Below are 115,363 nucleotides of genomic sequence, written 5' to 3' on the forward strand. Positions count from 1 at the left end.
TGATATTTTTAAATGCAATATTTTATTTTTTTTGATAACACATGTTTTGTGGGACTGTAATCGATGTATTTGATTCTTATTTTTGATTTTGTTAGTAAAAATATATTTTTTTTCCATCAGCTGCTTAAACATTAAGCGAATAGTTAAACAACCTTTTACACCAAAAAAAAATGTTGCTGTTAAGAACATTTTATTATTATTATTATTATTATTATTATTATTATTGCTATTTATTTCAAAAAAATTTTAATTTGTAAAATTTATCGGTGGAAAGGTCAATACTAAATGGTCAAATAACCATAATTACAATCAATTAAAAATGTACTTTTTTAGTAATGTCTATGGTCATCAGTTTATAAACAGGTGATAATCATTAATAAACCTAATTAAATTATGATGTACTCAATAATTCAGTATACCGTGTGCGTTCAACTTTGAATTTGGAAGATATAAAACAGAGAAATAGATTTTCAATTACTTCGATATTATGAGTTGTAAAAAGTGTTATCTAAGCATCAGAAAAGGAAAACTTATTCTAATTTTGATCTGATAAATGCAAAATATATAAATTCCTTTAAGTATCGTATTTGTTGAAATTCATACCTAAATGTAGACGTATTGAAACCTAAATTTAAAAAGGGCTCTATTTGTTATTATTTCAATATAACGGCTGAAACATAGTTTAGAGTCTAAACTGATACCTAAATCGACAAATTATTTGACTGAATTTATAGAAACATATTTAAATTATAATCATAAACAACAGTAGATTTTCTAGTATTGAATTTTAAAACTTAACATTTGTTAATGTTAAAACATGATCCATTTAAACTACACCAATTATTACATTTTTTTCAACCTACATGAAAATAAATACAATCATGCATTGAATTTATTTTTTAATTAATAATTTGGCATTATCAGTAAACAACAGAATTTTAGTTTTTTATAACCGATTGAATAATGTTAATAAATAATAAAAAAGAATGTTGGTGAAAGATCACTAGGGAGCCGGTGTTTATGCATTTATTATATTTTTTAATAATATCTAAATTAATTCGAAGTAAGATAGAAATTTGATTCATCACTCAAAGAATTCAAATTTAACAATTTAATTTTGCATATTTTTGCATATTTGATCGATTTTTACTTGTTTGATCATATTTCTATATTCAACATGCATTTAATGCATATTTGAGGTTTTTCGTATTATATTGTTGGATCTATACGACTAATATTAATGGATCAAAATGTCCCGCGGCTATAGGCCTAGGTATATGTAATATTCGCGCCAACCGAGGGAATAGTCGGTTTTCGCTCGTATTAGTCGTATTGGTATTTGGTTTCTAATATGCCCATTCCCCATGTATATTATTTTCAGATTAACAAAAAATTCAACATTCGTTTGCAAAAATATTTTTTAATTTTTAATTTTAATAATAATAAATTTTATTTTATTTTTTAAATTAATAATAATTTATTATTTTTAATTATTAATAAATAAAAATGTTATTGATGCATATTTTTAATAAATGCTAAGCATATTTTTATACTTTATAATACATAATTGCATGCATATTTTTAAATATTTTAAAGCATAAACATCCGCTCCCTAAGTGACCACACTAAGGAACACCTAAAGTTACATGGATGGAGTCCGAAAGATAATGTTTAAATTTCGCGATCTGAGTTCTATTAATTAAAAAATATGTAAGCCAAGATAATAATGAATCAACAAATTCAAAATTTATAAAGTAAACGAACCATATATGATATTAGATTTCGTTTTATTCAATAAATTTCAAAATAATTTTGATAGTATTTAAATCTTTTAAATAGTGTGGTAGTTTGTTATAGAATAACGTAATAATAAATTATGACAAGGTACACAAGACTTTTAGGTACAGCAAAACAGATACCTATACTACATTTTCAATTTACACAATTAGTTGCAATATGTATTTAAAATTTTAATATTTATTCATTTGTTATTAACCTATCGTTATTTTAATTGTATTTCCCTTACATAAAAAACCTGTACATTTTTATTTTTCATTAAACTTTTGTAAGCGTTCGTTGTCTACTGTATTTTTATAATTTATACACACCTAAATCATGAAAATGATTCTTGCTAAATGTAGATTATTTATAACTATTTTAGCATTCTATTATATTTCCAATAGTGTATTTGCAGTAAACAATTATAGGAACATGTATAAAGATGTTGCAAGAGAATATTTAAGTAATTATTAATTTAATACAATTTACTAATATTTATATTTAATAATTTTAAGATCATTTTTTTTCTCATATCACAACATTTTTGGTTAATATTAATTTATTATTTTATTTTTTAGGACCTATGTATGGTAATTACTATTAGATTTTTTAATAATATAATAAAATTATATATTTTTTTTCTACAAAAACATTGAATGGCTTTAAATTAAAGTTTCTACTAAGATTGATATGCCAATTTTTCATGGAGTATAGACGTAATATGTACAAAACATGTTCACAGTAATATTTAGGGAATAATGAATATTTCTTAAGGTATACACTGCAATGCTTATAATTCTATTTTGAACCTGATTAATTTTCTGATCATTTGATGTAGTGTGTATAAGGCGACATATTGTATATGTAACAAGGCGTTGTACAGAGTAGGAGGATATTAGAAGCAGGGTTTTCTTTACACATACACAATTTTTCTGTATGCCACCATATAAAACCAAGAACACGTAATGATTTATTAACTTAAATACTCGATTTGAAGACAGGAGTAAAGGGAACATACATATAGAAATATATAAGATATTTTACCAATTTCACGCGGTCCAGTGATAGTCTATAAAGACTATAATATTCGTAAATATAATTTTACATTTACTTATGCTATGGAACAGCTATCCTAATTAATAAATTTTATTAGAACTTCTCGGAGTATAAATTAATACTCAAGTTTGAAATGGGTAAAATCCTTTTGGGTCTTTTTTAAAAATAAGTATACGGCAGGGTAAAATAATAAAATTAACTATAATCCAAAAAATATTGAAAACTTTATAGGAATGATTAATACTTAATGGAATACTAAAAAAAAAATGTAACAAAGATCAGACAATGAGCTAAAGATCCCAATAAACTAGGAATTTGTTTGCCGATGACTAACTAATCTAAAAGTTGACCTTGATCCATTGATTCAAGTAATTCTAATATATGAATATATCCTATGATATTTTTATTTTGAGTGAAAATAATTTTTTTTTTCTGCTAAAGCGTTTAGGGAAAATTATTTTGCACAGTGTGGAAAATGAAAATATAAATTACCAAATCATGTTTATAATTATGTTTATTCAACTAATTATTCAATTCTTTAATTATTTAAATAACTAGTTCAATTTAGAAAATCTAGCGATTAAAATTTATCTTCATTTTTTTTTTTTTTTTGATAAACATAAATTTAATTCAAAATTTAATTTTTATATCTAGAGTAAAATTATTTTTAGATAGTGTTATTTATTAAAGATAGCTTTAGAATAAAAATATTGATAACCACGAAATAATAGAAATAATACCCACTGCTTTGAATAATTGAATTTAAATAAATCACTAATTGATATATACGAACAAGTTATTATTATTTTTATCACAATTTAACTTTTTACGATTAAACATTCATGGAATTTAATAATTATATTAATATATTTATTTTTTTAATATTCAACTATTATTTACCAGATCTATTAACTGATATTGGATTTACTGGTTTGTATAATTCACCATAAACATTATGGCTCTAAAAAAAAAAAATTATAAATGTTAATAAATGTCATCGTATATTATATTGAGCTTTATTTAGGTAACGGAGACGATGATTTGAAATGGAATACAAAAAACCCGAGTCTGTATAATAAACTATATTATATTATTTAATAAATTATATAAAAGAAGAATTGAGTTTAAATATTGTCATTCTATCTATACTTACAACTAACATTTGCAGCAGAATTCGAAGCTAGGAAAATCGTATCATCGTCGTAAATGACAAGAATAGTGTTTTTGGTTAATAGAATTTCCTAGGTGTAGACGTTTGTAGTGGGCCAACAACTGGTTGCCGAAAACATAGGTCGTGTCAAAATATTACTAAGTGTCGTTTATTGTTTTAATTTAAAATATTTCTAAGTCCAAACAATTAAATTCTGATGTAGACTGACATGAAGGTGCTTGCGCTAACTCTGGTAAATCACGTCTATCGGAGTCCTCTCCTTGGCCCCCTTATATAGTCAGTGTCCTCCGACCTACTACTCATATCTTTTCTGGCCTATTCCTAAGTGCGTAATTTGTTCTCACACTATTACGCATTTCAGGATGCATGTGTGCGATGATAAATTCCAATATGACGTCCGGTGGCGATCTGCCCACGTACAGGAGGTCAACCGCATCACTGAGTCGGTGCTAGGTAAATTGAGTCCGAAATACCGTTTTTGTGGTAAACTAAGTCCCGGATTTGAAAAGGTATAAGGTAAACTAAGTCCCTGGTTATAATAAATTTAGATTCCAAAACAGAACATTTTCTTTCTCACTTTTACATGCTTATTAGTACTATCTGTTATGTTAACACAACTGGCGTGGTTCAAAATGTGCTTTTTTTGGTTTTTAATATCTAATATAATTCACAAGGTTGTACATAAAAATCACAGTTAATTAAATATATAATATACAAATTCAAGTCAATTTTTTTTTTATTTATTACTATTTATTGTTATTATGTACATCGTAAAAATTTATTTAATATGTTCTTAACAAATTCAAATCTTGAAATATTTTTATTTTCATATTTTAACATTTCTTGTCTCAAAAAAAAATTTTTCTATTGTTATTTTTTTCATTTTAATTACCTCTTTACTACGTATTTTTGTATATGTATCTATTTGAATTTAATATTTAAGTAAGCAAATCGATCATCATTAATTGGTGACTAGTCACTATACAGTACTCATTGAATGTAGAACCTTTTTATTTTTAAGTAGGTACATCGTCGTTATTTATAAATTATTCTTTCGAAAAATATTATTACTCGGGACTCAATTTAACTAGCACGTTAAAGTTTTCCGGACTCAATTTACCTAGCCCCAATATCCACCCAATTATTTGGGACTCAGTTGATCACTCCCGACTGAGTCCAAGTTCCCGGAATTCATAATGTGATTAAAAATATGTTTACAATATATAATTGTAGGCCTATGGTTTGGTTAGGTTAATGCACCGCTGGATTTGTTCATCTCCCAGTCCTGAGGGTTAAAGTCAAAAGTTGTTTTATTAATATTGTTTTTAGACCTGACACAATACCGTTTCGGTATGATGGGCGATGGTTACCCTCCTCGCATTAATTGGTAGTATGTTTAAATAAACACGTCATAGTATTCTAATTGGGTGTTATATTATTCTAATATATCGGTGATCGTTATCCTAATGTTTATGCCTATGTCGCAGTATCCTTTATTATAAATTATATTATTGGTATGGGACATCAGAACACTTAGCACGTTGTATATAAAGGCTACAAATCATTTCCATGAGAAACACCAATTTTTATTGGGTGGAAGATGGAGTTACTGTTTTTAATACATTCGGAGAATGGTCTATATTCTATTTTCTAAGAAAGATTTCATGATAAGGTAATAACCAATTGGTAGGAAATTTAATGTTTAAGCTCGAAGAGTAGACTATTGTGATAGTAAAATGAGTTAAAAAATTTAGAATTGAAATTATATATTAGTATTAATTAATATATTATAATGAGTATACCTAAAAAATTTAATTTAAAATTTGAAGCCCACGGTTTTTAAGTAGTCCAATCTGGAGACTGTTTTTGTTTTTTGTATATACAAGTTCCATGCTTTTATATTAGAGTTGATTTTAGAGCTATTAAATACCATGTTATGTTAAGTACCATATTAAGTTTATACTATATAATATACTGTATAGTAATCTTAAATGATTATCAACCGTCACCGTAGTTTGTTCCATAAAAGACGATATAATAATTATAAATTTATAATACTATTAATACTAAACTTCAACTGAAGTCAATTACTGTTGTTTTTGAAATATAAAAATACAATATATTTAAGAAATTTGTATTTATTTTTGTACTTTTATCCCACTATTGAGTTATAAAAGCGCAAACAGTGATCGCAATTAGTAGGTAACCTTTTAGGTGGTTGACCGCAACTAATACGCAATTTTTGATTTTGACCGCAACTAGTAAACACCGATCGTGACACTCGGTCGAACGCTTGAGAGATATCGAGGAAGAACCCCATGGATAGAACTGTTTATTCCCAATAGAGGTTGATATGTGGTCAGTTATTCTGTGTACTTAGTAGACGGTATTATGTTTGGTGCGGAAATCGTATTGCGAGGTTCCCGGGGTTATTCTCGGGGATTATAGTGTAATACGTCTTAATAATAATTTCTATAATAAATTATTATATATATAGGTAATAGACTGATTGGTCGATAAGATGTAATTAATTGCTTGGGTTTGTTTGGTTTGGAAATCATGAAGATAATGGAGTGTTTCCTTATAGAAGGGAAATGAGATAGTCTCAACATGGCATTGAAAATATAGGTTAACTGGAGTATTGATTTTTTTGTAAAATGTTTAACCATTTTTTTGGTGATTAAATCATGACTTGGAGACTTTGTTGGGTGTAACTTGTTAATGTTTGTGGGTATTTAAAATGGAGCGATTGGTTTAGATGATAGCGATGTTAGTATTAGAGCATACAAAAATAAATAAAGTGTAGATTATTTCTAATTTTTTAAACATTTTATTAAATAACCGATAATGTTTTTGCAGGAATAACTAATGGGCTGAAGTATATGGGCATTTCAAGGGAATATTTAAGTAATGATTAATTTAATAGAATTTAATATTATTTATGTTTAATAATTTTAAGGTCCTTTATTTTTTTTATATTATAAAGTTTTTAGTTAATATTAATGAGTTCCTTATTTTTTAGGACCTATGCATGGTAATTACTATCAGATGTTTTAATAATATAAAACAATTATAATTTTATTTTACATAAAATTTAACGGATTGAAATCAAAGTGTCTCCTAAGGTTCATATGCTTTTTTTCAAAGAGTATAGGCCTACAAACTACACATGTCGACAGTAAAGGGGAAGAAGAACTTCTTAAGGTTATACACTGCAATTTTTAGACATTTTTTTGAACCCAAAATTTTCTGATTATTGGGTATAGTGTAAGCCGTAAGGTGACAAATTCTAAGATATAACGTAATTGGTCATTGTAGAGAGCAAGAAAAAAATTTACTTTGCACGGATAGGGAATCCCTGTATGCCACCTTGCCACCATACAAATGATTAAATAATCTATTTGAAGACAGAAGTAGAGGGAAGATACACATAGAAACCCTAGAAATGTTATCTAATGTTGTCCAGTGTTAATCTGTAAAGACTATAAGTCGTAAGACAATGCCTTATCAGTCTAAATAAATGACATAATTTTTAATTTATATAAATTAAATATATTTAATATTTAACTATTATTTACCAGATCTATTAAATGATATTGGATTCACTGGTTTGTATAATTCACTATAAACATAATGGCTAAAAAAAAAAAATTATAAATAATTAATAACTGTCATCACATAATATTATATCGAGCATATATTTTTAGGTAAAGCAGACCATGATGTGGAATTTGAAGTCATTTTACCAGAACCAAGTCTGTATAATAAACTACATAAGCTTTAAATACAAAAATATACTTTTATATAAATATGAATTATTCCATAAATATATCATATAAATTAAGAGTAGAATTATAATTATTTTTATTCTATCTATACTTACAAGTTACTAACTAGAGGGAAATAGCCATCACAGAAAACGATGTTTTCTATGCAGTAATATTTTCGTTAATTTGGCACCTCAATATGATAATAAAAGAAGAAGAATGTTGTAATGATTTTAACCCAAATGAGGACCAACATGACTGGAGTAAATATTTTTCAAAAACAAAACGAAACATTTTCGTCAACGTAATCGCCTTTACGGGTTTCTGGGTGTGTCAAATTGTTGGTGAAGTAAAGATTGAAATACACCCTGGAGAATGTTAGCTAATATTAGGAGTTTATTAAAGGTATTACTTGACCTACATGCTCGTTTTTCGACTTTGGCATAATAATGCATTAATGAATATAGGTGTGAAGTAATAAGTGCCGCGAGAATTAGTAGAAAATAAAAATGAAATTATTTAATGCATAAATAATGTAACAGAAATAAAATGATGACGATAAAAATAGTCATCAAAGTTTAGTTTAAATTAAACTCATTTCATCATAGTGTTCACTCGGGAATACAATTTTTTACGTTATAATAATTATTATTGCGTTAAATGTAAAACAGTCAACCCGTGTAATATAGAACCTGATTAACATGGAAACCTATATTTTATGGAAAATCTATTCAGGCTTATGACTCAAATAAATTTATAATTATAATATTCCCTGTTTTAAGATGGAACCTGCCTAAAGTGAAATTTTAAATAAAATGTTGTTATGCATCTAAATATCGTGGAAATATCTATTTTAAAATTATAAATAATCGAATATAATCTACATCAATTCCTATTTAAATAACTAAATTTATATACCAATTATATAAATTAATTTGTTGTCATCCGTTTATTTTATCATTCAATGTTATAGTGTGTATGCTATAGTAAAACAAAAAATAAAAAGTAAACTAAATTTACGAACGTAAACATGTGAAAAAAATCAAGTATATAATGTAGATAATAGTATCGACTATAGAGTCGGGGACACAAAAAATGAGCGCTGATCTCGCGTTCATATCCACCATAGTAATAATTGGTTCTCATCAACCAAATAATGAATTTAACCATTGAGTTTAATTTGTCGTGTCCCCGACTTTAAACCAAAAAAATAAATTAAAGAACAACCGTGAATAAATATAATCTTAACCATATAAATAAAGTAGAACTCAAATTTTTTTTAGATACTGATAATGCAGAGTTAGATAAATTGAGAGAAACTTATGATGGTATGTAATAACATTTTGAATTGTGATATTTTAATGATTTTAACATTATTTTAAATTATAATAAAATGTAGGTATAATGTAAATATGTACTTAATAATAGATAGATGCAAATATAACATAATATACTAAACATTAGTAAGTTGTTGTAAATTAACTACATTGTATAAAATACTTTTTAAAAATTTTAAACAAATAACCCCAATGTTCATTATAATTATTAATAACTAGTTACATTTTCTTAACACTTACGGTTCAAAAGATACATAGAACATTTGTAAAAAAAACATATAATCAGTGGCGAATATAAAATTTTTGAATGTAGGTCCCAAAATTTTTCTCATTATTATAATATTCATTTTATATATACAATACAATATAATTTGATTTTAGTCCTTATATACTACATATTACATAATATAACTTTCATCCCACATCATTGTATCCGCTACTACATATAATCAATTCTTATAATATAACTTGTATAATTGTATTACTATCCAGCTCCTGACCTTACCTTTATAATTGTAATCGACTAAACAATTTAACTGTGTCATCGTCACATTATTATTTATACCAAACAATAAACTAATCATAAAAATATTAATAATTCATAATAATTATGACAGCTAAACGAGGAATTCTGTATTTTAAATAGAATTTACTTCAGAATACTTCAAATGTGTTAAATTACGTTTTTATTAAACAATCTAATTACAATTTATGTAATATTATAGATAATTAATTATCATATTTTTTTTTACTTTATCTAGAAAAAGATTTTGAAGGTAGTTTATTATTATTTGTATAATAAATATAATAATATTTTATAGTCTTAAAACTTATAAATTATTATTTCCTATTTAATTCTGTGTTTACCAAGGTACATATTTTAATCATTAGCATATAAATGTGAATTAAGTCACATTAAATCAAAAACGATTTTAAATCCACCGAAATTATTGATTTTTTATCTTATGTTACACAGTGACTCCCCAAACAGACATTTCTAAATATAAATGTCTAAAATATTATATTCGCAAATAATGGTGACTTCAAAGAATTTTATCATATTTAACTATGACATATAAATAAATAAATATATTTTCCAGACTTGGCAAACGAATACAAGCAATTTATAATCGATGGTAAGAATATTATTTGCAACCCCCTTAATGGTTTCTTTAGTTTATAATTTATATTGTAGATACAGTTGACTTTTCATTTTTAGTGTTTATTGCGTTTGGAGCTTTTTTATCAGTCTTCTAAGTCATGATTAGTAATTACCTTTCTTTTGCGATACATAACAAAAAATCCTATCAACGTCTTGCCACACATTCGTCGTCCTTGTGCGTCGGGTAACGACTATAGCTTTCTAACTGCTTATAAAATACTACCTAACCATTTAGTTGAGCAATAATTGAATTCTATGGTATTTAGTGGTAGTTATCTCTAAATGAATAAAAAAAAACTAACTAAATGATTATTTTTAATGGCTCCATTTGTACATCTTACTTATATTTTATAAACTGTGTCTAAATTTTGTAAACATTTAGTTTATATAACAGTTTCCATTACAAATTAAACCATTGTCAAATCTCGATACAACAATGGATTTATTTAATTATTTTAAAATCAATATAATATTATGAATTATAATGAACAGATGTAAACAATGTACATAATATATCAAGCATGAAAGTATACAGTATAATAATATACTGCAATGTATTAAATTTTACCTATACTAGATACTTACTTCACTCGTTATTCTGTAATACAACATTTTATCTACATTTTATAATTCAAATTATTTTTTTCATTTAAATGGAACTTCATGCAACATAATTAATACTTTAAAGAGTACTATAAATTGCTTTCAAATTTAAAAGAATTAAAAAAGTATCCAACGATAAATTACACATTTATAATCTCTATATCAAATATTGTATGTATAATTGTTATTATTTTTTTTTTTTTGTCAGCGATAACAAAAAATGAATATTCAAGTAATTTTAGATGGTTATATGCATATGAAGTATATAATATGTCGGTGCCATTGGAGGTAGGTTTTTAAAAATCAAAACTTGGAAACTTAGATAATTAATTAATTAATACTTAAATTAAATAATACAATATAATAACGTAATCTTAATTTTAATGTTATTTTATTTTTTCTTATAAATGAGTAGTAGTAGACTGTTTTACACACTTAAATAATTCGCTTTTGTGAGCAATGGCAATTAACTGTTATTTTCAACATATATTTAATTTTTGTATCTTAAATTTGAATTCATTAATGTTTAATAATGTTTTTTTTTTGCAGTAATTAAAAAATCAAGCAATTATGAGTGGAAGACTATTCTTATTAAAAATTTATATTTAGGTCTATTTTTGTAATAAAAAATTAAAATTAGTAAATTTGAACGATTGTTAGGCACCTAATTAATATTTAAAGTAAATAATTAAAAGTATAAACTTAATCTTGATTTTAATGTCGTTTTATTGTTTCTTTTTTTCTTTCTATAATAGTATAATCACTATAATCTAACTATCTAATATATTCTATTTAAATATAATAAAATTCAATTCTTATACATTTTTCAATGTTTTATATTCATATAAACTTATTGAAAATTGCCACCTCTAATTCAGCTAGCGATCATATTTGGTTATTTGGTACAGCAGAGCGTGATTTTCAGACGTCCAGTTAACGTCGTTTAAAGGTTTTCTGTGTTGTGATATCATCGTATTATTATAAATTATAGTTCATAGTTTTATACTTTATATTAAATTTATATTATTTCATATACTATGCCTAATACATCCTGACGGACCAATAAAAGACAGATTCAATGACAAAACATTCATGTATTCTTATACACGATAAATAATTGTACATGCTATTATTGTATGACATTATTTTGAGTTTATTATTACAGTAATACAGTACGATTATTTACTTAAATAATTCTTCAGTGCTTATAATTATTTTAAGTTAGATTTATATCTATATAAGTACACAAACACATACACACACACACACATATATAGGGTTCTGAATTTAAAATATTTAAATTGGAATATTTCAAAGCTGATAATTTCACTCTTCTTGAAAAATCTTAATGAAATATTGAAAACGTAATCTTTTATAAACGTGTTCGGTTATAGATAATTAGAAATAATATATAGATTACACAAAAAAATAATGATAAATATTGATAGCAAATACTTTATCAATAAATTATCAACCATAATTTACGAATTACTATAACATATTAATAGTTTAAACTTTAAATTAAGTTTGTTAACTGTATAACTGCTTAAAATATGGTATATTCCCAAATTTATATTAATTGTATTATATAATCAGTTATCAACTAGGGCTCGGAACTGAATGCTATAAAAAAGTATTTAATAAGCATGTACTTATGCAATTATGCACTTTAAAAAGTACAATATATATATACACACACAACGTTTTTATTTGAACAAATATTTTATTAAACTATATATAATATAGTAAAAATCAAAACAATAATTATTAATTATTTTAATAACATTTTTATATTTTTTTGAAATATTATATTTTATACGATGAAAATTGTATTCTAAAAAAAAAAATAATAAGGTTCATAAAAATCCAAGGCCCCCTAATAACGGAGGCCATTAAGCAGTTGCCTATCCTACCTAATTTTAAATATGGACTTGTATCATTGATAGTACTTACCTAATTAAAAACAAAAATAAACAAATTATACACAAAATGTAAAAGTATACAAAATTTAGATTCCAGTTGACCAAGTTATTTAAAATACAATATTGACTGTGTTTAAATATTTAGAAGGTTGTGAATATCTAAATATAACATTTCCAATCTAAAAATATCCGCAAAAATAAATATATTTTTCTAAAATATTATATAATATTAACATTTATTGATTTATTTATATGAAAAATAAAATATATTTAAACGATTCTAATTTAATATCTAAAATGTTATATAATATAATTATACATAGGTATACGCATATATATCATACAGAGTATGTTATTTGATTACATACCCTTATTTTCAGATTCAGAAGGTCAGAATAATTTTATAGATACCTATTATTAAATTTTGTATATCAAAAACTTACATAATATGTTCGGGTGTCATTTTAAAATTATTGTATTCAAATGATATCAGAAATTCAGAACATGTATAATCAGTGCTACATAAAACATAAACCATCAAAATCAATATATTCTCCGTTAAAGGAATAAAAAATGTTTGGGTTTCTATTCCTTTAACTTTCTGATTTTGTCGAAATCGAAAAAACAACTTTATAATTTTATTTTTAAAATTACCTGGTATCTACTGAGAAATTTTGGATTTTGACTCTTTCAAGTTTGCTAAGAGAAACCACCCTATATAGCAATATTGGAATCGGACATTAGTCATTATAGTCATTACAAAATTTGAATGTGAATTATAAATTTTATTTTATTTCTTGATTATTCTAATTAAGACAAACAGCCAATCACTGATGTATTTCAATAAATAAATAGTTTTTTTGTAATTATATTTTTGTTTTTATCTTATAAAAATTTAAATGCATATTTTGGTAAATAAAATGCATATTTTACAATTTTTTATTGCATACAAATCCTAGCCCTGGTCATTACATTTAAGATTTTATATTTTTGTTGGACCCTGAGTGCGGACTGCAAAAGAGTTGGGAGCAATCGTTCCCAATAATTAGCAATTGCAAATATTAATTAACATAAATATGGCAATAACCTAACTAATAGTATTTCCTGCTTTTAAAAATTGCGCGATATAATTGTATAACTTTTATCATCAATAATATATTTATTATCAATAAAAATTATATAATTAATTAATTGAATATGTAGTTAATATGGTAATTTTGGCTCATTCAGTTGGTGCTACTGTGAAATTACTTTACCGAATAATCATTTTATATTCTTATCATTTTTCGGACAAATGCTTATCACTAAGTCCGTGGTCTCAATAGACCTTATATTAATAGACGGTACATGGTAGTAAAAGGTCTAAATAGGTAAATAGTATAAGGTCTATGGTGGTCCCATCCCATAGAGATAACACGTAAACATTATCAGATTGTTATATATTGTGGCATATCCTAACGTGTATCGAGTATTGTATTCGACATTCGTGTATGGATTTCATTTGTGGCGTTGCGAGCGTTTAATATTTTTTTTTTCGCTTAATAAATACTGAATAATAATTAACTCCACTCTCTGAATATAGAATGCTAACATATGTTCAAAATGCTCACGATAAAAAACGCGATCGATTTAGAGTTGTGCGCCGACAAACCGTTCATTAATCTTTTAGTTGTTATGCCGTAGTGACGAAAATGATTTTAATACGAAAAGCGGTCTTTATTGTAAACACTTTTTTGTTGTGCGTTTTGTCAATTTTCAACATTTATTGTAAGCTCCTGATCATCTAGTCATTTAAATAATATTAATATCAATAGTAACAATAGTATAATGGTATAATAATGATATCTATATGTTTTTATACCTTTTTTCCAGTCACAAATGGAGACATGACTATTGTCGATGTCAAAGAATTTGAATATGGAGGTGACATATTTTTTGAGATTACACATCCACCAGAACTACAGTACACATATCGAATAAGACCAGCCAAAAGTTTTGGCATCCCTTTTGTAAATAATTACTTATTATTATTAACTAAAATTAGTGTAATAAGATAATATGGAATTTTTTGTTTGTTAAGGACAAAGAAAAGTTTCCAGCTAAAAAAACAAAATTGGTACTTGTCGACCCTCAACATGGATGTGAAATGCCTAAAAATGCAAAGCAACTTCAAGGAAATGTTGCATTTGTGAAAAGAGGGTAATTTTATCTATTTTATTGTAGAGTAATGATACTGAATGAAAGATTTTAAAAAAATTGTATAAACAGTGTTTGTAGCTTCTTAAAGAAAACTGTGATATCAGAATTATCTGGAGCAAAAGCTATTGTTATCACAGACAACAACATTTACGATGATACAGCTTATATACACATGATTGATGACGAAAGTGATATGTCTGCCAATATTCCAGCTGGTTTTCTTGTTGGAAAGTCTGGGTAAGTTGTTTCTTTAAAAAAATTTAAAAAATATACCTATAATTTACATTTTAAACTGAATTATTATTGCAATTTGTTGAAGTATTTATATAAAATTATAATAATATTCATTAATTACACTGTTTTCTAGGCATTTAATACACACCAAAATGTCAGAACTCATGATGACCGAACTGCCTATCGTGTTTCCATTAAACATGACCTATGTACCATTACATGAAATCAAGCAACCACCATGGATAACAATTTGAATCTTATAAATTCAATTCAAATATAGACTGAAAATCCCTCCATGTTATTATATAATAATAATGTTTAATTAACTGAACAGAAATGTCATGTGTTAAAAATATTATTGCAGAAAACTGTAGACCTAATTTTTAAATAGTTTTAACCATCATTAACTATAAGTATGATTTTTATATAGATGTATAACATTATAAGGTTATTTTATTACAGGGTAATATTAAACAGGGAGTTGTTTACAACATAAATATGTAATTTTTAAATATTTTATTTGAGTGAACCATTCATTTTTTGTATTTAATATTTATTTGTACATTTGAGTCAATGATAGTTAATCAGGTGGTCAACAAAAATTTTATCAATGATAATAAATTATGTTAACAATGTTATGATAAATAAATATAAATAATATACCACATCATAAAATTAATAACTAGAATTAAATATTAAATAGTGTGTTTCAATAAATATATTACATTATTATATACTTATTTTAAAATTTTAATCGCAGTAAATAATAACACACAATTATCTACCCTGGTTTTAATTCGTTTTATCGACCAATGGGCAACTAAGGATAGAAATTAATTTTTTAAATGTATGCAACAAACATTAATTTTTTTATACAATTGTTATGTTACAATATTTCTTAAGAAATGAGCGAAATGGCTGGTGGACTCTGACCAATCATAAATTCTATTTGTATCGCGCAACTAGCCTACTTTTTGGAACAATGAGTTTAAGCATTTTCAAATACTTGTGTCATTATTCAATTATTATTATGTTATTTCAATAGCAACTAAAAATTACGTTTTATTTTAAAACATATGTGAAGGACGTATTGTTGACATGTTTCTGGATGCGTTAAATATTATTGTTGACCGGAATGTTCCTCTTTCAGGAACTTCTAGTTTCCCAACCGACCAGAATTGCAATTTTGCCGATCCAAATATTAAATAAAAAAACATTATGAAGGTAAAGAAGGATACAATTATCCATAAAACAGTGTTCCATTCTTCCTTGGTGTTCTGTAAAATATAAAAGTACCTAGTTAGATAATATTATACTAGACCTAGAATAATAATACCAGTACTACAATGAATTATCTAATTGTTCACCCATTATCAAGTTTACAATAAAAGTATTTAATATTTTAATATACATCATACTATTACTACCATGTACATAAATTATTTTATATTTATAAAATTGATTCTGATAATAATATATACCTGTCCTATATAGTATATATATATAAAAATAATATATAATGATATAATACAAACTATATGAAGTATCAAACTGTAGCTATAACTCAAAACATTAAAATTTTAGGTTACACCAAGAGTGCGATATAACAAATTACTCATTATTTCAAAAACTATTAATATTTTAAAAGATATTTATGTTTTTATCTTTATATTTTAAGTTTTTTACTTTCTTAAAGAACAATATGCATTTTTAATTTCATATGAAGCAGAATATTTTCGGATTATTTCTATACATACAAATCAAAAATCTGATGAGTAGCTTTTAACTATAAGTTTTAAAAATTTAGATTAATGGAGTGATACGGGGATATACTACAGAATGTTGGTCAATTACTCCGCTTACCTAAACTTAAAATATAATTAACCATATAAAATACAAAACATTGAAATGTCATTAAATATGTTCTTATCATCTGAAAAGTTGTCATTTTTTACTTTGCCTTCTCATAAAAACCGTCCATATATATATATATATATATATATGAGTTGGGCATAAATTGAATACAATTTTATTTAGATGATTATTTAAATAATATTTTATTCGAATAATTCAAAAACTATATTATTTGACTAATTTTCAAAAATATTGGAATAATTTTTAGTAATTTTATCTTGGTTAACATATTAATGTTGGTACTTTGGTAATTAAAACATTTAGGTACGTATTAAAAACAATAATTAGCATTGTATTTTAAGTTCACGATTGTAAATCTTCTTTTATTTAAAATGAATAGAAAAATATTATAAATGAAATAAGTATAGAATCATTTAAAAAAAAAAATAAAGAATTCTAATATATTTGTATTTTGTATTAGAATTATGTTTGAAAATTATTTAAACACATTTTTATTCGAATTATAAAAAAATCGTTCGAATAATATTGTTTTCGAATTTTTCAAATTATTCTAAATAATATTGTACCCAACTCTGATATATATATATAACCTAACCTTGGGATCTACGTCCGATTATGTAATACATTTTAACTCATAGGTGATTTTTATTGGCTCATTAAATACCTACCAACTAATCAGTGATAATAACGACTAATCTATCGAATTAAACATCCGGATCATCAAGGCAGAAAGGACATCTTTTTCGTTAACCAAGTTCCTCAAATCCAAATTGTTTTCTAAAAGCACTAAAGTACATCTCTACACGGGGATAATTAGACCAACCTAGGCCCTAAATTTCAAATACCTAAAAGCGGTAGTTGAGTGGAAACCCATAAGGAAGAGACCAAGTGGACAGCCAAAAAAGGAATGAATATTTAGAAGAAAACTGGACTTAGAGAAATTATTAAGGATACCAAATTAGGAGGAAAAATTAAAAATCTTGAAGAGTAGAAGGAGCCAAAGGAGATATCAGTGGCGGCAAAACATCTTGAAGAGTTGTAATGCCAAAGAGAAAAAGATAAATAAATTAGCAATTAAAAGAAAAACACTGCTTTTTACGTGTTTTTGAAATTCCATAATAATTTTTAAATAAAAACATGCATACAACGACATAAGATACCTATACCGGCTATACCCTGTATACGTATATATTACCTATTATGATTCAATATTATTTTATTGGCGAATAGCGATCCAGTGACCAGACTTTAATCGCAACAGCCAACAATATAATATAATAAAAAGTATTTGCTTTCTAACTTGTTTAATAATGATGCTGTTGATGTAAGTTGATGGACAGGCAGTTACGAATGCGATAAACGTTGACACACCAGACAGCAAACCTGCATAATTTGGAGCTAAATCTAGGAGTGTCGGAAAGAAACCTCCGCTGTAAGCAAAATCGCCTAAAGCCAAATTTATTGATATTGCGGCAACGACATGCCATTTGGTGACGTGTTCTTCAAAAATTATGCTCAATAGTGATGTAATAACCATTAAACACCCTGTAATTGATTGAATAATACAAAATAATATAAATATAATATAATTGTACAATATTAAATTATAATTTACATAATTTATTACAATATTGTGTACCTATCCACTATAGATAAAATATACCTATCTAAATTGATCGCAACCATTTATATGTTTTCTACTTAAATACTTACAAAATAAATAAATGTATACAAATAATAAATATACCTATTATCTTATAGGTACCAATTGTACCAATTATCAATCATCCAATAAAAATTCTAAACAATTTTTCCAATTTTATAAATTTGAACTCTTAAAAGATTTTAAAATTGTGAATAATATTAAGAATTCAAAATGCCCGTGTTCCAATGCTCCGTATGACATCAAACTCAGCAAATAAATTTAAAAAGTGATTTTCAAATAATCTTTACGATAAATTCAAATCTGTTTTTAACGCATGTACGTGAATGTGCTGGAAAGCGTCTTTATTTATTTTACACTATAGTGAACAGTTACACACACTAATAATTAACATAACAAAATAGATAAATATCACATATGATGTTCATCTCTATTCTTTTACATACTTAACTTATGTAAAAATGCTCTGCTTCCTATTATAAAAAGCAAAAAACTAAGACATAGGAAAAATGAAGAAATTCAAGAAATATTTAAACAGGGTGTGTGTATCAAAAAAACTGCAATTTTAGCATTACACTGATTTATTGTATCATGAACACTAATAAAAAATTAACTAAACAATTCAGTTCATAATATTATTCTTATCAATGGATTGATCACTTCAATAATAATAATACTACGAAGGTGCTAAGGAAATTGCAAATTTCACTGAACACGTTGGGTAGTATCGACTAACGAATTGCTTTTGAAACATTTTAAATATTAAAAAATTTAATGTTATATCATAAGCGGACATCGGGAAGGACTTATGAGGACTTAGCGGCTAATCCCCTCTGAGTATTTCAATAGACCCCTCCCCTTCCCTAAAAAAAAAATCGAAAGTAATATATTATATTTGTTTATAGAAAGGGAGATCACTTTACATATTATAGCCCCCCTAAAAATTCAACCAAATGTCTACTTATGGTTGTATGTTATTACCGGCGCTTGGCCGCTTGGGGGAAGTAAAGCTAGGCATTTTTCCAATGCCTCGAGTCTTTAATTACACCTATAACCTATAGGTTATAGGTGACTATATGGTTATTGGTTAAATAAGTTTTACCTAGGGGTTCGTAAAAGGCCTTGTTTAAGCTGAACACTCGAAAGATTAGTAATATTACTAGAACTTGAGTAAAACTATAAACATATATAACATATAATAATATAATAAAATCTAATACAAAACGACATAAGGATGGATCAACAAGTTAGGCTAGATAGAAGACTTTGGACACATGAATAAAATGTATGTACTTAACTAATATTTAAAGCAAATTTAAATAAACCAGTAATATTGTTTAGAAATTTCAAGTAGATACGTTACCAAAACAGCAGTATAGTTTGCGGCACACGGTATTAGACAGTCCAGAATAGTTTCTAACTATTGGATATGTTGTAGCGTTAAAATTTCGCGATAAAAACATCAAGATAAATGGTATACAATACAAATATCCACTCTGAAAATTAAAATTAGACCAACTTTAGAATGAAAATTAGAATTCCACCAGTTGTATAATAGGTACTATTAATACTACAGTTTACTTCGTTGGTTTGGATATTCAACATGGTTTGCATAAACATCGGCATGTTATTCATCATGGTGAAAATGTTCCACAAAAATGCCGAGTAACACGCCATATATGCGATAAACGGCAATGATGTGAATATGGACAACCACGGTATTACTAGCGGCTAAAATGCAGCGGTCACGAGTTGAAAATAGCATTTACAAAATATTACAACAGTTAGAAGGAGATAATCACCCTCATTTAATTAGGCAATCTTAAAGAAAATTAAATATAAAATAACATTTTTCAAATACACGCGTCACGCACACAGTATACCTACCTACAACCTACAAGTTACAAATTAGTAGTTACAACCATTGATTATAAATACTAAATACTATAGAACTAATATTTACAATAAATGCTACAACCAGCACTCAATGCTCCGATAGCGAGAAGTACAGAATTTAGTGGAAAAGAGCAGATTCATCTATTATCGTTTTGTTTTGCCTAAAATGGCCAGAATCCTCGACAATTTATTATTACTGAAACGATTGAATGCGCTGTGTCCTATATAAAGTAACAAAAATATTATTTTTTTTTTTTTGATTTGGCTAAATTTTTGTAGGTATGTTGCAAAAGTAAGAATTTACTACATTTTTATCATATTTATAGTATTAAGGTATGCTATCATGTTATCATATTATTATGGATTGTTGTGTTTTATTTTACTTGGGATCCCTTTTTAAATCATTTATAAATATAGTAATAATATGAAATATAGTTACCTCTTCGGATATACCGACGTTTTGTAATAGATATTCATATTCTTCTGGAGATATTTTTGGGTGATTGTCGGGTACGTCGTACAAATATAGGTGCCAATATAATATAAACAAAATAGATATGGTCGCTGAAATTAATCGCAATTGTATACAATATAAATAACAGACCTGAGACATAATATGAATGATTGTTAGGCAATGTATTATTTATATAGGTAATTTCATCAACATTTTACTTCAAATGCTTATAAAAAAAATGATGATTATGTATTTTTAATTTTTTTACATATAAATCTTTAAAAACAATTTATGTGGAATTTTGTAATAAGTTTTCATGCTTTTTGACAGAGCAAAAATATGTTATCGACATTCATAGAAATAAAACTAAAAAAAACTGGAAATGTCTATAAGCAACTCATAAGGAGTCGAAATATTTTGAGAATTATATAATGTATACATATGGTGAAAATTTCAAGTATCAACTATCTACTTATCGAGTACACATACAGATAGGTAGTGCAAGAAAAAACACACATCATTGTAAATTATAGGACGTCAATTTTTAACAATTTTCGACGATTAGAACCCGATTTACTATATATTATACTGTAACTAATAAAAAGTAGATACAATAGCTACTTATTAGATATAGTAATATGGAAAACAAAAAGCATGATAGGTTGTAACGGATGCAATATCCAAGGTCTAACTACAACCATTTATCTTTATAAATTGATCGATATTCGATACTCTAATAACTTTAATTATTATAGCCTACAGGTAAATCAAACTGTAAGTAAATGCCAAAAAAGGATCTGAGTAATTAATTTAGTTTCAAGAAACTAAATATCACACACTCCTGAAAATTGAATCATAATGATATTGGCATACTGCATATTTGCATGCAATTTGGCCTCTGGTCACCATTTCCCCATCAGCCATCTGTATACATAGATACACACTGGTTAGACCCGCCTCGGTGACGGATATACATTTACCTGGTACGTAAAAGATTAGTGACCATCCACCAAATCCATAAATATTAGAACTGCACAATGCACCACTCATCGGATAAATTATAATAGTCCCGAACGAGTAACCGCTGAAGCCGAAACTGAGCAGAGTTGATGCTTCGTCGTCGGACATCCAGGCGCTGAACAACTGGAAAAACGGACCAGCCATCAACCCCTATAAAATCGTGTCGTATATAATAAACTAAATAATATTATTATATATTTATATTATAATTATACACAACTTTTGTATGCGGAATGAACGTGCTAAGTTAACATACACTATTATTTTATATTTTAACATATACCTACCAAGTAGGAGATATTTTGTAACCGAGGCTGTAGCCAGAAAAAAATTTGGGGGAGGGGGAGGGGATTAGAGAATAAATATGTTATATTATACAAGTTTTAAATGTAATAGGCATTTAAACCTATTCAATCTTATTTCAAGAAAATATATATATATATGTATTAGGTACTTGTAGTATTAGTTATATTTTTAATTAATCAATTATTTATAAAATTTTCTAGTGCAGCGTAATGCGTTATTATCCCAACGCTTTTAAGTTTTAATAATACCAACTATTATTATACAAACTTATGTGGTAGTAATAGTAATATATTTATGTATACGTATTATTATGCAGGCACCTACTATCTGTATATTATTATATTTATAATATATTATATGCATATGCCTAAGTCAATTTTGTTATTGCACTGAATAAACGATATTTTATTTTATTTTTATTTATTATATTTTGTACATTTATTTTATTAAATAGATATTATAAAAAGTGTATGCATTATTTAGATTTATAATTTCTACTCGTACTGGACAATTCGAATAACAATTTAATTTTAAAAATTAATATTTAATAGTATTTGTATGGACATATCACCATATATGTATATCTTTACTATATAGGTTATATTTCTGTACTTAGTACGTTATGTTTATTGTTATATATATAGGTAATTACTATTTATATTGTGCGACGGATTTTTTTTAAGTTCCTCTGTTTAATTTAAGGTACCTGAAATATGGATATATATCTACCTTGAATAGATCCTTACAATATGTTTACGAATTAGTCGAAAAGTATCTATTCACAATGCATTGTGTAGCTTGTCTGTAAAATACTTAAATACCCGTCAACATCATATAAAAGATAAAAAGATGGAGATAGACACAATAGAGTACTGTATAGACACTATAGAGCTTATAAAATACATTATTAATTACTTAAATATTACTATTATTACAGGTACCTATCTACCTATATAATAATTAATTAGTAAAACGGATTAATATTTGCTCTAAGATTGTCAAATGCTTTATTTTTATTGAAATAAAAAAAATAAATACCTTAGTCCATAGCGGCTCTCAATCTTCTTAATATTAGGTACCTATTATAATATATCAGTAACCACTAACCAGTACTAGCAGTATATATCTAGCATCAAATTTTTCAAACCACTCATAATAAAATAGGTCTAAAAATGCCTTTAAAACACAGTTGCACGAATAAAGGAAAAACTTTAATTAGGATGACTACTAAAGAACTATCAATTGATAAAACACGATAATTTATTATGATAAACATTTAAATTATTATTAAATAAAAAATAAGTAGTAAGTTAAATATTCGATTATTTTTTTTATGTATTAAATTTTATTATTTTAATGATACTTAAGTACTTTTAACTTATTATGTTTTAAATGAACGAAGACTTCAATACTATGCTCGTATTAGTATCTTTTAGTATCAAATCAAAATCACAAATTATTCACCATAATTTTTTTGTGGCTATATATACCTAGCCATTCATTCAGATATTCATCGATGAATCATATAATGCAGTTTTACAAAGTGGAACAACTTTTTTTAAATTTTAGTGATCACCAGTTATAGATCACCACTTCGATCAGCTTTCAATATTAATAACAATTCTAATAATTTTCCTCAAAGTCATGCCCTACATTTTATAACCTATTTGAAAACCATTAATGGCCTAACTCTCACCCCTTTACCACGAGTATGTTTTTTATATTTTGTGCTGACATTTTCAATGGTATATAATGTACCATTAGGAATAAAATTATTATAAATTTATAGACATTAACCATAATGACACTTTTTACCGCAAAAATCCCTTGAACAAGACGGCATGCAAAAAACAATTCCGTATGCACCTGCGCAGCTAACGGGCACAACAAATGAACGATGATATTTCCATACCCTGCGACCATGAACGGAAGTTTGGCACCGTAACTGTTTGAAATTATGCCACCCACCATTGTCGTCAATACATATCCGTACAGGAACGAGCCCAAAATACGCCCACGGGTCGCAGAGTCCCATTCGAACTCGCAATTCTGTATACATTGTCAGGTGCACGTTATAATATTATAATAATAGTTTAAAATAGTTTTAACTTATAAGTTATAAATATAGTGTTAAAGACTTATTGTTAGGATTTTTAATAAAAATTGAAAAATACATAAATCACATTCGCGTTAACACTAAACAGTAAACAATATAAAACCTATATCATTAATGCACTATTATCGGTGCAAAAGCATGTATGACACTCTTTTGAGCACATGTACATGATAACTCTATAATAATAATAAATGTAGGTATTTAAGGCTAAAAATGCAAAATAAAATTCAATATAACTGCTTCATCATCGTACTAGTAATCATATAGAACACACACATTTATAATTTAGTCAGTGGAATATACACGACTATAAGAGAAAAAATAAACATATTATCTACTTTATTTATTTATTAAACGCCAATAGGCAATTCAAAGAGATACAATAACAAATTAAAAACAGAAAAATTATAACAATAATAGTGATCACGCAGACAAAACAAAGGTAAAATACAGTATTCATAATGTAGTGTAAACTAACTAAATATTTGGTACAATTATAAATATTACATGCTAGTGTACAATACAACTAAAAACTAATTAAGTGAATAACTAATATTAGTATATATATTTAAAAAATCAATTACGGACCTAAGAGTTATTGAGTAATGCTTCGTCTACTCAATAACTAAGGATGGTTATGGGAGTAGTTGGAACAGTGAGAGGGGACAAGGTAACGAGAGTAATTCCTAGTATAATGCACGGAAACACGGAATGAAATAGATGAGAGGTCAGGGACATCAACTGTGCCATTAAGAAGAGAGGTGATAAATGAAAGATCATCATCTAGTTGGCGAGAAGCAAGAGTAGGGATATTTAAGGAAGATCTAATGGACAAATAGTCATAGGGCGGATGATCGATTTTGAGCAGAAAAGCAACGTAGGATAGAAATTGGTTTTGAACTCGCTCAATGCGTAACTGGTCATTAGCTAAATAAGGTGCCATACAACTATTCTATATTTCAGTATAGAACGAATAAGAGAGAAATAGAGAGAACGGAGACAAGAGAAAGATGTGAAAAGGCTAGTGTTACGCTTTATAAAACCCAGAACTTTTAAGGCTCTACCAACTGTAATATTAATATGCTGTTTGAGAGAAAGAGAAGGAACCAGGTAGATCTCAAGGTCTTTGAAAGAAGAAACACGTTCGAGAAGGAAGCCACTAAAGGTATAAAGGTAATAGTATTTAGCATTCTATGGAATGTCATACTATGGCACTTGAAGATTGAGTGTAAAGCTAATACGTCGAGTCCAGAGACAAAAAGAGTCAAGATCAGACTGAAGCTGACAGCAATCGGAGATGGAAGTAACTTTAGAATACATTGTCATTTAGAAAATTATTAGTATAAAAATTTATAAAATTATAACTTTAGAGTTTCAATACGTCTTGGAAAATCGGAACTGTCACTTTTTTTTGAAAATAGATTTCGGAAAGCCTCATGTCCCGGTTTTGAGAAAAAATTAAAAATTATTTAATTTCGACATTTTTTTCAAAAAATAATTTTAATCGAAAATTAAAATGTCATTGTTAACAAATATGCGATAAAGTAATGATGCCAAATCTATAGTCTAATTATTATAAAATAATAATATTAGGAAAATTCGAGAGGAACAAACAAGCGCGAGTGAACTTCCCTTTACTGACCAGTTAACATGTTTTATTTTTATATAATAAACAGTATATATTATTTTATATAATAATCAACACATGCGTTATAGACCGGTACATATACTTTAGTTATCTTAAATCGTGGTAGCAGCCAACCGATAGGTACATTAGTAGATAATACTCTATTGTAACTTATTCCACATTTTCATTATTTTAATATTAATCATTATGGCATCTAAAAGAAAATGTTATTTTAATGATAAGTTTACTAAAACTTGCGAGTTTTATAAAAAGAGATCTAAATGAATTTGAAACATATTTCACTTTTTGTAAAAGCTTTTTTCAAGTCGTTCAAGCTGAAATAAACTAAATTTTTTTTAACTCAGGATACAAAAGAAGATTAAAAATTAAATTAATAAACAGTAAAGAAATTTACCTGTTTTAAAATATTAAAAAAAATAAATAGTATAAAATAGTACTCTGCCCAGGTCGCAGGGGCAAGGAGCCCTATTATACTACTACCCAGTGCCTCAAAAAGGTTAGACGGCCCTGCCAGATACAGTGGAAAAAAATCCTATCCATGTGGTTTGCACTAAAATCATTTAAACAATCTGAAGAAAAATCTCCAAAAATAATATCTAATACATTTAATAGCCCAATGAGTGAAACATATCTTGTAAGTAATTTTTACATGTACAACTCATTATTTTTAACAGAAACATTCTATTGATTGAATAATCCAAAATGAGTTTATACTCATTAGTTCAATTATTTGAACTAAGAAAAATAAATAAATTTGTTGGTCCTAGGAATTTTGAGAAAAGAAAAAAAATATCTAAAATTCTGAACAAATTTTATGAAAAAATGAGTTTTACATTACAGCAACTAATAACTATACATACTTAAACAAACGGTCGATGTCAATAAATCACTTTTATAGTTTTTATTAGATTATTTGGACCAATAGTATGGCGTGATGTAGAAGAAACATTAACTTATTTATCTGATAAAAATGTACAGCATAGGCGTGTTTATGGGGGTGGTAAGGTAGGCATCAATTGTCTCCCAGTGACTTATTAGATGGTTTTATTATATTAGAACTTAATATTAAAATATTAAACTAAAATGTTTTTTATTTATAAATACAATAAATACATTCATCGAGATAAAAAAAAATAAAATATAATTTTACTATTTGCCTCCCCAGTCATGGAGGTTTGGACACGCTTATGAGTACAGTTTGACGATTCTTTATTGTTTGATCAGCTAATGTACTTAAATAAAAAATAAAAAGTTTCGAAAAAGTATAAGACCGGAAAAATAAAATTCATATTGAAAAATGTAAAATAGCAATTTGTTTTTAGTGTGTCAATACAATACATCATCATGAACACTCAGAACTTATAAAGCTAACGCAATATATTTTCTACTAAATATGAATGGTATAATATAAAGAAAAGGAGACAGAAGAACCTAGGCGGCCAGACCTAATACAAGCAAATACATATAATAAATACTAATTATTACATGTTTCAATATTTGATACCTAATTAAAAAATAAGTATTTATTTTATAGTTTATAATTTATTAAACAATAAATAAATTTTTTTGCATTCATAAGGCCTTATGGGTGTATAAAACACGTTGTTGGTTTTTTTTTAATAAATAGTTATCTAATATGATTCAATAATATTTTTTTCCGCTCTACCCGGATTTGCTTGATGCAATTATAGCAACCCTAACTTGGCTAACCTAACCTAACTGGTAACCTATAGGCTATAATAATAATTTAAATAGTTATAAGGTATAACTGTAAAAGATAATTACAATAGGTACACGGGATTCCCATAAACCATAATAAAAACGTAGCCGGTGATCGATATAGGAATTAAATAAACGTACGCACGATAGAGAATTGATGATAAAACATTTTTTTACCTAGTTATTACTTATTGTAAAAATCGTATACCCAGTTCAATTTATTTTCTTATTAACGTTGGTCATTTATGATATATAGGTAGGTAGTGGTGGTTGGCCAAGTGATTTCACTTTTTGGTTAAAGTCACCATAAATCATTAGAAATATTCAATCCATAACAGACTTAATCGATCAAAACTTGCGAATAAATAGCTTTGAATTTTCAATTTTAAACACCCTTATTATTAGGTACATCCCTAGTAAGTTAATGGTGAAACTGTTTTTATTGTTACAATAAGAATAGTCGTCAAATGATAAGTGTGAGAAGACTGGAAGGGTATTCGAGACGACGGATTTAAAGTTAAAATTCAACAAAAATACACATTATCATATATTTATATTATTATGTATGATAAATATTACGAAGCGTATACCCGTTTGCTATCTACCCACGGCAGTGTGGGCACAATTGCTTCGTTTAGTTCACACGTTAAATTCCCAACAGGTTTAGACATGCATAGCAACGCTATTCCAAGATTATCTCTGAGCATGGCCATCTGAACCGCAGCCAAAAAAACACAAAATGCTATGGACAAACGACAAGAACCCCATAACTTTGGTCTTGGAGCCTGAACTAAAATAAGAAACATAGTTTGCAATATATTTTTAATTAGCTACTACATAATTTTAAATATGTTATAGACAAAGAAAAATTTTAATCAATTATTCTATCAAGCTGTATGTATAACTAGTAGCTAATAGGTAAGTCGATGGAGAGTTACCACTATCAACTAAAAAATGTCTGCAACCAGCGAAAAAATTCTGAATAGGTATGTTTATTTCAATTATACGCGTGTTTTATTCTGCTGTTCAATAAATATTTTTAAATTACCAAGGCCTAAGGGAGGAGTATAATTATGACATACATTTTTTAATTGAACCCGAAATTTCATTATAGGCCATAGCCCAGTTGTTCCTCGTTCTCACTATATATACGCCGCCAATGGTTTGAGTTATACATTGAGATTAAATATGTATAGGTATTATTGTTAAAATTTAAATGATTTATAATAAAATAGTAAATATCTGGACTAATTAGCCGCATTGGCGTAGGTAAGTACTTACGATCTACATGATTTGACATTTTTCAAGGCAATTTATACACAAATTTTTTTTCTATTAAACAATTTCTGTTAAGGTATTCCGTAACCACGGAAATATTTTACTTCTGTAGATTTCTGGTATATATATTATATATAATATAAAAATTATAGTAATTACTATTTTACTAATCATACATAAACTTAGCAATTATTTCATCATTATTTAAAAAATACTTACTAAGATTTATATAATTTAAAAATTGTCGACAGTTTTTATTTCAGCTTGCCTGGTAAATCTAATGCAAATAAACAAGAGTTAAGTATTAAACTTTGGTCAAATTTTAACACAAATTGTTATAATTTATCATTCTAATTCAAATTCTACAATTAATCAATACTCTTTCCAATAATACAGAATAAATGATCAAACAGAAAAATAAATCTACTTATTAAAATAAGTACATTATATTTTTTAACGTAAAAGCAATTAAAACATTTTTTGGTTGAAACTTAAGATGTAAACTAAAATATTTCTTCAAATTAAAGAAAACTATATACTAGAGATGACTAAGTAGTGAATATTTAACTATTCTATATTTCTATGTAGAAAAGAAACAAGTCAAAATAAAAATTAGTAACTACATAATGTATATTTAAAAATGATTATGAAGATTCAGTAGGGTCAGTAGGGAATCATTAATCCGAACGAGATTGGAAATATATACGGGATCCACCCCGTGGTGGGTGGATGGGTAATAAAAAACTAATAATTGAGTATTACCTATGAGGTTAAGTTATAAATATGACATTATTAAGTAGATGGGTAGGTTGGTGAAGTATATTAGACCAGGGGTCGCCAACCTTTTCAAAAAGTGAGCTACATTTAAAATTATCAGTCCCTGGTGATCGACATCCAGTAAAATTTAGGTCATTCTTTAGGACAGTGGTTCTTAACCTTTTTTGAATGACGGAACACTTAACATTAAGTAAGGTTTTCGCGAAACATAGCCGTAAAATACAACAGTAATTAAATAAATTTTTTATTATTTTTCTTACTGATTTTAAAATTTTGGCGAAACACTTATACCAAGTCCACAGAACACCGGTTAAAAACCAATGCTTTAGGAAGATATTTGTTTGATGAGCAAAAAAAGGCTTCAAAGAATAATTACTTAAGAACATTCCACATTATCCGAATTTTTATTTCGTGATCGAGCGATAATGGTAAAATTAAAATTTTTTATAACCATCGACCTATATTTCTAAAAAGATCGAATAGTTGGCATCCCCTGTATTAGACTAAATAACATCTGAACAATTTCAGGTTTTCCATGCCACTGTACTATATTAAATAACCTTGAATGGTAGACAAGAACTTCAAATGCCAATTCTAATACATGATGATTAGAATATTCACTAGCTATATTCCAGCATTACACAAACAAAAGTAGATTTTTAATTATTTTATTTAGTAAATAATAAAATAAAACCATGTTAGAGCATAAATATTATAAAATTATATCACAAATATACTTCAATATATCATAGGTATTAATTTGTGATTTACTCTCACTACTCTCAGCAATATATTTTAGATTTATTCATTATTCAGTATACCTACATCTATGGATTTAACATTCAACTCAAAAATTATAAAATGATTTTAACTTAATTTGTTTTAATATAGGTAACCAATAATATATTTATTTTACTAGAATATTTTGTTAATCTACTATTAATCATTAATTTTAATTATCAATAATGAGGCAAAATATTGTAAAACATGAAAAAATATTTACTTTGTTGTACTACTAACCACCTTAAACAACATTTATCAGGTAATTTGTAAGTATTTTATTATTGTAATTAGTTTAAATTTTTTCACCTTACATAAAATGCAATTACTTTTGTGTTTCTAGAAAAACAACGGTTTAACTGATAATGAACAAATTCACTTTTTGAATTGTTCCAATGATCTAATATTATAAGTATTAAAAAAATTGTTGTTTTCAAAATCAAAAATATGAATTACATGGTCTTAAAATTGTATATAAATATATTATAGAATGAAATGATAGACTGGTGTAACCTTTATAATTACTTAACCATTTTGATAATATTATATACCAGTTCCAAAATTAAATTTAAAATAATTATATTGAATAGATACATAAATGTGGATTGTAGTGTTATTAAATATTTTAAATTTAAAATAGCAATCATCACTAATTTCAAATGTACGATAATAAATAAATATCCCTATAGTAAACTGCACATAATAAAATGATAAGTTCATGGGTTATATTTTAAAGTTAACAATAAAAAAATACCTTGGCTTATCACAAAGTTTATTACATTCATAAATTGTGTATACTACATCAACCTACCTAAAAAAAAAGTTGATTAACAAAAAACTTAGCTCAATTTTAAAATTTTTTAGAAATTTAACATTTTTTTTTTTAATTAACATGATTTTGAATGTCTAATACATCAGATTTACATTGTACTTAATAGTTCTAATTTAACCCACAAAATACATATTATACAAATTTGCCTACATAGTGTTAGACTTGGGTGTTATGTTTATATTTTAGATTAATATCATAGTACGGAATAAACTATTTAAATTTAAGGTAACAATAATGAATAATATTAATTAATCAACTTAGCAATCAAAACACATATTATTATATTTTAATTACATTACATACCAGTATGGTAATGTTCAATTGGATATAATTCTCGTCAGAACTAAGAAGTTTATCCGTTTAAGAATTTACATTTCTATAATATCAAATTATTATCTACAATTCAAACATATTAGATACTATTTTAGAAAGTACTAAAATTTTGTTTTAATAATATAAAACAGTAAAAATCATATTAAATAACTCATTTAACTAAAATAAAATAGATTAGAAGTGTCAAAACAGTAACATAAAAATTAAGATATAAATTTTAAACTTTATTGGAAATAATATAATCATCTAGATTGAAAGTAAATGTAACACAGTAACAATCAGTCTGACGAGAGTTATCCAAAATATCATTATATTAATATTCCCAAAACCATATTACTGAAAATCATAATTACATATAAACATTAAAAATGTAACTAACACAATACATCAAATAAAATATAAATAATTCTAAGCTAATTTAAATAATAATCACTCATTATACGATTTATATTTCATTTAATTTAGCCATGAAACATTACACACAGATTTCTTAATAATAAAACGACTACAAAGAGTTAAGACGTACAAAAATATTACTTATCACATCACTAATATATAATTAAAATATTATATAAAATAATATTAAGTAAACAATATATTTGTACTTAAAATATTAATTATTTATTAGGCTCGCTAAAGAATAAAAAAATCAAAACATGATATAATTGAAAATATTAATATTTTGGCATTGTTTTTAAAACAAAATAACACAATTCCAGAGTACAAAAATGAACAGTAAATGATTTGCTTGGATTAATAGAAAATATTGGAATATTTCCCCCCCTAAAAAATGTATATACCTATATGTATAAAATATATAAACTAAAGAAATGTTCAATCAAACCAACTGAAGCTTTAAGATTAAAATTTTTTCATATCTGATTTTAAAAAATAAATTCAAACAGAATGTCCAAGGCAATTGGAAAAAGCAAGATAAATCAAAACCATAAAAAAAAGAATTAAATAAATACCAATTATTAATAATTTTAATTCTTTTAAATAAATCAACAATTTTTGTTAATAGTCCACCAATAAAATTAATTATTCATCTACAAAAAGTAAAATAACTATCATAAGCATAATAATTATTTAATCTTGAACCAATATTCAACCATTATTTTTAAAGTAGGTTAAAAAATAAAATAATATAATAATAAACAATCAAATTAATGTTATAATATGAATACTAAAATAAAAGATAATATAGATTGGAAAACACGACAAGTTGACTAAGTGGCAATATATTTAAATATGAATTGTGTTAGTCATTTTGTTTATTTTCATTTTATAAACATTATACTATAACTTTTCATTGTTACATTATAACTGATAATGAATCCAAGTTATATAAATAACAATAGTGATCAAAACATAAGTGCAATTTTTATCTTATGTGTAATTCAGTAATTTGAAATTATGATAAAATTGAGTGAAAAATTATGAGTATAATGAAGATTTACAAAAAAAAAAATCATTATAGTCATTTTATTGAAAATTTAAGTTTTGTTTAATATGAAAATATATTATACTTTGTGATGATAGATTAATATTTACTTTATTTTATATATATATATATTTATAATATATAGTTGCATGTTAAAAATATCTATTTCTCGCTTATGAAGGACTTGCTACTACTACAGGAGCATTAGTCAAAGACCTGGTTGCTAATGGTACAAATTCAGCTGCATCTGGATTTAAAGTACTCTGTAACACACATTAAAAAATTTCTATATTAAATCAATGGAATGAAATCACAAAAAAAAAAAATATATTGTTTTTAAGAAGAGGTCAGCATAATATTTGTTTTATTTTCTATTTCATAAACAGTAAATAAACTTTAGCCAACTGGTCATATTTTTAATTTATGCCTATATTTTAAATTAAATGAATATAAACAATATATATATATATATATATGTATGCAATGCCAAACCAATAAAATAAACAGCATATTCAATACAAAAAAGTAGTAAATATTTGTATTGAGACTAGCATTTAAAATTATGTAATTTTCAATTAGTTACAACTATCTTAAAATTGTTTATTATTAATTATAGATTTATTTCAAAGAAATATTATCTTGATAATAATTATGATAGATACTATTTTATAAGAGTTCAATTATAAGAATAACAAAATAATTATAAAAATCAGAGAATAAGATAAACTAATTAAACAGATGACCATGTCAGAATACTAAAACTTGAAAGACTATAGGAATCAATTAAATTAGATTAAAATTACATTTATTCATTTAAGTAGTATTCAATTTTATTTAATACAATTCGTAGGCTAAAATTAATATTTTTTCTTAATACTTTTTTTTGTTTACAGATAATTAAACAATGAAATATATTTAATGTTATTAATAAATTTATCTCCCCATACAGGTTAAAATCTCTCATCATTTATATAATCAATATATCATGAAAATATGTATGAAAATAAATGTCACATGTCACCATTACATTTTAAACATACACAATAATTTACTGATTATTGCCAATATTTATTTTGCATGAAGTTAAAAATATACCATAAAACTTACTGTAGATTGCCTTGGCTGGTCACCATTATTGCAAGATGTATTTAAGCTCAAATGATCAAGTCTATGGGTTATCATTGAGGTAGAACTACTTGAACCATTTCTATAAATAATAATATAAATTAAATTTGCATAATATAAGTATAAATAAGTAATATAAAAAATTTAATTTACGTTTGAGCATCGCCATTTGCTGTGCCATTTGGTTTGCTATTATGTTGTTCATCATCTAACATAGCTTCAAGACATTCTTTCATCAATTCTTTTTCTTCTAATTCTTTCATAACCTAAATCATAAATATTTATTAAATGATATCAATTCATAACTTTTTTGATATACATAAAAACTAAAAACATTTTATAATAACTACAGTATAACTATGTAACAATGATATATTATAATATCAACTAGGATAATTTTATCAAAAATTTATTTTGTAGCTGAATTAGGTACTTGTTAGTAATCAACCTACCAAAAACCATATAAATCACTCAGACACCAAGCAAACTAGCAGTATGGTCATGCGATATTTTGTCAATAATCCCAGTTAACCTTACATCAGTCTCTAATTTAAAATTTTAAAAATTATTCATAATCGGTACTTCTTTGTATCTAAATGTCTCGTGTGTGTCATCTATTGTTGGAAAAAAAAAATATTTCATTGAAATTATATTTTATTATATGCTGTGTCTAAAGAATGGGGCTTGGATAAATAATATTACACCAGAAGTCTAGTGGCGTTATGGAAAACCAGGTAGTACAATAAAAATATGAAAATGCAAATATGCAAATATATGGTTAACAGCTTGATGTGTCATGCATAGTTTTTCTTATTTTAATATTGAGATGTCTATCCTAAAAATTATAATAATATAAAATTACAGAAATACAGAACAAGTCAATGAATCAATATATATACTTGGGCCACCAAGAGACGCTATTGAACGGCGACCAAAATTCGTCCAATCTCTTTCATCACCACCAAAACGTAGCAAATATATAGTAGTGAGAGAAAAGTAGGTACGGAACTGCGGAGCTCTTTCATTTGGACGTGCCAAGGAGTAGCGCTCTCTCAGTGTCCCTAAGTATAGCAATGTTTTATAAAGTAATCTACACAATTTTAATTTTTTAAATAATTAAAACAATTTTTGATGTGAATCCTTGCATCAACATTCTTATTACTAAAAAATAATATAATTAGTAACTTTAACTGTAACTTAGTGTTTAACTGAAAAATCAGTTCAAAACCACCAATATAAACTTAAAACATTTTAGCATAAGTTATAATAAATAGGCAAATAACAATTCAAGTTTTTCTAATAAACTATAAATGTACAATATTCAAATTAAGCACCAGTTCTGATGTTCTTTGAGCCTAGTGACACTGGAGTATCAGGCACCTAGTGGCTCTATTATTTTTTAAGATCCTCAGTACTCTAAATACTGTGAATATAATATTATAACTAAAGTGTGAAGTGACCTATCTTACAAATTTTATTAGCTTATAAAAAAATATAGTTAAAAATGAATTTTAATGAGTTTTTCCACAATTTTTCAATTAACATTCTAGGTACTGGTTAGGTTAGATATTCAAACGTAATTATTTAATATACCACTATTAATTATTATTTACTGTTTTTTAATGATATGTAAAAAATATTAAATAACATCAAATGTTCACCAAGTGGCAGGGTAAATATTTTTTATATAGCAGTGGTATAGGAATAACAAATAAATACCCTTAGTTATTTTTAGATAAGCATAAAATTTATACAACACTTTTGTTGAACCTACCGAACATACAAACTACAAATTAATTAATTTGTTAACAAGTAGTAATCTTAGTAAACTAATTATTTATAACTACACTCTGTTCCAAAAATAAAATAATCATTTTTCAAGCATCATGAATGAATGCCACTCTACCATGCTGACCGATAAGCTGCGGGAGATGCCCCGCATAAGATGAAAATTGTTAGATAAATTTTGAGTATATATACCTGTAAATCAAACTCTTCTTGATTTTCCATCCACATATATTCAGAAAAATCTCCATCTCTGGTCGGTGGATCAATAGAATCTGAATTTGATTCTGTATCATATGGATTACTCAAATTATCATCATCATTTAATGTATTGTCATTATTTTGTTCTTTAGATTCTTCCTTGGGGACCTTCATTATTATTGTACTTATTCAATTATTTCCTAAAACAATAAATACAAAGATATGTTAATAATTATATTTTAGCTAAAATTCTAAAAAAAAATCCATAAATTTTGAGTTAATACTGCTAATAGCCTTTGGTAAATATGAAAGGGATAATTATTTATCCCAGTCAATTTTAAAAATGCTATAAATTAAATTGTCAAGTACAAGGTAACCTGGTATTCTATTAATTTGAGATTTATACTTTAATCATAAATAAAGGTACTACCTACTAGAATGTTTAAAAATAATTGATTTTGATCTTCATATTGTTTTTCAAAAAATCACAGTAAAATGGGGAAATATTTAGTATCATAAATTCATTTTATTAGCAATCAAATATAAGTCGGTAACAACTAATAAGGTACCCTATCTACTAGAAAATAAAAAAATATTACTTAAATAACACCTAATTGTCAATAAAACTTTCCAATTTCCTTTCAAGTGATTGTAAGTAGTTGTATTTGAAAAAAAAAACCAGTTTGATAATGCCAAACATGTTTTACCTTTAATGATTTCAACTGTAACCAAGATGGATAGTGTTTAATGCAGTGCAATATCTACCAGAAAAAATGAGGTTTACATCAAAACAAATAGGCTACAGATATTGGTCGAAAATATTATAAGAAATTAATTAAAAGATATAGCAATAAGAAAAAATAATAATATGTAATATTAATTCAAAGGCAGAGTACTAAATTGGTTTTAATGTACATACTACAAAGTAGCTAGACACAATGTAGGAAAATTATATTTTAGGAAGTATTGAGGGTGGCTTCTGATAAAAAACATCTATTGTCGATAGTTTTATCTACGAGAAATTGAAATTCAAGTGAAAAAAATAAAACGAATTTAATAAAATTCGTTGCCTTTCACAATGCCCCAGTTTTTATACATATGTATATGTGTAATTGCTCACACGTACACGCGCACACACAAATTATACGAAATACACGATTGTATACATAAAGACTAACACATACACACACACACACACACGCACGCAACATTATAGGAACACACCACGGCTGTGTACGCGTGTCGATGTTCTTGGTGGAGATGGAGAAAAAGAGAGAGAAAGAGAGAGGCAACGGCATGATAGATATATAAAAAAAATATCACATTCGAGACATCGACAATATAAAAATAAAACTATCGTAATAACATTGAACATAAATTTATCTAAAAATCATACTCACGAGAAGACGAAAAAACAACAACCGCGGACTCAACACGCCAATGAAAATGTAATTCAACGACGGCTGTTGAAAACGTTAATGGGCCGACAGGAAAAAAATATACGACGGCAGCAAAAATGGACGGCAGACTGATACTGATGACGTTCGCTTTACGTTTATTGAACGGAGAGACAGAGTACAGACTACAGAAGAATCGCGCACGAGGAATATTGCTCACAAAATGGAAGGTGAACGGGAAAAACGTCGTCGACGAATGAAAAGTGCCGAAGCTGAGTAACTCTGCGCAGCGCCCCCGAGCGGCAATATTATTGTATTAAAGAATGAGTACACACGTCTGACCGCCGGAGGCCGCAACGAAAAGTTTTACTACAAGCAGTACAAGCCGTATCGCGCCCATCAGAGTGGTACCTCTGAGTTCGCTGTACCAGTGTCGCCGGAAAACAAGCCCAAAATTGTGTATAGTCGTCGATAATAACATGACGCGCCCAATACTCAATTAGTGGCGGGATTGGCGGCAAGCCGGCGACTCGTGACTAGTAAAGTGAGAAAACGTGGTCACGTTGATCGCAGCAAGCTAAAACTTAAGCTATAAGTGACGATATAAAACTATATTATATACTCAATAGCATTATACATTGAAATATTTAGCATGCATAATGCGTGACATATTCTGTATACCCTAGGTATGATCGGATAGTATACTACATAATATTTAAGTAAACAATTAACACATGGTTAAATAATATTAACATTTCGTATATTATGCTTACGTTTTCAAACTGCAAAACTAGTGTAAAACGTAAAACAGAAAATGCAGTTGTGGTAACTACTATAATAAGAAAGTAGTAATGCACTTATGAATAACGATGCAGTTAAAGCTTCATCTTCACAGACAAGCAATTTTTGATTAAAATTATTTGTGAAAATTAATACACAGGTCATAAAGCCTACGGATTATAATTGTAAATGTATAATCTATAAAATAACAAATATTCCATAACCGATAACTACACATCCGACATTTTCCGCTAACAAGACCACGTTTCGATAAAATATTATAAAGTAACAATCTATAGCATATAAATGGTGGCTAACAAACCTAACCTAATACTACTCGATTATTTAATTGAATGAGTTGATATAAAATGTAGATAGTTAATCAAAAACAGTATTTGAAAAGGTAATAATTATTAAAATAAGGAATACAATTTTTTAAAAATTAGTAGCTATACAGAAAAAATATGTTAATTTTCATAACTGGATATTTGTTTATATAGATAAGTACTTGAAAATACACCTACTACGTACACACACCATATTAAACAGCCATAGATTTTAGTAGTTAATTTAAAGCACATATCAAGATAAGATATAGAATGTTTAAATTTATGTAAATATACTGGTATAACATCTGTACAAATATACATTTAATCAAGAACTCTAAATTTCATTAACCTCATTTAAATTCTTACAATTATAATTGGTAAAATATAAAGTTGGATGAAGTTGTATTTATAATATTACACATAATATGTATTAACTTAACATATCTTAAAGTATAGTCAAGATACTAAATTATTAGAAATTCAAATCCACAAAATTGTCAAATTGGTTGATTTAAACAAATATAATTTGAAGTAACCTATTTGTAGCACTTATTAACTTATATTATGGTTAATATCAAACAATAAGAAGTAAAGATATTTACTCTGTGTAGAAAACATACCTAATATCATTTTATACCTATTTACTGCAGATTTTTTAGTGCAATACAAATAAATAATAATTTAATATCAATTTAGTGGCATTTTAGAGGTACAATCCCCTCCACCAGAGAACTTTAATTCTCAATCTCATTTCTTTACTTATTAAATACAATTTAAGTACGCTACTTTATAAATCAAAAAAAGTGTTAATCTAATCTTATATTAAAATATATTTTAATTGTGGATATTTCTTAAAAATGAAGTTTTTGAACTATTATTTAGACCCAAATATGGTTTAGTATGTAAGTGGAGAAATGAATCAGACGACTTTCAATATACATATATTTGTCAGTAGATGATATATAACAATAAATATTAAATTCTATACAATTTAAAACATTATATTAACTAAAAATTTGTTCAGTAGTTTTTCACATAGAAAAACCCAAATATTATGTTTATAAAACACTATAAATAGTATGATATAAACTATAAATTGCATTTATTTAGTTTTAATAAAAACATTTTATATTAATATGTATAAAATTAAGTTCCCTTTGCTTTAATGAAGAATCATAAACCTATTTGCAAATAGACATTTTTATAAAAATATTTAATTTTTAAAAAATAAAATCTTAGTCATAGTTAAAAAATATAAACATATACTCTGTTCAGCGAGAGAATACACCGCAGACCAACCAAAATTAGTAGTTGAGTAACACGGAGGGTTGTGCAGAATCAGCGCATTTACTTGCTGGACAGAATAAAGTGTAAAATTTATAAAATTAAGTTTCCCACAGGAATTAGGGTAAAAAAAAATTTTATTACATAACCATTTATTTTTTTTATGTTAACTTCAAAAATAGATTAACAAAATAACAAATTTATTTTTAATTAAATAACTGTCAGTTATAACAGCTTAACATTTTTCATTGGTTAACTTAATATTGTAAGCACTTACTTCAAAACAAAATGATTTGATTTATACCCAGGTATAATGTACATTTTGAATTATTTTCTATGAAGTAAATGTTATGTACCTCTTTTAAACCTGGAAAACACCAATCATATTATAAAAATATTAAATTTATTATGACATAAAATTAATAAACAAATGCATTTCAATATTTGAACTAACCAAAATACAGTTACATTGCAAATTAAAAACAAAACATTGTCATCTTTTTGATTATGTCAGTTTAATTTCAAAACTGTGAAAAGACAATAAAAATAACTATTAAAATACAAGACATTTTATAATTATAAAATATTTCACAAATTACCTCTGTAAATGCATGTATCAAAAAACTCTTGATTAGTCGAAAACTGTTTACTTGAGTATTTGCCTAGACATTATATAAATGGTATCAAGAATAAAATAACATGAAATAATAATTATAACATAATCATCATTGAATGAATATTGAAAAATATTCAATCAAAGATTGAATTTTTGTATTTATAAATATACAGCCACTAATATTATGGGGCCCAGACGTCTAAAAGATTAATTTACAAAATAATCACATTTATTTTTTACTATATTAATATTCTTTATTTTACAAAATGTTAACTAATATGGTATAGTAAATAGTAATGTTACATGCATTTTAAAATACAATTATAATCATAGAAATTTAAGAAACAAAAAATTTATATTGATTAATTATACTTATTTAATATTTGAATCATTATTAGATACTAATAACAAAAAACAATACTAAGTATAAATTTAATTTTCTTGTAAAACTGTTAAAAACCAGAACTGCCATATTTTACATATAATTAATACTAAAATAGTAAATAAAAATTGTAGATTAATAAATTAATCTAGCCCAACATAACTATAATGACAGTATATTTGTTTAAATATCAAAATTAATCAAAAAACGACATTTAATAAGCAAAACATTTGACAAATAATATAATTAAAATATAACTTTAAACATATTTTTATTTTATCATTGATCAATTTCAAATATTATACACTTTAATTTTTATTATTTATTATTTATATTTAATAATAAATTATAAATTGCAAACCTACCTAAGAAACTTACTATCTTGGAACCGGGGGACCTAAGTCCTACGCTGTTGATAGGAGTCTCAATATGTTGGTCTGCATTAAATGCCTAATTTAATATCTTGTACCCACAATCTATAACTAATCATCTATTGATAGTGAAACCTCTATATAACATAACGATGGTTGCCAAAAACGTGTATTATGGAAAGGAATTCACTATTCTGAGTAGTAAGATCACATAGGTATAACAGGTTTAAATAAAAATCTGTTAAAATATTCAATTGGGAGACGTTGATAAATAGAGATTTCACTTAAATATAATTAAAATAAAACACATGAGGAAATAATGACGTTAATAATAATATTTTACAGAATTTTAGAACATAACAATGTACACTACTTACGATCTGTTCCAATATAGTAGAAATTATGCCTACCATATTTAAGCATTAATAAAAATGTTCCTTCTAATAAAAAAATGTTTTGTGAATTATCATTAAATTTATTGAGTCAACAACAATTGTATTCTGGTCCCTGTATAAAGACTGGGTATTTTTTATTTTATTAATATAATAATATAGTTACACAAAAATTATTCACCATTAAATAAAACGTATTACATTTCAATTAACCAGTGTTTTAAATTTTAAAAATGATATTGGAAAAACAATAATTAATTAAATAAAAAAATATATATATATGTATATATAGAGCAGGTATATAAAATGTTTTAAACTTATTTTACCTAAATTTTAAATCATAATGAATATGATAAACAAAATATTGTACTAACATAATTTAATAGCGATAATAAATGGCATTAAGTGTCAACATGTGAAGAGCAGATAGTTTTTGTCGGAAAAAAAACATCATTCGAATAGTTCAATACCCAAAAGTTGAAGGAGAAAAATTTGATGGTTATTGATTCCTACCAGCCTTCGCTTCAGCAACCTGCCTAACAAGATACAAAAAAAATCATTATGTATAAAAAACAAAAAAAAAAATCCTCAGTATTATTTTTACTCAAGCTAAGAATAATTTTTAAGCATTAAAAGTTCTAGTTTAAAATGTTAATGTTAAATATGCAATACTCACTTTTAATACCTTCCTCTCGAATTTTGATGGAAATTACCACTACCTCCTAAAATCAATTAATATGTTATTAAAATAAAATTATGTTAATATTCATAATTAAATGTATATTTTATTATTGAAAAAAAATGTCATTTATAATCATTTTAACAAAAAATATTACCACGACCTGTATGATATGGTACTGCTCTATTGTTACCAAAATTTCCTCGCATTGGTCCTCCTCCATATCCACTTTGACTACCTCCCCAATTACCTCCTTTAATATAAATAATATATTTAAAAAAAAATTAAATTAATATTTATATTTATTTATTTAGTTATAGCTGATGTAAATACCTCCATTACCCCAACCTCCTTGAGAAGCTTGACTACCCCAAACATTATTCCAGCCTTGAGGACCTCCTTGAGCCCAACCACCACCACTGCTTCCACCGCCATATCCCCCAAAATGGTTACCTAGAAATAAAATTACTCAACATAAGTATAATTTTAATAATTTAAATTTTGTTTTTATCAACATTTAAATTGTAAGCTCCACAATAAGATAAAATATGCATTTAAAATTAACAAATATATATATCTATTTATATAAATATCTATTATATTGAGTATTTAGATTATACGCCAGTTTCTTATAAGCAACTTTATAACATTTATAATTTAGATGCGTTTATATATATTATATTGTATACATTAAAATAAAATGCACTTGCCACCCCAATTATTATTTGGTCCTCCCCAATTTTGTCCTCTTCCACTACTAGCACCACGACCACCTCTACGACCTCTAGAAGCCGATGCTACATCTTTGCTAACAGCTTTTTTAACTTCTAATTTAGATCCGGAAACTTCATGACTTTTGATTACTAAAAGAAATATATAATAAGTAAATCTTGTTCATGAAAAATAAATAAGATAATACATACAAACAGCTTTATCAACTGAATCTGAATCATCAAATTCAATGAATCCAAATCCTTTACGTTGACCAGTCTCTTTGTCTGTAATAATTTGAATATTAAGTATATTTCCATACTGTCCAAAATACTCTTTTAAATCTTCTTCAGCTTGTTCTTTAATTCCAGAAACAAACATTTTTTTCACAGTCCATGCTATATCAGGTTTATCTATGTCCTATAATCATACCATAATGAAAAAATAACATAAAATATTTAACAGAATTTTTTTTATATTTGATTAAATATTCACATCACGAGGTACAGCACGTTTTGTTTCTACTTCACGACCATCAATTTTATGCGGTCTATTGGCCATAGCATCATCTACCATTGAAGATTTTGAATATGTAATAAAACCGAAACCTCGTGACCTAAAATATAACAACAAGATTTTAAATATGTAAGGAATATATTGTTTCTTATATTCTTAAAATTATCTATTATTAGTTTTGTAAATTCAAACATTTGTGCAGAAAGATGAATTAATAAATGCAATTTAATTTTCCATATTTAAAAGATTTAGTATATTTTTTATTTAAAAAGTATTTTTTAAATTTAATGTTAACTCATTTTTAATAGCGTTGATGTATCTAATTTATATATCAAAAGCAAAATTTGTTTGAAAACTATACAAATATTTTCTAACTTATAGTATAATCAATACATATTTTTTTAAATTAATAATAATAATAGCCAACCCATATCTGTTAGTATAATAAAAATAATCATACAATACATAGTATTATAAAAAAATATAGTTAAAATAAACAAAACTACCATTCATATATTCATCAAAAATAGATTTTTTGATTCAATTTTTTTACAATATAATTTTAAGAAAAATAACTGCAAATGTTTAAATAATTGTGGACTATTTAATAATAATTAACATAAACTATAAAATGATTCAAATTAAACATATAATCTTACTAATTTTTACACTTTCATCAAATATTAAAAATTAGTTAAAATATTTCATAAATGTACCAGTTCCTTTCAATTTCTAACCAAGTTAACCTATAAAATAATTCTAAAAAAGTATTTTTGTTTGTAATTTTTATATTATGCTAAGTTTTTTAGTATGGTTTTGTAAAAACATTTCCAACTACTTATATTTAGTACCAATATATTTGAATAAATAAATTGATATTTTATCAAAACAGAAAGTTAATTAGTTAAATAGTTCAAAATATTAAAATATTAAGTATAACCTTTTTGTGACAGGATCTTTCATAACAACTACATCCACAATATCACCCCACTTTTCAAAAAATTCTTTTAATGAATCATTTGTAGTAGTGTAGTTAAGTCCACCAATAAACAATTTCCTGAACTGTTCCGGTTCTTCTACATCAACAGTATTTTCTCCCTATTCAAAATGATATTATAATTGTTTAAACACAAGTGAGCAATAAAAAAACATTATATTTATATATATTTGTATAAATCAAGTAAAACTCTTACCGATACACTCATTGTATGTTTTATGGAGATAAATGTACACAATAATAAATTATATATTTTGTGAGTCTCTCGAAAAGCCGCTGGAATGAAACCACGATAAACAGATTTGACGGATTCGTTGAAGGTAGTACTAAATGCTTATGGTTTTGAGTAACTAGCTAACTGTGGTGGGTACTAGGTGCCTAACTGTGAAAGTACAAACAAATAAACAAATTACCGACTATAATAAACAAATAGAGTTCTGCTCCTGCACCATCGGCATTCGGCAACAAATTACAATTCACAGGCCACAGCGACAGCGCGAGAACCTAACATTTAAGACAGGCCCGCAACTAGCGCCGCGATTCGAAATTGATAGTTGATATTGCAATATATAGCATTAAAATATCTATGATGTATAGGTATTATACTGTATATAATACTAATTACCGAAGTCTGTAATACAGGTTGCCCGACAACGACGGGCGTTGGAAGTTTGTATTTGGAAATCTGGTCTCTGATTAGTCGGTTTCATTTTGATAAGAGGAACCGCTAAATTCAGTTAGCCAGTGTAGTAAACAAACCATGGAAATGCACATGAAAAAAAAAACATCAGGCTGGCAGACTGCAAGTAGAGTAAGCGTCAAGCCCATAGATAATAGTCAAGCTGACAATGCGGCGTATGTATCTTATGGTAACACTGAACACGAAAAAACAAACTCGAGGTTGCCAATATGGAAAGATAAAAATCCCACTAATCTGTTCCAAACAGACAGTGCACCCTTAGAGTATTAAAACTACAGTGCACCAACCTTATAACATAGAACAGCGCTTCTCAACCACTATGTTACACGGAAAGCTCACAGGTGAGCAGGTAATACGCGAAGAAAATCCCTTTTATAGAAAAAATTGAAATGAATCATTATTAACATTAAATATTATTTGGTTTATTTGATGGTGTGGAGGTCGTTTGTAATCGTAATAATAAATAATAATAATAATAATTGTACATTTTTACATATTTAATTTAATTTAATTTCTTTTTATGCATTAAATACTTAATTGCCATCATTTTGTAATTCCTATTAAAATAAAATTCTATATAACTAGAATATAGTAAACTATATACTAGTTGTAGTATATAACTTAATAATTTATTTAACACACAAATATGAATATTTAAAAACTAAAGCTACAATGTAAAAACTATTATTTTTTTTTTAAGAATCAGTCCCCACCAACATTTATTTTGCACTTCTTCTAATGTAGCAAGCCAGCAACAATTGGTTCTTCAAATTCTTTGAAAAGCATAACTGTCTCATGGCGTGATACAAATAAAATTACGATAATATAGTAGTACCGCACGTAAAAATTACGTGGTATTTACCAGATTACCAGACTGCAAGTTATAATAATTGATCAAAATCGTTGCCCGTCGTATACACATTACGTATTGACGTCATTACATGAATATCTTGTTCCTAAAATTCTCAATACCATATTATTATATTATATTGAACCTTTACAATTTACAGTTGATAGGACAAAGCAAACTTAAAAATATTTCCTGACATTTGGGGGGGGGGGCTGCAGCCTCCTCAGCCATCCCCATAAATATGCTACTATTATGAAGAATATTGATATATTGTATAGAATTTTCAAAACAGATACAAAAAGAAAAATGTTTAACAAATTTTTTTAATTAAAAAATGTTTACAATTTTTTACGATTTTAACAAAACTTCAAATGCTTTCAATGCAAAAAAAAAAATTGTGTTTATGTATTTTTAATTTTTTTTACAGATATAACTCTATAAGAATAACTTTGGTGGAATACTGGGATCTTGTATTCAATTTTCAAGAATTTTAACATAATGAATAATTTGTTGTTGAAATTTTGTAAAGAAAAAAACTAAAAAAAATTTTTGATCACTTTAATAATACCTCAAAAATAATCAAAATATTTTATTAATTGTATCGTAAATAGAAAACAAAAATATAAAAATGTCGGTAAAAATTTTTTGTATCTACATATTTACAGCTATTCGTTTGTGAGTCACATCAAAAAAAAAAAAAAAAAAGAGTGGGCAAGTGGGTCAGTGGGTGTCGCTCTGCTATATAGTAGAGAATAGAGATAGAGTAGGTCACTATAATAGATAAGTTAAATTTGAATGCAATAACCGATATTATATTATTCTGGACGGAGATGATTTGTCAGTTTAGGATAATTAGTAGGATAAATATTATATTATTAAGTACCTAAATTAAAATTTTATTTATTATCGTTATTTTACGCGATTTCGTAAAAATTATATTTTCTATACGCTCATTTTTTACTATTTTTTACCTTAGGTATAAATCACAAAATTTTTATATATTTTGACATATTCCGTAAACATTTGAACTTAAAATACTTATAAACAAAAACTGTGACCAACGATTTTTTTTTATTACAATAAGTACAACTTATAATACACCTTGTATTAAATTTTAAAGATTTTTGGAGTGCCAAATTTTTTTTATAGGCATTTCAAAAAAAGACTGAAAAATCGTAAATTTCAATTGTCTATAAATAGCCTTAAAAAATTCTAAAAATTTTGAAAATTTAATCATAAATAGATAATATAAGCATTTGGTGAATATTTCAAGTATTTATAATGATTCATTTTTGAGTAATAGCAAAATAAAAAAATCAATTTTGTCGAAAACTGGCTAGGTATGCATAAAAATTACCGTTTTTCTTAAACTAATGAATTTTCCTTTTCAAAGAGGTACTGAAGTCAAAAATCAAAGCACTATTACTACTTCAAAGCATGATGACAGACATAAAAAAAAAACATACATCATTGTAAAATCCAATACATTCATCACTCCGTTCAGAATCTAAAAATAGATAATTTCAAATGTGTCTATATCAAAAATATACACAAAAATAGCTCAAAAGCTGAAATAATTTTAAATTATCTATGCAAAGAAAATTATATTGTGATGTAACTATCGAATTAAAAACTAAGTATTATATATTAACGTGTAATGTCTAATTATTATACATACTTTATTTTCATCCAATTATATATTAAATTGTATGTAATAATAATTATTAATAAAATTGTAAAATCTCATAATATTATATTGAATTATTTTTCGAATATTTATAACAATAAGTGATTAATTTTCAACTGTCAATTAAATGTGTAGTTATGAACTACTTCCTAGCACCTGGGTCAGCGCTTCTCAACCTGTTGTACGCATACCAATAGTGTCTAGTGGTAAACGGAAAGCTCATAGGTGGTACGAGAAGAAAACCCCTTTTATAAAAATAACGCTTGCCAAGTCAGAGATCGGCAAGAAAACTTTCTTGATTTTCAATTTTTAGGAATTTATTAATTGTATGCAATATGTATGTATAATGTATTGTATTTTCATTTTCATTTAGTGAGATAGATCTCCAAAACCGGAGAGCGGATTTTGTTATTTGGGGTCTTGTTAGATTCAAATTTGCTAGGAGAAGTGCAGTCAAGATTTTCAGAACTTTATCTTTTATAGTTAATTCACTACAGAGCTTCAAAAAAATTAAAACACATTTTATTGGGCGTTTTTTTATGTTTTTTAGCTTTATAGCTTTGTAATAAATTAACGAATAAAGATAAAGTTCTGAAAATCTTCACAGGACTTCTCTTAGCCAATGTAAATCTAACAAGACCCCAAATAACAAAATCCGTTCTCCAGTTTCGGTAATCTACTACGCTAAATGAAAATCTAGCAAAAAATTTTTTTTGAAAATTTTTAGTCTCACATTTTGTGTCTAATTGATAATCCCTTTTTAGTGAGCTATTGACCAACTTTTTAGCTACAATAGTTTTGTAAAAAAGTTAAAAAAAAAATAGAAATTTTGGGACTGTTCACGCCGACGTTTTTGTGGATTCAAATTGTTATACCGCTTGGGTGTGATATCGGATTTCTCTCATTAATATTTTATGTTAAAGTTAGCTTAATTATCCACCAACGCATAATAACTGAGTTACATTTTTATCATTTTCCTATTTAACACAAATTCTTGAAATTTTATAAATTCATCCTTTTTTTCATTTTAATCATCATACTTACTTGATTAAAAATCAAGAAAGTAAAAATTGGAATGAATCATTATTAACATTCAATATTATTTAGTTTATTTGGTGGTGTGGAGGTCGTTTGTAATCGTAATAATAAATAATAATAATAATTGTACATTTGTACATATTTCAGAGGTGATTGGAGGGGCAAGCGCCCCCTTTGCAACCCCCCCCACCACCGTAACTATGCCACTGAACGAATAAAAAAAAGATTAAATTAAATTATATTATTTTAAATAAAATACCTATACAAATATATCTACTTATATTGCTAAATATATATAAACTAGTTGTCAATGAAGCTGGCAGTTTATTTTCTGAACTCAGATGAGATTTAATTACTAATTAATCAATATATATATATTTATTTATTATAAATAAATGTATCGTAGTTCAATTATGAGTTAGCTATCAAGCCTTATAAATAATAAATACAATTAAATATTCTTGGCAGTTTGGTACATACTTATCGATAATAATACATAATACATTTCCATCGCGTGTTGAACAGAAATAGATACTCCTAATGTATTCGTCATCAAGTCATCTCATTTTAACATGCTAGCTTGGGCTACAATAATTACAATACGTGATGAGCATTCCACTTATTGTATTCCAACTTCTAACCTAACCTGTGTTCATTGCGACAATTTATCGATTATATACAATATACGTACCTATACATTACATTAAATTATTAAGATACAACCTACCTACATATGTATATACTAGGTATATAAATTATAAATGTATAAAATTCTAAAGTATGTCTTAAAACAATAACATCGCCATTGTCGCACATGCAGTCCACGGGGGTGCCAGAGGGTGCTTAGGCGCTTAGCACCCTCAGCTTATTTTGAGCTAAAAATATTGTTAAAAGTGTAATTTTACGTTTATAAAAATAAGTTTAATAAGTTTGTATTATTGTATTGGTAATGCTCTAATACCATGGACGATAGACGTACTTTATATATATAATTTACATATTATATAATATGTACAATATTGGGTATTTGGGTTTGCGATGTTAGTATGTTAACTATTTATAATTATAACGCATTTGGATTTTGGAAACAAGACCTTAACATCATAAGCTATCGGATTGTCAATATTTAATTTATAGGTAATTTGATTTTACTATATAATTTTTATGAATTAAATGTTAAGTACCTAAAAAAATCCCACAACAATTTGATCAATAAAAAAGGTCTTTTAATAGTGATGTACTGATGTCTGATGTTTTAGGAGCTTAATATAAAAGTTTAATAGCATAGATGTCGTAAGTGGTACGCGAATATAAAAAGGTTGAGAACTGCTGCCCTAGGTAGTATAAACATTATACATAATAAAATGATGCACGTATATGCTTATTAACTATAATTTATAATTATCATATCAGATTATGTTTAAATAAATGAAACAACTTTCAAGTCAAATTATAAAATAAACCAAAAAGGTATTGTATTCTATAGAATGTATTGAATATAACATAAAAGGTAAATAATAGATACCTAGGTACCTTTGTTATCTTATTGGTACAGATAAGCTCTAATAGCTCTATAATATAAAATAGTACGTATACTTATATATAATCAGGTATATTTAAATATTAATAACAGGTATAAATTAAAACATATAAATAAAAGACAAATATAGCATACCAATCACTTTTACATAGACACATCCACACATTAATCAAACTGAAATTAAACTTATAAACTCTCCTACCTAAACGGAAAAATTCCTCCCGAAAGTAGAAACGGTCAAAACATAATAGAATTAATATAAAATGTATATACTAAAAAAATTGTACGAACAATTTGTTTTTGTATATTTATTTAATTGATTAAATAAATATCATTTTAATTACAATAATAATTAATATGAATTTATAATTACAATTAATGTCAAATAAAATATATAAATTTACATAATTTATAATTTTTTTCGTCTACTAAGTTCTATAGTCTATAATATTAGTACAACTCAACTCACTACAACTGTGAAGTATGAAGTGAGCAAATGGACAATAAAAATTACTTTTTGTAGTCAAAACATAAACCTTCCTGGTTATTTTTATAACAATTGGAAATCCCACACTGGAATTTGTGAAATTCACAGATGACGGTTAATCGTGTTGTTTCAGTTGTTTGTGTAACAATAATGAGAATGGAAACATTGGAAACAACTGTACAATAAGAAATTGTTTATAGGTAATAATTATTATTTTTTTGATTATAATTCATAATTTTTGGCAGTCATCATATTATCAGTTATGGATTTATGCCTTTTTAAGGACTGTGGCCAATGACCGTTGGGCTTAAGATAAGTTTTAAAGTTTAATGGCCAGTATTAAATTAAATAAAAATTATAATTATTCTACTTGTAACTTATACTTTATAGCAGACTTACAATTATAATTATGTCCTATTAATGCGATAGTGTTCACTGAATTTACTACGACAATGCTTTGAAGTTTGCACTGACTAAGATAAATCAAATTCAGATTACTAGTATTATAGATGTGTAAATAATGAATGCTATGATAATTTAATCAAAATAATTTTTTTGAAATTTGTAACAAGTCATTTTCTTTCACAGTAAATTTAAGGAATATATTAATATAAATAATTATTGGTGGACATTATTAAATGTATGAGCGTGTAAACATACCTACCTTAGCACCCTCAAATCTAACAACACATTGAATAAAGAAATGGAAGATAAAAAACAAAATCAGTTGGAAAGTGATGAAGTAAATGAATTTAAATACAAGTATGCAGAAGAAAAACAAAAAAATGAAGAATTAAACAAATATTTATTGCGTTTGCAAAATAATATGATCATATCAGCTGTTGGACATAAAGATCAACCCTCAAATAAAGTAAATTCAGTAAACACTTTTTTTTTTACGTTTTTCCATGTAATATATTTTGTGTTAGAAAGGAGATCAACAAAGACGAATTTGGAGTGGAAAACTAGATAATACATTTTCTTCTAATAGTATTCTTGAAACTATTGAAGAAAATGATAGTTTACATCAACCAAGTGAATCATTAGCTTACTTTGGAAATCTAAATAAAGGTTTGTTATTTGTTTTGAATATTATAATATATTTATTTAATAATGTCTAAGATTTATATTATTATTTTTTTAGAATTTAAAACACCTTTAGAATCATTTGAATGGAATTTAATAAGAGAAGAAGATCCCACTGCAGTTACTGAAGTCATAAACAACGAAAATACTGAACATAATTTATCTCCGTAAGTCTTTATAATATTGATATATTATTTGAGTTACCCAGATTTGCCTGGATTAAATTTTATTATGATATAAAGATATTAAGAAAAACAATTTTTTTATTTAGCAATTTAATTATATATATTAAATATTTCCATAAGACTATAAATGATTCATGATGTAATTATTAAATATATAAACTTAAAACCTAAATTTGGATTATTTACCATTTCATGGTTAGATTTATTACACAATTCAGTAGCTACAGTAATCTAGTAGTTTATTGTGACCATTTTAACATTTTATCTAAGTAAATAATTTAATAATTATGCTTACAAATTATAATTAATGTTAATATTAAATTTCAAACTTTAAAATATTTGTCTGATTACCAATGTCAACAAATATTCTTATTGAAGCCGTAAAATATTGAAATAATTTTAAATTAGTTAATATAAGATGTTGAGAAAGTGCCTAGTGGGTATATCCCCCTGTTGTTTAGTAGGTGATAGGTGTCCAATGGTTTACTGTGATGGACGTATTAAATTTAAATTCAATGATATATTATTGTATTGACGAAAAAATTCAGAGCATAAATCTATAATACCACCATTATATAATCAATGATACCAGTGTTTATTTTATTATTTGTAATACTACTAGATAATTAATTAATTTTTGTTGAAAACATTGCATTTTAAAATTTTAATGTGTATATAAAGTATAAATATGTACGTAAAAGTTCTATGTTGCCAAGAACAATGTTTTTTAATTAAAATAAAATAATAAATGCCTGAATATTGTCACAAATAATTTAAGTATAGAATTTTTTTTTAAATCTGAGCTTAAAGTATTTTAAAAAAATTATGTTTTTTTTATTTTTAGATTTTTTTGTTTTCTGTATGAATTACTTATGGAGAAGTTTGTTTTCAATTTTTAAAGCTTAATTATAAAAATAGGGTATTTAATACATTTTCAACTGCTACCAATTTGCAAATTTTTGTGGTTTTGACAAATGTTAAAATTTGAATTTAAATGATTATAAAAATAAACTGCCCATGTATTTTAAATATTTTTATATATCAAAAGAACAATTTTTATAGGATCCTGTATTAAGAGGACACTATACCCATTATGTTATTATGTGTTGTCATATGTGTATGTATTCTGTCTTACAAATATACTAAATGCTAATTTTTGTTCAATAAAATTGATTTTGTATTAGAGTGAAAATGTAAAATGATTTATGAAAAAATTTGTGTTCATTCATCGGATTTCTAAAATATTATAATTTATAAGTGAAATATGAGAATTTTAAGTACCTATAAATATTTTACATACTCATAACTTAATTAAAAATTGATTCTGTTGAACGGAAATTTTCCACTTATTTAAATGTATAACTTGTTATACAGAGACAACGCATGCGAGTATGGTGTCTTTTTAAATTTTCAAACATTTTTATCCAGAAAATATTTTTTTTATAAGCATTTATAATAAAAATTCAAATTTCTATAAATAGCTCTAAGAGAGTCAAATTACTTTGAAAATTGTGTTATGCTTATAAAATTATGACATAAACATTTTTAATTTGATTATGTATTAACATTTTGAAATTGTTCTAAAAAAAATATTATTTGCTACAAAATATGTATATCATTTTTGAAATTTACAACTATGTAATTTCTAATATTTATTCTTATCTATATTTTTATTATGTCAAAAATGTCTTTGATTATAGGGATATAAATTCTATAACCACCTTGTATTAACAATAATTAAATATTTGATTCATAATATCATAGCAAATAACTAACAATTTATCACATACATCAATAAATGTACAATTTTACAAAAATTCATAAATACTGGTTTAAAACAATTGGATATAGATATATGATTCAATCTGGATGATGCTTATTATTAACCTAATAGCGCTATAATATAAACATAGATGATAGATGTTGCATTTAATTTATGTAGTGGTGTAGTACTAAAAAAAATTAATGGTCACACATTTACAGTATTGCATGCCTAAATCATTGATAAAAAATAATGTAGAGGACTCTGTCTCCAAACACCCTAATATAGTAATATCCACAGTATTCCACTTATTTTTATATGTATACAATATTACCTAATAAATAATGATTGATATTAAAACTCGTAATCCATTAATAATGTTAAAAACATATAATGCTAAAAAAAGAACTGAAAAACGGTATAATTAAACATTTATATATATATAAATGAAACATTTTATTTTAAATCTTCAGTTATTGTACTGGTATTTTCTTGACTTGTTGTTATCCAAAACTCTATGGGAGGCTAATCAACTTTTTACATGGTCTTTAGGAAAAAGGTAGTATTAATACATTATGCTCATGGCATGATGACATGTGTACCTGTATATACGTTATGAATACATGTATAAATTGAAAATTATATAAAGTGAACACCCTTCACTATACTACTGTTTATATCTACTTATAAAAATTAACTAATATTCAGTAAACTTTGATGCTATTGTGGGCTTGTAGCATAGTGATATAGTGTTTTAAAAAAATAGATGTGTATAAAAATCAAAGTTAAAAATTATAAATTTATTAACTCTATGATTAAGTAACCCGTCTATTTTTTTATAAAAATGGGTAAAAATTTTACAACACAAATATTTTTTTTTCATTAATTTTTAGTACAATTTTTTGACCTGTATTGTGGTTATAATATTATAAAATTGGTTTTAATTATTCTCTTACTCTTTATTTTGTTATCCTACTTTAATTTTTCATCACTATTGTATTTTTTTTAAATTATTTTCCTATAGTATAATATTAGTTATCCATATTCCCTACATTTTACTTCAGTGCTGTAATATAATAATAGATTTCCTTATCAAAATTTATTTACCTTACCTCAAATTATACAATTTCTAATATAAAATATTCTGTTATTCAGACCTTCCAGCATATCATTCAGTGTTTGTGAAACCCCTAAAAAAGTTTTAAGAGAACGTGTAAATAATTACAAACACTTGTTTGAAACCAGTATGAAAGAAAACAATGAGCTAAGAGAATTCACTACTCTTGAGAAACAAATGTTTTATGATAATGTGAGTATCCAACAAATGTTTATAAATATATCCTATACCTATATTCATATAGATGTTTATTATCCTGTTAAAGAATGAACAATTAAAAGAATTAAGTAATTTGAAAAAGCAAGTTGACAATCTTCAAATTGAAAAAAATGAATTTGAAAAAATGATTGAAAAACTTAAATATTCAGTTCAAGTAGTTGAAAAGAAAAAATATGATATTGAAATTATTAATGAAGAACAAAGAATTAATTTTGAGAAACGAGAAAATGAACTTCTAGCAATAATTCAGGTTAATTTTTTAGCAAGTTGACATAAAGTATTTATTTTTATACTAGTGTTTGTATTTATTTTATGTAGGATACAAAAAAAGAGGTAAAATCTAAGGAAGATCAAATTGAAAAATTCATATTAAGCGATAACTTTAAGGCAGAAAAGCAAGAAGAAATTAAAAAACTTGAAGTGAAAATTAAAGAAATGTATCAATTGAATAATACATATATTAATGAAATAGACACTTTGAAATTACAATTGTTAAATAAAGACAAACAACTAAATGTAGAATTGTCTAAACAATGTTCAATTTTTAATGAGTTATCTCTTCTTCAAAGTTATGCATCTGAAGCTAAGTCAGTTCCTTGTAGTATTCAGTTCTTAACTGATGAAGGTTATTTTAGTCTTAAAAAATGTAAAATATTGGAACTGGTTCAACTATTAGAACATATTCATGATATAGTAGAACAATTACAACAAAAAAACCAAATTTTACTAGATGAAAATAATAATTTGAAATTAATAACTAATGATTTTAATATTAAAATGAATAACACAAATAAAGAAAATTATGAAATGAAACTAAATTCAATTGAAGAAAAAATTAAGTTTACTATCAAAGAACTCAGTGACAGTTCTGAGATAAATATTGATAATTCTGATGCAAATAGCTTAATTGATTTGACTGTAAAATATTTTAAAGAAAACTCAAACAAGATTGATATACTGTCTAACAAGAACTTAATTTTAGAAGAAAAATTGTCCTTATCAAACATAAAACTCTGTGAAATAATATCATTTGTATTTAATAATCTTGAAAATATTCTTCAGCACATTTCTACTTTGAATGTTAAATCAAGTACAGAAATGGAGAAATTCAAAAAAGAACTCTCTAAAACTATAGAAGAAAATATATTTTTAAAATCTAGTATTCAAGCATTCGATATATTAACATTTGAATGTGTTGATATGATAGAAACAGTACAGATAAATCAATCAAATCTTATAAACATTCAAGAAGAACTTACTGCCTGTAATGGTATTAATAACGAATTACAACTACAAATTGAAGAACTAAATGCATTGAATACAAATCTCAATACATTAATTGAAAACCAAATTAAAATTGAAAAACAAATAAAATACGAATTGGATGATACTAAATATAAACTTTCTCTTAAAAATAAAGAGTTAGAAATTGTAGTTTCACAAGTTAATGTTTTACAATCAACAATTGAAGAAATTAAAACAAATACAAACTATAATCCTACTATTATCAAAAGACTAAATAATGCACTTAATACTATTAAATTTGAACTGGAAGAAAAATCTAAATTTGTGAATAAATTCAAAAATAACAAATCAGAAACAACAATTTGTAATAATTTAGAAAGAATTCATAAACCAAATGAGGTTATTACAAAACTTAAATCTGAATTAAAATATAAGTTAATCAATGAAAAAGCTTTGAATAATGAATTGCCAATTGTTACGGTAGAATTGGATGACACTATTGTTAAAGTTGATGAAGTAAAATCAGTAATTGAAATTTTAAATATAAAGGATGAATCCAATGTTTCTATTATGGAACAGCTCAAATATGAACTTAAATGTATTAAATCTACACTTATTGGAAAAAATGAGTTAATTAGAAAATTAGAAAACATTAATTTAGAACTTTTAACAAAATGTAAAAATTCTGATGAATTAAATAAAATCATCACTGAACTTAAAATAAATCTGGAGAATAAAATTAATGTTGAAAATGAAATACGAGCTGAACTTAATGCTAAAACTATTAAATTAGAGTATGCTATGCTTCAAGATAATGAACTTCAGACTGTGATAGAAAGTATGGAGAATGAAATAAAATCAAATGTTGTTTTAATAGACAAATTGAAATCTGAATTATCTACAAAATCAGATTTATTAACCAAATTAGAAAATGTACATTTTGAATTAATTTCTAAACATCATTATAAAATAAAAAATAATTTAGAAGATAAAGTTCAATTACATGTATTGAATTACCATAATTTGTATACAGAATTTATTAATTTGTCTTGTGATATTGAATCATTATTAAAATATCAAACCATTACAGTATCTAATCTGAGAGAAGAAATTCACCTTAAATCTACAGAAATTGAACACTTGCAAAAAAAAGTACTTGAATCGAATTTGCAGCAAGAATATGACAAGCTAAAAGAAGAATATATGTTAAGGTCTTATGAATGTGATGAAGCCCGACATAAAATATTGCATTTGGAATCAACATTATCAAGAAATAAAAAACATGAAAAAGTTCTTAGAAATGATTCATTTCATATTAAGGTTAGTGATAATAGTTTAGTGGATTTAAATGAAGAAATTGTTTTGATGAAATCAGAATTAGCCAAAAAAACTAGTTGTGAAAAAATATTACTGGAAGAAATAGCAAATCTTAAATGTAACTTGGATGCACTTCGAGAAAAACTTTTTAATGTCACTAAAGAAATGGAACTTAAAGAAAAAAGATGTGAAGATTTAACTTTGATTATTAATGTTTTAACAATTGAAATAAAGGATGCAAATTTAGTTAAACAAAATCTAAAGACTTGTTGGAATGAAGCTGAACATGAATTACTTAAGTCTGGAGACCTTTGTGAAAACCTTAAATTAGAATTATATAGTGTGCAAAGAGAATTAGAAAATGCTTGCATTAAAACTGAATGTATAGAAAAGGAATTACAAAATCTTGAATTTAAATTTAATGATAAAATTAATAAAAAATACTTCAATAGTTGTGATGTTAGAAATCAATTAATTGATCCACTTGTTGATTATGTACATGATATTAAACTGAAACTAACTGAACTCAATTCTGCAATGATATCAGGAAACCAAAGCGAAAAACAATTTAGAACAAAAGTTATGTCTGTTGATGATGATGTTTTATCACACAATGAGTCATGGAAAATAAGCTATAACTCCCAACTTGGATCTCCTAATTGTAAAATTGGTTTAGAAATTGATAATTTAAATAAGATTTTAAAAGAAAAAAATATTTTGATAAATACTCTACAAACAGCTAAAAAAGAAATAAAAAAAAGAAATTATGAACTTCAATGCCAAATGAAAAAACAATCTGATGAAAACAATAAATATGTTAATGATATACAATTTGTGAAAAATGATCTAAAAGAAAAAATATTGTTGGTGAGCAATTTAAATATTGAGTTGAACAGAATCAAACTAGAATATACTAAACTTGAAGAACACAATCAAGCAAATAAAAAAGAAATTGATAATAGCTATGACATTGATTTAGAGTTAAGAAATGGTAAAAGGAATATTATAAATGAAATAAATCTTCTCGAACCCGGAAAAATTACAGGAGTTCTAACTGATCATAATTTGTCTAATTTGTTGGATATGTTTGTCAGCCTTATAATGATCAAAGAACATCAAATAGTAACTGACTTAGTTAGTGACCAGAATAAAATTAAACAATTATATGAAGATAAAATCAAACAGATGCAAGAAGACATAAAAAAAGGAAAAGAATGGCAAGAGCAGGTTGAAAGTGATAATGAAAAACTCAGCCTTGAACTTGAAAATCTCAAGTATCAAAAAAATAACTTCTCTGGTAGAGAATTAAAGATAAAAGAACTGACAGAAAAAGTTTTAGAAGCAGAGAATCTATCCTTTAATTATTTAAGTGAGTTAGAAGAAATAAAGACTCGAATGAGTCAAACAAGTGAACAAAATTATCAGTCATTGTTACACGAATTTGAAGAGTTTAAGACTAGTTCAGAGCAATCTTTACAAGATTTGAAAAATAAACTTGAAAATAAAACCAAACAATATAACAAATCATTAATATTGTGTGAAGTTCAAAAAAGTAGTTGTTCGAGTTTAGAAGATCAAATAGAAAAGATTCAATCAGAATGTGCTTGTTTAAAATCTGTTATTGAAAAAAAAGATGAAGATATTAAACACTTAATGAAGACAAATGAATATGAAATAATGATCGAAAAATATAGTTTAGAAAAAGAAGAAATGAGAAATCTTTATGAAAAAAAAATTAATGATCTACAGCTTGATTTAAGTAATATTAAACATAAAATGTATTGTACAGAAAAGTTGCTAAAAGAAATTAATAAAAACAATGAAAAAGATCAAATTAAATTTAAAATGAATAATCACGGTTTAGTTGAAGTAAATGATATAACTGAAAAATTGAGGACAATACTTAAGTGTAATGGTACATTGCCAACAATCTATGAAAATATTTGTTCATTAATGACCAAATGTGAATATTTAGAGGAAGAAATTAAAGAATTGAAACATGCTAATGTCAACTTAGACAATGAATGTGATTCTATGTTAGAGGAGGTAAACAATAAAGATAATAAGATATCTGAACTTTTGACTCAAGTAGATTTGTTGAAGAAAAACATTGAATTGTTAACAGAAGAAAGAGATATTTTGAAAAATAACAAGTGTAAAAAATGTAAAAATGTCAACAATGATGTTAAAAAGTTAAATGATGAAATATGTAGTTATGAGCAAAACATTTATGAACTAAGAAAAGACAAAGGTCAGCTAATTGTTCAACACAATAAGGAACTAAAGCGACTCAAAAACGAACTACAAGAAGTTCAAGCTAAGAACTTGGAATTATTTAACGAGTACAGTACATTATCCGGTAAGTGTAACTTTAAGACAGTGGACAGCAGTTCTCAAACTGTGATCTAGGGGTCTGTAAAAGTAGTGTAGGTGCTCCGTGGGGTTATCATATTAATCCAATTCAAATATTATTATTATTAATTGGACCGCACAAATGTATTATCTGAAAACTTTTAAAGACTAACACTAAACTTTTTATAAATCCACAGATTTTGTGTGGTAGTCAATAATGAAATTGGATACAACAGGGTTTATGGTAATTTTACATGTATGATTATTTAGCTTCCATCTACAATCTATGAGGTTCTTTGGTCTTTACTTACTAGTCATCACTCATTAGCCATCCCCGATGTAGTTATTATTCTCTGGATATGTACTAATTTACAATAAATTTTAAATGGGTCGTTAGCTAAATACATCTAACATTACATAGGGATTATCCTCATCAAGTACAAATAAAGAAAAATGTATCATTAAATATTAAAATTTATAAATTACTACAAAAATTATGTTTTTTCCTATTAAAGTATTCAGTGGTGTTATAAAGAAAAAAAAAAAAGTAAATCATTAACAATTAACATAATTGTTTTATAAATTATTGTCAAAAAGATAATCCTGATTGTTTGGCTCTCAAATTTTTTTTAGAATCATAAGGGCTCCCTAAATAAAAAAATTTGAGAACTGCTACTTAATGATATAAAAAAATGTACATTAATATATAAAATTTATTTTATTGACAGAAACTGCTAAAAATTTGGAAAAAACATTGAAAGAAGACATTCAACAATTAAATAGATGTATTGTGGATAAGAATGCAAAAATATCTACATTAGAATTGTTTTCCAAAACATATTCCAATGATCTCAAAAAGAAGAATCATGAATTGGAAATTATTTTTAAAAGAGCAAAAGATGAAGTAACATTATTCAATATATTACTTGTTGTCAGGCGCAGACTAGTAAAAAAGGGCACGGGATGCTATATAATTTAAAGGGAAATAACAAAACTTTTGCCTTCAAAATTCACATTCATTTTAATTATAGTGATAAAACATATTTATACTGATAGGGGCAAATATATTTTGTCAAGCGATGCTGTAGCATCCCAGCATCCTGCCAGTCTGCGCCTGCTTGTTGTATGGAACACATCATAAATTAATTTGGTCTTTGTATTCCAATTATCCAATTTAAATCAAACTGTTAAATGTTTTGAGATATTTTTTTTTTTTTGTATAACAATATTAAGTCATGAGAAATTCACTTTACATATATTTAATATTAGTTTATTTATTGTACAGAACCATATGTTGCGCAGAGAATTATGTCGATTGAAAGAAATTAAAAATGTAAGTACAGCTGATCATTGTACTCAGACTGTTGAAGAACAAAGCAGCATAGTAAGTACTAAATTAAAAAATTTCCAACAATCTTTTTTTCATAATTATTATTGTTAAAATCCTAATATTGTTTTAACACTTTCCAATTAATTTTTTTAGATACCTGACCATAAATGTATGATTGACAAAATTGCTAAATTTGAGAGTGATAGTAAAATGATGAGAATGATGCTACATCATCGTAAATCTAAAATAGAAGAACTCGAAAAGCAACTCAATGAAAGACATTGTAGAATTTAATTATTATAAATCGCTAGCTTCAGCTCTTTAGTTAAATATTTAAATTTGTATTTTTATAAGATATGAAAAGTATTCAATATTCATTTGGTATAAAAATTGAATTTTGACCTATAAATTTTTATTATAAATCTATATTTTTAAGTCAATTTAGCTTTTAGTGATTTTTTTTAGCTATTTGTACAGTTTATATTGTATTTAAAAAAAAAATTATATTTATATTATTATATTTTCATTTTTATCTAATAAAGAGTATTCAAAATTGAATTAATTAGTTTCAATTTGTTTTTACCTAGAGACTAATTAAATTAATTGCAAACATTTTTAAAATGTTCCATTCTTAATAATTATAAGTAACACGAAATAATTTGAAAATATACCATAAATAAATTATAGATTAATTTATAGAATAATCTTTCTTAATTGATAGATTAATAGGAATAATAAAGTAAAAACTAAGTTTATTAAAAAAGAATATATTTTTCTCAAAACACAAATTAAATTGTACCCATTATAAAAATGATAACTTAATTTTATATTTCAACTTTCGAAACACCGGCAGTCTGGAAAATATTTCAGAATATCTGAACTGTAAACCTGAAATTAATATTTGAGGATTAAGGTAAGTTTCTTAACATTTTTCTGTGATCTACAATTTTTTTTTTTAAATATTATCTTGGTATAGTTATTATTACAGTATAATAAAATGAGATTTTACCTCGATCAATGTGTGATTGCCAATACAGCTCTGACAAAATCTTCTCAAATTCCTGTAAACACTTATACTATTTTTCATATTATCAAAGTTTATTCTTGTGAATAAATTGATTTTCATGGTTCACATATGAAATATACTTGCAGTAGATCTAAAAAATATATTATAACTTAAATTTAATGGTGAAAAGCAATAACATAAAAATTGTTAGTTTTGAGAATATTAAGATGCAAAAGGATCAAATGTAATATATAATTTTATTGCATAAATAAGAACTTGAAAATAAAAAAAAAAACCTTGGGTATAAGGTTATTGTAAATCATTTGTTTAATTAATGAAAATGTAATCTGTACTAAACTCGTTACTCAGAGTAACCTCAGGTGACAACCAATTATTGTTAGACCACACCTCTCGAATAAATAAGTTGCTGAATTTAGTTTCCATCAATCAGTTTTAACTGAAAAATTTCTTAATCATCTTAGCTAATTGCAAGGTGGTAACAGAGATGATGCTCCTAAAAGTGTGGCGTTCAACATGCCACAAGTTTTCCTTCACAAGTTAACTCATATAAATATTATACTTATATACAGTATACCTATATTGTATTGTTAAAAAGTAAAATTAAAAAATTAAACTAGTTTAAATTTATAAAATCCTCGTTATTATTTTATTTATGTTAATCTTAGGACATATCAATCATTGATTTTATTAATTAAATTTAGTTGCAACATTTATTTATTCAGTATTTTTAAATCAAATGTACTAAAATGAATAAAAAACTTAATCCTTACTTTCTTTTAGTGACAGGAGGACCAATGACAAAAATCTTAAAGAACATTCATGGTGAATGCACATCAGTTGACAGTCACTTTTCCATTCTAATAAAAATAAAAGGAATACATTTTAGTATAAACAAAAAATGAGATTCTCAATAATGATAAAAAAAATAGATTATAATATCCTTAGATCCCCTAATATGCAACAAATTTTGGTGTTTTAAGTCATCAATGTATTATAAATAATTTTAAACATTATATTACAGAATAACTACCTAGGTTCATGAATCATTAAAGATTGGTTTATATAAAAAAATGCCAAAATTTGTTGCTAAATATGAATCCAATTTGGGTAAGAAAACATTAGTGTTTATATAACAAACCCTACAGGAAAATAAACAGTTTACCTTTAGTATTTGGATGACCTACCTACGATTGACAATCGAGGTTTGCTGCCCTAAATTGAATCACCTATGTGGATTGACCAAAGCTTTAAATGCATTTGCTGACAGCTTAAGCCCTAACAGGCTAACATTCCTATGGATCATTTCTAATAAACCTAATTAAAATTCAATTTTGTTGTTTTTCAATTACTTGCACATAAAATATGTTAACAATGTATACCAATAGACAGCATTAATTATATTCAAATTTAAATGCTTACCAGTGAATTAAAACGCTTGGATTAAAAGTAGATTGGTTATGAGACTAACTTAATTTAGCTAACATTTTCCAGAAAAAAAAAAAAAAAATTAAACAGGAAAAAATATTTGGTTTTGGAAGTAATGCTATATATAAAAAATTAATGTAGAATAGAACAAAAAACTTAAATATAATTTTTCTTGGTGTTCTTAACTGTTAAAAAAAAAATCTCACAATACTCAATATACGTACAGAATTATAAAATTTACATCAACAAAGTTTTGGGGTATTTATAAAATTGTATCTAGTATGTAAGAGCTTAAAACTAAAATAACTTAAATTGCTTGATATTTTATGTAATTTTTATCATTGTTATTGAATACTATTTTGAATTCTCTTTTGCTAAGCCTACTAGTTTTTCAATATTCTAACTTATATGATAAAATATCAAGCTATAATTTTAATAAAATGGACACCGGAAGAAAATGCATACAATATATTATTTTATAATATATTATGATAAATAAACATACACACATACAAAATATGATGTATAAATTATTATTTACTAACTAATAGATATTTAAAATTCATACCTTACCTATAAAATACAGAAACAGAAATAGTATTGCTACCTATGTAATTTGTTTTTCAAGAAATTTCTCTTTACATTAAGAAGCTAAATTACTGGAAGCAATAAAGGAGTTTTAAATATTTTCAAGATATATATATTCTCAAATTGTGTAGTAAGCACACAACAGAGAAGCTACATAAACTTAAATAAACCAAAAAACACATTAACTGAAATAATTTAATTTTAATGTTATACATATTATACAAATGCCCAGATAAATAATATAATTTCATAAATAAATATTTGTAGTTCATTGTTATTAAGATTGTAATCTTTATTGTAAGAAAAAATATAACAATGCTATTGTATAAGTCCATTTAAAATAATTAAGTATAAGTAAAAATACTAATAACCTTTTAATTTGTACGAATCAAAAAGACTAGTTAAAAACCAAATCATTCTGAATATTCTACATATTCATTAAGACTAACAGTTATGAATTTATTTATAATATTAAGTAACCTACATCCTAATTTACTGTCATAATAAAAAAATTGTGAAAACACAATTTCCTCTTATACAAAATCGTTGAAAATATATCAAATACTTAGGTAAGCTTCAATTAAAAAATACAAAAGAAAGATATAGTTGAGAAATATAAAAAGTATATTACCAATACAAAACACGTCATTATTGTACTTAATAGATAAATTTAATAAACTGAATGTGCAGTAGACGAGGATGAGAATGTATTTCAAATGACTGGCTCTTGTGTCATTATTACCCAACTCATGAACGGTTTTAAATAATACATAGAAATAACCGGTACGAGTTTCCTATTTTTGTTTATACTGCCTAACAGACTGCCTCCTCGGATCCTGCCTAACAATTTTCAAAAAATAAAAAACCATTTTAAATTAGAATCCTAAAAATATATGAACATCAAATAAATGGGGTGCAATTTTTGATAATATAGTTTAAACTTTATTTACCTTTAGTTGAAAGTGATGCATTAGTACCGCCGACCAGGATTTTGACCATAACCAGCATTACCAGCATTTACATTGCCGGCTCCTAAATAAAGAAAAGTTGCAAAATTAATGTTTGTAATAAAATTTACTTAAAAATATTATTATATATTTAAAATATTAAAATAAATAGATCACCAATTTAATAAATACAACTACCTGGGTTTCCATAAGGTGTAGCGCGATTATTAGAGGTATAATTAGATCTCATCGGGCCACCGCCACCACCATAACTTTGATTTGGACCCCAGTTGTTACCTATAACATGTTGAAATTAGACAAAAATTAATAATAAGAAAATTAATTTTAAGAACTTACTAGGTTGTTGTGAACCTCCCCAACTATCACCGCCACCTCCTTGGTTACCCCATGCTGGATTATTGTTACCCCAACTTTGAGGAGCACCGCCGCCACCTTGCCAGGCTCCACCAGAATTTGAGTTGTAACCACCTGCACTACCTCCATAACCACCACCACCACCGCCGCCAGAGCCATATCCTCCTCCCATTCCAGAATTTCCATATCCTCCACCGCCACCATTTGATCCTAAAAAACAAAATAAATACATAATGTAAGATAAATTTTAAATTTATATGAATACATGAAACCAAATTGATTTGGTCATTAAATATCTTTTACTTTCATTTCAAAAAAATACCTTTTTAATATTTTAATGAAATGCCATTTTATTGAGCATATTAATTAGGTACTAAGTAATTAATTAATACAAAGTATTTTGACATATTAAAGTATTAATAGAATATTTTACTAACATTTATTTAATACATAATTTAAGTTCAAAAATGTCATATATTTTAAATTGTTGAATACAATTGAAAATTGAATGCATGCATAATATAATTGTTAATAAATATATATATTCATAATTACTGTTATGATGGCCTCCCCATTGTTCATTTCGTGGATTTCCACCCCAACTACTTCTATTGCCACCACCTCCTCCGCCACCACCACGACCGCCTCGTCCACCACGGCCACCACCAGCGCCATCACTACGACTAATAGCTTTTTTCACATCCAATTTTCCACCAGCGACTTGGTGACTTTTAATCACTATATTTAAAAAAACATATATTTCATTTTTAATTTTAAGAACAAATGTGTATAAATGTTACTCACAAACAGCTTTGTCAACTGAATCAGTATCATCATACTCAATAAATCCAAATCCTTTTCTTTGACCAGAATCTTTATCAGTTACTATTGTTACATTAGTGATATTACCAAATTTTCTAAAATATTCAAGAAGATCGTTTTCTGATTGTTCTTTAATACCAGAAACAAACATTTTTTTTACAGTAGCTGCGATGTCTGGTTTATCAATATCCTAAAATCAAAAAATTGAAATATTTTTAAGATTAATATTAAGATCTTTACTTTTGTTTTTATTAGTTAAAATAAAAACAACTTAAAATCAGTAATTTTATCATACTTTGGTATAAACTCATTATAAATATAATGTTCATCTTTTTCTAAATTTTATGTAAAAATATGTAAGATATAAAATATTAAATGTAAATTCCATACGTCACGTGGAACAGCTCGCTTTGTTTCCACTTCACGGCCATCTATTTTATGGGGTCTATTTGACATGGCTTGATCAACCATAGACGATTGAGAATAAGTAATGAATCCAAATCCTCGAGATCTAAAAGTTTAAGTCATATAATACGATATATAAATTACAAATGAATAATTACTAGTTGTAGTATTAAACTAAACAAAACAAAACAAAATAAAGATTGGTTACCTCTTGGTTTGAGGGTCTTTCATGACAACTACATCCACAATTTCACCCCATTGCTCAAAAAATTCTTTAAGTGAATCATTAGTTGTGGTATAGTTTAAACCACCAATGAATAATTTCCTGTATTGTTCTGGTTCCTACAGTTAAAAAAACACGTAGGTAATGGTTTATATAAAAATACTTCATTAAAACCCTATTCAAGTTGTTAGATAGATAAAAATATGGGCGTAAAATTAATACAATAATAATAGTTGTTTATTCGAATAAGTTAATACAATAATTATAGGCATTGATTCGAATAAGGTAGGTTAACTTTACTTACGTCAGATCCCATGTTTGATGAGGAAGCTCGTAATACGAACAAAATTAGAAAATGTGATGCAAATAAAACGGTAATATAATAGTCAATTGAAATCAACAAATCTTAATCAAGTGTTTAATAATTTACAAGATTAAAAATTTATGTTATAAAGACTGAAATTCACAAACAAAAACGGAAGTCACAATTGGCCGACAGTACTATGGAAAACGAGTCAATAACTCGTAGTCTGAACTCTGAAACTCGGAACGTAGGCGTCTGTGTGCGGTACATCAAAATGGTGGCCAGTTGATGTTGTATGACGCGGACGCTTGTTACAGTGTGAACAACTTAACTTTACAACACAAACATATTTTTTTTTGTCAATAGCGGGAAATATACATATTTCCGTTTAAAAATTTATAATATATGACGTAGTCACGTTTTCAACGTTTTTTGTGTTTAAATGAACAGACATTTAAGGTCAATGAAATTCCTAGTAAACTTAGATTTTGTTTAATTTAATAGTAAATTATTATTACCAGCTTATTATTTACCTAAAAAAAATTAAAATTTATTCTTGGTTTTTTAAGTATAGTGATGAGTGTATATTGGTTTACAATGATATATTGTAGTGTTTAGTTTTTAATTTTTGGGTCTCAAACAGTTATAACCTTTTAAAGTGGGTAGTAAAAATGATTTCATCTAATCAATCTTGAATTATATTAAATTATTTAAATTTCTAAACCTTCTCAAAATAATCGGTGGTGTGGTGTAAGTGGGTATCGCCGTAACGCTCTTCTATGTATTAGGTGTCGAATGTGCCAATTAAAATTGATATACTTTTTTGGATTCAATGATATATGATAGCCATGGCAGGCGAGAGGGTGGGGCAGAAGGGGCCAGAGCCCCCGGGCCCGGACCTCTAGGAGGGGCCCCGGTTAGGTTAAGTATAAAATAAGTATATATAAGTAAAAGGGCCCGGAGTTGATCAACCCTGGGACCCACCAAAGTTCTCGCCGTCCCTGATGATAGCACATGAAAAACAATTTTGACTATTTTGAGTGGAGACAGTCATCTGTTAGCCAAGGATATTTATTATTATTTATTTTATATTATTAATTGATAAGCATTTGTTATAAATTGTATTATATAATATAATAGTTATATATATATATATCTTTTAAATCAATAATAGACTTATTATTATACATAAACATATTTGAGATTTCGTAAAAAATTGTCAAGATTTTTTGGAGAAAGCAAAAACATTCTTATCTAAATTTTTCTAAAAAAGTTTGAAAATCTCAAATTTTTATGTATACCTACCTAATTCAAAATATTATGTAAACCATGCTATGTATATAATAATACTGGCTATATTTTAAATATAAATTTTCATATACAATAACTTAAGTATCAAAAATACACGAGTACAATTTGTTTATATTTGAAGTTCAAATTTTGGCAATCTTAGATATTTCTTGAGGACGTCATACCCATCTTGTCTTCCTCTTACAAATGTAAAACATAACAAATTTGCGTTCAGCTGAATCCGTTTATTTTATAGGTACTATTAATTTTAATATTAGTCAATTTACCTATTGTGAAACTTAAAAGTTATAATATTATAAAGGGCATCTTATAGGCTTTTATTGATAATTTAATTTTAAAGTGAGTTAAGAGAATTATAAAATTTCAATATTTTAAATAACTTTAATTCACTTAAAAATTAAAATATCAATAGAATCCTATGAGATGCCCTAAGTAATATTATTACCTTAAGTTTGATAATAGGTAAAACTATTAATATTAAAGCTAACTGCATACAATTCATTTTTCTGGACGTTAATTTATTATATTTTACTTTAATGTTTATAGGACAAAGACAACACACATGGGAAAATGATGTCCTCTTAAATGTAAAGTTTAATTTTCTCTCAAACAATTTTTATGGGTTTGTTGTGATTCAAAGAATAAGTCATACCTAAATAAAACATTTCATTAGGAACAATAAGAACAAATACTATTGCTAAGTAAAATATTATTTTTTAATTATGTATTCAAACTATTATAGTAAGTAACTAATATTGACATTTGATATAAAAAAATACAAAAATGTAAATGTTTAGATATTGAGTGTTACCACACTGAACAAAAGTTATAATTATGTAGATAAGCCATATTGTTTTTGAAAGTATATAGTTATGTTAACTAATAGTAGTAAAAAATTTCATTTATTTTACTATTAAACATTTAAAACTTTGAAAAATGTTATTTATTTATAACTGAATGTGGAGTAAAACTTTATAATACCTAGTGTTACTGTCGTACAAATATGTAATATACTACCGATATTAAATTACTTTACATTAGCTTAAATATGTAAGCAGATTGCGGATACAATGTTTAGATTGACAAATATAATTTCATTGCCAATACAATAAATTTATTTATCTTTTAAAATACTTCAATAAAAAATATTTTATTTAAGGTCTTAATAGGAATATACAAAATACAAATTTTATTTATCTTAAAATATTATTATTTCAAAGTGTATTTAAAACAGGATGAACAGTAAACAAATATATCATATATGTATATACTAGAATATTAAATCAATGTCATACTTCTATCAGTATATAATACATGTTCTATGAAGGTGTATTTTATTAACTTAACAAAGTTACCCAACATTTTATATAAATTGAACTAACATCAATGTACTATAAAAAAAAAAATTAATCACTTATTCTTATAATTTGCTTTCATCTACCCAAGCTAAAAAATATTCAATCTTTTTCAATAACAAACGTACTTTCTTTATGTCTACAAGTATAGAATAAGTAGCTTTAGCATCAGGAAATTTTCTATTAAATTCTCCTTGTTCTGTTTTTTCTGAAAATAAAATAATCAAAATATAAAACAAAAATGTAATTTTCTTACTTAAATTATTTTTCAACATACTCAAAGAAACATTTTTTTGGTCATTTTTATACATTGTCAGTAAATTATGTATATCAGATAAAGCCATTTTGATATTATAATTGCAGTTTGAATCCAAACCATTACTAAATATTGTTTCTAAGTCGTTATTTATAAGATTAAAACCTTCTTGAAAACCTTTAAACATTTCTTGCTGAAAACCAAAATAATATAAAACTTAATACTAATTATTGATATAATTAACAAACTTTATTTATTACCTCTTGAATACAAAGCTCAACAGATTTTACTGCCATGTCATATGATTCAAAATTCTGATTGAGAGATAGATTTTTTGACAAATTATAAAGTCCATTGATAAATTCTGATAAATATGATTTATGTTTACCATTATAATAACGTATCAAAAACACATATGGAGTTATCATGTTAACTAAATTCCATTGAATGCAGTCTGATGGAGGTTTTTTCTAAATAAGACATTTTAATTACATTACAAAAACTCTGACAAAAATACTAAATATATAATAGGTACTTACTGAAAGTAAAGACAATTTTGGAATGTTGGTTATTAAATGTGGAAACTCACTATCATTAATACTCTCACTAACTTCTGTTACTATTTGTTTTTCAATCCTATTAAAACAATTTATTTTAGAAAATATATTGGATAATTGTATAAGTTAACTTACGGTAAACACCACCAAGGAGTAAACTGAGGTAGAATTTTAGAGATATCACCAGACTTAACAAGATGTTCAAATTCTGCTTTTTCTGAGTCAGTTAATGAACTCCAAACTTGCTCGGCATCATTTAGATCAATTCCATTCAATCGCTCATTGATGTCTGTGAATTCTTCATCATCCGAATCACTTTCTGTATCAAGTAGGGTTTACAATTAACATTTTAATCATAATAAATAATAATTACTATCGAACTTGTAATTTTTTTTTTTTATAAAAATTATTTCCTACATATTATATTGTATTATACTAGATATAATATTTGGTAGATTTCAATATTAAATAAAAAAATAAATCTAATAATATAAAATATTTTGCCAGGAGTCTAAAATTGAATATAGCATGTAGCTATGCTCAGTTCTAAACAGTTCTATTTTTTTTTGAATAATATACTATAAAATATAATTTGACTAAAGATAATACAAAAAATAACTTCAAGACAGAAGAAACCAATTCTTTAAAATTTTTAATGAATACTTAAAAAATCTAGTCAATAAAATATGTTTGATACCCATTGAGAAATAATTATATGTGCATTAAAATCATAAACGATATTTTTAAATTTTAAAGATAAAGATGAAATTTTGATATTTACTGAGTAATAATGGAAATATTTTATAGTCTAAATTAAATAACAATGTATATGATTTAAATTAAATATTTCCTTTATAATTTTTAGGTAGTATTGTTATTTACTTATACTTTTAGTTAAAATATTCAGTAATTTAATAAAATATGTTTTGTCATGATGAAATAGTGCTAAACATTGCAATCTAGAATCTAGATAAGTATAACGACTATAACATATAAAGCCTCTATTATTTATGTTATTAGTAAAGTTATTGTATTAAGAGTAGATTATTTAAAGCTTAGGATACTCTTTATTTTATTCAGTTATTAAAATATTAAAAAGGTATAAGTACAATAAGAAATATTTACCAGAATCTTCATTTTCTCCATATACTCTTTTAAGAATGTCCATCATTTCTTTCTTGCTTACATTGTCGGAATCTTGAACATCTAATTCTTCTTGAATGCATTCTTTGTAAAACTGTTCTGAACATTCTAAATGAATTGGCGATTTATAACATATTAAGGAACAATAGGGTGCTCCACACTTTGGACAAACATATCTGCTAAGATTCCCAGTACAACTGAATAAAATACATATTTATGATAAAAACAATTATTTAATTAAGTAATAAAAAATGAATAATAGGTTCATCAAAGATTTTTACTTACAATTTACAAATAATATCAGTATTCATATTTAATACTTCAAAATTATTTATTGACAGAAAAAAAAAGTATGAATACAAAATTATGTATTATAAATATGATAATGATATCACGATTTAAATGTTTAGGCACAGAATAACGTTTAGGTATACAATAATTGCAGGCTGTATGACGTATGGATCAATAAAAATTGGAAAAATAAGTATAGTCAGTAGGAATACAATTTTATAGCATAGTACACACACTATAAATTAATAATTATATACCTAACACAATATTATTATTTTATTATATTAATCCGGTCGTTTCCCGGTCTCTTCGTTTCGTACCATTCTTATCAATCGTGAAACCACCCATAAACCATAATATTATACATCATGAAGATTAGAAAAATTCTATTATGTATTCATAATATACATGGACCTGGACCTTATACTTATATCTACAATATATCTTAAATCTTCATACTTCATAGATAATTCTTAATTATCTATATAAACTATATCTTAGAATCTTAGATCATATACATTATCTTGTGTGAATGTATCATATTATGATCTTAAGAGTTAAGATAGAAATTAGAAGTATAAAACATAGTTATAATTTGTTTTATTGTGATTAAATTATCTAAAAAAATTAAAACTTGCCGCCAAAATCATTTAATTTGAATTTTATAATGTATGTATTGTATCTTATCACCTAAATTAGGTACTTGTGTAGTAAGCTATTTATACTATTTTGTGGCCTAAACATTTTCAGACCATCCAAATAAAGCACACCAACATGTCAATATTACTCTTAAGCGTTAAGTGTACATTGCTTATACCATGGCGTAAAAATACGAATACACAATTTAAGGCATAATTTATTATTATTCTATACTGCAGGCAATTTCTTAAAATTCGATCTATGATATAGATAGGTATTAGGCACTATGATAGTGTAACGTAAAAAACTGACAGATAAAATTAACGTAGGTTAGTAGATAAATAACCAATTACACATAAAATATGTCTATATACATCAAAGGTTCTCAAACTTTTTTCTCTGTAGACCACGTGCCAATTTTTTATATTAATCGTAGACCCTTAATATTGAATTTTTATAAATTAATATTACAGTGTTTTTGATAGCTTACACGAAGCTATATTGTCGGAGCCACTCATGTAAATAGGTACTTTAGGACTCTCTGATATACATTATATATCATAATTCATAGGTAATAATTTCGTGTACGGCACTCTAAAACTACTCAACCGAATTTAATGAAATTATGATCAATTGCCGATCAATGTGTGTGATATTTTGGTCTCCAATCATCATCATAAAACATAGAATAGTTTTTATTTCGATTAATGACCTCAATATGGCCTCTTTACATGAGCGCCCGGAGAGGGGTAAGACGGGGAATTTGCCCCCACCCCTGGAATTCAAATATAATGTTGAACATTTTAACTTTTATTTTGATTTATAAACATTTTATCCAAACTTTTACTTTAGTGTGTGGGGTTGGTATTTGATTTCATATAATTCTAACACATTTTGTAGTTTACAAGGAATATAATTGTAATATATATTTATATATATATATATAATTTTAAATAGTTTTTAATGTATTTTTTTGGTGTTTGATTTTATTATGCTCCTCCCTGATAAATTTTCTGCGGTCGCCCATGCCTCTTTATTATGTTTAGGGCTGTATGACTATTTTTAAAATAGGTCCCAAATGGGAAATTTGCCTCGTAAAATTTAGAGAGAGTACCGCCTTACTCGGCACCACATTATTTGTAGACCAACATTCCTGCAAATAATGCAAGATTGCAAGAAAATGCGGGATGCTTTGGGCAAACCAAAAGACTAGTGTGATGACCTGGTCCCACACTAGTATTGATTAAAATTGTGCAAATACTGCAGAAAAAAAATATTGGCACTTAATAAAATTGGGAGGTATAAAAATATGTATTTAGCATTTTGGCCGCAGTTGATGAATCACTCACTACGCTACTGCAGTACATGGGGTTTAGTTGGTTTAGACTTTAGATTATATAATATAGTATGTAATAAGTTTTATTCTAAATTCTAATGCATTTTCTTAAAATAAAATTTTTAATTTAGATATTATATGACTATTATTGATGTATTTTTGTTAATCATTTATAAAAAAAAATGTAGGTAATATTTATAAAAAATAGAAAATGTTTTATAGTTAAGTAGGTATATTTTTCTGTTATGTCTGTTATACTCTGCAGAATAAACAATATTGCACCTATATTTCGTATAGCCTGTATACTGCGGTTATCTTTAGAAAGGTAGTAGGTACTATAATATATATAGGTTGTATGATGCACACCTATAATATGATCATAAATTCATAACATTATAATAACCATGCTGTATGGTATACGGTATTATGTTGTCTAGTATGATTACCAACAATTAATAAATACATTATAATAATAGCAAGTCAATATAATAATAATATAATATAATATTTAAATGTAAATATAATAATCCGATATAAACATTTTAATGATTTTATAGTAAATGAAATATTTCATTTATTTAATTGATTAATATAACAAAATCATAAACCGCGTGGAAATTTTATTGATGTAATTTATAGCGTAAAACGTTGATAACCATTGTCGATCAGTATTCACTACAGTACATACACTGCCAAGATATTTGGTGAGAATACATAGGAATGACCCACTACGTTTGGCTCGAATTCTATTCTTGAAGAACTAAATAATTATACTTCAGGGCTCAGGAGTAAATATTCAGAAGCCAGCTTCCTCAGCTCACAATTAATAAACCAACTTAAAAGTTAGAAACATCCCGAAATATGTTTCCTTTGATTAGGTAATATATAATTTTATATGTAAATATAAATAATTACAACTATTCAAGTTAAATTGGTACAAATTATTGATATTAACACTTAGTAATTTTTTAGTAGTGAAGTGGTGTTTATTATATAAGATAAACTTAACATAATATAAAGTGTTAAAGTCTATATAATTTGATTAGAAGTTATGGCACAAATAACATATTACTTATTATTCATTACAATTTTTTTCTTTTTTAATAAAATAAGCAACTATAATATTTATGCTTGATATTTTAGTATGTTGAAATGTTAATGATAAATACGTAAAAAACATACGTGTCCAATTATTATGACATAGGTATTTTTTTTTAGATAGATATTATTTAATTTAAACTTCTTACATAACAATCAAATTATTTTAATACTATAATATTATACGTTTTATATTAATGTCTATATTATTATAATACATAAACGTATATTAAAAGTAGGTACCAATTACGTTATCATACATCTAATATACATATAACATATCATATTATTGTGTGATGCCATACTTTAAACCGGTATCTGATAAAAGATTATAGAATTTCAAACATCTTAGAGCACGTCCAATCAAAGTATTTGTTGGTACAATAGGTATAGTTATAACATATTATATAGTGTTGTACACTGTACAGATATTCAGCGACTGAAGTACTGAACAGAACACCTATAGACTATAGAGTTTATTGACGTCAAACGAGTTAGACGTACGTGTAAACATATCTTAATAGATTTATTTTTTTAATATTTTAAAATTATATTTTAATTAATTTAATTTTTTGTTTTTATAAAAACAATATGAGATCAATAATACTTAGAAGTCAATTAAAGGTATGTATATATTAAATTAAATAATATGCAACTTAAATAAATATTGAATAAATAATGTACTTATACAATCTTTAAACTAAAAAATTAAAAACACATTTATTTTAAATTAATTATTGTTTTTAAGATTACTTATTAAAAAAATAATATAAAATACATGTTAATATATATTATACTATTATTATGAATGTGTTATACATTATTAATAATTTATCTATGCATAAAAAAATGAAATTTTTCGTTGCAAAACATACTACGATAAAAAACTATAAATAATGTGTTTTACTTGTATTTTCTATTAATTTAATTCAATTTAATGTAAAATAATTCATATTGTTGGTATATTTCCACGTTCACCTTATATTTGTAGTTCTTTCATAATAATATGGCATATGGCTCTACAATAGGCACAAATTAAAGTCCCGGATGGGGCGGACGGGGGGAGGGTATTTACCGGGAGCTTAGCAACAAAAAAATTCAAAAATAAAATTTTAAAATAATTTGTAATAATAATTATTATTGTATTTAACATTTACATATATGTTATGAATAAGTAAATTATTATTACTAGGACCGTGAATTCATAGAAAAATGCAATATAATATAAGTTTTACGTAATCTGTAAATGTAAAATATAGTCACTTTAACACAAAGTTTGAATTAAGGGCTCTTGTATTTAATTTTGAAGCATGTATCTTTGCATTGTTGATTTGATAAGTCTTTTAAGGACATTTTTTAACTTTAATTTTTTTTTACTTTTTTTCTGTATTTTTAATAATTTCTGCAAATTAAAGTTTTTTAATACATTTTATGAATTATTTTTATTCATATATTTTCGTTTTATAAATATTTCGCCATTTCTATACACATATCATAACTCCTAAAAATTATTTTACTGTTGATTAATTTTTATATTTTTTAAAATATGATTTTTAAATATACATACAGTGTATTTTATACTGATTGTTGTGAGTTTAAAGCAGTTATAAGGATTTTATAACGCAGTAAGTCCACTGCTTTAATTATTACTAACCATTTGTCCACTTGTACAAATAATGTTCGTACAGAATGTAATATACCTACTCCTAACATAGGATGTTGATAATTTATAATATATAAATTATCGCTGAGATTTTAAAAATATAAATAATATAGTAAATTAGTTATAAGTACGTAAATTGACGTAGACATATAGACAATATAATATAATATTAATATTATCTAATTAGTGTTTTTATATCGACAGACTTTAAAACTAATAATGCAGTATTAATATATGTAATATATATACTATATACACTTTTGCTGTCACCGACTATAGCTAATAAGTCAATATTAAAAATGATGCACATGCACTCGTATTATTGACATATTTAGGTTTCTGAGAGAACGAATAACGAGATACTACTTAGTACTTACCCTTTTAGCTATAAGATAATAAGTAAATTTTTCTCTTTTTTTTTTATTTTGTAAAAAATTAAACTTCAAAAGTTTAAACTAAAAAGGAGTAAATATGTAGGTAACTGTTTTGCTGTGTGGTAAATTTTAATGTTTTAAATATACCTTGTCTTTGTTTTCGAGAAGTAAATTATTGTAAAAAAATATAATATATGTGTTAAATTTGAATTGAATGATAATCATCATTGCAAACGAAAACAATTTATTAGAGTGAATACGGTATTATTATGTATAATTAATACATTAATTATAATAAATAGGTTTTAAATGTTTTAATATTTTAAAATATATTAATTTACTAATAGGCATTACCTATAGTAATTTACTTTAAAATTATTAATACACACGTTGGTTTGAAATTATTTTTGATAAAAACATTGATATTATTGTGAGTATAAAATTTAAATAATAATAAAAAATAAATAATAAATATTTAATAATAATATACGTTACGAGTTTCAAGTATTTACCCGCGAATATTTTAAATTTACAATAAAATAACTTAAGTCTTTACTCTTTAATTAAATATTTAATTTCATCTAAATTTCAATATGAACTTATAATAATACATTTTTTTGTTAGTTTCTTAAATTTTTTGACTCAGTGACATTCTTTTTACCGATATTTAATATTTATTGAAAAATAAATCGATAATGTTAAGTTTTTGTAAAAGAAGCTTTATAGCATTATATAATTTATAGAGAATCTAATTATTTTTTAAAAAATTGTAATTTCAAGAAGTATATTCTTTTGATCAAAAAACAAAATTGATTTTGTCAATTATTAATTTTGCGTAAAAATATCGGGTTTTCCTTTTCTTTTGGTTTTTGTTTTTCACGATCATTTTTGAAAGTACTTGGATTATAAGTAATTTTTATCCCTAAAGCAGCGGTTCTCAAACTTTTTTAGTTCACGCCACCCTAAAAATTAAAAAAAAATAATTGCGCCTCCCATAAAAAATTAAATTACAAATTTATTTGAAATATACAAACATTTTTATATTTACCACACGGCTCGCACCTCCCTTGGGAGGCGCGCCTTATAGTTTGGGAACCGCTGCCCTAAAGTATAACTATAGTTCCAATTTTCTAATAGAACCCCCCCCCCCCAAAAAAAAAAAGTGAAAAATATATGCATTTTTACTGTTTCAAAAGATGACAGACAGAAAAAAACTCACATCGTTGCGTAAAATACATATATTATATCTCCGTTCAGAATCTAAACTAGTTGATAGGTTTTATTAAAATTAATATAAAATTTATTTTATAGAGCTACATATTTGTATACGAATTATATAATTACACCATACACGTTTTTACAATGAGTTATATTTATTTTGGTTATTATCTGAATAAAAATGTACAAAATATTAATTTTTTAGACAAGTTTGTTCGTGAATGGATTTAACAATTTTACTAATTGTAGTAATAGTTATAAATTGAGAAGAAATCATACAAATGCTCCGAGTCCGTTATCTATTTTAAGCGAAGATGAACAATTTTTTAAGGAAACGGGTATGTTTGTACTTTAATACCTGTACTTACTTAATTTACTATATTTACTGATTCATTCAACATTTTACAATAAATATATTTAATATAATAATTGCGTACTTCCTATGTTTATATAAATGACATAAAGTATTCTATACATATCTATGCAGACCTATTTTGCATTGTATATAGTATGATATATCTATACATATTTATACATTATACAATTAAATAATTAGAATCTAGAACAGGTATGCATTTATACAAATACTAGGTCGTATTTATATTAATTGTAGTACATTAAATATAAATTACTTTTATTTAATTGCAGTTAGGAAATTTTCTCAAGATCAAATTGCACCATTAATAAAAAAAATGGATAAAGAACACAAAATTGACGATGAACTTGTGAAAAAATTATTTGAAAATGGCGTAAATATATCCTACTTATAGTATTTTTCTTATTAATGCAGGCCATAATGACGATTAAATAGTTAATATTCGAATATTATAATGAATAATGATATTTATTATATACGTACCTATAATGTGTTCATAAAATGTTACAGTTTATGGCTATTGAAATAGATCAAGAATACGGTGGATCTGGATCGTCATTTATGTCTAGCACATTAACAGTAGAAGAAATAGCCAAAGTTGATCCTTCAGTTTCAGTTTTAGTAGACTTACAGAATACCCTAGGAAATAATGTTTTGTTAAAAATTGGTAATAAAGAACAAAAAGAGAAGTATTTACCTAGGTTGGCACAAGACACTGTAAGTATACAGTTTACTAATAATATATTATAGTACGGTACTATTAGTATCTAATTTAATTTAGTAGATTTACTATTTAACTAATAACGAAAAATAATTATGAAAAATAAAAGACTATCACAAACTAATAGATAATATAGAATAATAATACTTATAATATAATTACTTATAACTAAATAGCTATATATTTACTTTTAGGCTAAAGTTATAGTTCAGTATATTGTATATTTTAATAAAGCTTCGTTCAAGTTTTAGAAATAAGTAATAACTAATATGTAGTAAGTTAATGGTACCATTTAGTCCAGTCAAGACTATATTCTTGTACACATCATATTTTTATTAAATAAGTTTTGGAAATATTTATTGTAGAATGTAGATTAAAGCCAATACCCATATATGCATATTATATTTAATTTATCACACATAAATTATAAGTAGGTAATAAACTAATAAATATGTGACAGTACCTACCCATATCTCACTCTAATATTAGGTAGGTATATACCTATGTTTATACACTGATCACAAATCACAACTATAACAACTGTCAAAAGGATCGATTTTGTTAAGGAAATTCTTAAAAGCTATCTAATTGGCAATTATTGTTTTAAAATATAAATTATTTTAATTTGTAATATTTATAATGCAGAAAAAGTGTATAATTAGTACAACACTACATCAACAGTTGATTATTATAGTTTTAATATAATGAACAGTGAACACCATTATAATTTATTGTAGTACCTATACAATATTTAATATCGACCTTTAAGTTATTATTAACTATTATTATACCTAATGACTTTTGACCTTACTACTGTTATCAAATAATTTATTACCAATTTATTACCAAGATAAAGTCGTTTTTTTAACCTAACCCAACTTACTTCCTACGTCCTTTCTATATTGTGATTACCATTCATACTTCATGTCTATACAGTAAAATAACTTAAAATTAAAAAATATATTATATTCACATGCCTTCGGCTCGCAGTTTAGCATTGTGTCTTACATAAGCTAGTTGTACCTATCGATATAATAGCCATAGATGTAACTAGAGCGTCTAGAGTTATTAAATTGAGTGGATTCAAGCCCATAGTTAAAATGATTAACAGAGCAGTGAATAGGTTATGGGTCTACACCCTCACCCTTAATAAACAAGAAAATATGTTAAAATTATGAATAGTTTAAAATTTATTATATTTCAATAACTTGCTTGTTTTCAATTTATAATTCATTTGAAGGGTGGGCTGTAGAGCGTAGGTATACTATTAGTGATGGAATAAATTGTATAATTTAGACTTGCAATGAGGTATAACGTATAAAATACCATCAATCATCAATAAATTTTATTTTTATATCAAATCCTTTAAAATTAAACAATAGATACCTAGGTATTAATAATAAAAAAAAATAATGCAATGACAATTGTTAGAAAAATTACGATCATAAATCAAAATATATAATATGAATAAATATTAATAAATATAGACCTATAGCAGTAAAACAAATTAATTTATGAAAAAAATTAATTTTAGGTTAGTAGTTTTTGTTTATCGGAACCTTCATCGGGATCAGATGCATTTGCTTTAAAAACCACGGCAAAAAAAGATGGCGACTACTATTATATAAACGGAACGAAGATGTGGATCTCAAATTCTGATATAGCAGGAATTTTTTATGTTTTTGCCAACACCGATCCTTCAAAGGTTAAATATTTTACTTAATAGTTAATATATCTGTATAATGAGTAATATCTATAAAATTAGTTAGGTACTTGTTTCAACATACGATTGTACAATACCTACTAATATAATTTTTATTTTAGAAAGTATTTTGAATTTAAATTGCAAATTTTAATATTTTATATAACAGTATAGGTACTTATTCTGTAATTAAAAAAAAACTATATTAATAATATTTTAGGGTCATAAAGGTGTTACATGCTTTATTGTAGAACGAGATCAAGAAGGATTTTCAGTTGCTAAGAAAGAAGATAAGCTAGGCATGAGAGCATCTGGCACATGTGTCCTCCATTTTGATAATGTCAAAGTATAAATATACATTTATATACAATAACCAACCAATTTATATAACTAGTTTATAAGCTGAATTTATATTTATGTAGGTACATAAAGATAATATTATCGGTGAAATTGGTGAAGGTTATAAAATAGCAATAACTTTCCTTAATGAAGGAAGAATAGGAATAGGAGCACAAATGGTGGGCATAGCACAAGGATGTTTGGACCACACAATACCATATACATTGGAAAGAAAACAATTCGGTTCAAGAATTTTTGATTTTCAAGTAAGTTTAAATATATTTAATTATATATTTATATGTTTATAAACCACCTATTTGAGAAACAACTTGACAACTTAAGACAATAGTTATAAATCTGTATAAAATAATATGGTTTAATATTATTATAGGTCTATCTAATTTTCTTGATTTTTTTGCAAACTTATCAATTACATATTCATTTTTTCACTTATTTGTTCGTTCTTCCTATGTATAAAAACGAAAGATCAGTAAATCTACTCCGCATCATACTCACTTAAATCGTGATCATACATGATACATGGTGCGTAACCAAATCGTATCGGCGTATTAAGATTAATGCGGCGCATTATCGAAAATGATGTTTCATGTGTTGCTGATGAGGTTGGTATAGTTATTGCATCTTGAATTAATTTTTAAAAGCCCAGTCATATTTTTAATATCATAATCTATGCTTTTAAACTTTTAAATGAAGCTACTAAAACATTGTAAAACATCATTAGCAAAAAAGCTTTTTAGTTGACCAAATTGTGTTGTGGGATATATCTACTTAACAATTAATTAGTAAAAACCAAATTGTAAAAAAATATTATAAATTAAATATTGACAAACCGATAGGCGATAACTTATAATGTTTAGGTCCCGTTTCTAAGACCTAAATGCGTTATAATTTTATAAATAGTTAATATATTGTAATAACATCACAAACCCAAATATCTAATATATATATATATATATATCATGTAAGTATGTACGTCCATGGCGTTTGTGCATTACCAATACAAACTTATTAAACTCGTTCTTATAAACACAAAATTACACTTTATATAATATTTTTAGTTCAAAATAAGCTGGGGGTGTTAAGTACTCGGTTCTTAGTTCTCAGTTCTGGGTCATTCCCCAATTTACGATATGTAATTCTTTCATTATTATTATTCTATACTATATTTTTAGGCCTAGCTAGTTTTCGACTCGGGTCTGTTCAAGTTTAATATCCTCTTCTAATTAAGTATTTGAACAGTAAAGCTTACATCGTAGTATCTACATGTATTTATATTTTATTATAGAATATCTGATATCAGAGCATGTAGTAGATGTGTTCCATTACAAAAAATCAAAAATTTAAAAGCACCCACAAACCCCATTTCCAAAATTTTTCTATTTTACGAATTCTAATTTCTAATTCATAATAACGAGTTGGGATAATCCATAATAACGACTTGTGTCAACGCGTAATTTTGAGTTGCGTTATGTGATAATTACGAGTTTTAATTGATAATAACCTAAATCCGCCCCTGTTTATTTTATTAATAAGGTAACTATAAAAAAAAATATATTTGTTATAAAAAAACATCTACCTATAGTACCTATATGACATTAAATAATTACTAATTATAAGTTAAAAATAGTTAAAAACATAAAACATTAACCTAAGTCAATATATATATATAAAATCATACAATTAATTAATAAATATTTCAATAACATTTTATAACACACATTACTTATTATAAAATATACTAATAGTATACCTATACCATTTTACAGGTACAGTCTTCAATAAAATATAATACCTTCATCATTTTTAAAATAAAGTTAAATGTCAATTGCTTTTATTACTTATACTTTTATCTCTTATATTTCAAATGTATATTTATACCTATCGTTTGAAATATTTGGTGTATTATTGTTTATTTTATTAAATATTATTATGGTAAAAAGTATATAACAGTTAAAAAAATTATTAAACTAATATTATATAACATTATATTATTTATGGTTACAAATTATAGAAATGTTAAAAAAAAGTGTTGCATAATAATTATTGAAATATAAGTTTCTTGTTTAAAAATTTAAAATTATAAAATGTACATTATAATAAAAAAAGTATTATATATTTAGTTGGTAGGGGGCTGTTTTTCCAACTATCAATGGAAAAAAACTTGGCGAGATACACAATTAAAAAAAAAATTACATTTTAGCTTGGAGAGGTGCATACAAGTTTCAGAACTTGTGTTGTTTCACACGATTCTCTGTGGTGTAAATGTATGGCTTAATTACTGTTGGTTCATACTGGATTTATGTTTTTTTAAATATTTGTAGTCAGCCTCAATTACGCATATAAAATAATATTTAAACATTTTTTTAATGATAGGACAAAGAGTAATAGTAGATTACCTACTGCAATAAATTGATTATATTGGTTGTTTGGGCCCACCATCTTAAAATTAGATATTTTTTTTTATATTTTCACACATGATGGATCTATCCATAGATAACACATTCTATGCGTTATCTCAATTTTGAATATTTTGTGACTTACGTCGTTTCTCAAATTGGTCGGTCATATTGTGTATTTATATATATGTAATATAAACTTTTTGTTACTTATAGTCTATGCAACATCAAATTGCTAGAGCAGTGACTGAAGTTGAAACAGCTAGGCTAATAGTGTACAATACTGCAAGATTGGTAGACGCTGGTTTACCATTTATTAAAGAAGCAGCAATGGCTAAATATTACGCTTCAGGTAAATTTTTAAGAGAAAAATACTATTGGGTTATTTAAGTAATTTTTTTTGCCAGAAATAATCAATGTGTCAACTATAAACATAAATCAATTAACATTTAAAAATTAATTTTTTTACTCATGTTAATGTAATTTTTGTAGAAGTTGCCGGTAAAGTTACATCAGTATGCATTGATTGGATGGGTGGAATTGGTTTTACCACAGATTATCCACAGGAAAAATTTTATAGAGATTGTAAAGTTGGGCCAATTTATGAAGGAACAACAAACATGCAACTAAGCACTATTGCCAAGTTTATTAAAAAAGAATATGAACAATAATTATTTTTCAGTTTTTTTTTTTTTATATAATATTAAATGAATTAATTTTAAAACAAACGTAAAATAAAATATTGTAACTGAAATATATTATGGAATATGTTAAGTTAAATAATATTCAAGAGAATTAAGATAGAGTTACAGAGAATTTGATTGTTTACAACAAAATAAATCCAGAAAAATTGAATTAAATAATGATTATATTAAACATTGTAAAATATAGATTAATATCAATTTTAAATACAAAATTAATATTTGGCAATATTTTTTAAATTAAAAAAAAAACAATTAATAAATTATATTCATAAGTTTTTGTTTTAAATTTGTATAAATATTTACTGGAAAAAAACAAAATTGTATTAGATTAATTTGTTTTATACAACATTTTTTAATTTTCTTAATTCTAAATTTGGAATTTCTATCAATTTTACCAATTTTACTCCAATAATAATTTTTCTAAAAACAATTAGACATACATTATTATTTACCTCAGAGTTTAAGTAATTATTTTATTTTTTTTTAAACAGCAGATGACAAAAACTAGTCAGTTCAATGCTTGTTAGATAAATATTATTATAATTTATCAACAATTGAAAAAAATGTATGACCTATTGGATAAAATAACATATAAGTTTAGTAACATTAATTTATTTTACAGTTGTAATTTTTATAACTTTAATCCTGTAGTTATTATCAATTACTACTTATTGATTATAACTATATTCTTATACAAATTTGTTTTGAAATTTTCTAATGACAAATGTCACTTCAAATTTTAAAGATAAGATTAAAATAAAAGATGAAATAATAGATCAAGGTTTTCACAATAGGTAAGGTATTCCTTATCCATGGTTTAATGATGTGAAACTTAGTTCTAATTTAACTACTAATTATAATGAAATTTATACAATTGAATAATGGTAAATTAAAAATTCCAAGAGAAACTGATGAAAAATATCGACTGCCATACTATTTTTTTTCAAATAGAAATGATCATTATCAAATGATAATGGATTAATGTAAAATAAAAAAATTATGATGTAAAAGTAGAATCACAAATTATTTAAATTTTCTTTAACAAAAATAAATTATTCATGAAACTTACAATTAGTGTATGTGTATTCATATTTTAGTATGAATGAATTGAGTTTTTGTCAGTTTCCTAATTTTTTTAAATATTTTCAGCAAAAACTTAAGTTAATTTTGTTCATTTTATCTATAGAATATGAATTGGTACACAATGTTAATAAAATATACAAAAAAAAACATTTATTAATGAACCATCAAAATACAATTGTTTTGTTGTTTTAAGTAATTATAAAGTTTATATATTAAGATTGGAAAGACATACACTCAAATTTTGTTATAAATTCTAGTTCATCATTATCATACAATGGTTCTTTACTACGTTCCCAAAAAATATTTTCTAGTTCTTTTAATTTTTCATCAGGAAAAATATGAAGTGCCATATCATTAAAAACATCATCATACATAAAATTATCACAACATTTTTTTTCTATGACATATGGAGATATTTTTTGTACATAATAAGCATATTTATTTAAAACTCGGTCCAAAGTTGAAGTCACTGTTTGGTCAATGCTATTACAAACAATTATACAACTTGCTAGTATCTCCTTATTCCAATTTGCCCATAATAAATTATTTAATAGTTGTTTAGGACAATGAGGCATATATACAAATGTACCAGGTAATAAACTTCGTTTTCCTTCTTCATTTTCACTAAGTGAATCGCATCCAACCTCAGCTAAATGGGTACGCTCAGCGTCCGTGAATTTAGGATCATAAACATAACAGTTCTTTATTTTAAATTCATTTTTAATTGTTAAAAGTAAACCTAATTGGTATTTAGATTGTATGCTTTCAAAAAAATTTCCTAATCCATAGCACAGGATTGATGATGGATTGGATCCATTTAGTACCACTTTAATAGTTGACGAAAATTGTATCCAAAAAGGAGAAGTGGCAATGATATTTGTACATTCTTCTATGCTCCTATAAGAATAAAAAATAAAATTATTATTAAATAGTTATTTAGATAGGTAGATAATAAAATGTATAATTAATACATTATATTAAGTTGTATCATTTTTTTAAAACTATGTTTTTTTTTTACATTTGAAATAAGGCTTTAGTCAGCTGGTCAAATGTAATGCCCAACCACCAGTATATTTTGCCTTGAGATAATTTTAATGTTTGATTTTTGTAGTTTTTTTAAATCATTATTTTTTCTTTTCTCATATTCCACATTTAAAATTTGTTTGGAACAGAGTATTTTTATGAAATTTTTCTTTGAAAAGTTAGTCATTTTTCATCATTCTCTTGGACTAGCAGACTAAGTTTCACACTCGTACATAGCTAGTAGCAAATAAAATATCATTTATAGATTTTAGCAAAATACTAGTTTCAGGAACTAAGCATTTCACCAGTATTTTTTCAAAGGAATATGATCCTATTGGTTTTATTGAATAATAGTTAAATGGTTAATTGATGAATAAATTGGATATTGAAAAAACAAGCCTAACTAATGATGATTAAATGATAAAAGTAAATACATTATTATTAATCTATAGACATTTAATAGGTACTTTTTTAAACATAAAATGTCATTAACTTGTACAATTATACAAATATACATTTTAGTATAGTTTTAATGTTAATTTTGTTAATAGATTCTTTATAGATAGTTAGTCCTTACTTTTTATATTTTTGATTTCTTGTAGAAAAGACTTTTCGATTTTTTTTTGACATAATAATTTTATTATATTGCAAAATTTAAATTTTACGTCATACCTTTTATCTTAAGATAGGTAGTTACGTTTTAAATTATAGATAAAAGATTCTAGCGCATAACAATGATAACATTATTTTCATAAAATCATTCAAGATTATTAAGTTTAAACAATTATAATTTTGAAATATGAATTATGAATTAAGTAGGTATTTAAAGTATTTACAATATTTGAAAATTAGAATTGATAACTGTATTGATTACAGTATAGAATTCTATGATTACAGTGTATTCTATTATCTATAAACGTGATTGTGTTGTGATACTGTGATAGTTGAGCCCACAGTATAATGCCATAATACTTAATAGCCAATATTCAAGAACCCAATAGGCATAAAAAATAATAAGAAAGCACTTATACTATTGTTCTGTGTTTATACCATTATACTCCTGTAGTTCTGTACCTTTGCTTTTGTTGTGGCATTTATGTATTTTTATCACGAATTAAGATATATCTTAATTCGTGATTTTTATAGATCATCTGATTATATCATTTTAATGTTCATTAAATTATAAATAATAATTTGGTACCTCTATAATCATAAATCAATAAAAAAAAAGGCAGTGGTGTCAAGTTCTAGAATCGAAAAACTAAAATTTGAGGTTCTGCTCTTATGGCTGTAGAGTACTGAATTACTGAGTATTGAGTAATAGTCCTGCTCTGTCCGGTTACTAACTCGAAAACATGAAACAAGCAGTGGCCTGTTCAACGAACATATACCTATACACAACTAGACAAGTATGATGACTAACGTGGTGCGGTATCCAGCACCATCAAACACAGATGTCGCTGTGATCTGCTCGACTTTGGCGATTTATCCCTTTCGCTTTTGCCGTCCCTTTTCATTGATCCCTCCTTCCACTCACGTGGTTTGTCGACATTTAAAAAAAAATTGATAAGTAGGAGTGGACTCTGGACGTTTCCATGGATGAAACACGCCGTTGTCGTAGTGGCATACGTCTTTAGAACTATATTCTGCGTCACCTATTATAAGTTACGATTGAAATATATTATGGTAAAGTAACTCTATTTTGTCATGTCACCGACACAAAATACACATCATCCATTCATACTTTAAGCGGGCCCTAACTTAGGCAAGTATTCTATTAAGACTCAAACTAATGAAATGAATTTCCTAGCCCCCGACCCTACCGTACACATGCAATAGTAAGCATCGACGACCAGAATAGCCTTTCAGTCATAAACTCAAAAGTCGATAATTTATAATTTACTGTCACAAATCACAATATTACAGTACAATAATAAATAATGACGAATGAAATATCGAATTAATCGGATCACCGGGGCCACTGGCCGGTACACAATTTACATTTAACGATATATTTTGTTTTGCCGCCGTCTACAGCAATGCAGCAGCAGCAGCTGACGCGGCGGACACTGACGCACGCCGCGCGACCGCGTTATCACTCCACCTTATCAGTTATCACGGACTAGCGGACCACACCACTGCACCGCGACCGTCCGCCTATCGACTACGACCAGTGGCGTGCGTTTGCGTCGTGTGCGTGTGCCTGTGTCCACGACTGCTGCCTGGCTGCTACCGTTTTGCCTTGTGTGCGTGTGCGTGTAACGTTTGTCAGTGTGTGTGCGCGATCGAGTGTGTTCCTCGCTCCTGCCTAACCTACTTCGCCGAATCACACATTTTAATTGATCAAATTCCAGAATAATAATATTTGACACGACGGTGTTTAATATATTTTATTGTATACCATTGTCCACCAGTCGTCACTGCTCTGGTCGCGGGCGGCGGTAGAAACCTGCAGAAAATTGTCGACACAGTCGCACGCTAGTCTGCCGTGTGTGCGCTTTTTCAGTTTCTCGTATCGTTCTCTCTTTTTTGTCCACATATTCGCTCGAAATGACCACCAACGGCGAAGAGACCACTTCGGATCGCAACGTAGAGATATGGAAGATCAAGAAGCTCATCAAGAGTCTGGAAATGGCCAGAGGGTGAGTGACGCTATTATATTAATATCATATTTTATAATTATGCATACTTACGTTTAAAGTACTACTACATCGCCACCGTTGCTTATGTACCGCAAAAGACTGGTATATTTACCAACGAGTGTATATTTCGGTGCCTAATAGATTGATCGTCGTCAATTTGGTGGTTGGAGAGGGGGAGTAAGACAGAGGTTTGCCCATAAGAATATATAATATTTTTCTTAGGTGAGCGAACAAAATGGTTTGAATCATGTTCCTTAGTCTACAGTAATACATTACAAAAAAAGTTATAATCTAATCCCATAAAAATACTGGTTTCCATTTATAATTGCAATATTTTAACTCAAAAATATCACACAATGAGAGTTATTGTCATTTACCTGTAATGTCTTCTGTCCGCGTTATTCAACATATTTTATAATATTTAAAATATTTTCATGTACTTCATAATATAACTTATATTATTGCTTTTACTGTTTGGTTTCATATTGTTTAAAAACTAGATTCTAGATAATTCAAAGTCCAATATTACAAAACAAATTTCATGGCAGTTTGATATTTATTTTTCTTCTATTATATGTACCTATGTTAGATAACCGTAGTTTATATTTCATTTTATAATATATTATAATAAATATTTTAATATATATTAAAACGATATTTTTAGTGGAATTATTATGTGTGTATTGCAATTTGTAAGTTAAAAATGATGATTAATAGGTATGTCCTGTTCTTATGGCTTCTGGGTATGGTATATTTTAATACTACTTACTGCTTATAAGAATATTTTAGGAAACTGGGAGATGATGAAATTTCTTCTCATATTGAAAAAAATTATCTTTATCAAGATCTATTATATTATAAATCATACTTACATTAATTTATAAAAACAAATTAAGAAATAATAATTAATATTTAGCATAAGTACTTAATCCATATATTTATATTAGTGATTTTATGTTAAGTAATTTTTAGGACTAATTCAGGATGCTAATGAGAATTTACTTAAAAATATGTATTTATGTCTACACTTTGCTCTCATTGGTCTATTGAAGTTAAGCTATTCGACATTGTTTTACATTAGAGAGTAGACAAATATGCTTCATACAAGTGGCTTTTTTTTTTAAAAAAAAGTAGTAAATATCTATGGACAATGATAGTTTTTGATAAAAATCATATTTTAACATAAATGATCCAATTGCCACGCTTACAAGTATTTAATGTTTTTATTTCTAGTAATGGAACAAGTATGATATCATTAATCATACCTCCCAAGGATCAGATTTCTAGAGTGAGTAAAATGTTGGCTGATGAATATGGTACTGCTTCAAACATCAAGTCACGTGTAAACAGATTATCAGTATTGGGTGCTATTACATCGGTACAGCAAAGATTAAAACTTTACACTAAAGGTAATTATTTTAATTGTATTATTGCCTCATTTATTAAATTTTTGTAATGTTTTATTTATTAGTTCCACCTAATGGATTAGTAGTGTATTGTGGAACCATTGTGACTGAAGAAGGTAAAGAAAAGAAAGTCAATATTGATTTTGAGCCATTCAAACCCATTAATACTTCTTTGTACCTTTGTGATAATAAGGTAAGAATAATTTAATTTTATACTCAAGAACACATTAATTTAAATTATACCTATTAAGTATTAACAATGAATTATATTATAGTTTCATACAGAAGCACTAACAGCACTATTAGCAGATGACAATAAATTTGGTTTCATTGTGATGGATGGTAATGGTGCATTGTTTGGTACATTGCAAGGAAACACCAGAGAGGTTTGATTAGCTTTTAATTTTATTATTTATATATCATATAAAAATAAAAAAATTTTTTTAGGTTCTTCATAAATTTACAGTTGACTTACCGAAAAAGCACGGTAGAGGAGGTCAATCTGCCTTACGTTTTGCTCGTTTACGTATGGAAAAACGACACAATTATGTACGCAAAGTAGCAGAAGTAGCTACTCAGCTATTTATTACAAATGACAAACCTAATATAGCTGGATTAATATTGGCTGGTAGTGCAGACTTTAAAACAGAACTTAGTCAATCTGATATGTTTGATCCTGTAAATATATTTAATCTTTATTTATAAATATTGTAATACAAGTATAATAATAATAATAATTATTATTATTATTTTGTTTTAGCGGTTACAAGCTAAAATTATTAAATTAGTTGATGTATCTTATGGCGGTGAAAACGGTTTTAATCAGGCAATTGAATTAGCTGCCGAATCATTACAAAATGTTAAATTTATTCAAGAAAAAAAATTAATAGGTAAAAATCTACCTAATACTTTTATATGAACTGAATGTTTTTTTAGTGTCAGAAATTTAATATATGACATAATAATTTATGTTTATATTATGTTAAATTGTTATCCTAATCACTGCTATTTAATAGATAAAACATTAATTTAATTTAAGTTATGATATATATTTGTTTTCAGGACGATATTTTGATGAGATCAGTCAAGATACAGGAAAATATTGTTTTGGTGTTGAGGATACTTTAAAAGCTCTAGAACTTGGATCTGTAGAAACATTAATATGTTGGGAGAACCTAGACATTCAAAGATATGTCCTAAAAAACCACACAACAGCTGAAGAAAAAATATTACATTTGACTCCAGAACAAGAAAAAGATAAAACACATTTTACAGAAAGAGATGTATGTCCAATTGATCTTGATAAATTGACAACAATAATAATTATTAAAATAATTAAAAATATATTATATTATAGACTGGAGTAGAATTGGAATTAGTCGAGTGTCAGCCACTTTTGGAATGGTTGGCAAATAATTATAAAATGTTTGGAGCTACCTTAGAAATAATCACAGATAAATCACAAGAAGGATCACAATTTGTTAGAGGATTTGGTGGCATAGGAGGTGAGTAATTATACATTTAAAATAAATAATTATTTCAATTAACAAATTAACAATTTAACAATGAAAAAAAAAAATGTTTTTTACTTTTTAGATAATATTTAATAATTAATTATATATAATATACTAGTTAATAAGATTTAATAATTAATATTACTTTTAAATTATGGTTGGACTCATTAATCCCTAGGGCTATAAGTATAAAATTTAAATTTATTGACAGGCATACTCCGCTACAAGGTTGATTTTCAGTCCTTGCAAGCGGATGAGCCATTGGACGATGTGAATCTTGATGATTACTAACTAAATTTACTAACCTAAGGTAGCTTCATTTACAATTAACAAGTACTGATGTGTGTTATATTATATGCATGAGTACTTTTGTATTATGGTTTGATTTCAATGCATGCATAATTAAATGCAATTCTTTTTATTTTTGATTAGACTAATTATTTATATTTTTATTTAAAATTTAAACTCACTTAGGTATGCTTCAGTTAATCTATCATGAAATTCTAAAAACAATAATTTAATTTAATTTAACTAAAATATTTTGTATTTAGCATGTGTTGTCTCTGTCTTACTAATGTATATCATCACAAATTGATGTTCAGCAAAACATATTTTATGATGTTAGCTTTAATATTAGAGTAAATTTACCTATTATCAAATTTAAAGAAAAGAATATTATTTAAAAAATGACATATTATGTTTTTCTTGATATTATAATTTTAAAGTAAATTATGAATATTTTAAAGTTGTAATATTTTACATAGCTATAACTCACTTTAAAATAATTTAAAAAGTAATTTTCTAGATAATATCCTTACCTTTAAATTTGATAATAGTTAAATTTATTCTAAAATTAAAATATTAAAGCTAACATCACAAAATGTGTTTTGCTGAACGCAAATTTGTTATTGATGTATGCTAATAAGACGGACAACACAGGCAGGTATGGCTTCTTCCTTTAAAATTATATGTAAAACATCTAATTTTAGTTATTTAATATTTTTATTTAAGTTTTTTAATAGATACATATTTTCATAAACAGTTTAAAATAAAAGTTAATATCATAATCAATAGTTTACAATATTACTAACATGAATAAATACATAATATATTAATCAGCTAAAATGTATTATCTGATATTTTTCATATTTTGAACATAATATTTATAATTTATAACATATAATATAAAAGAATTATCTTTAATAAAATATTTAGTTTTAATGATTTTTCATAATTTTAATTTTGTATTTTAAAAGATAACCTAACCTAAAAATGTTAAAAATAGTATGAATATTAATTATTTATTAAGAGGACGTAGTACCCGCGTGTGTTGTCTCTGTTTTACACACGTGCGACATAGCAAATTTTTGTTAACCAGTTTCAAATGTTTCAATATTGTGCTGTTAGTTTTGATATTAGAGTAAACTGATCTTTTATAAAATTTAAAGGTAAGGTTATTATCCACGGCCCTATGTAGCCTTTTATTGATATTGTTATTTTTAAGTAAGTTATGATATTTTTGAAACTACTAACAACACAATATTGAAACTGGTTAACGAGAATTTGGTATGTCTCACGTGTGTAGGACGGAGACAACATATGCGGATTCTACGTCCTCTTAAGAAGTATTTTATATTTAGACAAATAGACAAATGGAGTATCACATATTTTGTGGTGCATTGTTTTACATGTAAAGTTTTATTTTTGTCTGAGCTTTCTTAAAATTATTTTTGTATATTTTATAATTTGTTAGTAGTATCACTATGTGATTTTATTTTTTTAAATACAAAAGATTCTTCTTGTAGGTTAAGTCTCCTAAGACTAATATCTTTTTGAGTGTTTTATATAATGTTTTGTGCTTTATTTTTATATCTACTTTAAATTTTTTTAATTATTGTGTTATATTTGCTTTTTAAGAAAAACATTCAATAGTTTTACTTATACATATTTTAAATAAACAATATTGTTATTATATACGTACATTTTTTTTATACTCTGCACATATATTAGTCATATTTAAAATAATATAATCAACACTTTTTATGATAAATAAAATACATTTAAAAGAATACAACAAAAAAATTAGTAAAAGTATGCAGTAAATATATATTCATTAACTTTTTGATGTTAGTGTGATACATGTTGAATTAACTTTAAAAGTAGTAAAAATATATATTTCTATTGATTGTTTCTTGCTTATTTAAATATTTTTCTTATACTTTATTAATGTATTTGTTTGTTTACTAAGTTTTTGTTTAATTTTCAGGATTATTACGTTATAAAGTTGATTTCCAAAGTATGCAGTGTGACGATTTGGATCCAAATGAACTTTATGATATTGACGATTATTAGGATGTTAAATATTTAAAAGGATACCCATTGAATACTTAGGGCAACTTAAAATAAGTACAGTTCATTATAGCTTAAGCATGTTGAAAAAAAGAAGAATTCTATTATTATTTTTAACATAATTATTTCCTTTACTTGATGTTATCTTTTTATTCAAAAGTAAAAAAAAAATAATCATAATTCCATTAAATTTAAAAATATATATTTATATTTTTTAACATTTCAATATTGTGTTTCCCTTTATTATTATTTAAGTGCTCCAATAATAAAATTAAAAAAGTAGATTACAGTGAGTAATACAGGGTGATGCATGAGTATTAACACAGATTATTGGAATACAATTTTGTTTTGGATTGCTTGGAATATGAAATTAATTATAATTTTTTTTGTTAGATTTAATTTAGGCTCAATGGACTTCTAGAATCCCTATTTTAAATTAATTTATATTACTATATAAATTAAATTCTCAATATTCTATTCAATACTTTTATTTACTTTTTTGTACTACTTTTCAGAAATGGATATGTCTGATTATTTAACAAAAACCCTTGTTACATCCTTTTAGTCCTTCTATAATATGTAAAATAATTATTATACACATAGTTTTAATATTATATAATTTTAATATTTTATGTAGATAGTTATTTTTTTGACTTATTGATTTTATGGTATTATTGTACAACTCAAATCAACTATTTTTTCTTCAAGCTTTACATAATCTTGGTAGGGAGTACTTTTATCTGAGGATAGTACATATTTGATTCAACACTTCAAAGGCACAATTGCATATTTATTTTTATTTATTCAATTTGCTCAACTGCTATAAAATATAAATATAATTAGATTAAAAAATTATTTTTAGTGTACATTTTTCTATGTTCACAAATATGTATTTTTAATGCTTCCTTTTCATGAACGAGAAAAAATTCTAAACTCTAAAGCTTTAATCAACATTTATTGATTGAGTTCAATTTCTGGATCTTTGAAAACCACTGACATTACAAATTATTCTTAATGTCCATACATGTTCTTTGGGTGGAGTACAAATATTTAAGCGACCATGTGATAGTATACAATTTGTAATTTGTACTACGTCTTGTATTAAAGTATAATTTATCTACAGGAGTGGCCTTAGGATTTTGTGACTTATTGAAATGCTTTTGTGTGGAACATCTTAGGTAGGTAGTTTTTTTTGTTTTAACTTTTAGTCTAATTTATATTTGTATTTTATATATATATTTTTTTTAACTGTAAAAAAATATAAATAGAAGCTTTAATATCTAATACGTACAAAGTTTTTTTTTTTTAATAAGTTGTAAATTGTATTGCAACATTTTTTTTATATACTTTAAATTCGTAGTCAACATATTTTGTAATCAATAATATAATTATAATAATATATACTTAATAAAAAAAAAAGAAATAGGGTTATCGAGTAGAATAAAAACAATCATACCGAATAACTAAATCAAAGTACTACATTTGTATTCATTTTAGGTATGAATTATTATATTTATATATGAGAATATAAATATTTAAGTATTACTACAAAAATAATTTTGTATTACTTTATTCCAAGTAGGTGTGGCTTACAATTGTTTGTTTTCTTACTGTTCGGCAGTTAGTATCACATTAGATCATCCTAATTTAAGTTAGCACGATTTAATCATTGTTTTTTTGTTATAATTGAACATAAAGTTTATTCATATCTGAATTCAATCCTGCTAATACACTCGGTAATTTATTGTAATGTTGGAAAACTTCCTTACTGTTTTAAATGACTAATAAAAGCCTCAGTTAATACATCAATACATCAAACCAAAACAATATTTACTGTAAAGTATTCTTACATTTCAGAACAGTGTACTGTTGCCTCTTACCAGTGGCTGGACAGTATATATTTTACAATTCAATCACACCAATGTATAAATATGTTAACCATTAAATATAAATAAGGGCAATACCATAAAAGGCTGATTTGACTTAGGATTATTCTAGTATTATCCTTAAATATAACTGTTATTATACTGATATAACAACAATTTAGACACAAGTAATTAATTGATCCAACATAATATAAAATGTAAATAAGATTGTTTTAAATATGAATATAATTATAGGTTAAAATGTACAAGTTCTACTAATCTAGAAAAAAACACTAATACCATAGTACCACACTAATACTTTCAAGTTGTAATAAATGTTAAATTCAGACTTGGAGAGTTCTAAGATTTAAAACACTTTCAATTCAAATTATTGTAGTTCTACTTCTAGCAAACTTTAATTAATCTAGTTATGAATGTCAACAGGCTGTTGGCTTAAAGGTCGATTGTAATTTATTAAGAATATGGCTTAAGATTTTTACAAAGTTATGTTTAGGTAGTTGACAAATGTATGATTGTAAGTAGTTGGTCTTGATATGTTCTGTTCTTAAAATAGAATAATTAAACTAATACATTAATTTAACCATTTTACCTAGATTTTAATTAAATGAAAATCAGGAATCATGATAAATATTTAAACTAATTTTTAATTATTTAAAAATGTAAGTATATTTTATCACCAATGTTTTTTTTCTTGTAAAAAAAAATAGCAAATTACCACAACAACATTTGTACATTATTAGCAGTTTGGCTATAATTATTTATAATGTAAGTAAATATATAAAATTATGATATACATGATACTATTGTATTTATTTAAAATAATTATTTTCTTGATTAATTTACTTAATGTTCTCTCAACAACTGGAGTCTCCGGTCAAGGTCCAATTCTTCACCTTCCAAACTGTTGTCTGGTACACTTGGTAGGTCTGTAAAATGTATTTTTCAATCATTATTACTATTGCCACATTATATGGTACTAAAATACTACCTGGAATATGATGTTTTTCTGTGTTTGATACTGTTGGTTCATCTTTACCCAAAAGGTCAGCCAGTTCATCTTCTAATTCTTGTTCATTATACTTTTGCTTAACATCGACTAAACTACCCATTGCTGATTGCATATCTTTGTGTTCGTCTATGACCTGTAATAACAGTAATTAAAAATGATAACAATATTATGTAATTACTATACTGTAAATACTTCAGCTAATTCTGCCATGGTTTCATCAACATTATCAATTGTAAGACCAGTTTCTTTGGATGAAAGTTTTAAAGCTGCAAGTCCATGAGCATATGATTGTAATACCTTTAAAATTATAATTTAAAGTTTGGTAAAAACATTAATTATTCACAATACTTTGAATTGTTATTTACTTCAGCATTGTATTTAGATTCTTCTATTCTTGAAATTAAGGCTTGTACATTGTCAAGTGATTTCAGTTGCTTTTCTATTCTTTTTTCAACTTCTTTCTTTTTCCGAAGGTATGTTAGCGCCTAAATTTTGTTAATTTGTTTCATATTAAATTAATATTTGATATAATAATAGATATATATATATTACAAATATGCATGAAATGATCTTGAACAACTTACAATAGGCTTCATATTTTTGGCTATATAACTTTTAGCTTCTTTGGTCAAGGATTCTTTTTCAAAATCCATATTGCTAATTTCACCAATTAATATTTTCTCAGTTTCTTTTAATTTAAAAAAATTCTTTTCTAATTCACTAATGGGTTCAACATCTTTGTCACAACTTGCGATTTTAACTAATGTCTTGTTGGTCACTAGATGTTCACCACGTTCTACAAAAACTTTATTCCGAATTTCCAAAGAGTGTACTATAAGTTCAGTAGAAGTCATTGACACGTCAACATTCCACATTTCATGAAGTTTTTTTTGTAAATCATCCATGAAAAGAATTTGTGATTGTTCATTCACAGAAATAGTGTTAAATAGCTCATTAGCTTGATTCTGAAAAATAAAAATATAGTATTTAAAAATAATAAAATATTATTTATTAAAGGCTTATCAATAAAATGTATTACCTCAATCAAATGTAAGATAACATATTCAGATTTTTCGTCAATAGTAGGAGTAGGAGGCAAAATTGATTCTTTAATTCTACCAACAGACCATGACAATGGATTTTTTACTAAAGTGTTTACTGCCCAAGATGACCAATTACTGTTACTTTGAGATGTCATTTGTTCAAAACTTGATCGGGATTTTATAATACCTTCTCTGAATGAAAAATATAACTACAACTTAAAAGGTAATACATTTACAGTTTTGTCATAAATATTAATAATATTATTGTAGGTTTATTCTATACTAATATATTTTATAGTAATTTTAAACTAAAATAATAAGCAGAATATTATTTTCATAAAATTATTTTTTGAAAGCCATAAATATTATATTTATAGTTTTATTATAGTAGATCAATACTTTATTTTTATAGCGGACATAGTCATGTTGGATGATAATACATACTAGATGCTATGTATATACTATATGTATTTGAGGAAACGGATTCTTTAAGATAATATTTAATAATATATTATGTATAAGTAATAATTGATAGGTATTTAAAATATTATATAATGTCTATAAACTCACTTATAGTCTATCCAGTTTAGGTATACTATATTATTGAAGTTATTATCTAAGTATTACTTTACTCTATACCAAATTAGAATAAATCATGTCCCACATAAAAAATAATCAATGCCAGGACCTCTTGGCTTTTTTAGATAGTTTTACCATTAATTGTTATATATAAAGGCATGTTTTTGAATACATGGATTTTTGAATATTTTTAAAAACTTGTAATACTATTTTCAAAAGCAAAATGTTAATAAAAAGGACTAATATTATAATTGATTTAACAGGTAAGTTTTATTCCAAATTTCTAATGATAAATCAGGTATAATCTAAATTAAATTATATTTTATTTTAAATTTAAATATTACATAGATTTACAGTTAAAGCTAGGACAAATTGAAATGGATTTAACTGGTAAATTAAATCTTAACAGGTAAAAAATGTCTATGCATGCATTAATATGTGAATGTAAAATTGAAAAAAATATACATTAAAAAACTGCATAGAAATATAGAATCTATACTATGCATTGTGAAATGGTTTTATGCAAGTATTATGGTTTATTTATTTTATATTTTCTTCTATCTATAGGATTTTAGTAGACCAAACTTACCTAAACATATCCTCAACAACCGGCAGTAGACATAATGGCGATCGTCCTTTAAACAAGAACCATGTTTTCAATTCATTTACAGAAAATGAACAACGGTGCCTACGGTCGCAGTCTGATACAATTGTATTTTTCCAGAATTTCATTTTGTTGTCATAATTCACTTCGTTTACTGACCGATTTTTGAATGGCGCCATTAATACTGTAATCCGTTCATTGGATAGACCTTCAGACCATTTTTGATTAGACATATTTTTTATTAATTTTTAAGAAATTACTAATAACACATCCATGAACAATTCGTTGCACAGTACTGGAATACTGGGCACTGACAGTAGACAGTATAACGTTGAGTATAGACAATTTCAGATTTGCATACAATGGATGAATAACAACATCTAACGATCAAAAAGTTTAGTATCACTATCACTTAATACCACGATTAAAGATATCTTTAATCCTACTTAAAGCCTACGTTATCATAATTTGCATTTAACATCAGTGGTGTTTTCCTGTTATCCATAGATAATAATTCAGTCATTGATAAGGAAATTACTTATATTCAACATGTTTATGATTGTAGCAGATTCTTACACGATTTTTTAGACATGGTATTTTTAAAATTTTTTGTTTCATTAAAATATTTATTTCAAAGTCAAAAAACTAGTAAATTGAATACACGGCTCCTCGTTATAAGTTGTTTTAGGTTTCTTACAGCAATTCAAAAATACCTACTCTTTTAACGTTTTTTATTATAAGGTTTTGAAGTTTGAATTCTTACGTAAAAATTAGTTAAATTTGCAAATTATTTTCTAGTTAGATATTTGTTTATACAATTTAAAATTTTAACATCAATAACTTGGATATTTAATTTAAAGTGTTTTCATTATTTGTTCTTAAAACAATATTTAAAAAAAAATCAAAGGAACGATTTAAGTAAGTTTGTTTTAATATAAAGAAAATTAATTATAGACTTCTGACTTGTATTATTATTTATTGCAGGCACAATGACATTTACAAATTATTTAGACTAATTTTAATTTATTTATACCATGGTTTATGACAATTTACCATTTATTTTATATATACTATTTACGGTATTATGGTAACTAATAGTTTTATACGATACCTACATTTCTGATCTATTTGGCTTGTCACATAGTCATTTAAAAATGGAAAAATGGTACAGAAAAATATAATGGTCATGAAAATTGCCAATATAATAAATTACTTGAAATTTGAACAACGCGTAGAATATTTTTTGTCAGTAAATAATCGAAAGTTAAAATCTATGATTGAGGTTTTAAACTGAACAAGCTCATCAAGTTTCGGAAAATAGTAATAACAATAATATTTTATTTTAACAATTTTTATTCAATACTTCAAATTTCAATAGTTGAAATAATTATTCTTTACCGTTAGAAATATTTCTTAGAGAGAAAATGATTTAAAATGTATAAATGTAGATAAAGGAGAGGAAACTAATGTTAAATTTCATGAATTACTCATATTTAAAGTAAAAGCTGAAGATGAAGATGAAATTTTAAGAAAAACATTTAAAAATATTTTTTGGTTTTTTCATACAAAGTATTTTTAAAAAAAAAAATACAGCAACATCAGAAAGGACATTTTCTACTCTATACGGAACTTTAAAATATAATACTTACGCTACACAGTAGACGAAGATCGGTTAACTGGGTTTGGGTTAACTCTTCTATTAATTCACATTGATTTTAATGCACGCCTCTGTTGAAATCAACGGGAAAGAGACAAAGAGGACGTATAAACACTACAAAGAAGCGATGGTTAGATGGAATACAATGGCAGGAATAGTAGTGGTGGTGTTGGCAAAAACTCTTCAAGAGTTTTAATGCTAAGGAGAGAGAGAGAGAGTGAGAGAGAGGTAAAACAATAATACAGTATATATGATATATGATTATCAATTATAACATAATCCATGATGTTTCGGAAAAAAATTAGTTCAATTTTTCGTATTAATTAAAGACAACTCTATTAGAATGATAGAAATATGAATAGATTATAAATTTATAAAATATCAAATATTCATTAAATAAAATCTGACATCGACTCCGCTAAGAATTGTTTATCGTAAATAGCCAAATAGGTATTATGATTTATTGATGCATCTTTGAATTAAAATATTTTAGCTCATCCATTAGTTTTTATTATTTAGGCCTACAAAATATAATTAGAATATATTACTGTATGTCCGTATATATGTATTATTGGGTTACCCGTTTGCGTACTTCTAATATTTTTTCGAATTTTTTGCTCACAAAACCACAACTCAATTGCGTATAGATGCGGATTTTTTATATCTGTACTAGAAGTCTAGAAATGATAGAATAATTCAAATGTAGAATTCATTTACGAACATGAATTACAAAAAATTAAATTAAAACTCACACTAATCACGCTTATTTTGTTTGTTATATAAATAATATGAAACATTTGTAATTTTGTAAGTACAGGCTTAAGAGGATGCCACTTCCGTATGTATTGTCTACCTCTTGCATATATAAACAGAGCCGTAGCTAAGAATTTTCTATGGGGAGGGTCCAGTTCCATGGATAGGAATTTTATAATTTACTAGATGTTTTTGCTCATCAGTCAAATTAGCATTAATAAACAAACCAACATCATTATTTCAAAGATCAATAACCTTTAAAAAAAGCTTAGATATTAGGCAACATACATTGGAACGCTAAGGTAGTAAATTAATAAGCTATTAGCAATTATTTAAAAAAATAAAAATGCAATAAACATGTTATTTCGGGTTTAGGTAGTTAGCTGAATAGTCACTAAGGATAAACGGAAAAAAGTACAGTATAGTTGCCGTATAAATAAAACGAAACAGACAAATTTGCAGATATTCCTAATTTTTTAAAGCAAATAGACTAAAATATAAAAATAAGAGATCTTTCATAACTGAATAAATACATTTTTATAAATATTAAATAATATTATTATATAACTATATAAGAATCATATTTTTTTAAATTTTTAATAAAATTATTATAATTTTATAAATGTATTATATATTTTTTTGTATGCAATGGGAGACATTTTTTCTGTGTGACTTTTTTTCCTAAAATCAGTCACTAAACAAAAATATGCTATATGTATCTATGCATTATGCCCAAAAAGAATTCATAAATAAAATAAAGAGGTTTTTTTTCACTTAAATTTTGAATTTTCACTGATTTATTAGCAAATACATATCAACTTTTCATTTAAAAATACTGCTAAATGAATAATAACTAATAATTATACTGTATAATAGTAAATTATTTTAACAAATTTATAAAAAATAGTAAATACTTACTTGATTTGTCAATACCAACAGGTGTTAATTCGGATGATCGAGAAACAATTTCACTATTATTATTATCATTAACAATAGTGTCAACTCCAAAAAAATAACTAGCGATTTATGTAAGACGATTTTTTAAAGTATTTTTATACATTATAACTACACATGCTAAATATTTTATAAGACATTAACTATAAAATAGTTCGTAGATCTGTAAATACAAAATTGTAACTGATATCAGTGTTATCGCCATCAATACACCTTGAGCAATTCTATAAATGTATTATATTATATTAAGTATTTATTCAGTTTAAAAAAATAATGGTTTGAACAATTTTAAATTTTAGAATATACTAATTTTTACATTTTCTACTTTGTTAAAGGGGGGGGGGTTGAATTCCTTAAACCCTCCCCGTAGCTACGGCCTTGCTATAAATACAATATGGTAAATCTACGTTTTCAGTAGAACTTAATAATGTAGGTATTATTATATAGTATAAATATATTTATATAATAATTTTTTTTGTTGAATTTAGTTTTAAGTCTGATTCTGATTTAATTTGTAGGATTGTTTTAATGACAAAGTAGTTGTTTGCATATAAAAAAAGTAGCAGTTACTTGTTTTTTTTTTTTGTACAGGATTACTTGATGCGCTTGTATATTATTAAATCTATAACTGAGTTAAGATTGTAAATTTCATAGTTATATCCAAATTAATTGTCAATTCACAAGTTGAAATTCGTATCAGCAGGTTTTCATGTTTATTGTTGTAAGCAAACGAGTCGCCAGTTTTTAGGTAATCAATTCTGTATAAATACATAAACAAGTACCGCCGTTTTTTGTTCACCTCTATAAAATTCACTAGTAAACTAGTAACCAGCGGACCATACTCAACAAATACTAAATTTTCCTTAGTGTTAGGCTTAGGACTGATTAAAAAAAATTGTTTTACTAATTATTATACACAAAAAATAATTGTTGATTTATATATTATGTAATACGCGGATTCATTCTTAGTAAATTAAGTAAGTTCTAAAAAGTGATTGGGTCCCATCAGAATTTTTAATTTTTTTGTAAGTATGGGATTCTTAAAAATAGGTTTAGGGCCGGGCCCTGAACAAATCACCCAAGAAAACTATGTCTAAGTATTATCCTGCTATAGTAACCAAGAGCTATAAAACCATTCCATTACATAAGTATGATAAAAAATGCAGTTTAGTTCAAATGAACAAAATTTATTTAAATAAATAAATCGCCAATTTGAATATTTTTATCCCAATTTACGTAACTCGGTGAGAGTTAAGAACGACCGTGCAATCAAAATATTTGTAGCTCGGACTTGGTTTCGAAATTATATTAATTTGAATTTTATCAATTTGGTATTTATTATTACTTCTTGCGTTATAATTTATAATTATTGTTAATATAATCGGGGCCAATAGGAATAACTTCTTGTCATACTTGAACAAGAATGGTTATAAATTATAATATTCCAGAAGTTTATACAAATTACGATTATCAAACTGAAATGTCTTTAACGAAGTCCAACTGCAGTCTAACCTAAGCTAAATCAATTCAAAATTACGGCTACCGACTACCGACTGAAGTCGCTAATCGCTATAATAATGATAACGCAAGTATAAGTACCAAATTGGCTAACTTCAAATTGCTATAACTTCAAAACCAAGTCGTCTGAGCGACTAGTTCTGATTGCGTCATTGCTTTTAACTCGCCGAGTTACATAAACTGGGATAACTTACGTTCAAAATGGCTAAGGGGAACTAAATTGATTTTTTTCTCAAATAGGTACTAAAAGTTTATAAAAATAAAATAATTTTACCTTAAATATTTTTTTACGGTTCTTTATATCAACTTTTCGGACGTGGATTATCAAATCAATGTGATACTGTCAGATTCTATATTTTGAATTTTCCAGTAAACTATTATCGACAACAACCATTTCTTGACAGTTGATACTTTTGGTGTAACGAACGGGACTTGATGGCTTAATGGTAGGGCTGCCATACATCATGGTTTGCAGGGAATGAATGTAACTACCGAGTATAGCGACAAAGTGTTTCATGAAGGTCAATATTTTCTTGGTATTAAATTTCAATAATATAGGTATATTATTCTATGTTATTTATATTTTACTAAATATTTCTTCTAGAAAAATAATATTTTTTTGGTAAATGATAAAATTAATAATTATCAACTTGATTACTTGATTGATTGACGAAATATATTTTAAAATAATTTACTGGTTCTCTTACGACAATTTTTGTTATCAATTAATAGTTATAATAAATTGGTCAGTTAATTATTCCGGTTTGCAATACTGAGTTAGTTTTTACCTTATAAACGTACAATTTATGTGTTGTTATAGGTACGAATGTTGATCATTGTATGTGGTATAATTCCAGTTACGAAAAAATAAAATGTTATAACTGGTAGTTGACCGTGGAGGAGTGTTAAAATGTTTCCCATAAAAATTATACAAAACATGTTTGTCACGATTTAAGCAAAATAAATTATGGTAACCCTATTTTAAATCTCGAAATCGTTTGATACCAATAGATTTTAACGTTATTATAACATACTGTCCATACTGAATATTGATAGTATTCATTTGGGTTTAATATATAAAACAAAAATACATAATTAATGTAAATAACAATAGAAAGAAAACATTATGTGACAAGTAAACGTTTAATAATTAAATTTAAAATAATAATAAATATAAAAATAGTAAGAAAAAATGTATATCAGTGTATAGTCTCTCGCGGTATAACGAAAATCTCGATAAAACAAATAAAACTGTCGTTCTCTTGAAAATCTCGGGATATAATGAGAAATAAATTAAATGTATTTTTGTCACCTCTATATAATGAAGTTTTTTTAACCAAAGCTCTCGCAATCTAACAAATTTTTGATATTAAAGTTTGATATTACGAATTTTACAAGTTTATTTCGGCTATTATACAAAATTTGGCTATCTGTGGTTTTTTCAGTAACGATGAGATTTTGAACAAAGCTGATAACGAAGAAAGTAATGATGAAGAAAATGTTCCAAAGAGTTCCATGTTGCCTCGAAGGAAGGAAAATCAGATCTTCGCACCGCGACGATATGATAGTGTGTTTTGTAACATTTTAAATTTGGACAACACTGCAAGTGGCTACAAATAAAAAATACATTTTAATTAATTAATAAATAATAACTCATGTTTGTATGCATGTATCTAATAAAATAATAATACCTAAAGACTAAAATGTATGTATAATAATCTAATAAAGTCTAAATTTTCTTTTAAATCTCGTTAAAGTGAATTTTGTTTTGATTTATGCTTTTGATGTCACGAATTTTGGTGTAACGAGCTTTTGATACACTGAACTCTTTGCAGTAAAAATAGATTCATAGTACCTATAAATAGATAATATTTTAAAATAAATCAAAAATGTTTTTACGTATAGAAATATTAATAATAATATATAATACATAATCGTTATTTCTCATTTAATTGGAACTTGAAATGTCTATATAAAAAATAATTGTCTTTATACATTTTTTAGATTTTATAGTTCTATTAGTTTCAATAAGAACTACTTATCATCTTGTAATGAAGTTTCAAAACTTAGGTACAAAAAGAAAAATTATTATGCATTTTTAATTTTTTCCCATTTATAAAAGTGAGTACTTGGAATTTGTAAGTTTGATTTCTTAAAAGTACAATTTTATATTCAAAACCACCCCCATTTTTGAAATTATAAGCATTTTATCAACAACTTTTCGTATTGGAACATTTGATAAAAATCAATAAATTCATCACCCCGCTCAAAATTTAAAATGTTAGTCTACTAATCTTGTTTACAAATTACAAAGATTACAGCGTATTTACTAGCATTATATTGGTACGTGAATCGGTGAAACTTAATTACCTAAGCCTGTCTTGGCGTTTTTTAAATAAATTGTAGAAGATTATATTATTATTTACAATTATTTATTTTATTTGTACTAAATAATTTTTGCTTTTTTGGCATTAGTTAAATAAATTGTAAAACATTATTTTACTATTTTAATACATTTTACTTACAAAAATGTTTGAATTATTTTTTGAAATATTTTTTTGAAATGTATTTAAACTAAAAAAAATTATGGTTATGTTTTGATTAATTAACTATTGATTGAACTTAAAAATTGATAAACTATTGATTAAAAAATATACAGTCAGCGGAATCAACATAAACAAATTTTCGGCAAAATTGATAGCCGGCGGAATCAATAAATAAAAAAGCTCGGCGGAATCGATAAAACCCCATTTTTGTCAAACACCTTTTTTGAACTTACATCGACTATTACCTGTTTTTTACACTAGTGTCATTCGATTAAAATAATTACAATTCAACCATACCATGTATATTGTTCAACATTTTCCCTTACGTGTTTCGGAGAATTTTTTTTTACCTACGCACATTTAATATACAAAAAACATATAAACTATACAAATGAACTATAGGAAGAGCTTCTTAAAAATCTTTAACACTTATACGTATAACTTTCTACATTATTACTTATTATTATTAGTGTATAACCTTTATATTTAATATTAAAAATGAAATATTTATCTACCTATAAGTAAGTAGGTACGTATAATTTTATATTACAATATAATATTTAAACTTAAAACTTTAAGATATAAAAATATATTATAAAATATCCATAACTTATTAACAATGTTTTTAACTAATAAAATCAATATTTATATAATCATGAAAAATTATTTTTATTGAAGTATAATAAGGGTTCTTTGCAGTAGAATAAATTTTTGCCATGCAATAATTATGATAAGCGATTCTGAGTGAATAAAATATTGTATCAGTGGTAAAAGAGTTTACGCCGTTACTAAGTGCTATGTGTTATTTTTTTTAATAAGTAACCAGGCATTGTGACAAAAATAATGAAAACGAAAACAATTTACCACTGTTGGATAAGTGGCATGGTTTTACGTAATAAGTATAAGTTTTCATATGTGTTATATGTGTGTTTATTATTTTTTATTCTTAAGCATGTGGCGTTGGTTAAGCATGTTTGGAAAATTCAACGCTAAAAATGGATTACCATCGGTAAATATAATATTCATTTAAAAATAATATACGGACTTGCGATGACTTCAATTATTGGTTGTTGTTACCCTATCATAATTGGTGTTGTGTGAGAGATAAGGCTAAAATATAAACACCAAATGCAAAATTGAATGTACTGCCAATGGATATTATTAGATTTTATTGAATCGAAATACTACTTACTAGTAAGAATTACACTCGTAAATCGTAATCTTCGGTGGATGGTATCACGGCCTGGTTATTCGTGGAACGCAACTAAGACAATAAATCACAGCCTTTGCAGTCGGTCCGTATGTATGTGTACATTACAGCCGGATTTGTCACCCGTCCCAACTCTACCGAGATTGGGTAAGATGAGAGGTCGAACGAGTCGTGGTGCTTAGTGTTTTTATGTTCCCACTATTCTGAAGTAGCAGTTGATAAGATAGGAACGAAAGATGTCGGCAACTTGCAATGCGAATGTTTGTACTTTGTAGTTTGTAGGTACTTACGATTTTACGAATTACGATTAAGATAACTAGCCACTGAAGTTAGGTGAATGTTTTTTTTTTTAATTTTAACTAGTTGGAAAAATGTACTCTTGTCATCACTGCGTAATATGGGCCATGCGCGCTAACTTGTTTTTTAGCAGAAAAGCAAAAAGGCCATAGAATACTACACCTATAGTATAGAAATAGACATTTCTAATAGCGGACTAGTCGTAACTCATAGAATAAGAGTGCTGTCAGTGGCGGATTGAATGTGGGGAGGGAGTCTCGAAGATTCGCTCCTCTCCTTGACAGTTATATTTGTAAGGCCTAACGTCAAATTCTAAATATTGTGTACACAAAATTATTATACTATAATATTACTATTAAAATTTAATAAACCTAATAGATTAAGGAATAAAACAATGTTCTGATTTTCAAATAAATCTTTTATTAAAGTTAATAGAAAAAGAAAATACAAAAATATTAAATATTTATTGGCCCAATTGAAAAGTATAACTATGGTCATACATAGGCCTGTGTATAGGTAGAGTAACTAGTAGAAATCAGAAAATACAAAACAAAAAAATATGATTATTCGGTATTTAAATTTATACATTATGAAGTTGATACATACATTTTTGTCGAATTTCTGTATATTTCTATTTTCCTTGTGGTCTTAAATATATAATGTTTATATGTGCTATATTATAGCTATATTCGGCTATGGAAATAATTATATGATTGCCCCCTGGTACTACAGAACCAAAAATACGATATAATATAATTATGGTGACCAGATATAAAAATTTAAAAAAAAGTACATTTTAAAACTTAGCTCCTTCTCTGTTATGATTGCCCAATGCCTATACTATCCTACGAGTTTTACCCATATTTCTATAGTCATCTCCTTCTATAAAAATAGTTTTTTTTTTCTATCTGATACTCTATTTTATTATTATTATTAATTATAACAACTATTAAAAACCAATTATTTGAATTATAATGTCAACTTATTTAGTGTGTGTTTTTATGATGAAAATACTTTGATATTGAAGAATTTAAAGTAAACTTAAATTAAAGCATAGATTATTTTTTAAAGGTAAAAATACCAAGTGTATCACTTAAATATACACGATTTAGTATATCTTAAATCGTGCTACTAACCAATAAGAATGCTTTAAGTCGAACCATAAAATATAAATTAATAATCAAATTATAAAAAACAGTAAAATGTATAAAACACAAAGAAACGGGCGTTAAACTGTTAGGTACATAACTCAATCTAGGAAAAAAAAGCCCCGGAAAAATTTCAAATTGTTATTATATCAATGATAAGTGATAACCACCGATATATATATATGTGATAACTGATAATATTTAAGATAAATCACGATTAAGATATATTTAAGATTTTTAAGTGTATCTGAAACACAGAGTATTATTTTATGATCTTAAATCGTGTTAACTATTAAGATTTTTATTGTAGGTGACAGGTGTAAATAAGTAAAAACTATAACCGTATTAGTATTTTGTTTTCGTGGTGGAAAAAACATTATCATTTCTTATCACATGCAGTATTTTATATTTTTATCTATGTCACCAATTTGGCGTGTGATAAGAAAATAATATAAAAAATCCTCAACACCTAATATTGTTGAACAAAGTCATTTAAAAAAGGCTGAGGATTATTTCACAATTGTTATTTTTTAGTCTGGTCGATTGGGTAAACGTTATTTAGTGTAAGTAAGTTATTGTTGGATGCTGGCTAAGCATATTATATTAGCATTACGACAACAATCACATTTTACTTCTAACCCTATTTGTTTGCTCTCTTCGATGGATGTAATGAAAATGTCTGGTGAGTACTTACAAGTATTTTCTTATTTTGTCATTGAGTAAATGTCTATTGCATAAAATGTACGTTGTTTTAAGAAATATTTTATTTTAATTACACTAGTTTTGAATAACCATAGTAACTATATATATAAATATAATAACTCACTAATCAATGTCACTATAATGACACTATGTAGTCACTATTCCTGTGGTTTCTAATGCATATGAAATAACAGATAACATTTATTTAGAAAAATATTTATTAATCCAAGTAATCTAACCTATTTACTGGTGAATAATTAAAAATCTGTCTATGTTATTTTATAAAAGATTTAAAAAAATAATGCATTATGTTATTATTATTACTTGGCGTCTTTCTATATTGATAAATTTTGTTTTTTTCAATAGATATGTCACCTCGTATGTCACTAAATTGAAGAGTATTAATTTTAAAGTGTATATCTTTAATCTTATTAGATAATATTGTTATCTTTATTAAAGATGTGTTTATTTTGTTGTTAAAAACAATTCTTACTTATTTGTTTTTTTAAAAAAAAAAAAAAATAAAAAAAAAAATAAAAATAATAATTAATAAAAAAATTAACTTGTTAATAAAAAGCTTGATTATTAACTACTTAATATTAATGTTTTTAAAATAAAGACAGTAGTTTTAAAGGATATTTTCAATAAATTAACCAAGGATAATTTATTGTAATTACTCCTACAATTGTTGTAAACATTAGGTAATTAAATTTATGGTACAAAACTTATAAATTTATCAAATTCAATATGTGTTGAAGTACATAATATGTAATTCTCTCTACTATATAGTATATCTAAGTTTAATTTTTCTTATTATTCTGAAATTAGTTTATTTTAAGGGGCTGCTACACTAGAATTTGTTTTCTCTATTTATCTTCTATATAATATAGGAACAAACATACTCCGTGTATACTGTATTTGAATAAATTATTAATTGTTAAAAATAATCAAAATTATTTTAAATTAAAACATGTGTATATTCATAAAAAATGTAAATATTAAAAATCTATCTGGTCAATACACATGAAATACTCTTTTTTATAAAATATAAAATAGGTGCTTTTGCTCTTAACTGAACCAGAGAGTCATATCATGGAAATACAGAGTATCTTTGTTCCTGTGGGAGATAGATAGAGTTAACAAATGCTGGTGTAGCAAGGCCCCTTATACTATTAATTTTACCTATCTATTCATTGTTTTTTTTTCGTTTTGATAATATTTGTATTTCATGTATTAAGAATCTGAGGTTATGTGTAAGTTACCTTTACTTATTTCAATAATGATTTGAAATTATAAAATTTTCTTACCTAATTTGTTTAATAAGCTACTGTTTATTTATCGTGTGTTTAATTAAATTGTTTAAAAGTAAGTGACTTATCTTTAGAATCAATATCAATATGCATTCTTTATTATTAATTTTAGTTTTCTAATAGAGATAGAAATTACTAAATTTTCATTTTTTACACAATTTTTCTTATTTACACAAAGGAATAAAAAAGTTAAAAAAGTTTCATGTATTGTAACTAGATCAAACAGATTTTTACTAGACAAACATTTCCAAGATGTATTTGATTAAATATAAATGAATAAAATAAAACTGATGTCTGAGGAAACTTTTATCATTTAGAAAGCTCATAGTTTTTAGTTTTTTAAATGATTTTTAATTAAACTAAATGTTGCACTTTGAATTATTTGATCAAATGAAATAGTTAAAAGTTAATAGTTTAAATCTTTTTTTTGAATTTAATATATAATTTAATTATTATATAGTATTTTTGATCTATTAAAGTGACTTTAAAAATATTTATTTTTTATTGTGTAACATTGTGCAGTTTTTAAAAATTTAAATCAACAAATTAAAGTATTCATAAAAAAAACTTACAAAAATATATATTTTTCTACTAGTATATCTTACCTGGACAATATTAATAAACTAATTAATTTGATAATATGAGTATTAATGTGTTAATTTTATATACTAGTTTATTTGTTACTTTATTTATTACACACACATAATTTTATAACTAAAATTAAATTTTGAATCCTATTATATATTAGTACTTTTATTTTCAACTAATTTGCCCTGATAAATCTATATTATTAAATATATTTATTCTGGTTATTGCTAATTAGTTTAAAGGTTATCTGTTTTTTGTTAATTTTTTTATTTAACCTTTACTTCATGCCTGGTAAAGTTATGAACCAATACAAGGACAATTAATGTATAATACTCGTTATCTATTATATTATGATATACAGAGTGATTTCATGCTTGCTCAATTTGTATGTTAAATTATACTTATAATTAAATTCTGATTTTTGGAATTTTTAAGTGCAGTTAAAAACAATATTTTCATAAATTTTATGGAGTGTACTTGATTAAGTAGTAATTATTAACAGATATTTGATGTTTTATACCTAATTATAATTACAAAGCTTGTATACATAGTAAATAAAGTATTAAATAGAGTTTTAGAGTTTCCTTAGTATTTAATATAGAATAACTTAAAAACACATCATTCAAATTAAATTACAATACTTCAACATTTTTAGAATTAATCATCTGATTCACAATTATCATTAACATTTGTAGATTTTCACTTGAAAATCAATGTTTTTATTGCTACATGATACCTTTTAAATGTTATGAAACATCTATGTATTTGTAAACACTGTCTTTTACTAGACTTTGAAATTCCAAGAATCAGAATTTAAATATATGCATAATTTAAGATTAATTAACATCTATAAGAGTAAGTAAGAAAACAGATGCTATTTTTAGTGTCCTCTTATGTTGAGATATTAAAACTATCATTATTTGCAATGTGTTTGCTAAACTATGAAATAATTATGAACTTTGTATTAAAATATTAAATGTTTAACCTTAAAATAACAAATTATATAAAAATTAGTATTAATTTTCTTACCAATTATGAATGGAATAACTTTCTCATAGTACAGAGTCAATCATATATCATATTGAACAACCATATAAAATATTTCTATTGGATTTTTTAAATTTTATTCTTATATTTGTAATTTGCATATCTTGTGATTTATGATCAACCTTTTAGGTACATTAAAAAATTGAGTGCCTATGACTGTTGTTGCCCGTTTTATCTTTGAAACTAAAATTACAAATTATGTTTAAAAATTATTAAAATTAGTCATAAATATTATGAATTATGATAAATCAAATTACAAATTATTTGAAATTATAAGATTCAAAAATGGTTATACTAGTACCAAATGTTTAGTAAAATCTAAATAAATATAAGCATAAGTTAAAGTACTGGGATTATTATTTTTTAAGTTAATATAAATTATTAAGTAATCTATATATCATAATCTGTATTCAATGTGTCTTCATTTCACTGCTGTTTTGTAATAGTTTTTTTTTTTTTATGTTTTATATTAGTATTCTAAAATTGGCTCTATAAATTAGTATATTTGTTCAATTTGCAGCCAAGAATTCTTTAGATAGAAAGTTTTGGAATAATTCTTATGTTGAATCGGAATGAGTGTCATGGACACACTATTATAAAGATCATTAAAAGATTTAATTGCTTCCTTGTTCAGCTTATAATCTAAAATCCAAAAATGTATTAAAAAGAGACCTTTGCTATGATTTGAATGTATTATGAGCATATTATGTATATTTCAATATACACATAGTATAGTATACTGCACAGTACACACTGAAAAATTTTTTTATTTAATGTAAAAAGATCTTAGTTTTTTGTCTCGTTTAATAAATAACACCTATTTCAAAAAAAGAATAATGTTTATTTTCTCGTTATGCTATGTTTACAATGTTAATTTACTAGTTGTTTATTGTTTATTATTTTGAACATGTTTAAGTAATTTTACATTATGTCGTCTAGCGTTTTCACTATGATAGGTTAAGTTAATATCGATTATTATTTAACCGGATTTACCAGATTTATTTATTAATTTCTTGATGTACCTATAT

General features: G+C 25.5%; 11 protein-coding genes across 20 annotated transcripts; 4 read left to right on the forward strand and 7 right to left on the reverse strand.

Moving 5' to 3' along the window:
• Positions 1-14,140: 14,140 nt before the first annotated feature.
• LOC113554054 (PRADC1-like protein) lies at positions 14,141-15,643 on the forward strand. The gene is made up of 5 exons (XM_026957729.1): positions 14,141-14,564; positions 14,670-14,806; positions 14,878-14,996; positions 15,066-15,233; positions 15,364-15,643. Exons 1-5 carry the CDS (start codon positions 14,489-14,491, stop codon positions 15,482-15,484), a joined length of 621 nt encoding a protein of 206 aa, XP_026813530.1. The 5' UTR covers positions 14,141-14,488; the 3' UTR covers positions 15,485-15,643.
• A 654-nt stretch (positions 15,644-16,297) lies between these two features.
• On the reverse strand, positions 16,298-29,227 carry LOC113554053 (sialin-like). Its single transcript, XM_026957728.1, has 9 exons — positions 29,209-29,227; positions 28,518-28,717; positions 24,260-24,493; positions 22,099-22,288; positions 21,104-21,228; positions 20,350-20,499; positions 20,132-20,264; positions 18,406-18,650; positions 16,298-16,507 (listed from the first exon to the last, which is right to left on the reverse strand). The coding sequence occupies exons 1-9, from the start codon at positions 29,225-29,227 to the stop codon at positions 16,298-16,300; spliced, it is 1,506 nt and encodes a 501-aa protein (XP_026813529.1).
• A 4,236-nt stretch (positions 29,228-33,463) lies between these two features.
• On the reverse strand, positions 33,464-38,146 carry LOC113551663 (polyadenylate-binding protein-interacting protein 2B). Its single transcript, XM_026954042.1, has 5 exons — positions 37,883-38,146; positions 36,477-36,682; positions 34,650-34,762; positions 34,479-34,578; positions 33,464-33,634 (listed from the first exon to the last, which is right to left on the reverse strand). Exons 2-5 carry the CDS (start codon positions 36,654-36,656, stop codon positions 33,545-33,547), a joined length of 483 nt encoding a protein of 160 aa, XP_026809843.1. The 5' UTR covers positions 36,657-36,682; positions 37,883-38,146; the 3' UTR covers positions 33,464-33,544.
• Positions 38,147-40,493: 2,347 nt separating this feature from the next.
• LOC113551331 (heterogeneous nuclear ribonucleoprotein A1-like) lies at positions 40,494-45,555 on the reverse strand. 2 transcript variants are annotated; one of them, XM_026953510.1, is made up of 12 exons: positions 45,133-45,555; positions 44,880-45,037; positions 43,919-44,039; positions 43,636-43,843; positions 43,423-43,575; positions 43,046-43,165; positions 42,870-42,965; positions 42,710-42,755; positions 42,408-42,569; positions 40,872-40,934; positions 40,727-40,799; positions 40,494-40,639 (listed from the first exon to the last, which is right to left on the reverse strand). In XM_026953510.1, the coding sequence occupies exons 1-8, from the start codon at positions 45,142-45,144 to the stop codon at positions 42,712-42,714; spliced, it is 912 nt and encodes a 303-aa protein (XP_026809311.1). In that variant the 5' UTR covers positions 45,145-45,555; the 3' UTR covers positions 40,494-40,639; positions 40,727-40,799; positions 40,872-40,934; positions 42,408-42,569; positions 42,710-42,711. The 2 variants fall into 2 exon arrangements, with proteins under 2 accessions (XP_026809311.1, XP_026809312.1); XM_026953511.1 differs by lacking the exons at positions 40,494-40,639; positions 40,727-40,799; positions 40,872-40,934 and having other exon boundaries at positions 42,188-42,569; positions 42,873-42,965.
• Positions 45,556-51,397: 5,842 nt separating this feature from the next.
• On the forward strand, positions 51,398-62,209 carry LOC113554367 (uncharacterized protein PFB0145c-like). Of its 2 annotated transcripts, XM_026958180.1 has the most exons (10): positions 51,398-51,438; positions 51,827-52,109; positions 52,168-52,309; positions 52,383-52,491; positions 55,427-55,580; positions 55,654-55,857; positions 55,926-60,528; positions 61,250-61,425; positions 61,807-61,905; positions 62,005-62,209. In XM_026958180.1, the coding sequence occupies exons 2-10, from the start codon at positions 51,942-51,944 to the stop codon at positions 62,143-62,145; spliced, it is 5,796 nt and encodes a 1,931-aa protein (XP_026813981.1). In that variant the 5' UTR covers positions 51,398-51,438; positions 51,827-51,941; the 3' UTR covers positions 62,146-62,209. The 2 variants fall into 2 exon arrangements, with proteins under 2 accessions (XP_026813981.1, XP_026813980.1); XM_026958179.1 differs by having other exon boundaries at positions 51,420-52,109.
• Positions 62,210-62,598: 389 nt separating this feature from the next.
• LOC113553338 (heterogeneous nuclear ribonucleoprotein 87F-like) lies at positions 62,599-68,232 on the reverse strand. 4 transcript variants are annotated; one of them, XR_003405198.1, is made up of 11 exons: positions 67,968-68,232; positions 67,649-67,782; positions 67,426-67,546; positions 67,018-67,225; positions 66,769-66,951; positions 66,196-66,423; positions 66,037-66,135; positions 65,842-65,923; positions 63,649-63,735; positions 62,861-63,008; positions 62,599-62,739 (listed from the first exon to the last, which is right to left on the reverse strand). XR_003405198.1 is itself a non-coding variant. In XM_026956624.1 (9 exons), the coding sequence occupies exons 1-8, from the start codon at positions 67,977-67,979 to the stop codon at positions 65,862-65,864; spliced, it is 1,047 nt and encodes a 348-aa protein (XP_026812425.1). In that variant the 5' UTR covers positions 67,980-68,231; the 3' UTR covers positions 65,493-65,731; positions 65,842-65,861. The 4 variants fall into 4 exon arrangements, 2 of the variants coding, with proteins under 2 accessions (XP_026812425.1, XP_026812423.1); XR_003405197.1 differs by having other exon boundaries at positions 66,034-66,135; positions 67,968-68,231; XM_026956624.1 differs by lacking the exons at positions 62,599-62,739; positions 62,861-63,008; positions 63,649-63,735 and adding an exon at positions 65,493-65,731 and having other exon boundaries at positions 67,968-68,231.
• A 2,385-nt stretch (positions 68,233-70,617) lies between these two features.
• On the reverse strand, positions 70,618-72,928 carry LOC113554170 (zinc finger HIT domain-containing protein 2). Its single transcript, XM_026957891.1, has 7 exons — positions 72,875-72,928; positions 72,572-72,786; positions 71,582-71,765; positions 71,429-71,525; positions 71,150-71,359; positions 70,911-71,082; positions 70,618-70,841 (listed from the first exon to the last, which is right to left on the reverse strand). Exons 1-7 carry the CDS (start codon positions 72,898-72,900, stop codon positions 70,699-70,701), a joined length of 1,047 nt encoding a protein of 348 aa, XP_026813692.1. The 5' UTR covers positions 72,901-72,928; the 3' UTR covers positions 70,618-70,698.
• A 3,464-nt stretch (positions 72,929-76,392) lies between these two features.
• On the forward strand, positions 76,393-85,705 carry LOC113551881 (short/branched chain specific acyl-CoA dehydrogenase, mitochondrial). Its single transcript, XM_026954433.1, has 9 exons — positions 76,393-76,577; positions 79,414-79,546; positions 79,857-79,957; positions 80,095-80,301; positions 81,840-82,010; positions 82,228-82,353; positions 82,430-82,612; positions 84,980-85,115; positions 85,256-85,705. The coding sequence occupies exons 1-9, from the start codon at positions 76,545-76,547 to the stop codon at positions 85,432-85,434; spliced, it is 1,269 nt and encodes a 422-aa protein (XP_026810234.1). The 5' UTR covers positions 76,393-76,544; the 3' UTR covers positions 85,435-85,705.
• A 1,010-nt stretch (positions 85,706-86,715) lies between these two features.
• On the reverse strand, positions 86,716-88,682 carry LOC113553545 (SRR1-like protein). Of its 2 annotated transcripts, none has more exons than XM_026956919.1 (2): positions 88,648-88,682; positions 86,716-87,447 (listed from the first exon to the last, which is right to left on the reverse strand). In XM_026956919.1, exons 1-2 carry the CDS (start codon positions 88,665-88,667, stop codon positions 86,763-86,765), a joined length of 705 nt encoding a protein of 234 aa, XP_026812720.1. In that variant the 5' UTR covers positions 88,668-88,682; the 3' UTR covers positions 86,716-86,762. The 2 variants fall into 2 exon arrangements, with proteins under 2 accessions (XP_026812720.1, XP_026812719.1); XM_026956918.1 differs by lacking the exon at positions 88,648-88,682 and adding an exon at positions 88,151-88,373.
• Positions 88,683-89,757: 1,075 nt separating this feature from the next.
• On the forward strand, positions 89,758-96,770 carry LOC113552004 (eukaryotic peptide chain release factor subunit 1). Of its 2 annotated transcripts, XM_026954644.1 has the most exons (10): positions 89,758-90,215; positions 91,449-91,624; positions 91,687-91,814; positions 91,897-92,007; positions 92,069-92,299; positions 92,382-92,511; positions 92,684-92,904; positions 92,979-93,126; positions 93,347-93,445; positions 95,402-95,643. In XM_026954644.1, the coding sequence occupies exons 1-9, from the start codon at positions 90,124-90,126 to the stop codon at positions 93,424-93,426; spliced, it is 1,317 nt and encodes a 438-aa protein (XP_026810445.1). In that variant the 5' UTR covers positions 89,758-90,123; the 3' UTR covers positions 93,427-93,445; positions 95,402-95,643. The 2 variants fall into 2 exon arrangements, with proteins under 2 accessions (XP_026810445.1, XP_026810443.1); XM_026954642.1 differs by lacking the exon at positions 93,347-93,445 and having other exon boundaries at positions 89,760-90,215; positions 95,402-96,770.
• Positions 96,771-98,095: 1,325 nt separating this feature from the next.
• Positions 98,096-101,020, reverse strand: LOC113554389 (charged multivesicular body protein 7). 3 transcript variants are annotated; one of them, XM_026958211.1, is made up of 8 exons: positions 100,866-101,006; positions 100,591-100,789; positions 99,419-99,614; positions 98,964-99,344; positions 98,745-98,864; positions 98,572-98,676; positions 98,359-98,512; positions 98,171-98,296 (listed from the first exon to the last, which is right to left on the reverse strand). In XM_026958211.1, the coding sequence occupies exons 2-8, from the start codon at positions 100,782-100,784 to the stop codon at positions 98,214-98,216; spliced, it is 1,233 nt and encodes a 410-aa protein (XP_026814012.1). In that variant the 5' UTR covers positions 100,785-100,789; positions 100,866-101,006; the 3' UTR covers positions 98,171-98,213. The 3 variants fall into 3 exon arrangements, with proteins under 3 accessions (XP_026814011.1, XP_026814012.1, XP_026814013.1); XM_026958210.1 differs by having other exon boundaries at positions 98,096-98,296; positions 100,591-101,020; XM_026958212.1 differs by lacking the exon at positions 100,866-101,006 and having other exon boundaries at positions 99,419-99,637; positions 100,591-100,713.
• Positions 101,021-115,363: the final 14,343 nt, after the last annotated feature.

This window comes from Rhopalosiphum maidis, chromosome 2, assembly GCF_003676215.2.
Source record: "Rhopalosiphum maidis isolate BTI-1 chromosome 2, ASM367621v3, whole genome shotgun sequence".
Taxonomy (NCBI): domain Eukaryota; kingdom Metazoa; phylum Arthropoda; class Insecta; order Hemiptera; family Aphididae; genus Rhopalosiphum; species Rhopalosiphum maidis.

Coding starts and splice junctions, on each gene's coding strand:
- LOC113551663 (XM_026954042.1), bottom strand. CDS start 36,656: ATGAAGGTCCCCAAGGAAGAATCTAAAGAACAAAATAATGACAATACA. Junction 34,579..34,649: donor GCAAATGGCGATGCTCAAAC/GTAAATTAAATT, acceptor TATTATTTATAG/AAATGGTTCAAGTAGTTCTA. Junction 33,635..34,478: donor ACCAGCCAAGGCAATCTACA/GTAAGTTTTATG, acceptor TGTGTGTTACAG/AGTACTTTAAATCCAGATGC.
- LOC113553545 (XM_026956918.1), bottom strand. CDS start 88,203: ATGTCAAAAAAAAATCGAAAAGTCTTTTCTACAAGAAATCAAAAATAT. Junction 87,448..88,150: donor AGAAATCAAAAATATAAAAA/GTAAGGACTAAC, acceptor TTATTCTTATAG/GAGCATAGAAGAATGTACAA.
- LOC113554170 (XM_026957891.1), bottom strand. CDS start 72,900: ATGAATACTGATATTATTTGTAAATT. Junction 72,787..72,874: donor ACTGATATTATTTGTAAATT/GTAAGTAAAAAT, acceptor TATTTTATTCAG/TTGTACTGGGAATCTTAGCA. Junction 71,083..71,149: donor TTGAGCTTTGTATTCAAGAG/GTAATAAATAAA, acceptor TTTGGTTTTCAG/CAAGAAATGTTTAAAGGTTT.
- LOC113554054 (XM_026957729.1), top strand. CDS start 14,489: ATGATTTTAATACGAAAAGCGGTCTTTATTGTAAACACTTTTTTGTTG. Junction 14,565..14,669: donor GTCAATTTTCAACATTTATT/GTAAGCTCCTGA, acceptor CCTTTTTTCCAG/TCACAAATGGAGACATGACT. Junction 14,997..15,065: donor GTTGCATTTGTGAAAAGAGG/GTAATTTTATCT, acceptor TTGTATAAACAG/TGTTTGTAGCTTCTTAAAGA.
- LOC113551881 (XM_026954433.1), top strand. CDS start 76,545: ATGAGATCAATAATACTTAGAAGTCAATTAAAG. Junction 76,578..79,413: donor TACTTAGAAGTCAATTAAAG/GTATGTATATAT, acceptor TTAATTTTTTAG/ACAAGTTTGTTCGTGAATGG. Junction 82,613..84,979: donor CAAGAATTTTTGATTTTCAA/GTAAGTTTAAAT, acceptor TGTTACTTATAG/TCTATGCAACATCAAATTGC.
- LOC113553338 (XM_026956622.1), bottom strand. Junction 66,952..67,017: donor TTCAGTTGACAAAGCTGTTT/GTGAGTAACATT, acceptor TTTTAAATATAG/TGATTAAAAGTCACCAAGTC. Junction 65,924..66,033: donor ACCTTATGGAAACCCAGGTA/GTTGTATTTATT, acceptor TTCTTTATTTAG/GAGCCGGCAATGTAAATGCT.
- LOC113551331 (XM_026953510.1), bottom strand. Junction 44,040..44,879: donor AAAGATCCTGTCACAAAAAG/GTTATACTTAAT, acceptor GTTATATTTTAG/GTCACGAGGTTTCGGTTTTA. Junction 43,844..43,918: donor AACGTGCTGTACCTCGTGAT/GTGAATATTTAA, acceptor GTATGATTATAG/GACATAGATAAACCTGATAT.
- LOC113554389 (XM_026958210.1), bottom strand. CDS start 100,838: ATGTCTAATCAAAAATGGTCTGAAGGTCTATCCAATGAACGGATTACA. Junction 98,513..98,571: donor CCATGGCAGAATTAGCTGAA/GTATTTACAGTA, acceptor CTGTTATTACAG/GTCATAGACGAACACAAAGA. Junction 98,297..98,358: donor AGAAAAACATCATATTCCAG/GTAGTATTTTAG, acceptor TACATTTTACAG/ACCTACCAAGTGTACCAGAC.
- LOC113552004 (XM_026954642.1), top strand. CDS start 90,124: ATGACCACCAACGGCGAAGAGACCACTTCGGATCGCAACGTAGAGATA. Junction 90,216..91,448: donor AGTCTGGAAATGGCCAGAGG/GTGAGTGACGCT, acceptor TTTTATTTCTAG/TAATGGAACAAGTATGATAT. Junction 91,815..91,896: donor TGTACCTTTGTGATAATAAG/GTAAGAATAATT, acceptor ATTATATTATAG/TTTCATACAGAAGCACTAAC.
- LOC113554053 (XM_026957728.1), bottom strand. Junction 22,289..24,259: donor TTGTTCAAGGGATTTTTGCG/GTAAAAAGTGTC, acceptor ACGATTTTATAG/GGGTTGATGGCTGGTCCGTT. Junction 20,265..20,349: donor TGAATATCCAAACCAACGAA/GTAAACTGTAGT, acceptor TTTAATTTTCAG/AGTGGATATTTGTATTGTAT.
- LOC113554367 (XM_026958180.1), top strand. CDS start 51,942: ATGGAAGATAAAAAACAAAATCAGTTGGAAAGTGATGAAGTAAATGAA. Junction 55,581..55,653: donor AACAAATGTTTTATGATAAT/GTGAGTATCCAA, acceptor ATCCTGTTAAAG/AATGAACAATTAAAAGAATT. Junction 61,426..61,806: donor TTAAAAGAGCAAAAGATGAA/GTAACATTATTC, acceptor TTTATTGTACAG/AACCATATGTTGCGCAGAGA.